We start from the raw sequence: 106,679 nt of genomic DNA, 5'->3' as shown, positions 1-106,679 counted from the left end.
GTACTGATATGTATGTAAAAATCTTAAAATGATTTGCTGTATATTCATGTAAATTGAGAGAAAAGGCACTTACCTTGGAGGAGGTCAAGTATATAAGCAGTCAGAACATTTCATGAAGAAACTGTTCTCCTTTTTAGTATTGAGTTCATTTAAATACCTTGAGTGAATACATCTTGTGAACCTATTTACAGTGGGTAAACATCCTTCTTTCAGGAAACAGAATTTATATATAACAGGAATGAAACTCTGGTATCAGTGTAGCTTTGTTTTATTTGCTACGCTAGGATAACTTACTAAGACATTATTGGCATACCAGGACAATTCAAGTTATAAGGACTTTTCGACATTTAATGATATTCATTTCTTTCCTTGTTAGTTCAATTATTTTGTAGAGGATGTTGTATGAAAATATTTCATATAGGTTATCATTTAATTCAGTAATTTAACAAAATGTTTTCTTTCTATAAAATGCTAAATTTGCTGACCCTTCCAAAAGGATTATCTGTTTCTTAAAGGGGAGTGGTGATTTTTTTATTTATAAAATCATGAACATAAAAATGCAGAATAGGAATGCAACAGAATATTTTATTTTTGCAGATGTCTCCACAGCAAAATAGAACTTTATTTTTTTAAAATGTACTAACATTTATTTACACAAAATTCTGAAAATCTGCCTTAAATAGTGGCCAAATAGCATAAAGCTTTTATAAAATATCAGAAGTACTATAAAGTTCTATAAAGTACCATAAAGTGATGATAATATAGATATTATACAAAGTTATAAAAAGTGTATTGTTTGTGTTGAAGTTGTAGAGGAGACAATTAGATTTTAAATCTCTGTAGAGCTTCTGTACTAACTTAATTCAAATAATTGCAAGGCGACAGAGTATCAATGTAGATTTTTAATTCTGTTTTGGTTCTAGGTTCTTTCCTCATCTTTCAATGAAGTATCTTAACCTAGCTGGAAAATAAGGGATTTTTTTTTTTTTTTTATCCTATATGATTTAGGAATATTATAACAAAATATTTAATAGAACTATGAAAACTTTTTTCATTGCTTAATTAATTTCATTTTTATTTTGTCTTTATTATTCAGAGATGCAGTAATAAGAAACATAGTTTTGTGAAGTCTTGTTAATTCAGAATTGTAGAATTGTTTTTCCTGATACTGAGGTATTCTATAATGCCAAGTCAGTCAGACTTCTCACATATTTTCCCTGTAATGCCAAGCCATGGATGATTAGAAATCCTTCAAACTTTCTTCATCCTTCATTTCAGGATATAGGATTATTTATTCCAGCTCCTTGATCATTCCAAAAAAGAATGTACTTCTAATAAGGTTATTATACTATTCCAGCTCACTTAGGACCTTACTCAGATCTTGCAAAACTTGAATATTTTTGTAAATTTTTTCCACAAATCCATTTTCCCATACACCATATTTGCAACAGTCAGAGTCGAACTCGACTCAGATACAGGTAAATCAGTGTGACTCCAGGGCATACCTTGCTGAATGCATTACATCACACGTGCATCTAAAGCGGTTCTCAAGGGAAACCTACAAAAAATACTCTTTTCTGCTGAATGAAAACGTAAGCCCCCTGGAGGCTGGAGAATGGGGCCAAATAGTCATTTGGCCTTAGAGGTACTTAGTGTTTATTTCTACATGTAAATTTTCCAGCTTAGCATTTTAAGAGAGGTATTTCACATCAGTGTTAGAAGAAATGTGAGCTGTGTCTGAGGGAGGCAACAGCAAAAAAAGCAGCGGGCAGAGCTCGAAGAGAAAAGTAGCTCGTTGTGGTTGAAGGCAAAGAAGGGACAATCCAGAGCTAAATGTCTTCTCATCTTTTACCTTTAGAATGTATTCCAATAATTTAGAAATAATACAGTCACGATGCCAAGCTTAGTTGTTTGTTTTGTTTTGGTTTGTTGTTTTTTTTCATGAATATTAAAACTCAATTACAATTTAGTGAGTTTTTAGTAAACGACAACTAGGCAAACTGCTTTCCACGTTTTTGTGTGCCCCGTAATATAGTCTAGTGCTGTCTCAAGTTTATGGGTGTGTGTCTTAGAGTGGTTAGTGATTGCTTTTCCTGCTTCTTCAAGCACTGGTGGTCAATTTTTGTTCTGTTAACCCTCTTTCTAAGCCTGTCCTCATTCTCTCTGTATTCTGTAGGGCTTGTTAAGTTCCAGTCTGAGGAAGTTTTATTTGTGTAATGCTATATACAAGTAAATTTTTTGTGTGTTGTACAGTTGAGCAGCCTCAAGCTTAATATACTTAAAATTTATGGATCTGCCAAGCGTCATTAACATTTATAACATATCTTTTTTCTATATCCAGATAGAACTTTTGGATCCCACTCGTACACACCTGAAGTTACCCAAATTAGTTTTTTGTTTTAAAAAGATGCCTTTCCTTTCAGAAATTCTTTAGCTTATAGAATTTAATTGGAGGTCTGACTTTCTATGGAGCAAGACCTGTTCATAAGTGGTTTTTCAGTGCCTTAAGAACTCTTGGCAAAATCTTTTCCTTTACTTGATAAATAACATCTGTATGTGAAATTAATATGTATCATATTGTTGTGATGCCTTTTGTCTCAGGGCCTTCTAATTTTTTGGCATGCTTAGTTTTGCAATGTAGATTTTTTTTAATGCACATGCTTAACTTTTATACTCCAAAAATGAAAATACAGTAAAGTTGACTCCATGTGGTGTCTCCAGACTGTAGCAGAAAGTGAATGTTCACCTACTAAAGTTCCTGACTCTAATGTAAAGAGAATAGGGAGAGAATAAAAGGATCATGTCAACAATCTGTCAGCTAACCCAGTAAACAGAGATGGAAATGTCAGCGGCTTATCTGCCAGGAGGGATGAATCACTTTTCTCCCTGTCTGGAGAGAAGCAGGACAGAGCAAACTGGCTTGCCAGACTGTCTGCCCGGAGGCGCTGCCCGAGAAGGGGAACCGGCTGCTTGTTGAAGGGCTCCAGGATGCTCACCTGTGATCTTGCCTTGGATGGTACATGGAAGCCAATTAATTACCTGAGAGAATGAGGGAATGGTAGAAAGAAGGAATCCAAACACAGGCCACACTAAGGCAGAATTCTTCATTAACAAGATGTATGTGATTTAAAGAAATATCTTTTCAGATATACAGCTGTACTGTTGGTGAAAAGGCTACTGGAATCAGACAATTTGAATTCCAATATATGTGATCTCAGGTGCCTGCTAGTACAGTGAATCTGAGGGAAAGTTTGTATGATTTTTTTTTTTTAGCTTCTATTTCTTCTTATTTCCAATTTCTTGAAGGGGTTTACTTCTTGTATTTTATCTAGTATCCTAGTAATAATTCTATAACACTTCATGAGAATAAAATAAGTTCTATAAATCATACTTTAAAAAAAGGAGTGATATTACAGATCTGTAGCTCAAACTTTTTGTATGCAAGTATTCTACAAGAATTCTAAGATCCTGTATTAGGCTTTGCATCTATTACTAGATTATTACATTGAAGAGAATAGTGTGCAAACCATATTATGTTGTAACACTTTACATTTTAAACATGTAAAAAGAATCTCTTCTGCATATAGGAATATGCAGGTGCTAATCACATTGCCTCAGTATTCAGCTGGATAAAGTAATCAGTACATGAAGTACAGTTTTTACTCATCATTAAGATCTACAATTGTTCCTTCACTATTTCTCTATAACCTTCAGTTTGTCAACTTTTTTTCTTTTCTTTTCTTTTTCTTTTCTTCTGTCAGAATGTGATGCAAGACCGTGTTCCAGCCTGTGATAAAGGTGCCTATGTTACTGTTGGCCAAAACCAGCCACGTGGGTTCTGCATGGGAATGCTCCCTTATATTAGCAGCATCTCATGTACATTTACCTTTGGGTACCTGTATTTTGCATAGATATAGGCCATTTCAGACCTTGTACAGGTTTTTTGTTTGTTTTTTTTTTTTTTTTTGTCTCAGACTGTCAGATAAGCCTATTAAAAGGCTTCTGCAAGGCATTTGATGTCAACATAGTTACTTTGATCAAATAAACCTATATGCAGAAAAAAATGATGTTTGGCAAGACTTAGTTCTCCTAAAGCTGTTCTGATGCTCGTCAGTTATTCTAGCATATCCAATTCTAAACTGATTGTAGTCTTTCTGCTCTATGTCTTTACCCAGGATCAGTGTTGAAGTAACCAGCAAATATTTACATGGCTGTTCTCTTTCATCCTTTGAAAATGCTTTATATTAGTAAGAGAAAGGTCAACAAAGGTTTTAATAAGCTTCAACAAGCTAAGGCAGTCTGTTCTCCAACAGTAAAAATAAAGATATCAGGGAAATTCAAAGAGGGAATTTAAGAAAAAATATGGGCATCAGAGAGTACATAAATGTACAGTGAAGAAATAATAATATTGACATTTCTGTAGTAACAGCAACCTTGGCCTCTATTACTATATGTTCTTTCGTAGTACATGAGGTCAAATATTTATATAAACAGATAATTTATTTGTATATCGAATAATTATTGAGCTTTTAAAGGTAAGTTCACGAAGAATGGCAATGTATACTTAATTTTAGAGGAGGTTTGATTTTCTGTGACTACACTATTTCCCCTCTTTCTTCTTTAATTTATCAGTTATTTCTTTTATGAATGCCATAGACTGTGGAAGCAGAAATCTTAAGCATTTATAGTATTGTGCACTTGTCTGTAGGATGCCAGATTTTGTTGCCTAAATATTTTGAATGTCTTACATAAAAAAGGAGTTTCGCGGGAGAAGTCTAGAACACTCTTTAATGTAGATGTTAAAGTGAATTTTGTTAAGTGCTGACTTTTGAACTCTTAAAGCAGAATGAGGTAAAGAAAATATGTAATAGTCTTGGCCAAAGGCCAAAGGCCTGAAGTTCTGTAGAGCATCTGGTAACAGAATCTAGTCCTGCTGACCTCAGCATTTGTGCTTTAGCTAAAGAGCCATCCTTTGGAGCAGTGCCAGGCATGAAGCTGAATTTACTCAGAATAGTTTGTTAGTATAACATATAGTGAGTTCCAGCACCTTTGTCTTCCAGACTATTTTTCAGGACACTGAGAGGTATAAATGAATTGGATTCTTTAGCTTCCTTGAAAAATGGGTGCTGTAATGCCCCTTGGTTCTTTGACAGCTTTTCCTGTGTTTTCTTGTGTTTCCCTCATTTACAAGCTCTTTGGAACAGAAATTGTTTTAGTTTTTGTATCACTTTTCAGCTTGTAATAAGTAACACATTTAATAAATGACAGTAAATCCATCCTGAAATGCATAGTTAAATAATAACAGATGCAACAAAAAAAATTACAGGTAGAAGAAGACAGGAATAAGTTTGCCTGTGTAAATACTTACTGATGTTTAAAAATCACGTTTCATGTGAAATGTTTGTCTGTTGTAAGTTGAGTGCCTGGATTTTTAATTAATTCTATACAAAAATACAGAGGTCACTTTGTTCATCAGCTCAGAGAATATTTCTTACTTGAAAAATGTTCTGTGGAATTACGCTTACTTTACGTGGTTTATGATTTGAAAGGAATTACCGAACCAAGTCTCCTGAAATGTTTACCTCTACTGTTCTTGTATATTTCTGCATACATTTTAGTATCCATCTGTTATTTGTTTTATTCTCAAATAATAGGACTGTTAATTATCCTCTGTTATTTTGAATTCTGATGTGACTTTGTATTGAATATTAGATAATGCAAAACTCTTTTATTCACTGAAATTCAAGGAAAAGAGTGTTCTTTCACACTTGTTTAAATTTTAATTGCCTTTTCAAGTAGCAAACAAGCTTCAAGCTAAGACTTGCAGATGTTGAAAACTAGGTCATCTTGTTTATGCACAAACTCAGCTTGCTGTACTGCAGAGCAGTGGTCTATAAAAACAAAGTAGGATTTTCCTAGTATTAGGCAAGTCAATAAGAATGTTAGAGTATCTTTATTGTATCCTGCCATGAACTAACTACTTTTTTTTGTTGGTTATTCACCTCTTATAGTTTTTCTTTTTTTACTTACTTGGATTTACTTTAACTATCAGACTCCAGATGAGTAATTTTTAAGGAGATTCTTTACTTTGATTCCACAGGTTGTATTTTCAGTAGGACTGGTATTTAACCAGGTTTCATAGAATCACAGCATGTCCTAAGTTGGAAAGGACCCACAAGGATCATCCAGTCTTGTTCAGAACAAAAATGCAGTTTCATGAGAACTAAGAGAAAATTGTCAATGTTTTATTAGTCTTAATTTTTCCTTATTATTTATCCCAGACTCTGTAAATGGTGATCATGCTAAAATTCTAATTAATGCCAACCTGATACTGAGCCTTTGTCTCTGTGACATACATTCCTTTGGCATTTGTCACCTTCTTATTACTCAGAAATAGTATAGGAATAGATACACTAGAATCTTACCACACTGCTTGCTACATTGAGTATGTTGCCCACATGAAAGGCTTAGGATCTCTTTGTTTCTCTGCCTCCTCCCGTTCTGCCTGCTGTCTTCCTGTCTGCTTCTATTTTAGAAACACATAAATAGATGTGAATAGATGATCTTGTATAATTTGTGGTTTATTAGTGACTCCATCTCTTTATGCTAGTGTGTGAGGTCTACTCAAAACATTCACACTTTAAACCCAGTGGGATGACAGAACAGAAATGGAGGAAGTAGGCTTTGTTATTTAGAACATTGCTTCATTTGGAAAAATTCTTTTATTATTTAAGAATAAATTTGCAAAAATGACTAGGCTAGGTTGCTAGTGTTCTGTTTTTTCACTGGATGACTAGGTTTTTAACAAAACCTTTTCTTTATGGCAAATGGCTAGCTCTTTTAAATAACTAAAAACTGAAAAGCGTCCTGTTTTCTTCCGAAATTTTCAGTGTTTCAGTGTAATATTGTAGTAAGGAATTATCATTTTCAATACCACTGTTTTCACTTTTCTTTGTACACTGGGTTCTTTGACTTCACTACATAGTCTGCTATCCATATTGAATCTTCTTCTCCCTTCTTTCCCCCACTTCATTTCATAAGGGAAGAAATAACATTTCCTAGTTATTTTATTCATCACTCCTTTACAGATCAAGACATATTACAAAGGAAAGCTTAAGGCTTGAGGCAAAAAGCACATTCAATAGCAGCCATGTGACTTAGCTGTCCAAGGATTAAAACAGAATTTAACCCTTGCTAGCTTTTTATCGTAGTTTTAACCTGTAATGCTGAGTAAATATGCAATGCAGACTGTACAAAGCCCATAAAGAAATTGGATAGGGTATGTAAAGTGGGGCAATCATCTCTTCATCTCATTGTCTCATTCTGAATTATTAAAGAAACTACACAGAAGTTGTTGATAATATTGGCTGCATATGTCTTACCTACCAGAGGCTTGACTGGAATTGTAGGTACAGGTGATATGTTTTATCAGAACAATTAGTGAAGTTGTCAAAGTGGCATTTGGTCATAGAAGCCTCTTTTTTGATCTGAAACAGAAACAACAAACTTCAAAATTAAATACTGTTGAGAAGGAGTTAGCTGGTTCCTATGGAGTGAAGCGGGGAGGGAGGATATAAGCAGGGAAGAGAGGTGCCAAGGTGATCATTTACTTGGGCAGAGTGATAGGTAAATTGTAGCCTGTGGGACAATAATATGTTTCAATCAGAGTCAGTAGAGAAGCCAGAAATAACTTAGCTTGACCTTCAAATTCTCTTTCTGGAATTTGAATTTGGAAGGGAAACAAACAGAACACAACTTAGTGTATGATTTACTTAAGTTGACTCTATTTACCATCTGAGCAAATGTAATACATGAGAGCAGCACTGAAGCAACAATACTATTTTACTGCAATTTTAAAGGCATTTTCTTCAGAGGAAGTTTGCAGTTTATAAGTTTTTCTGAAACATCTTTTCATGTCTCATGTGTTAATGTTTTGCAAATAAAATGAGACTGTTGAATAGGCTGGGATTATTTTTTTTCCCTTTTTCCTCTTCTAGCAGAGATATTCTTAATGGCATTTGTCCTGTTATAATACAGTTGACTTGCTTTAGAGACTACGTATGTTTAGTATGTGTATCACAAAGAGACACCCTGAATTCCTTTGCAATCAAAGTAGTTAATAATTAATGAGTGTATTATCCATTATACTGTAATTCTTACTGTTGATTCTATTTGCAGAATGTCTGGTTTTTGGGCTAAAACTAGCTAACTGTATGAACCAACTTGATTTTTCCTTTCCAGCTATAGTGGTGTTATTTATTCCTTTTCTCAGATGTATTGTAAAAGGCATTAAATTACAAAGTAATTTACAGTGTTCTGGTTTGATACAGCTGTTTAGATTTTACTAGTGTTGTTACAGTGGTTTGTTCATGGATAATTTGATTCCCAAATTTTTTGAGGCATCAGTTTCATATGTTTTCTCCTTAAAAAAAAAAAAAAAATATATATATATATATAAAATATATTTATATTTATATATATTTTTTCCTACATAGTTTGCCAGTTCTGCGCGCCACATGATGTCAAGCACATTATCTCTAGAATATGTTCACAATATTTAAGAAAACTGTTTAGGAGAGGTGTCTGGTATTTTTGTAACTCATCAGTATTAGAACCTACTGAAACTACAGTATCTCTTGATCAAAAGGCATCTATGAGGTATATGGTGTGACTCAGTGATTTGTATAGTACTGGTTCAATACTATTTGCAGAATTTAAAAAAATGACATGGTGTACAGAAGATGGTGCCTAGCTACTTTGGAGGTTATTTCTCTTCTTTTGATTCATACAAAACTGCATTCACTACCTGTTTGCCATGGCAACTATCTCTTGATAAACCTGTTGCCTTATCTGTATGAGTCACTCTTGACAGGTGTGATCTGGCTTGTCCGAAATGGCGTAGAAACATCCTTACATTCTCGGAAGGGTAGGCATGAGGCATGCTCACATGCAGGTGGTAAGGAGAACAGAATCCCTATATTCAGGATACAGATTCAGATTTAATGTCTTTTTTGACTGTGGGAAGACATTCGTATAATCTCTAGCACTCATAATTGAGACATTGTTGGCACCTACATCTGTGTAACGCTGCTGAATCCTTGTATATGAAATTCTCTGAACTGCATGTTGTATTTGTCCATGTATATATAATACATGCACATAATAAGGAAAGACAAAGTTATAGATGACTGAAGAAATTTATTTCATTTGCTATTCAGTGTAATTGTGGGAAGCATTTTTGCAATATATTTTTATTCAGATATCACACCTAAATCAGTGAAGGATGCCATGACTGGTACAGAGATGTGGTAAGAATTTTTATTCAAAATCACATTCCATAACTAGAATTTGGGTATGCAAGCAACAGGTAATTTTTAAAGTGAACTGAACCAGTTTTGGCAGTAATTCCCCCGAAAGTTTAGTAGCTCAAAATCCATGTCTTAGTTTTGTGGCAGACTTCCATTTCTGTTTACATTTAATTGAAATTAAGCAATAGCCTGTGATGTAACTGATACAACACTCATAAAGTGCAACAGAAACAATCCATGTGGATTGTACAACTAAATTACAAAATTATAAATTATAAATCTGTGTCATATCTGAATTTGTATATCTTTTATAGTATTTTCTTTTTAAAAGTGGAAAAATATATTCTCTTCTTTGACCTGATGACTATAGTTGTTTTTTGCATGAGTAGGGCAGAATTTTAACTCAACAGGCTACCAAGCTAGTCTGCCATGGGAATATTTAATGTCGTCATTAAATCGAGTATATTATTATATTGGCCTATCCTGCCTCCAGCTCCAAATCAGCTACAGTTTTTAAAAAGGTTTTTTTTTTTGTTTGTTTGTTTTAATTTTTTTTTTTTTAATTTGAATAGCATTTTTTGTTTGGAGTGACATAACAAACTATCAAGCCATACATTCTATTGCTGTTTCTTCAGCCTTTTTCTCACTTTCTTGAGTGAAGCTCACCAGCCCAGAAAGATTACAAGATTCTAACCCAAGAATGAAGCCCATTCCTCAGTCCTGCTTAAGAAAAAATTGAACCTTGTCTACAACACTTATACAAGACATACATCATGGCTCTAACAATTATGGTTTATAACGCTATTTGTCTGTACTTTGAATCCATTTTGTTGGTTTTATTAAAGCACCCTAACTACTTTTTGCTAAGATATAACCATAGTTTTTACTTCAAATTGTTCAAAAAGTTCTATGTATTAGACATGTGACACCTCCATCCTGGAGTATTACTCCTGTCTAGTAGAAATAGACAGAAGACTTTTAGCTCTGCAAATAGTCATTAGTCTTAATGAAGAATTATATTGAAATAAATTATCTGTATGTAAAGTAGAACCGATGTTTTACTGATAATTTTATAAAGAGTTTCCACAAATCAGGACCAGAGAGAGATTTTCATTAGAATGACAACAATAATGCACATGAAGTGTGATAGCAGTTTGAGAGTTCCTGCCAGGGACCAAGATTTCATTACACTATTGAAATTAGTCACTGATTAACTAACGTAATTTCATTATGTTTTTTTGTACTAATGTAACAATATTCCACACAGGAAGAAAATAAGGTCTGTTTGCATTTTAAAGTAGTATTTAAGCACATTTGAAAATTTTTTTTCTTTGATAGTCATAATTTCCTGACAGTTATGTATATGGGCAAACTCTTTTGATATTTGCACCATTGTAGTGCCATTTGGACTTCCACTTTGCATGGATGCATGCTCTGTGTTACATCCAATTGAACTGGTAGCCAAAGCAGTAACAAAGTTGTTACTCAGCAACTCATGAAAGTGCACTTTACAGCTTGTGTTAAGATTGAATGCAGAAGTAGTTCCAGGTGGATTTTTTTTTTTTCTTTTCTTGAATTATGCTAATTTATGATGTTGTTAAATTATCATTTATAACTGTATTGTTAATTTTTCAGAGTCTCCAAGAGTCTAGCCTAGAGTGTCTGCTCAACTAGAATTAGTACTGTATCTTGAGCACTGTTGCTCTGTGGTTACTTTAGGATGTACAACACTCATTGTGTATGTGTTATCTACCAGATGGTAGATTGTGTTTATATCTCCCATTTTTCATTCTGAAATCTTTTACTCTCTACTCTTAGGCATTTAATATAAATATAAGATACTAATTTGTCTGTAATGTATACTAGATATTAAAAAACAGTGTATTGTGGTATATACCCACAAGATGGCAGATTAACTTTAGCATATGTGACCTTCAGCATTTGCTGAGCTTTGTTTTTAGGCGTGAATTTTATTGATGCCAGAAAGCCTCTGCCTGCCTTTTAGATGGGTATATGTTGAAAAGAGAGTGATTATAGGCAGAGTGCATAAGCACCTCCCCTTTGTGCGGTCATAAGGATTAGTCAAAATTGAACCAGTAACACATCTGAGAGCACTGAACCACTCTTTCTATTCTTCCTAACTTCCTCAGAACTCTGTCTGATCTGCTAAGCATTTCAAAGATAAAATGTTTGCTGTTTACAAATCATGGAGTAAACGATGAAAGAACATCTAGCCTGATCTGCTTCTATGACAAGCTGACCTGCTTAGTGGTTGAGGGAAAGGCTGTGAAGATTGTCTACCTAGAATTTAGTAAAGCCTTTGGCACTGGTTCCTGCAGCATTTTCCTGTACAAACTGGCTCCTCATGGCTTGGATGGGCAATACACTTTGCTGAGTAAAAAAAAAACTGGCTGGATTACCAGGCCCAAAGAGTTGTGGTGTGGCGAAAATAGGCTGAGAGGAGACCTTATTGCTCTCTACAGCTACCTGAAAGGAGGTCGTAGCATGGATGGTGTTGGTCTCTTCTCCCAAGTAGCAAGTGATAGGACAAGAGGAAGTGGCCTCAAGATGTGCCAGGGGAGGTTTAGATTGGAAATTAGGAAGATTTCTTCACGGAAAGGGTTGTCAGGCATTGGAACCAGCTGCTCAAGGAGATGATGGAGTCACCATTCCTGGAGGTACTTAAAGACATGTATAGATGTGATGCTTAGGAATGTGGTTTAGTGGTGGACTTGGCAGTATTTGCGTAATGGTTGGACATGATAATCTTAAAGGTCCTAAATGATTCTCTGATATTCCACACTGAAAGAAGTTGTTTGCAGCATTCAGAAAGCCAGTGCATGTGACTTGATCCATAGGAACTCTAGGTGCTAAGTAGCTCCTGCCCACTTAGGGAAACAGAGATCCAACCCAACTTAGCAGCACAACCTCTGGAAAATCTATGTATGGTCTCTGATGATAAATCTAAACTGCAAGATGAAGAATTCTGCACTTTGCCTTTTAGTCCTTGCCTTCCAGTTACCCATTTCAGGGAACTTGTTGAACATGAAAATCCCTGCCAGCCTGCATTTCTTTCCTGGGGAAACCCAGTGTGCTGGGAAGAGAGAGGAGATGCTCACTGTGTCTTGCCCTGTATAAAGTCAGGCTGAGATAGGGCCATGCACCCACATCTGAGAGCCATGAGGTGCTGCCTAGTTCCACAATGTACACATAACCTGAGAGACAGACTAGATACATGGGATAAGAAGGGTTACTCGGTTCCCTTTCTGTTTAGGTTGTCTCCTGTCTGTGCTGGGATGCATTTAGCGTGTTTATTTCATTATTTATACTGTTTAGTTCTTCCCTTCACTTAGCAGTACCATTACAGTAGCTTAGCCAGTTTCTCTGTGATTTTTGGTCAGCTGATGTTTAGAGTCGCATGAACTGGCAAAATGCTGCAAGCTGGACACTGTTAACTGCAGGCAAACAGTATCTAATGGTCTGTGCTCATTTCCCCTGGAATAAAAGCAATGTGCAGCAACAATTGCAGCCCATTGTACAATCTGTTTCTGTACTGCCTGCATTTTAGACTTTTGGATGTAAAGCATCCCTTTTATGATTTTATGTTCAAAATTGCATTTTGAAGAATTTGAAACATGTCCATTCACGTAAATTTTCGAGCCACTGTTTGTGTGAATGACTCATTTTCATAAGCCATTATTAATAAATCTGGAACTTTCTTCAGATTTGATATTTTGAAAACTGTTTTGTTTTGTTTTTTATTTGGCTTCTGTTAGGATGGGGTTATTTGGAAATGTGCTGTTTGCATTCAGCAGCAGCAAAACAAAGCTCTGTATTCTGGCTCATCGCCTCCATTGCAGGGGCAGACAGGTGGCGATGTCCTGTCACCATGACTACATACAGCCCTTAGGGAGGGCTCTTGTAAGATGATAGTAATTCCTGAATGGGGGGAAGGGCATCAAGATATACTCCTTCTAGCTGTGGGTTCTTTTGTATGGGTTGCACTTGATTACATGCCTACTCTGTCGCATGTGTATGTGCTCCCTGAAATGCAAGCAGTGGAGAGAATACATCACTGCAGACAGTGTGACAGGGGCTGCTCACATTTGCCATTTAAAGCTTTTACATGGATTAGAAAGGCAAAAGCACAATTACAGTCAGACTGCCTGAGCTTCTGCATTGTATTGGCCATGGGTTTAGGCACTTCGGAAGGAAAAGTACACTTGTGCTGAGGTGAAAGCAGCTTAATATGGCAACGGTTTAGGGCATTGGTCTGAATGGGAAGGGAGTGCTCCCTGACCACAATATTGACAGAAAGTAGACATGCCATGGTAGTAACTGGTAGTGAGAGTAAATGGAAAAAAGTCATTCAGCTCTGTCTTCCCTCAGTTTGTCCCAGCAAGGTAGGGATGTAGAACTGAGAAACTGGACTGAACCTAGCACACAAAGTCCACCAGTTCTGGCTTGTGAAAGGGGTCTGATAGCATTTTCGGTGATTAAACATGGTTTGACTTTGTTCATAGCATAGCTGAAAAAGGGAATTGCATCATCTTTGGCTTCAGATTCAAGTGGCTCAAAAAGTGCCAGTATTTTCTCTCTACATACTTTACTCTGGCCTGACCTAGCATGGCCTGTTTAAACTTGAGATCTGCCAAGACCGCAGCTGGAGTTGATGTTGCTGCAGCATATTTGTCCTTTCAGTTCCACTCCTCCTTTGCAGCAGCACAGGTAGATGTCTCTGCTACTGGGGGAAGTAATGTGTTTGAGTAAGGAGAGAGAAACTTGAGAGGAATGTAAGAGAGTTAAATAACATAAACTGAAAAATGGTGAAGGACCGTCAGACTTGAAGGGAGGGAACAAACTAAATGAAAGCTGTCCTTGTGGTTCAGAAGGGATTTTTTTGTTGTAATTACATGACTGAAATTTTACTCTAAGAACTGTACAGCTCCCACTCTGTATGTTTGCATGTAATACCTGGTGAAGCTGGGTTGTGGAAAAGAGTTTGTAACCTACAATGTTAATAATATTATTCAGTGTTGGAATTTTCAGCCTCAAGTTCAGCCGGGAATGCTGTACACAGACAACAGCAAAGTCTCCCTCATTCAAATTTAATGCGGGCTGACAGAAGGAAGGAGAGTATAGTACACAAGGAGAGTAAGACGGGAAGAAGCCCTGCCTTTTTAATGTGGAATTAATTAGAAATAATGGGCTAAATGGAAGAAAATACTCTAGCTAGTACTTGCTTGAAGTGTGTGAGTTCCCATGGTGAGTGAATGTGAGTTATGACCTGGATCCCAGTTTCCCAGGGAAGAGACTCTGTGTATGTGTTCAGTGCTGTGAAGGAGCAGTGGTGAGCTGCAGAAAATGACTGGTCTCCTTTGTGCTCCATCTTCAGATGCAGCAGTTCCTTCAGTCTGCTGTTTGCTTCTATTGATTCAGGAACAGAAAGAAGCAGTGACCTAGAAAATATAGAAATATCATTTTACTGTAAAATATTTACAATCTCTAGCTTCAGCTAAACAAATTCTGCAGAATGATGAATTGGGAGCAGCCATGCTAGTAACTACATTGTCTTCCAAAATTGTCAGTTGCATATTTTAATCTGAAGTACAAGGAGCATTCTTGTATATACATACGATCTGTAAAATAGAATGGTTAGAACAAGAAATACAGGCTTGAAAAATCACTCTAAAAATTTACTAACCCAGCCCTTAAATTGCCCTGCCAGCTTCATTGACAATTAAATAGTACAAATCATCTAGCTAAAAGCATTATTTTTTCAGGGCAAGTATTCTGAGACTAATAAAACAATGGGAGGCTTTGTATTTAGTTACCTACTAAGTTTTAGGACTTGTTTTGCATGTCAATCAATCATAAAGACATACAAGATGTCAACATCAGAGTTCTGATGAACTCAGATCACGGTATGCAAAAAGGCTATTGTCATGCTGAGTCTGGGAGCTGAGAATTCTCCTGTAAGGCTGCCCACTGGAGGCCAAGTGCCCCTTACAGCTCTTTGCACTCAGTGTGTATTTCCATGTACATGGCCAGCAAGTGGGATGTTGCTTCATGCCCCCATTAGGAACTCTTGAAATTCTCCTGCTGTGTATTAGAAACCTGGAGGGCACGGGCAAAGGATGCAGGTAATTTAAATACCACTTCTGCCTTTCCGCTTTTCCTATTGTACAACTCGGATGAACCAGATAATTTGTTCTCATTCTTGGAAAAAAATAAAATTTAAAAAAGTGTGCTAAATGGAGCAGTTAAAGGTTTTTATATCTAAAATATATAATTGAAAGTACAGATGTAAATTAAGCATTTAAAAATATAGAATCTGGGTTAAAATGCTGCATTATAAAATGAAGAAAACAGTAAAATAAAAATCATTGCTTGTCTTCGTTTCTGCACCAGCTCTGCAACACATGAATTAAGGATGTGCCTGGTGCAGATGGGAGATGTTAGTAACATCCTTTCTACCCAGCGCCCATTTGTGGAAGTAACATATGCTCTGCCAGTTTTGTCCCTCCTCATTTTCTGAGTCTGAAAAGAATGTGCTGTTCCCTGGTGCCCAGAGATGCAGCAGCAAAATCCCATCCAAACAATAAATGATACCTATGATATGTGTCCTACATGTTAGGATCTGACTATGCCAATTAAAGCTACCATCCCTTATTTCTTCTGTATCACATTTATGTATTTCATTTAATGTTTCCTAGTTGAGAGAGAGAATTTATACAGCTTTCCTGTTGCATACTTTCACATGCTTCTCAGATCTTTCTCTGCTTATTTGCATGAAGAGGTAGGATAAGGCCTTTGGTATTCAGCAGAGACAAAAAGCTGTTATTTTTTCTGGGTCAATCAATTTCCTTCCTCAGATCAGAGCTGGGATCTCTGAAGTGTATATCAGAACTGAGCTTCCTGCAGAGTCGTAAAATTAGACCCACCACTGTCATCCCCCTGTAACAGCAACAAGAGAAAAAATGTGAAGAAGTGTAAATTTTTGTGGCTGTTGAACTCGGTCAATCCATTCCAGTTCTCTGGAAAAGAAACACATAATACAACGATTTAGAGTGTTTGTATGGCATAATTAAAAAAACTGTGCACGTTATCTTTGAGTATAGCTGTTATTATATGGCATGTTGTTAAATTGCTTCTTTTGGTTTGCTGGATTTGATATCACTGCATTAGATGAAGGGAGAAAACGGCGTGACCCACTTTGATTTATGATGGCCGATTTCACTCATTAAGACTGTACTTTGCTTGTACTTTGCTGTAAGCACAGACCTGGGGCTATGCCTTCTGAAAGCAAACCCAGCATTTCTACATTAGGAGGCTGGTGTGGTGGGGCAGTGTGATCAATGTACAGGCTATAAGCATTTTAGAATAAATAGTAAAAAAAACATCTGATACTGAAATTCTCCTGAGACGCTTATGGTTTTATAAAGACACCCAGGAATGCTATGTAAAGTCTAGTAAATGTTTTTTGTATTTTTATATGTGTTTCCTATAAGAACAAAGAATATCTTTTAGGGCTGATACCATTTTCCCCCTTACCCCTTAATGTAGGTTATGAAAAAAAAAAATTAAATGGCTTTTATTATACAGGAAATGTACTTGAAGTGTAGAATGCTTGGGAACTGATGCCTGCTTTACTGCTATAAATTGTTCATGATATGTCTTTTCTTATACACATCAAACACAGCACTTGCTGCAGAGATGCATGTGATTTGTCTTCTCCCATGAGAGATGGTAATTGGCTTCAGTTTACTTAAGCTACTGCAGTACAATTTATTTTCTGAACTTAGCTGATGCTCATGTTGCAACATGTTTTCTTCTATGAGGGTGAAGCATTTAATTTGTAAAGTGGTGGAGAGTATCTGCTGCATTAAAAAGAAAAAGCACATCCCTGCTCTGTGGTGTTTAGTGGAAACAGATCACAGCACTCCACCATCCCCCTTTACTGTATCCTGTCTTGTTATTAAATTGTACATGAACTAATCATGATCTTTTAGTAAACATCCATTGTAACTCGCTCAGTAATTTGAACAAATGACTAATGAACTGTGGTTACTATTTGCTTTGTCTATTTATAATTAATTATTTCTGCGGTTTTTGGCCTCAGTCAGATAGTATTATTTCTCTTTTCTGTGTCTTATCTCTGTATAACAAAGCATTCTTCAAACAGGCAACCAATAGAAAATATTGAAAACTCACTTTAAGTATGAGGTCTTGTTTATTCAATGATCTTTTTTCCTGCTCAGATTTCTTTATGGTTTTTCATATTTATCTGTCATTTAGGTGAGGAAATAAAGAGATGAAAATAAAAATCGCAAGAAATGGCACTTAATGAGGGTTAAGCTTTTCAACATAAAAATATTCATACAATTGTAACAATTCAAGTAGCAGTAATAATGATGTCACATGTAAGCCATATACTGGAGATGAGCCCTTTGAGTGAGGGCTTTCTTGGTTTCATTAATTCCCATCATAATTTCACCTTAAAAATTATTGACTTTGGGTTGGTTTGTTTTGGTTTTTTGTTTTCAGTAAAGAACAGTATGCAATTTATAATGGACTAAGAAGTGCTGAGTACTCACAATTTCCTTTAATAGATTAATGAATTTCTCTGTAAATACATTTGACTACTGAGGATCTTAACTTGCCATAATGACAGCCCTGGTTATCATTATTGTGGCCAGTCTGCTCCTTCTTGGAGAAAATGGATTTTTTTTTTTTTTTTGCCACCACACACTGAGCTTTTCTCCTTTGGTAATATTACTTCAGTGCTGAATTAGCTTCAGTCAATTCTGCAAGCTCATTACTCTTTAATGACTGTGCATATGTTAGTAGTGCTGCATTAGCTCATGTGAGGCACTAGGACTTCTGGGAAAACTTGCTTGGGAACAGCATTAAGCTCTGCTGCCCTATGAATTAATTTGCAGTGTACTGAATATATCTCCTTTCTGGGCATCCATGTGGAAATTTTTTAATCTAAAACCTCATTAAATAAAAGCAACGAGTAATGAACTTAGAAGAGTGACCTAGCTATAGTGTCAGCATTACTAATACTCTGATTTTGGTGATAAGTGACAGATAAGAGGTTTAATACATAGTGGAAGGCACTTTTCCTGTGGTTGGACGCGTTGAAAATCTACCTGTCTATGGACATGGATCAGTATAGTCAATACAACGAGGATTTTAGTAGCTTCTAAGAAATCGTTTGCTGACTGGAAACTGAAGGACTGAAGGACTACAAACACAACGTGTTAGGAATATAAACCTGTGCTTGACTGGGGTAACCATCACTACTGGCTGACCTAATAACATGGAGGGAGTTCTTCCAAGTGGCATTTCTGTTCAAATGTTCTGGAAGCACTGGAGAGGGGTGTGTAATGTCATATTCAAATTATACAAACTCTATGGATTTCTCTGAAAAAAAAGGAATAGGTAGAAGGAAAGAGGAAGGTCACAGAAGCAGCAAAGGGCAATTAGGAGGACATACGTGCCCTCAGAGCAGTGAGCCTTTTTCCAGTCCAGGTTAAATCATTCCTGCTGGTCCGGGCCAAAAGCATTGCCAATGTTTTCCGAAATACAGTGCTTGGTAATGAAGCTGGGTATAGTAATGTTACTTTTACAGAGCACTGTAAGAGACTCCAGGTTCCTGAAAATGAATGATGGACTGTCATTCCTCATCAGAACCCTTGCCAATCTGTTTGCAGAGCAGAAGTTCTGCAGATTTCAGGTGCTGTTTTGAACAGGCAGTATGAACAGATATGAGTAAAATACAATTGTTAGAAGTTAAGTGAGGGATCAAAGAATCAGAATAGCTCCAGAAGTTTCTGGAAGTAAATTGAATCATTTATGAGGTTAGATAAGGTAGTCAGAGGAATGGTAGAATAAATAATGTACATAACTTTGACTTCAAAGGTTTACATATTGACACTAACACAATGTGATTAGAGGATTCTCTAGTTCAGGTCTGGAGGCCAGGTACTCATAAGGCTGCCCAGACAAGTGTGGAAGGCCATGTCTCAAGCTTTAACCCCATATTCTAAGAGTGTCCGGGACCAGCTCCAGGAAGGAATTGTATGAGCAAGGTAGACAATTCTGTGTGCTCTTGTTAAGGCATTTTTTCTGGTGTAGGTAAAGCCATTCCTGTAAGTAAATATGGCTTCCCTATATTGCATGCTGTACCAGCTCAGAGATTCTGCTGCCATGACTGCTGATGCTCATCACATTAGAGATTTTAATAGATTGTAGTGTTAGAATATTCCATCAGTTATGTCATGGCTATCCAAGCAATTTAATACTTGGCCAAAATATGGCTAATATGGCATAATATCCACAGATGAGGAAAACACTGAAAACATGCCAGTGAGGAAACTCCAGGAATATTCTATTTACTACTAATTTTGAAATGAAATATTTTAAATTCAACAAGCCAACATTGTGTTTCAATGTACTATACCTTTCTGCCCTTAAACATCATGAAGACATTCATTATACGTCAAGCGTTACTGTGTAATGTATGGATGTTATGACTATGAACATTACTTAACAGAGCTGAATTTCAATGCAATCTCTTTCTTGTGAGATCCAGTGAAATCCTATTTATTACTTTTGAGAATTACTGGAATAAAAGAATCACTGTACAATTATAAACAACTTCTATCTATTGGCGATGAGCCCTTTGGCTGAATGTTAGACAGGACCAAACAGAGGAACTTTGTTTGAGAGTTTGCATATTTAAGACTTGTAAAGCATGGGGAGCTTTGGTAGCAGCAATGTGGCAAACTAAAGGAATACCTTAGATACTGAGCTGTGCCTTTATCGTTTGGAAGGGCTTCAGGGTTGACAGAAAGACTGTAGGGGCAGAATGTGCAGGTGTCCTGTGTTTTCCACAGACAGTATGCTGGTGACAAAGAAGTAGGAAGCAGTGGAGTGTGGTCAAAGTTCTCAGATTTTTTTTTTAATTGCTTTACATTAAAAAAACCTAAAGTGTGAAGAATAAGGTATTTCACTCTAGTGATAAAGAAAGCATTCTTTATTTGTACCAAGGCCAGTTTTTTTCTTGCTTTAACCAACAGAAGGACAGAGACAAAGAAAAAGAAATACAATAAAAAATGAAATCTTTATTTTTTGGCTCATTTATAATACTGTTTACATTGTTTATGATAATAACAATTTCTTGCATGCATTTCACCAACACATTACAAGTCAAAAGCATTTGTAAAAGAAAGATTCTACAGTTAATGTTAGCTTGTGTATGAAACACACAGTGTCCTGATGTCTTTGATAATACAAATGTGCCATTTTGTTCTTGGGAAATGTTGTGGATCCTATTTGTACAAGTCTGGTGCAGTGTGAATCAAAAAGAATAAGAATAGGCTATGTAAACATACACTGCAAGATAGCAAGGACTTAATGAACAATGAGACTATCTTGGAACTTCTGATGCAAACGGTGCTAGAAATTCGCACATTCTCCTAATACTTTCCTTGCTATGTCCTGTTACCAGTTATAACTATTTGGAAACAAGCTGGGCTCCAGATTTACACATTTTACTTCACATTGAAATATATGCAAATATAATATTAAAACAAGATAGTCTACAAGCACTCACTTTTTTTTTTCTCTCATAGTGTGATGATGCCAGTTTGAAATTACTGTGGTTAGAAAGTAAGCCAAGTGAATGAGGAAAGAAATATAAGAAACAGTGATCTAAAGTTTAAAGACACTTTTCTTATATACAAAACTGTTGCCAAATGGTATTTCTTTACATCTCTTTACATATATGCTAACCACATTTTCAACAGGTTAAACAGCTTGCAACATGGCCTGTACAGTCTGGTTCTATACCATATAGTAGCCACTTCAAATTTAAAATGCAAAACTAAAGAAGCTCATAAATAGCTGCAAACTATTGCTTAATGATTTGAAAGAATGAGGTCTGGTTGGACAATTTGATTCATTTCACCACTGACACGTGGCTTCCTGTAGTGGAGACTGTGGGCAGTGGAAGCAGCAAGATACAGCAGCAAAAGCAGTGACATGCACCAGTGATACTCTCCAAACTATCTATAATGACACAGAATACAACATGTCCTGTTGAGCTCTTGTGAATTACCCATACTGTGGTACATATCTGATGCAATTCAATGTGGCAAAGCCATTTATTTCTATGCTTAAATATGCACAACAGTATACCATCAATATTTACATGGAGAAGGGTATTTTATTGATTCATTTAATGTTGACCATAATGAGACAAGATGGTAACTAAAGAACCATCTAGGAAAAAGACTGAGCTGCTTAAAAAACCCCACAACAACAACAAAACAAAACGAAACAAAATCAAAAGAACTCTCAAGTATGTTTTAGTGAAGCTATTTTTTCCATTGCAGAAACCACATGATAATTTTTAAGCTGTGAACATTTTTTTAGAAACAAGTTGCTCATTTTTAGTGATTTGCATAAAAATAAGTCATTGCAGATTCCTGTAAATTAATGTAGACTTTCCAGGCACATTAATCTGGATGCACGTAGTCTGGATGCAGCCGTACAAGTAGTTAGAATGCCTCAAATTTAAGAGCAACACTGAAACATGGATGTTCTTAAAATCTTTAGCTTTGTGCAATGTCATATTTTTATTTATGCTTGGTTGACAAGTGGAGCATGCCTATGCAAATCACTTCTATCTGTACATTATAGAGAATCTGAGAGTAGAACACCTGGTCCTCATACCTCTTTCCCCAACATAAAACCTATTACAAAAATAGTCACATATAATAGTAAACAACGTGTGAATTAAAAAATGATAAATACACTAATACTGATTTTGTAAAAATATGACAGATGTAGCAGTTGCATTACAAACAGTGAAGAGAAGCACTGTTCTACATGTTTGGCAGTATGTGAAACACAAAACAGTATCGCTTTGCACGCCTGTCATGCTCCATGTTCTCTGTGGAACCACTTTTTCCCTCTTTCTTAGCAGTGTCAGCTGTAGTGAAAACAGTAACCTCCTGTCAAGTTTGGTACCCTGATTCACAGAGTCACAGTTTGATGATGAAGGTTCACTGTTTCCTTATAGGCACTGACCTTAAGTATATACATAACGTATATATACGCACGCACGCGCACACACACACACACTTTATATATGTGTAAAAACTGTCAGTTTGGCATAAACCTCCTGCAGGAGTCCAGTTGATGCTTCATTCTCAAAGACTGTAAACAAGTCCCACAAGCAGAATTCTTAGATCTTTATTTTTTATTTTCCCTGACATCTTTACGTTTGTAGTTCTTTTCTGCTTTATCTTTTTCATATTTTTCTTTGTCTGGCTTTGTTACACTGTCATAAGAAGGTGGGGAAGTTGTAGAGGAACTCTCATCTGTTTTTTCTGGAGTGGAGTTCCCATTTAGTTTATCAATAATTATCTCTTCTATAACAGGTCCATCTCCTTTGTTTTTATTTCTGTTATACATATTAGACACCTTTTTGACTTTTTGTCTTAAAAGGTGACGTCTGAAAGCACGCTGAATAATGAGAGCAGATACTTCCTCCTGTTTTCGTTTTAATGTGGTTGTAATTGGTTCATAGGAAGCTTTTGAAGGATTGGATGCCATAAACCGATCTTCCATCTGTATTCTGAGGGCATCCATCTCCCCGCTTTCCCCCAAAACACGCTTTGTGAAAGCGAACAAGATGTCAAGGCAGTGAATTCTGTCACCGCTCACCATGGGCAAATCCATTGCAATAAGCTGGACTTTGTTGGGTTTTGCTATTAGAAGAGGAGGATCTAATGAAGCTGCAAAATCTGATAGCTTACTATATTCTATGAATTGTGTTGCATCAGGATCAAACTTCTCCCAGACTTCGTAGAACATCTCAAAGTCATCCTCGCTCAAGGGTTCAGCGCTTTCTTCAGTAGCAACACTGAAGTTCTCCAGAATCACAGCAATGTACATGTTCACCACTACCAGAAATGAGATGATAATGTAGCTGACAAAGAAGAAAATCCCAACGGACGGGTTGCCGCAGTCGCCTTTCACAGAGCTTCCCGGATGGTCTTTATGGGGGTCACAGTCTGGCTCCCCACTGTTAAGAATTGGGGCAAGCAAACCATCCCAGCCAGCAGATGTGGTGATTTGAAACAGGCAGATCATGCTGTTGCCAAACGTTTCAAAGTTGAACATGTCATCAATCCCAACTTCCCTCTTGACATAGGCAAAGTTGGACATGCCAAATATCGCATAGATAAACATGACCAGGAACAGCAACAGACCAATGTTGAACAGAGCAGGAAGAGACATCATCAAAGCAAAAAGCAGAGTGCGGATTCCCTTAGCGCCTTTAATGAGACGCAGGATTCGACCAATTCTGGCAAGTCGGATGACTCTGAACAGTGTGGGGGACACAAAATATTTCTCAATCATCTCAGCTAAGAACATACCTAGAGAAAAAAAAAAAAAGATAATACGTAAAAGATAATTTTAAATTTATTCTCTGATTACCTATAGAAAGATTTATTTATTGCTGTCTCCAAAACAATCAGTATAGGGAGTCAATGTTATAGCAAAACCTCATACAAGTTATTACTTTTTATTGAAAGCTGTTATAATAGCACCTTCCTTATGTTGAAATGCTATCTAGGAGAATGGAAATAAGTAAAAGAAAAATGACTGCTTGTGACAAGTTAGCTAGTGTCTGTCTAAGCATTCAGTTATTCCTAAAGCAACCTGGAAAGAGAAGTTTCTGTCTTAGATACAATTATTTCATAGAATCACAGAATACCAGGTTGGAAGGAACTTCAAGTTCTGGTCCAGCCTTTCTTGGCAAAAGCATGGTCTAGACAACATGGCCCAGCACCATGTCTAGCTGAATCTTGAGAGTGCCCAATGTTGAGGAATCCACCATTTCCTTGGGGAGATTGTTCCAATGGCTGATCATTCTCATCATGAAAAAATTCCATCTTGTGTCCAACTGGAATCCTTCCACGAGTAGCTTGTATCCATTCCCCTCGTCTTTTCCTTGTGACTCACTGTAAAAAGGGAGTCTCCATCTTCTTTGTAGCCACCCTTTAGATGCTGGAACATGGTGACTAGGTCTGCCCTGAGCCTTCTCTTCTCAAGGCTGAACAAACCCAGTTCTCTCAGTTCTTCAAGGTGAGTCTGTTACCACTCACTGTCTTTTATGAAGAACTCTATTGGCTTAATTTCTGCAAATTAGTGATTTTTTTTTTTTTTTTTTTTTTTTTACCTGGGGATCTGCACTGTATCAGCACGGCCTCTCTCAGGTGCATCACTCTTTAAGTCTTAAAGTTTTGTCACACAACTAGTTTGCACCTTGGAGAGTCATTAGCTTTTAGCTGATAGAAATCTAAATATTCACCAATAATTTATTTAGCAAAAGCAATTAAAAATCACATCCCCTTCACATACTTTTCAGTTTTAGTACTGAAAGCAAATTTGTAGTTACTTTGCATATACTACTAAACGTTCCTCTATATTTGTGCATGTTAATCTAATATGCCAAATATTTCCTTTACGTCTTTTGATGTGGAAGATGATAGTGACTCTAATGGAAGGGATATGCAACGTTGCATATATTGTATGCTGTCACATATGAAGATCTGAATCAACATGTAAATCATACAGTAAACCAGAAAATTTCATATTCAGTATCATAACATTCTCAAAACAAATGTTCACTTTTCTTCCCACTAGTTCTTTCCTGAAAGGGAATTGCTCTTACCTACTATGGAGAGAATCACAACAACAAAATCAAAAATGTTCCAGCCTATAGTGAAGTAGTAATGGCGAAGTGAAATCAACTTAAGGACAAACTCTCCAGTGAAAAGGATAATGAACACAAGGTTAATCCGGGATAAAATTGTTTCCATTTCTTTACTCTGGTCATCTGTTTCTACCATCATTGTGACCATGTTAAGGCAGATGAGGATCATGATGCTGATGTCAAATACTTGTTTGGTTACAAAATCAAAGACCATGCCTTGGAATTTGTTCTGCAAAAACAAAGATGGAATATAGTTTATGCTTCTGAAAATATTTGTCTTTAAAAATGCCAAATAGGAAAGCAAGTCCTTGAAAGATTTAGGAGTGCAGAGCAAAACCTATTCACAATAAATCTGTTAGTATTAACCAAACCTATGTTGGTTTCTTTCTCACCCTGTTAGAGGGGATCAGGAGCTGTACTACTATTGGCTGAAGGGGAACAATGCAATAATAATAGTAATGACATTAAAAAATTATATAATTGGTGTAAAAAAGGTGGTATAACTTGATACCTAGCAAGAGTACCAGCCAAACAGAAACTAATTTTCTTATCTTTATTCTAAGCTATTTTTAGAATACTAACCCCCAGAGATGTGTCTTTTTCCTTAAACTAATTGTGCTTGGTGAGATTGTTGGACTGCTAAAGTTGCATGTCTCGAACGCACCATGACTGCAATATCTTAGTTTTCCCTTAGTACTTAGCTAAATGTTTATTGCCATATGTCTCTCCTAAGACAGACTATTTTTAACCACTTGGTGCATAAGGTGCAACAAGTATTTTATTTTTTCCAAACACTGTAGAAGTTCAGTAAATAACAGAGTAATTTCTTATCTTAGAGAAAAATTTATCCTAGTTTATGCTTTAATCCCTAGGGCATTCTTTTATTCTGTAAGATTATCTGTGTCTGTCTTTCTCTTTCACATCAGGTGACCACTGCCCCCTTCTGTCTTCAGCAGCAAGGGCCAGTGCATCCCCGTTTCCTACAAGTTCTCTGGGAGGAGAGAAACCAGAAAATGAAGTTTATCCATGAGCAACAAGAATCAATAAATTATCAACCAATCAACTGTACTTTTCTAGAACTTAGGCAGGGAATGATGACATTTATCACATTAACCTTACTAAATCCTACAGTTCTTACTTCACAGTGTATGTTTTTAAATGAAACATGAATGATCTAGTCTGCTGAATTTACAAAAGGGGAACAATTTCTACCTTTATAAGAAAACAAATGGAAAAATATTTTCTTTCCAGACATATAAACTTATCTTGTTGACTAAACTCTTATTCCCAAATGAGTGTTTAATATTAGAGGTGTTAAAATCAAATAACTCTTACCACTGGCCTTGGTATAGGTTTCTGTGGCTTTTTGGATCCCAGTTTTTTCATTGCATTGTAATATTTCTTCTGTTCTTCTGTCATAAATATATCCTGACCTCCGAAGTAAAGAAATAATATCAAAACTAATTACTATCATGTCCACACATACAATATTTAACTGAAGTATGGCTCTCTGTAATGTAATATTACATTTATATTTGATTTATGTAACAAAAATAATTTTTTCAGATATTTATAGTGTGGATGCTCATATGGATTCCTAACACACAGAAAAACCCCTACCAGTGCCTCGCCAGGCTGACAGTTGAGTTTTTCCAGTGTCTTCATACTCACTTTGGCTGATCTGGCTGAAATGGTTCTTTCCGTACTGATGCTGTGAAGAATCTTGCTTATTAGCATGTGTTTGGTGCAGAGGAGCCTGACTGGTGCCTTACACGTCCTAAAGTCTAAATAGACTTTTAGGATTATGGCTGGCCAGGTCTTAAAGTGAAGTAACTTTGAGGCATAAGTTGTGTCAACAGAGAGCATTTGCGTCTAATCTGAGGTTTTTGATGACAGCAGAAAAAAAGTACCTTTGATATAAACTTAAGAAAAGTAATCCAAATAATGCCGTAGCAAATTATTAATTAAAACACCACTGGAACTGTGACTAACTCAGATTAGCCTTTGTTTGCAGATGCAAATGCGTCCAGTCAGATGTGTAACAGACTGACTGAATTTCAGTATAAAGTAAATTGTGCTTATTGATGAGTCTGAACTAAGTCAAATGGAAACACAATGTCAAAGTCACTGTCTGTTAAATTGGATTTCAAAGCTCAAAGCATGGCATAATTGATAGAAACTGAGGATGTGTGTATGGCTCTCTTAAGAAGCTAAAGAATATTTTCACAGGGAAAAAAATTCTGTAGTTCACACTTCTACTATAGATTCTGTTTGGCACCGCTGGGCTTTTTTTTGGTGATGGGATAAAACCAAATCATATGATACTGCTTTTTCACAGCATGCAAAGATTTAGAATTATCCTGAGGTTCTAGTTCATTTTGGCAGTTGAAGGCTAAAAATTGTACGGCTTCAAAATATTTTAGATGTGATTATTTGTATTTTTAGATTTTTAAAGTTATTTTAAATAAAACTATATGTATTATCAATGTAATTATTTTAAGCATACTTGGATGTCAAATGCATACAGAAAAAATATCCTTCCTTTCATACCTTTGCTTTATTGTTTCTAATAGATTATAGACTGTGCCTAAGGAGTTCACCTAATTTCTCACCAAAAGTATTAGAAAAATAGTGGTCTTTTGTACACATTTTTACTTGTATCTATATGCCTGTTCATATGAGGTCTATTTGACCTACTCTTAAGCCACTGTTTAATCAGTTTGCAGAACTATTACCTACTATATGAACACTGTGTCATATTGTATCTTCATTAAGTGTCAAAATTAACTTATCTTAGTTCTTGAAAGTTAATTTTAAAAAGAAACTCTTCCATGGCAGATAATATTACATCTAACAAAAAGAATAATGCACATTTGCTTTTTGCATCCTCTTTTTAGCTCTTACACAATTTGAAAATTATTATGAACCTACACATAATTTGTTCCTCTTCTCTGGACAAAATGCTGAAATGCAAAGGCTAAAATCACATCTACAGATTTAACACTGATTATGTTTAAAAAAAGGTATATTTATTCAAGGACTTGAAATAACTTTTGATTGTCATTAGCTTTACACAAATAAGTTAATAATTCATTATAGCTAATAATTTGTAGCACTCTGAAAACATTTAAAATACTTATCTTCTTTTTTTGTTGGTTGAAGTTGTCTATAATGACACCAATGAAAAGGTTCAAGGTGAAGAATGATCCAAATATGATAAAGATGACAAAATAAAGATACATATACAAGTTATCCTCATACTTAGGTTGATCTTCTACCTACAAAATATTATAAATATTATTACTCATGAGAGTATTAGAAATAAAAACCACTGTATATAATTTATGAATAGGCGTGTGAAATGCTAGAAGAGTTATAGAAAAGTTAGAAAAGTGCAGCTAGAAAAGTTATAGAAAACTCAGCTAGAAAAGTGATAAAGTGCATGCAATTATTGAAAAGACCCATCATATGCATTCCAATCAATAACTGGAGAAACAGAAGCTGACAGAATGGTCACTCATATGAAGTTTTAAAGCAAACGTACACACTGATGTGTGTATATGTACATATACACGAAGTTCCTTGTATAGAAGGAAGAAGCAATGTGGGACTGGAGGCAGTCATTAGTAATTAAAATTTTAACAGCACAAATCTAAATATTTTATATTTTGTTTGGTATATTTTCATGCAGAAGAATCAATCGATTTAACTATCACCTAAATCTCCCTGGAACTCTTGTGGTCTCACATGAGTGTTCTTTCATTCAGCTAAGAACAGATGCTTTCAATTAATTTCTAGTGAGTATATGTTTTATGAAATCCATTAAGTTGAGGCAAATATCTAAGGAGGACTTTGTTATTCTCTTGCTTCTTCCGGATTCCACATCTCAACACGTGCACCTCTGCCGCACAATGTGCTCAAGTATAGAAATGCTGAGGTTAATGAAACAGGATATATTACTCTGAGAGATGAATTTCACTGTGTGATGATGAATATCAATAATGTGGCTATAACTAAGGATGCTCTGTAGCCAAGATAAAATTCTAATCCCTGGAAAACTTAACATAGGATCTTCAACCTTAAAATCTTATCACACTTAAATAGCTAGATAACATAAATGCTCAATCTAATGAAACAATGAAATGCACAGTTAAAAAAACCAAACAAGTTGAATATATTCAAGATTTAGAATTACATTATATAATCTTAAATTAATTCAGACTCATGATTGCTGAAGGAAGTAGTTAAAAACTCTTTTTTCTTTTTTCATTAGCATTGGCTTTAAAAAAAAAAACAAAAACAAAAACAAAAAGTCCAGTTACATTATTTTAACTTATTTGACTAAACAGAAGGAGGTGGGGTTAATTCTTCCCACTACAAATTCTAAGATTAATGAAATTACCTATAAGTTCATTTCTAGACTAAATATATCTCATAAAAATATCTATTGGTGCTGATTATAATTCTTAATGTTATTGTATGTGTAGCTGTTTAAATTCTATACTCTGTATCAGAATATAACCAACAAATGGTCTTTTAAAGTCTTACACTTACATCTCTTGAATCGACAGCAGCGTACATAATGTCCATCCATCCTTTGAAAGTAGCCTAGAAATAAAATACAGTTGTTCATCTCCCCTATATAAATTCATAATGTGGAAAATAACTAGGTCACAGGATTTGGACCTTAAGTTTTAATGAAATCATATCTGAGTTTATAAACCACACAGGCATAATAAAATATTTCTCATAGTGACACTATATTTTGAAAAATTGTTCTGTAGGTATTCTGAAAATATTAAAAATCAGGCTCTAAAGGCATTAGCAAGGGTGCAGTGTGTTTGGAGCTGCAGATGCTTACTTTGCGTATGAATGGTAGATTCAGATAAACATTAATGCTGGAGTTGTTGAGGTAAAATCTTCTATAATCACTCATGGTCACAGCCATTTTATCAAGTTTAGAGCATGAATTGATGGAGTCAGCAGTACAACTTCTGGAGAGATACCAACATGCATCTGAATGCTTTTGCTATGACTAAACTGACATGGTATTTTTAAGAATGTTTTAATCTCAAATACCTAAAGGGAATAGGCTCTGTTCATAACCAAATATATGTGGGTTCTTGAGGGATAAGATTTATAGAAGACCAAAAATGGAACTGTGAGAGAGCTGTGATTAACTTTTATAAGATTTTAGGTCAAGTTCCTATAGAGCCTTTGTCTGAGTAGAATGAGGAGTAAAAAAGATCTGCCATCATTGCTCTAAGAAGGTGATTTTCATGGACATAGATGTCCACTTTGTGAGGAACATCAAGGGGTTGGTGCGACATGCTAGCTGAAGGTGTGAGTGCCTGCTCATTAGCTAAGGTTACCAAGCTTATTCACGATAAAATTTAAAAAATGAGCTAAAAAGCTTGTGAAATTAACAGATACAGAGCATCTGTCCTAAGTAGATTGATAAGAGGAACCAGCCCAAGGAATATATTTGCATCTATCTTTGCCAGAAGTAGCTCTGGTACTTTGGTACAGCTGCTAGTTTTCACAGCAGAAAACTTGCACTCTATGAGTGTTCATGTCCTCTTGAATCTTGCAGTGCAACACAAATTTACTAAGAAGGTGAGCTAGGAGCCAGGCTTCAGGGATGTTTCTGTCGCAGCTAACAATTGACAGCTATTTGGTGCACTTTGCATAGAATCATTAGAAGAGGAGCAGAGTTTCAGCAGAGTGGAGGGACAACGTTAGTGGAGACAATCAGCTGAAGAGGTGACATGACACATGCTCAATGATCCCATAATCTCTGCAAGGGAATATTTGAAAAGGAAAATAATGAAAAATCAGAACAAAAAGAAATAAAGGAAGAGAAGAAGAATGAAAGGTCCACAGGAGTGATATAGTAATTAAAGACTCTATCTGGATGGATGACAGATGACACTCAGACACAGCTTCACGAGACTAGAAGTTTTCCGTATACATCTTCGGAGGCAAGTATTGGTATTAAGATGGATCACTTTAATCTCAAGTACAAGGATAACAATGCGATCTGAAGTCAGAGAATCAGAATAATTTAGTACTACTACTCAGCACACGAGAGGCAAAACATTTTAAGCCAGGTAGTTAATTTGGGAATCAAGGTCAGCTAGGGATACGGACCTGCTCTGGGATAGAAGGGACAAGCATATCATACTTAGGTAACTTGGTGATATCAGAGCAGTAACAATCCCATGACATTTCTGATGTCTTTTCATACAGTGAAGCTGTTTGTCACGTTACAGACAAGTCATTCTGCAGAACTCAATCATCTAAGCGTAGATGCTTGCTTTCATGCTTGTGTTTTGGTTCAGATACCAGTTATCAGAAGCTCCATTCTAACCCAAGGAGCCTGTGAAAAGGGAAGGTCTTTATTCCTCTGGCATAAATAAAAGGTATGCTCAGTACTGTCGCTGTTTAACCAGCACAAGTACCTAGAACAAAGACGTTTCTGTATCACAGTATACAGGAAAAGGAATTGAACAGGAAATACAATTTACAGACTTTGTATAAGTAGCAGTAATTAATAGAAAGAATATGCCATGTAATACAACAAAATCTAATACTTCGCAAGTACAATAAGTAGCATAATATTTATTTAGTATATTATAATGACTCTTTAGCAACCATTAAAGGAATATGATAGATATAAATCATGAGTATTTTCTTGTCATAAAAGTATTTTGAATTTTCCTATTTTACCCACAGCTTAATGTCTCTGTAGTTTCATGTACTTCTTAGTGTAGCAACTGCTGTTTTTATGCAGATGTCAACAGAAGATGTTATGATTAGTCAGACCTAATACTCAATTAGGATCTGTCTGTCAGTAACTATCCGTATTCTTCCCATGGATATCTACTTAAAAAGTGGTTCTTTAAATGAGTATAAATATAAAGAAAAATCCACTCTACCTTGTGCATGCTGTTGACAAAAGAAAAATTACTTCACAGTGCCGAAAGTGCCTAGATAATGGATTTTGACTGTGAAAGATGTTGCTATGGATGTGTAACGATACCTAGGAACAGATTATGTGGGAGGTATTGGCAGTGGTTGCTCACTTCAGATCAGACAGCTGGTTAGGATGTCTGCCCTTTTTTAAGCTGCTGTCTACCCTCTTGTCTTACAAGATAATTGAGCTCCCAAAGGAAAGGAGAGACCTTTTTAATTATTAGAGGGAACTCGGAGCTTTGTCCACCATGGCAAGACTCATGAAGCACATTCCTCAAGTTTATATTGTGCAGCACTGAAAATATTCTTGTATCTTTTTCATTTATTTCCACATTATTATTATTGTGATGAGACTGTATTCCCTAGCCTTAGAATGGAAAGTTACTATCACTAAGACAAAAATTACAGATAAAAATATAATATAGTTGTGTAAGCTGTACATCATTGCTATGAAGACATTATTCCACTACTTAACAGTCTTAACTTGCACCTTTTTTTCCTAGACTTCTTTAAAAATAACAGAAAGAAAATATATAAATCTACTTACTACTTGAAGCAGAGCAAGATATCCAGCTCCTACATTATCAAAGTTCACTTTCACATTCTTCCATCGGGCACTTTGATTGTTTTTTATGAGTTCCTCACACTGAGTATAGTTGTTGACATCACTGACATCAAACATCTCACCAGTTGTTGTGTTGACACAGTGATAGAATTTGCCAGCAAACAGATTTACTCCCATGATGCTGAAGATGAGCCAGAATATAAGACAAACCAGCAATACATTCATGATGGATGGAATTGCTCCTACAAGGGCATTTACAACCACCTAGTATACAAATTAGACAAAATAGCCATTTAGTTTATGAAAAAAAAAATACATGTACTTTTTATATGTTAAAACAGTATTAATATGGAATGGAGTGTTAAAATATTACATTTAAACTTAACGGGGAAACAAGTAAGGTTCGATAAAAACACTAATGAGATTGCAAAAAGCAAGAAATAAAATTATATGGAAACCAAGACAATGCAAAAGTCTGAAAAAACTTCAAAAGCAAAAGAAAACCTGTTAGTAGCAAGATGGATTCTTAGAATTTGCGTGCTCTAAAGAAAAAGAGAGAAATAAATGTTAAATTCTGATAGTACAAATAAAAAACTACAAATAGAAAATAAACCAGAAAAATCAAAGAATGATGATGTGGAAGACTGAATAAAAATGTCTGCATGTAAAACTATTATTACTAATGATTTTATTCTCAGAAACTTTATGTATATAATAACACTAATGTATTTTAGCATCTGCAAACAACATAAAATAATTAAGCACATCTTGTTTAGTTTTTATTAACAGCATCTGCTATAGGTCTTGATTTTAAAATGCCATAGTTGCTCTTACACTTATCTGTTAGGGTTTTTTTTCATTCACTACATTAAAACAATTCAGCTACTCTATATGGGCAAGTGACAGTAAAAGATCAAATGAAATCCCTTTACCAAAATTTTCTTTTACTTACTTATTGTGATTGAACTACAAGAAAGCTGCAGATATCCAGACAATACTTTTCTGCCTGATCAGCAGAGACTGCAGTAGTTTTTTTGTGTATGGTTTTTCCAATTCACTGATTTGACTGAAAGTAGTCTGAGTTAAATAGAGGTTTTGCCCATTTGTCAGATGTGTTTGCAATGCAAATCATGGGAAATGTGGCAGTGATGGTGACATGCCACCATGCTCCCCTGTGCTGGCGAGTGGGGCCACCTCTGGAACATCAGCAGCCTCAACCCAGACAGGAACCACACTGTTTATTGGGAAGCCTGTGACCAAGACTATAAAGTGTGTTGCAGCATCTGGGTGTTTTGAGGTGAAAGATTAAAAGGAGATATCTTAATAACATTAACTTGTTAACTTTGTATCCTCAGTTTTTCCAGGAAATAGCATAGTCTGCATTTTCAGTAGACAGCTTGTAACAGTTTGCAGCAGAAGCGGGGAGGGGGGGGGGGTCGGTCAGTTTGGCAGAATATGAAAATAATTATTTCCTTACCAGGAAGGGTTTAGCTGTGTAGGAGGTGAGGTAAGATGGCAGCAGATGCATTCTTATGAAGAACACTAGCCCAGAAAATTATTTCCCACCTCTACCCTTCTATACTTCTAACCCCATCCTTATTTCAGGTATCTGTTCAGAGAACCTTCCCCTAATACTACAGCATTTATTGTGAGATTTTTTTCCTCAGGCAGGTAGACAGGGACCACAGAGAGGCTTTAGTTTCTGGTGTGTCACTGTTGACAGCTTCTTCTTGTTTTGGTTTGGTTTGTTTTCTGGCATACCTGTTCCACCCTGAACCACTGATAATCCAAGAACAGAAGTTAGCTGCAGAAATTTATAAAATAAAGTCCCCAGCTAAACTGGAGAAAAAAACCCTCCAACCCTCAGTTCTAAAATTTCTAATTTCCTTTGACTTTTGTATATAGGTCCACAAATCAATGGGAATGTTAACAGTCAGGGGGCTGGGATAACACAACTATGTAACAGTGAGCAGGGAAATGGCATGAGCTCAAGGTCTCATTTAGAAATGTAAGCTGTACACTTCTTGTGTATAAGGGTTCCCATTCTGGAGTTCTTTGCAGCACGCATTACTGTCACACTTCTACACTAACATTTGTCTGCAGACATTCTTTCAGACTCATTCATTTTATCTCACCCTCATTCCTTCAAATCGTGACAAGGCTCTTAAAGGTCTTAAAGCTCTTAATGTCCGAAGCGATTTAATGGCACCGAGTTCAGAATAGCCCAAAGCATTGGCTATTAAACTAACCAATGAGACCTATAAAATACAGGAAAAAAAAATTATCAAAATGGTTCTACACTTTTTATTTAAAAAAGAATACAGATTCAATCAGCAGAAAGATCAACAGTGACAAATGGAAGAACACTGTTCTTGCTTATGGAGACACTGGAGGCCCTTTCCCACAATTTTCATACTTGCTGGAAAGGCAAGAGATCACATGAAGACATGTTTGAAAAAGGAATATATGCTATTAAATGTTTGTTATAGCTGGACAGGATTTAAGAGTCAGGTGGAAGCACACACTTGGTGAAGGATAAAAGTTTCAAAAATACTTGAAGTCAAATAGCCATGCTTTCAGTAACTTCATTCAGGTTCAACCTTCCAAGCAATTTAAATTTCTAAATACATTAAAATAGTTTATTAGCTACTGACAGTATTATTAATATCTATAATCGCTCATAATATGCCACAATGTAGTGGTTAATTAGCTTTTATTATAGATATTAATTCTAAGTTGAACAGTTCATAGCAACAATAGCCAGGGTATCTATGAAATATATATTGACAGAGGTGGTACTTTCTCACTTGCGTGACAACTCTTTCAAGATTTATTTATTTCTTTTTAAGTATAGGAAATATTATGGTATAAATATTAACAGATGCTAGCATTATAACAGGAAGTGCTTTATTATCTACAAGACTAGTGAGATCCTGATTTTATTATACACCAGTCCACTTCAGGAAGGAATAAATAATTTGCTTCTCAAATGGATCTGAGTTTTAAAGAGTGTCAATGTTAAAAAATTTAATTTACTTTCTTTGAACAGTTTTTGAGATGGTAATGCGGAAATATGATACCTTATTCATATTTTATTCCATTCTGCCACCAAAAGTATGGGAGACACATAAATGAACATAGGCATATTTGAGTCCTTGAAAAAACCCTCAAATGTTCATTTCTGTATGTCAGTCTAGAGGGTTCTTCAAGTAATTGGCTGTACAGAAATAGGCATTCACTGATAAGAGTGGCAAGATTTCGCCCATTATATGAAAAGGTGTTTTCCTATGTTACTTGTATCCGTAAAGAACAATTAGACAATTCACAAACACCAGAGTTACAAGTTCATATCTCAAAAGGACATTCTGAGAGCAGATAGAAATCAATTATTCATTACTATGTTGCTATGTAAATTAATCTAACAAGGTAGTATTTTAGTGAATCCATATCACTGTACCTTTCAAGTAGATTATACGTCAGGTTGTAGTTCTTTTTATCAAAGTAAAGGCTTATTTTATTGCTGTGATGGATAAGTTTGTAAAGTAACTTGCTGTGATTTATAAGCATATTAAGAAGAAAATCTTAGTGATTTTCTGTAGTCTGTAACTGAAGTCTGTTCACTTACAAAAGATAATATTATTGTTTCTGCCTTATATTAATTATAGTCATTAATTGTTATTAATCATTGTCATTAAGGGAAGTCTTTTTATCCTTAGCCACTCTTAATATATTACAGAGATAGCAAGATGTGGAATTCTCTGCATTTTTAATAGAATATTCATTGATTCACTCACATCACCAAGCTAGCCAGACATAACAATAAACTTTAGTGTAAAGACAGCACATTTTACTAATTTAAAATTAACTATGAAATATATATTTTAAAAATATGTCTCTCATTTGGAGAGCAAGACATCTCTTTTAAAATCAAAGTCATATTAATGGCTCCTTCATTTTATACTTTTCTCTGCAAACGAGTACTGTGTCTCAGCTATCTTTTGCAAACAAGTCTCCCTACAAACTGGTTACATCACTGTAGCTCCTGTAACTTCAGTGGCACTGTGTCTATTGGCAGTTTTTAGGTTCTGATTGTAAGTCATTTTCCAGCCTAGTTTGTGTTTTCCATTTCAATCTATTTGAGGTTTTCTTGCCACGGTGCTAGCTCTCTTACATCATAAACTTGAAGTTGTTTCGCAGAGGAATAATTCATGTATTCTAAGCAACATATTTTTCTCTGAAGGACAGTTCAAATGGGAGGCAAAGATTTGCTTAGAATTCTTTGATATTAATTCTGTTTTATATACAGGATAAATATAGTACTGCTCTGGTTTTCTTAGTCTTAGATTGGTATTCTGTCATCTGTTCCACCTGTTTTGTTGATAGCAGGTGAGAAAATAAATGTCTCTGTACACTGAAAAATAGATAATTTCTCTTGAGATAAGAATGTACGCAGAAGCAGTAATATTAAGAAATGGAAATAAATTCAAAATGGTAGAAAGAATCTTTACATTCATCTCCTGCAGCTGGAGGGTTGTATGTCCACATTTTTGTGTATAAATCTTCTCATGTAGACTATCTGTTGCAAAAACTGGTTCGAAACTTGGTAGTCACAATTAGCCCTGCTGAGGATCCTCACTCAGGGTTGTCATCTGAGCCAGATCGCTGGTCATACAGCTCCAAATTGACTTTATTTCTACTTAGGCCTAAAATTTTGATCCATATGAATTCTGTGTTACTTGCTGAGGTGGATAATTCATGTGATTTGATTCCAGGACCTCAGTGGCATTTGGCCCTCCTCACTTCCAACACAGCTTAGTCTATCTTTCATGCAGTTTAAGTGTTCAGATATTACACTTAGCTAAGAATAAAAATAAACTACAATGTTTCAGGGGGAAAAAATCCAAATATTTTTTTTTCTATTGAGGAGTAAATGATTTTTTTTTTTTTTTTTTTTTTTTTGAAAGAGAGATATTATAATTTTCTCAGGCAGGTATTTTGTACTCTCTTGGAGACAGGACATTGGACCCAATGTAGCCTTTCTTATGTCTTATCTCGCCTTTCTTATGTTATGTTCCTATGCTACAATAATATAACTTTTTCTTTTTGTACTTGGTGAATAATTCTTAATTTATGGTATTTTACTGGCAAGTCCTAAAATTCGTTTTGTTTAGGGGCATAACTGCAAGCTATGATTCTGTTCCCTAACTCACTGAACAAGAGCCTTTGGTTTCATGCATATGTCATCTGAATATCCCTTTGAATTTATTAATTAAATTCATTAATTTCTGGAGTATCCAATGTTATCATATTGTACCATGTTAGGATACACATAAAGATATATGAGACTGTCTAGGAAGACAAAGTGATGTGTCTTTCTGTGTCTAGTTTCCCAGCACATCAATATGCTCATCTTCTTATTTCTTCTTATCTTTATTATGAAGTTGTCATGGCAGCAGTGTCCTCCTATTCAGTGCATACAGCATTTAGTATATTAGTATAATGTGACCATGATCTTTTTCAGAATGTTGCTCTTGAGTTAATTGTTCTGAAAAGCTAATATACAGATTGAGAGTAGTTTAATTAAATTACTTTAACTGTTTAAACAAATAAGCATGAAACATCTTAACCTATATGAAGAAATATTATATAAGCCATCAATATGACCGGCTTTCAATGTACCATACGACAAGCCCAACTGAAAGGTTGTTTTGCTACATTTAATTGTTCAAAAACTGTACCCATTGGCATTTTATCAGGCAAGAGCAATAAAGGTCATAAAGGTCAAAGATTTAATTCCACTTACAGATGCATTACTGTCCTACAGTATTTGGCAAATACATGATTTGTTTTAAATGTTACATAGATCCAAGGTAGAGGATGACATGCTTCATAGCGTCTAGTTCTACTGGGTTAAGACACTGCTGTCTCAAGACTTTACCGGATGCTTCTGCCAGAATTAGTCTCCACCCAAAAAGCTGCCTGCATCCAAAATTCAGTCTCTTACTGTAAACCACTGATAAATATGTCTGAATGAAATTACCAGACTTGGATTTTGGGTAGATAAGGCACACCACCCAAATATCTACTCCTTGCTACAGATATTCACCTTCCTGTGTAACCTCATCTAAGTGTTCCTGCTCCGGCAGGGGGATTGGACTAGATGATCTTTTGAGGTCCCTTCCAATCCCTAACATTCTGTGATTCTGTGATCTGGCAGAAGAGTGGGGCAGAGAGATGGCATGATAAGGTCTCAAACTGAGGTAGCCAGGTGTGCCAAGAGTCATCTGTCATAGCTGTAAACCGACAGAGCTGAAAATTGCCATTTCTTTGTGTAATTGTTAAAATCTAATTTGGTCACAATCACTGAGAGCAACTATGGCTTTCTCACAGTGAGAGACTCAGGTATGTAAGATACTGAAGGTCAAAGCCGCAAAGGACTATCAGTGTTTACTCTTGAATAATTTTAGAGAATGGAATTAAACAATTTGATTAACTTTAGTCACTTCCAATGAAGTGCTCACCAGTGTTCTCACTGGGAGCATGCCACTGAATCACACCTGTTTAAACTGCCTGTTAAAGCAATGTAGATTCTCTGCTTTTCTATAGGAAGATAACGTGAGTTCATATAATTCTTTCAAGTGCTGTCTGGTGGTGCTAAAGGAATTGCTGAATTAGCCTTAGGCCCAGAAAGACTTTTTTACCACTTTCTGCAACATCGCATACAGTTCAAAAGTAGAAGGTTCCAAACTTACTTAGTCATGCTTTTGTTTATAAAATTAAAAATTATGGAAAGAAGGTTGGCAAAATAAACCGCTTTACTTATGATGATGTTCTTTAGAATTCTGAGAGCCTGTTCAGCTAACAGCATCTCTGACGCTAAACTATTATTAATAAACTATGGAGTATGGCTTTGAATAATCTGTTACAAAAAGAATAATTAAAACATGAGTTGTATTTTATGTATAAAAAAAGTCCATTCTTAACTTAATTCTGGAAAGGAGCATCTGTCTTCTATTTCAACATTGTCTTAAGAAAACCATTCACACTGCTCCACCCTAGCAGATTTTCAGGACAGAGGTAGAGATTAACAGTGAGACAAAATTAACTTGAGCAGGTTAAAAAAAGAGAAGGTCTGCCTTTTTGAGTTGTAGGCCAGTCTAGCCAGGGTTTTTTTTTTTTCCTCTGGGAGTCACAAATCCAATACATTTCTGTTTTATATTCATAAAGAATAAGTATGGGACCAGGATTTATGCAAACTTCTCAAGAAATACTGTAGCTCAGGCAAAAAATTACTATAAATGCACGTTTGCCCTGAGATGCCATCTCTGTTCCATGCTGAGGACATGTATAGCCGATGAACTGGGTCAGATAATGTGTGAAGGCAAGAGACCAAAATATTCTGGGAGTAAAACCAGCTTTGATCCCTTCTGACAACATAAGCAAGGCCTTTGCACAGAAGTATATCACAGCTGGGAAGGCAGCCAAGAAATCTTGTATTCTCTTCTGTCATAAACCCTGCCAAGTCAGAGCTGATTTAACTATTCCAGATTGTCAGCCCATTAGAACTAATTATTTTTTAGACCAAATAGCCACTGTCTTTCTATTTAACTAAAAATGATGACAGGATAGTTTTGGGTGACAAAGTTCTGAGAACTCAGGTGAAATCTGGACCAAATGTATTGTTTCGCTTTCAAAGCTGCAATGTTTGCAGAAGAAAGTTGCACAATGTGGATTTGCAAAGGAATAAGGTAGTATGATCAGAGTTCATTAAAAATAGCATGTGTCAAAATTAGGGGTTTTTCCTCATAAAATCTCAAGTTTAATACATCCTGGCAATGAAATTATTAACCATGAAGAATGAACAAAATGATGGCCAGCCATTCTTTTCCTTCTGACATATAAATGTACTTTAAATAATGTATCCAGATCACTGCAGGCTATTATTAATGCAGTATAACTATACAATGTGAATCATTTTTGCATGGTTATGAAAAGATTACTTAGTAGTAATGAGTTTTACAATGTAAAGGACTTTAGTGAATTTTACAGTATGGAAAACTGTGTACTTACATCAACAATCAGGAAGTCCAGCCAGCACCAGGCATTAGTAAAATATATTTGAAAACCATATGCTACCCATTTTAAAAGCATTTCCAAAATGAAAATGTATGTAAAGACTTTGTCAGCATATTCCAGCATGGTCTTGATAGTTTTGCGCTGTTCAATATATATATCTTCAAAAGCCTGTGAAAAAAATATATTCAGGTATTACTAACATTTCACAGAATACATATGTTAAAGATGAGGAATACATGATAAAAATTAAGTAGGTTAGAGCTAATCTTTCCACTTGTTCTTCTGCATTCTCTTATTTTACATATTTCCCATCTTTAAACATACTACAAACTGGAGCAACTTTATGTGTGCTCCCCTGTTTGGGAGTATCTTACTAATGAATAAAGAAATAAACCATGAATTTTCATCTACTGTAGTATCAAGAAACTTTTGCATACACAGACAAAAATGACCCTTGCTTGTAAAAAATCTGTTCCAGATATGTCTAGTCCATTCTAGAATGGCAGTTTACATTTCTATGCACCATCAGTCAAACTTATGTCCAAAAGTAAAATTAAAGAGCAATTTATTTGCTAGAATGTGCACTATGCACATTGATGCTGTAGCAGATGTTCAACTTGAGTAAGGTGGAAAGGTGGGTAATGTAAATCTTGTTGGAAAGTGGTTGTTAGCTTTAATTTGCTACCACACTCTTCCCTATCTCCTGCCTCCAAAAAAGGAACAGAATGAAGTAATTATCCCATTTTTTGGTATGGTCTTCTATAGGAGAATCCAAGAAGTAGCTGAGCCTGGAAGGAGTTAAGGGCTTCAAATAATACATTTAGCTATATATTCACAGATAACAGCGGTCCTTTGTATTCAAATCTCTTGATGAACATGCTGCAAATCAGCATGCAATTTTAATCTTGAGTAGCTACAGTGGCCTAAATAAAATTGTGCCAGCTTTACAGTGGCAAACTGGAAGTATCACTAAAACAGTGCATGTGAAATGTAACAAACTTTTTCAGGTTTGGGCCAAGTTTCATTCCATTCTGAAGTGATGGAATGCAGGTAGTTTTATACAGCTCCAAGCAAAGCAAATTTGAACTTTTCTGTTGCTTCTGAGGAGATATCTAAATGTTTGAGCATCTGCATTTTTTTTCTACTTACTAGTGCTCCACTGCTGAGGAGAATCATGAAGACAATGAAAGTCTCAAACCAGTTGTGTTCAACTATGCTGTAGCAGGTTTTTCGAAGATTCCACCAAATTTTTCCTTTTCCATCCTCTATACTTACTTGACAACATGGAAATTTCTGCACACAACCTGCATTAGATTAAGAGATATTAGTATCCAAATGCAAATTATTTCAAAGTCAATATTTACTGTGGCATCAACATTGTTAGAAGGTTTAACAAATTTTACCATCATTTTTTAAATTAAACACTGAGATCCTCTTTTATAGGATGCTGAATATCTGAATTCAGATAAGTAATTTGCAGAGAAATCAGACAACAGTAGGCATAATTAACCAATCCAAAATATTGATAACATTGGTATTTTTGACAGTTGGTATGTAACTTCCATTTGCTGTTGGAGTCTCACAAAAATTAACTTGTTCCAAATTTCAAGGGTCCTTTCAAATAAATGAAAAGCATTTTAAGAATAGAAAAGTCAATGAAGTTTCTTATTTACAAGATGTATGCAATGACCAGGCAGAGAAAGTTACTCAAAGCCTAGGGAAACCTTGTTTTGACATCCAATTTCCAGCAATCTAGGGTAAGAGTACTGAGTTCATCAAGGTTCAACAGGTTTGAATGTCCCAAGAACTTAAATATGCCCAGTAATCATGCCGTTTTACTAATACATCTCTTAAGACAACAGTTATTCTCCAACCTTCTGTAAAACAGGCTTCTGGTTCAAGAGCTTCTTCACTTTCAATTTCTGCTTGCTCGCCCTCTCCAGGAGGAGCAATATCAACTGTGCTGCCTTCTGATGAACTGGATGCATTTAGTTTCTGCAAGTAAAATTCCACAGAACATTTTTTTTCTCATTAGATACATATTCTGTAAGAAATGATACTGAATCAAATCATACCAGTCTCTGACTTGTGAAGAACACTAAATTTATATTAACAAATATCCATCACCAGGAGTAAAAACATAGTAATGACCAGTACAGTGAATAGTTCTGTTTCCCAGTTTGTCTTCTCATAGGGAACAATTAAATATAATTTAGCTACTAACCTGATCCATGTATAAGACTTCTGAAGTATTCTCGGTAGTATTAAAACTGGAGAGCTTGCATGTACCACGCTCTCGAGTTATTTCGTTTTCTTTACTATAGAGGATAACACTGAAAATGTGTCTTAGTTTTCCCAGAAGAATGAACTAACAGAAAGCTCCACATGTCTCTTCATGTCCACTAGAGATGGTGTTTTCACAAACATACACCATATCTGGATTAAAAAGTTGTAAATTTAATGGCATTTAATGGCGTATTTCTGCGCAATTTAATTTTTGCAGAATGCACAAATTACCAAATCCAAGTATCTTTGCATTCCAGTCTCCCATGCATATTGAGAGACCACCTGAGGTTCTTTCCATCCAGTTTTTTTCTATCATTCTACCATTTTTGTGTACAGTGAAAAATATAGCACCTCTAGAGCTGAAAACTGCAAGAACTGGAGAGTGATATGAAGCAACTGAAATTAAGTCACTTTTTACCAAGTACATTGAAATTTGGATCAGGTGAAGCTTTTCATCATTCATGCAAGACTGCCCATAATTTTGTCCTTTAAAGAATGCATATTTTGAAAGGACAAACCTGCTAAACATGTGCACAACTAATGCAATAACTAGACACAGAATTTGCAACTTGTTTTCAGTTGTCAATACCATTTGTGTCTTTAATTGCTTTCATCCAAAATGCATTCTCTTTTACTGTGAAACAAGGCATGTAATCAGAAAGCAACATTAAAAAAAGCATGGCAGTAAAATACTTCTGGTATATACCAGGTAGCAGTAATAGGTACGAATTTCAAGGAGGAATTTAGAATGCACCTCTAATTTAAATACTTTAGACTATACACTCACTGATGTAACAAAAGGGCATTGGGTCACAGGCTGAATTTGTGGTTTCAGCTAAGCAGATCTGATCATGCCCTTTGACCAATATGAAGACCTTTCTACACAAATTCTTTGAGAGAATGCCTAAGACCAATTGCTTTTCTTATTTAGTTTTCAAGATAGTTACATTTTTAGAATATAAAGAAAAACACTGTTCAGATTATTTGAATGATTTTGCATCATATAATGAACAATAACTTTTTAAAGTGTTGTTTCCATGTATTCTCTTCTTCAGAGGCACTTCTGCAAATTTAAACTGGTTATGTACAACTTCATTTAAAACCCAGTCCCTTCAGAAAAATGCATTGGGAGCCAAGGGATTTTTTTCTGCCAGACATGAAATAAATGGCACATATATCTTTACATTGGTAAGCAATTCTTTCTTCATATTCAACTCTTTCATGAGATGAATGAAATTTTGAAAACATTTATTTTGGGTGATGGGTAATTTCAGGGTTAAGTTTCAAGAAGCTGCCCTTCACACACATGTGCAGATGTAGTTGATGTGGGGTCACTCAGACATCAGGTTGCATGGCTGATACTGCATTGTGCCCAAAAATAAAGGACTTGTCGCATAATAGAAAAGATTTCTGACAAGCACACATGGATGAGTTTGAAGAACATTCTTTCCCTTTTTAAATATCATGGTCTGTCATACATGGAAAATCACATTGACAAATGTGAAAAGATTTGGATAAATTCATTGAGATTTGGATTTTTCCAGTGGTTAATTTTTGATTAGTAAACATATTAAAATATCATGTTTCCCTTTTCATACTGCAATCTCTGGGATTTCCAAAATTCATATTTGTAAAATTGTTACAGCCGTATTACCTCTAAATGGAATAATTTTATTACTGGTCATGTAGATGAGTAAGTCTGAAACAAAATGTTACGTACTTCACATAGGGAGAATATTTTAAACCTTGCTTTTTGTAATACCTTTACAGACCAAAATGCATATTAATGGACTCAGCATTATTACCACACCACTTTATTATCCACACGTATGGCTCTCTTTCAAAAATGAAATAAGATTTCTGAATCAACTCTCTTATTATACATCATAGTAATACAAAGAAATAAGTCTGAAACCTGTCACTGAAACTGTAGGCAATTTCTTCATTAAATAAAAGCCAAATATTGTGAAAATAATAATCTGCGACATTCAAGTTAGGAAAATTTAAAGTAATTCATGGCCTGATCCATCATCACTAAATCAATTACTGACTTAATAGTAACAAGATAAAGGTTCAGAGTAAGCATCAATTATTCACCTATATGAGTGCCAATTAAAAGGCAATCAATTTTTTAGCTGCATCTTCCCATGTAAACTCTGTTGCATAGTCCTGTCAGCATAGTTGCTAAAACCAAGTGTCTGAGGTGCAATTTATAATCAGTACAAACAAAACCTACTGTAATTCTCTTCATTGTTTTTCACATAAAGCATTTTCTTCATTCTTTTTCAAATAATCTAAAACAATTGCACTATTAAATAAAAAAGTCATTAAGTTAATAGAACTCCTCTTCTTCACTTCAAGACTCTAAATTAGGAAAGAACCATTGCATTTTAAATAAGATTACTTTAATGATCTTCATTTTCTAGCAATAAAACTGATAAAACTAGTAGGAAGCTCGAGATACATGATGGATTAACACAATCTTTTTTTCACCTCAAAAATGTGATTATCAGCCACCAGAACACGCCATGCCCTGTAAATACTTATTTTCATCCTCAGTGATATCACGTTTTCCTTTACAAGGAAACATTTTAAAGCGATTGCTTATGATGCAGCATTCTCAAGGCCTGAATCAGCAAAACAACATGCTTGACTAAAGCAGAAGCCTGGGCAATACTGTGGAAACCACATACAAAAATAAAATAAAAACCAAGACTACCTCATTAGGATTATATTTTTCTGAAAACAGTATTATAAATATTATTGTATAGGATATAACATTAAAAAATGCTTCATCACCAAACCAAATACTTGGTTAGTATATGTAGAATCAGCCTCCATACTGTCCTTTTAGAGCAGTGCATCTCTTTTCAACAGCTTAGATCACTAAAACAAGCTTTGATCAACAGCATGTTAATGTGCCCATTTACAATTAAATGCATTCACTTAGGACCTGGTCTTGCTCTCATTTGATTTTATTCTAGATTTCAATAAGAGCAAGAGCAGGCTACTAAAATTTTAAGCTTTACAAACGGCTTCATGATTCAGGTGACAATAAAATAAAGGGATTCAGCCATTACAAATTGTCTTTGGTAATTCAGCCATGTGTTTTTTATCCTTCGAATCTCGAAAGCTGCACTGTAATTGGGTGACAAAACATAAAATAATGGGGATCAATAATTACAAAGTGATTCTAACTGACTTTACATCTCACATCATAGGATATTTGACGTTTATATAATCTTAAGAAATCTACTTTAAAAAATCTCTTTCCTTAAAGTTTTGTTTGATGTTTGAAGCATATCTTGGTTTAAAATTTAATCAGTAGAATCTGAGAATTTTCAGAATATTTCACAAATATCGATTTATTTTGGTATATCTGGACAATTTATACTATGATATAATATAGGTAGATCGTACCACACTATAATCAGTGGCACAAAAAAACCCTATTAGATTATCCTTTTGTAGCCCGTGACACTGTGCCTGAAGGAAGCAGCTTTGAATCCTGCTGTAGGACTGAAATCTCAATTCCAACAACATTCTGATGGCTAGTTTTACTAGGATAATTTGACCTCCTATGTGTCATGTAAATTTGGCTCCTGTGCCATGTTGGCTCTGCCAGTTACGCATCAGCAGAGATTATACTTGCTTATAATGAAAAAACACTAGGGTAAATATGCATGGAATTTTATAGAAATGATGCTGACTAGTCCATAGTCTTTCTAATTTACACCAAGTGAAACCTCCAGCTGAGTCACAGGCTGCTGTCGTGAAACACATTCCAAAATATCACTATTTATGAAGGAGTTTAAAGTTTAAGAAAAGAGTATTTGTAAAGTGCTTTACTCTGAGAGTTTTATAAGGGGGCTTATTTGCTAAGCAAAATAGTAGCAATTATGAAACTGTTTGATCTGCTTACATCTTAGAAAACTCAAGATATGCACTGCCCAAATGAATACAGAAGGTAGTTCGTAGCACCTGGAAGATTTGCATTACAGTGCATTGTAGATTTAAAACTATAAGCATAATTTTTATGCAATAGTAGCTAGTGCTAACTGTTAGTCATTAAGGAGCTAAAGTTGTGGCAGTAATCATTACATATATCACTTCACACATTTCATTAAATATTTACATTTATAAGGGCTGAATCAAAAAGGGTTGTTTTTATTTTTTAAAAACTATGCATGCTCCCTTTTTCTTTGGCCTCTTTACCGTATAACATTCCAGTACTTTTATGAGCCATACTTCAAAACCTCTAGAGCATGCAGTTATTGCTAAAGACTGTATTAAAATATTCAGAAAAATCATTAGCAGAGTTAAAAAATGTATGTTGGGGTTGCCAGTCCCGCCTGACCATGCTGTGATGTGAGTCCCAAGACTCAGCAGAGAGCAGCTGTGCATGTTTCTACTGTCTTGCAATGGATAGGGAAGGTACATAGCTGAATAGCATGCAGGCCAGTCAAAGTCCATTTAAAAGTGATTATATATATGTACACATATATATGTATAACTTGCTTAGGTAACCTGTGTGAAAGTGGTGACACGTTGCTCTACCTGGTTAAAAAGCACCAGAGCTGCATTCTTGATTGCTCCAGCTTGGTTTTACCCCTGTGAGAAGTAAGAATGGTAGGTTGTGAAGTTCAAGACACAGGATCTTTAGTTTTCCTCTTTTTGGAATCTCTAATTCAAACATGGCTTTAACACAATTAAAACATAATTATTAAATATTTTATCATCAGTTGGCAAAAAGGGAAATACATACCACCTGAAATGTTCAGCAAACTTTTCTACAGAACTTTTTAGTTTATTTTAGAGAAATAAGAAATGCAGAAGCTCGACCTAAGAATTTGCACTCTGAAACTGTAATTCATAAATAAAAATACAATGAATTAAATTAGTAAAGACATGGTTAGCAGATTTTGAAAGTATTCCAGTATTTATATAGTGCTTAATGCATATTAATTAAAATGTTAAGGGTTTTTTGGTTTATTGTTCTAGTTTTCATTTAGCTGACTATGTGATTATCTCTTTTATTTGCAAAAAGAGTACATAAAGGAAGCAAAATACTTTGAAGATAGATGTATGTCTTCCCATTCCTCCTTCCTCCTCTAATAATGGTGTTAGAACTTACAGATCTCAATGAAAACAAACCTCCTTATTTTCTGTTCAAATTAAATGTGATGAAATATTATATAGTGTAAGTTTTCTAATTTAGATTCAGTATGCTATATACGTCTGATGCCAGAACCTCTCTCTAATTGTTTCAAAAGCGTATTGGATTGGTGTGTGGACAGTGGCCCATTGGAGTATCCAGAGATACAGCATCATTCATTACTTATCTGCAGCTAGTCCAGAACTTAAAGAATCTGTGAATTTTGAAGATACTGTCCCAGAACCGGTCTGTTTTAGAAAACAGAATTTAGATTGTTGGATATTTTAAAAGAAATGCGATAAAAACATCATCCAAAAAATGGATCAAATAACTACTTTGATATGTTTTGGCTAAGAAATGTGTTGAAGTCCAATGGCAATGCGTAACTTTTGGGAATGCAAGAACTCTGTTCCTGTCTTTTTAGTCACAAAAAGTCACAAAAGCACTAGTGAAGCCAGTCAGAAAACTGAACTCATTCCTTGTTTTGAAAATTCAGGTAATTAGATGATCAGGAGTATTTTTAATTTTATTAAAACGCTCTGTTGTGGGTTCAGAAGTTAATTGAGCAACTTTACTTCTCCAAGCTGGATTTGTACTTAGTGTACATATACTGTAGATAGAAAGGTTTTTGGAATTCTGAATGATAAAGGCCTGTAGGTATTTCTTTAGTTGTGAAATAAGCTTTCCATAACTGATTAAAATCTCTGAAATTACTTTTCTGTGTTGAAATCCAGAACTTTATTAATAAAGTTGTGACTCAGGTATAATGAACAGTTGTGAAGTGGTACCAAAATACGATAGTTTGAAGGCTTATGTTTGGTAAGATAGATATAGTCCATTTATTTCACTGATTAGCAGGCATGTTTTTTAATAGAAACAGCATCCTCAGTATTAACTTTAAAAAGCACCAAATTATTCCTGTTAGTTACTTCTAATTTTCTTATTATTTTCAAAGTTAATTATCTCAAGTATCTTATTTTCAGAGCAGAAATCTGTTATTTCTGATGTCTATTTCATTGGATATTTTCATTAGTTATTCATTGTCTGTTTTCTGATAATAGATATTAAAGCAATCCTCTTTCAAAGTATCAATGAAGTGTTCACTTCTTTCAGGTTCTTTCAGCCAACTATTACTCTAAAGTAGCGGGTAACTTTTAAATCTTATAAATGTTACTGTTATGCTGCATCCAAACAGAGAGTTGCCCGAATTTCTAGTGGTGTGTGTTAGAAAGATCTTCTTTAGGTCTGGAACTTGCAACCAGGTTCCAGGATAGATTCTGGTAGATTGGGAAGTTGTTAGCTAGTGTCACAAGGATGGAGCCAGGCTCTTCTCGGTGACAACCAATGACAGGACAAGGGGTAATGGGTTCAAACTGGAACACAAAAGGTTCCACTTAAATTTGAGAAGAAACTTCTTCTCAGTGAGGGTGACAGAGCACTGGAACAGGCTGCCCAGGGGGGTTGTGGAGTCTCCGACTCCGGAGACATTCAAAACCTGCCTGGATGCCTTCCTGTGTAACCTCATCTAGGTGTTCCTGCTCCGACAGGGGCATTGGACTCGACGATCTTTTGAGGTCCCTTCCAATCCCTAACATTCTGTGATTCTGTGATTCTGTAATTAGAAAGTGTTTTTATTAAATGGGAGGGAAAGGGAAAAAAAAAAAAAAAAAAAAAAAGAGCCAGACTTCCAAAAAGAAATTTGGTGGTCAGAGTTATTTTGCACCATAGTATATTCAATTATAAAAATAGCAAAAACTACAATTTGTTCTTCACTCACCCACAGTTACAGTTGCTATAGTAATTACCTGCTCTTGGCACACTCCTCAGGGGCACTGGCCCTGCCCCACTTCCAGCATGACCTGTTATTGCTGATAGACTTTAAATAATCATTCTGCTCTAACATCAGTGACAGTCAGTAAGACACCAGAAAAAAAATGTCTAATTTTACAGTTCCTGTGTAGATCTACCTTCCCACAGCTCTGTTGTTAAACAAAAAAGTTATCAAAGGGCATACCTCCTGAGGGCATTTTAAGTGCTATGTACTGCCACAGTTCAGGCAGGAAAGTTCTGGCTTCTTATCCCTTGTTTTGCAGACCATGCCTTCTCCTGGCAGGAATGCTGTCTCAGTGGTTACCCTCGAGAGGCAAAATAAAGCAAACAATGGTGTACTGTTCTAGAGAAGTAACTTAAACACTGCGCCAATATACTCTTTATCTTCCTCAAAAGACAATCAGAAGGCAGCAAAAGATTGAACAGTACTGTTGACTTGATAGGAGAAGATTGGTCATCGTCACAAATTCCTGTCACACATCAGAACATCTCTTCATGTATTACCAAAGCAGGTGGATTTTTATGCACACAATAAGAAAAAGCACTTTATCCTTTCCCTAAAATTCATCCCAAAGCAATGGATTAAGGAATCCAGGGCAGAAACTGCAGCTAATACAGAATTCACAATTTTCAGGGCACTGGTAAGAAATTCCTGTCTTATTAGATACCATCCACAGTATGCACACTTGCACTGTATGAATACATGTCGGACAGTTAAGCGCTGAACAGTTGTGAGTGAGCAGAGCTTGATGGATGCCCTATTGCTCCAGCTTCGTAATGGTAGTGATTATTATATTCTATGGAAATTTTGAGGCTTCACAGAAGTACTAAACTTATCCTATCTCTGTTGAAAATTTATCTACAAGTTCTTGATGTAGACACCATCCATCATTCACTGGTGGATTTCCCACAGTCATCTGAAATACTTGCTTTCAAATTGTTCATACAGACTTTTGGATTTAGTTTCTCTTCCTGAAGACATATGGATAGATCTGAAGTCCATTAAAAAAAAAAATAAATCTCTTTCAATTTATTATGGTCCTGAAATTTGAGAATAGCCTTAGAAGAAAAAAGCATGATGCCTGAACCAAGCAAAGATGGGAGTGAAAAGAGCAACTGACTTGTGAAAGTCACCTTGCAATTGGTATCATTCAGAACTTCTCAGCACAACAAGGGCTTTTACTCTTTTTTTCTTGGGGCATATTTACATCATATATTCACTTGAAAGCAGAGGAGTTTCTGCCTTTGCATTGCATTTTGGTTTGTCCTCAGCCGTTCTGATAGAATGTATGGCAGTACAGTGTAAACAGAACCATTTGATCTGTCTTAAAGAAGAAATAAACAAATAATAACTATGGAACAATGTTGTTTAACTGACATCACTCCGGTGATGTGCCTTATAATACAGACCCACAAGCCCTGTAGCAGAGAAAGTGGTAAAGACTGTCAGGAGACCGGGAGCCAGGTGTGGACGGGAACTTCCCAAGCCAGCTCTGCTCCTGGGGCTGACGTGTCACAGAACCACACATTCAGCATCTGCAGAGCTTCTAAGCTTCCCAGCTTCCTAATGCACAGTACACACTTTTAAGAAAGTAATATGTTTGGGAAATTTTTAGGCATGTAACTTCATAAGATGGAGTTACCAGGAAGGCACTCATCACTGTACTTATCAAAACTAACCGCAAGGAAAGCACAAAATTTATAGTAAAATGTCATTTTAAAAAACATCAAAATATAAGAAAATACTTTGAAGACTTTGCTGAAGGTTCATTGATCAGCTTACATGAAAAATACTTAACTCTCAGACCCAGAGTCACTCTGAAAGCTTTGTTTTTATACTGGTTAATCTCATAACTGTGTCTCTTATACTCTTAAATTGTCAGGGGTAAGCATTACTGCTATGCTATCTTATATGTCTGCATTGAAAATGTTTTTCTCATAACTGAGCAACTCAGTCAGATGATATAATATCTTGCTCTTAATCTTACAATTGTTATGCAGACTAACCTTATTTGTAGTTGCAAATAAACACACGCTCTTTGTGTTCCTTTATGTTCTTTAGCAAAAAAGACCATACTGTGATTAACTGGATCATGGCTATCCATTACTGTTATGTAGTGTAGTTTGGTATTGCTGAGGAATACAGTATTATTTGCAAATCTGGCAGCTTTACAGTTATGATACAGTCATAAATGTAGGGCTTCTTTATAGAAGAGCTTTATGGTAAACAAACCCTTGTGTATTAATGAGTTATCACACAACATCATAGTTTCTAATCTAATTGAAAACATATTTATCCATCATTCCTGATCCCTTGAAGCTCACAGTTCCCTCATTTCTAATGTTATTGAATATAATTATATTCTGCTAAAGCATTTGTTAGCTAGTCATTGATTATTACTCCAACATAGGAAGTTTTCCTTGAATACCATTATCACCTGTTCATGATCACTTCTGGTATCTGAGCCACTCATACTTTGAGGCACAGGACTTCTGGTTTTCAGACCAACTTCTGTCTCTGAACAATAACAGTAGCATTAAGGCTTTCAAGTAAACTGTTTCCACATGTATCTATATTATAGGATTATTCTGTTCTCCAGAATAACCTGAGGTAGTGCTTTGCCATGACATTGATTGGTATCTGGATTACTTCAATTCAGCCAGCCATAGTCTCTGAACCCAAAATTGGTATGAATATTAATCACAAAACATTTAAAACAGACAGAATACATCACTGCTTTATGATTTGTCAGGATTCATGTTTAGAACTACCCTAAACAGAGGTGTTATTTCATAACACCTAATCGCATTGTATACTACAGAAAGAATGCCTTATGAGATGTGTGCTAGTCCTAAAACCTCATAAAATTGTGAAAGAAATAATCCTATTTAAAATCGTGCATCTTCCAAATCCTAATAAACAGTATTCAAAATGTTTTTAAGGACCCTCTAGCATATCATCACATAGGGTAGTTTTTTTCTTGAATTATAATTACATAAAATAATAAAATATGAAATATATTTTCCTGCGATGATAGTTTTTAAACAATTCTAAATATGTAATTATGAAATATGTTAATGTATTAATTCAATTTATTTGTTAAGATACAAAAAATCTTACCTGTTTGCTTTCTTCCAAATCAGATTCACTGCTAAATTCTTCTGTATTTAAATTTTCAAAATCTGATTCTCCAACTGCAATTGGCACTGTCACAGTGAGGCCTGGATTGTTTATGAATGACATGTAATCATTTTCATCGATCACATATTTTTCCACACTGCTGCCTGTGCCTACACCACTGGTGGTTCCATTCCCATCTTTAAGATAATTCGGATCTTTGCTTATTTCCACGGCAGTATGATTGGAAATGCAGCTGTCTTTCTTGTTGTTTAACTCTTCAAGTGCTTTAATTTCCTCTAAAGCTTTCTGCTTTCTAACAAAGGCTTTTTGGATGAACTCCCGTATCTTCTTTTTAACATAATCTATTCCCTTCTGAATCCTCGCCACAGCAACCTGGAGATTGTTCATTTCATTATCATCATCAGTAGCAGCAAGGTTGTCTGAACTGAATGAGCTCAGCAGCAAGGCCAGAAACAGGTTCAATACCTAAAAGATGAGAGAATGCAGCTGAATAGTAAATACATACATACAAGAATTGAGTGTTTTTACAGGATGTTGTCAAATAGCACACATTGTTTTGAAAAGCAACATTCACTAATATAGCACCTTAAATTACAGAAGATCCCCTTACTTATTTTGATCAGTATTCACTCAGAAGATAAAAAATACAAGCTAATACCTAAATATTTCAAATTTTTGATCTTTCTTTGAACGAGCATAGTTGCTTAGACTCTAAAATTAAAAAAAAAAAAAAAGGTACAAAAATTCTAGCTCTACGTATTCCTCAGAAGTTTGAAAAGCTGCTGTCGAGATCTCTTAAAATCACTTGGAATTTAAGTAGAATTAAATAAACATCATTTGTAACATCAGATGCATTTTTGTGATGCAGATATTTTAGAAACTCTTGTCAGTTAATGTCAGTTAATGCTCTAATAACCTACTTATAATTTCTAACTCTTATTTGGAAGATTATACCATGAGACTATGATTTTCTCTTAATTCTGAGCTTGTCTTTTAAATTCTATAAAGCTTGTCATAAAAGGATAAAAGGAATATCTAAAAAAATAGTTTCACACTTTAATCTCTATTATTTATAATACTATATTATTTGTAATTGGATTTTTTCCGTTTTCACTAGACAAAAAATGAACATTTTGTTTGCTCTTATGTAAGAATATAAAATAAATGGACTTCTTTCATCAACAGGTAAAAATCTTAGCCCCACTATTGCCTGAGAACTGTGGTTTACTGCCTCAGAATTCAAACATTATTATAGCTGTTTTAATATAATCTCCTATAAACTGTATGTATTTCACTAAATCTTATAAGCAATTAATCATTTCATACTTTCAGTCTGATATACCATCAGGCATCGAAAGTTGCCATGATATGGCAAAATGGTATAAATAAGGTTTCCCATTGCTAAATGGGTTAGGCCTCTCATTTGGACTTTCTCTGAGACTCAATTCTGCAGACTTTCACAGTTCCAGAAAAGACCCCTGAAGGTAAAACGGCACTTGGAAGAAAGAATAAAATGTGAATCCGAAACAGTATGTCTATGCTGAAGCTAATGCTAAAAAAAAAAAATCAAAAAAATAGTAGAGCAGGTTACTGATCATAACTTCTTCCTGGACCTCTGCACATTTCTGCTGATATCATGTCAAGATTGCACGGCCATGTAAAAACATTTTGAATTCTAATTTATAAAAGGCTCAATCATGTTAAAATATAACACTAAAAGAAGATAATTTTGACAGGTAGTGAAATATAGTTTGTAGGCATATCAGAATGAACTGCAAAGATTAACAGCAAAAGAAACTTAAAGTAAAACTGTAAATGGTACATTCCTCATATAATCCTCATTTCTAAGAAGTTCTCACCAATTCAATGTTTAACAATTGAACCTTTGGCATATTAACTTGTCAGCTTGAATTAAAATTTTTATATAATTGCTTTTTTCTATAATATTGAGTTAGAAGCTTTCAAACGCGTTTTTAGGATAGACATCCAGTGACTCTGTATTTCATTTCTATTTTTTACACCTAAACAGGCCAAAAAGTTCATTCCTTACATTCAAGATATTCTATATAACAACAGCTACATTATGCTTTATTAAGTCAGAAGTGAGTGCTGGAATGAGCTGTAATGGGTGTAAGGAAGCGCATTAGATTTTCTTTTTCTCTGAAGAAGCAGCTGCCCAGGAGCTGGTGCAGCATCAGCTTTATTGTTTCAAGAGTAGTTAGAAAGACATTTGGATTTAAACAGCACCTCTAAATTAGCTGCAGCACTTCCATGATAGGGTGTTTGACTTGACATTTTGGTGTATTCCATCGTGAGAGCACTTCAGTGTACAGAAATGAGTGAAAAGAGGGCGAAGGGGATCATAATCTGGTTTTATGCAAATTCTAGCACATTCAGATTTCTTTTTTAGTTATAAACAGAAATACAACAAACATTCTCATTGCCCAGCTGTAAATTACATGCATTTTGCATCAGAGTTAATGTTCAGAAGTGTTCATCACATACCACTAGGTTTCCGATTACCATGACCAGCATGAAAACAATAAGGCACATGGTTTGGCCTGCAACCTCCATGCAGTCCCACATGGTTTCTATCCATTCCCCGCACAGCACTCGGAATACAATCAGGAAAGAGTGGAAAAAGTCATGCATGTGCCAACGTGGAAGTTCACAGTCACTGGAGATCTTGCAGACACATTCCTTGTAGCTTTTCCCAAACAGCTGCATCCCCACCACAGCGAAAATGAACACAATGATGGCCAGCACCAGGGTCAGATTCCCCAGAGCCCCCACTGAGTTGCCAATAATCTTAATCAGCATATTTAGAGTTGGCCAAGATTTTGCCAGTTTGAAAACTCGAAGCTGAAAAACAAAAACACAGAGGAAACATTGGTGTTAGTTACGAAACAGAAGCTAGGTTGCAGTTGTTTAGCAGAGCATATCAGTTTCTGTAGATTACATTGTTCTTCAGTAGGAACATATTATTTTAGTGGAAAGCGGGGTGCGTGGTGTATTTGCCTAAACTGGACTGTTCAGCATTTCATCGCAGAGATGCATATAGGAAAAAAAACCACAAAACAAAACACACAATTTGTCTTTGTACCACTTTTGATTTTAATATTTTTGAACACCCACTTACAGATGGTTACTGAACAATTCTTAAACACTTTTTTGAAGTTTGTGCTCTTTTCATCACCTTCACTACACCCTCTCTGCTGGCTTGGTTCCACATTTTCCTTAGCACCACGTTAGGTCTTCCAGACTTAGTAAGATGACAATTTTTGAAGCAACAATTTGATGCTGATACTGTCACGGCCATTCAAATCATAAACACTAACTGAAAAATAATTTTCAGTAACTAAATCATGGTATGTGAAGTTGGGTACCATTGTGACTGGTGCTAATAAGCTAAGTCACTACTTCCTGCTCTATATACTAGGAAATATTCTAAGATTTCAGGTGATGTGGGAACTGTTAGTAAGACAAACTTTTAAGTAATCAACTTTGTGCCTTCAGTAAACATACCTATAAAGTAGTTCATGTACAGTAGTAATTTCTATTAAAAAAGACATTTCTAGTAGAAGCTTAATAATATTTCAGTTTAAGTGCCATCCTAGGGTCATATTGTGATGACTCTTTGTTACATGTGAGTTACTGAATGTTTATTCTTGGTGCCCATTAAAATAAATGTTGTGAGAAGAGAATCTACATAAGGGCTTTATGACTAGCACAAAGTACTGTTCACAATATAAAGATTAAATTTGTTGTGATTCTTTATCCTGGTGGCAAGATGTATGTTTTTACAGCTATTCAGCTTTGATGAATCTTAACAAAATCAGTATAAACAAGATTTCCAAAATTCTCAAAAGGTAGTAGTTACTCTTGTGCTGGCAAAGGATATCAGTAGGATGGGTTATCAATAGGATAATTTGGTACCATGAGATATCAAAGGATATCTATTGACAAACATCTTAAACTTGTACTTATCAAATATGGCTTACAAATTAGGCATGTGGGAAAAACAGTGTGAGCCATTTAAGTATATATCTTCACAGTACTGGTAATTATTACAGACATTGGCACTTTTTTTTTGAGTGAAACAATTGCATGCAGATGTTTTAATTATCAAGGTATTTACCAATCTGAATGACCGAAGAACAGATAATCCTTCAACATTTGCAAGACCAAGCTCCATTAAACTAAGGCTTACAATAATACCATCAAAAATATTCCAGCCTTCTTGGAAATAATAATAAGGGTCCATGGCAATTATCTTTAGTACCATTTCTGCTGTGAATATTCCAGTGAATACCTAAAACAAAATGTAATTAATTAGTTGAGATGTTATGAGTAATTTAATTTATTGTTACTTTTTAACAGTCCTAAAATTACATTTGGCCCTGTGAAGGCAACCACAAGGCTGATGTGGCCCTGGGTGAAAATGAGTTTGACACCCCTTGTCTAGAGGGTAGTCCCAGTAAAGCAAAAGAAGACTTGGCAGCATGTTTTTTTCTTGCTCACAGTCTAAAGGGAAGTGCTAGAAGAAACCTCTAAGGTCAGACTCTCTAAGAACAGTCTCTCTAAGGTCTCTGTTTTAGGTCAGAGCTGAAGAGTATGGCTGAAACAGGGGAAGCTGGAGTTTCTTGCACTGGACTTCATGTAAGGATATAGAGGTTTCATGCACAGCCTCTATTCTGTGTGATGGCTATTGCCTTTTGGGAAGAAGAATTTCATGGTGATAATGTTCTTTGAAATATCTAGAAGCGCCAAGTGTGAAATTACTGATGCTCTTGGAGTATAATGCAAAACCACTAAAAACATATGAATATTTTGCACGACACTCAAAGGATATCCTGGATGATCCAAAAGTCTACTAAAGTGAACCAATATACTGTGCCATAGCCTTGTCATAGTACTTTACTCAGCTTATTCTCAGTCCTCTTACAGCAAGTTTTATGGAAACAAAGCTGACTTTTTATGACACTCTATAACTATACTCATGATTAACTTTTAATTTAAGAAGATTAGGAGGTGGATATAATGCTGTGGAGACATTCACCATTGGCAAAGTGTAAATATTACCAATTTTTTAAGTGTATACTTTTGAGAAACTAGAAATGTAGCAAGAAGCACTATACCATTAAATTGAGAGATGATAGATGTTACCATATAATCAGAAGAAGGTAACAGGTATTGCTATGTGTGGTCAAGAGAATACAGCAAGATTATTCTTGACAAAACTGTCATATTTGTCAAAATAATGGGAAAAACTAATTTCATTTTAAAATATTTCCTTCAAAAATAACCTGACCCATCCACAAACTACTTCTTCTTGAGCATAACTGCATCTCCAAATACACAAAAATACATTTCAATGGAAGAAAACTCAAGTTTTCTTATAATTACTCTTGACTATTGAATACTGAATGAATTTTAGTATTATGAAAATGAATAATTGCATTTTAGAACTATTTCTTCCTTCTCATTAAAATGCTACAGAAAAGGCAGAGTCATGTTTGTCATATTTAATTTATCCTCAAACAGACCGTGATGTCACAAGCAAAGAGCAAATTAACATATTTTGAATGGAAATTACAAAATTAAGGTTAATAGGTTAACACAGTGAGGAACAAAAAATTTAACTGAAATCAGCAGGAATAGTATTCACTGCATATATTTAGTCCCGATTAAGGATACTAGATTGTTGTAAAGGTAGTTAAAATATGACTGCTGCTGGCTTAGAGTAAAAAATTAATAACACAAGATGGGAAAAGGCAGAAGAGCTTGTAAATATAAATGGTTGGGGAGAAATAATTCTAATACGACAGACCAAAATTTTAAAATATGACAGTCTGTAATCTCTGATTAATATAAGAATATGCCAGTAATAAAATCATTGTCCAGGAGAAAGGAAACTGTAATGCACCCAAGAACAAACATGTAAGTAGTAAGTTCACTATCATTTCTATTCTTTAGAAAAGTCATAGGAGGATGTATTACCAGTATACATAAGGAGAATGTTTGGGCTTTAAAACCTACTGTGACAGAGAAATCTATTACTGCTCCATTGAAACATTAGCAGACTTTTCAAAATCAATCTTTTTGAGTGATTAATTCAGACCACTTGGCTGGTTTTGGCTTTCAGGACTGCATGCTGTGTGAGGCAATCCAGAGCTCTCCTGTGTAAACTATTGGTAGTTATGTGAGCTGGCAAAAAAATTAAAAATGGATGAATCTTCTGAAATAAACACTTGCAAGGTTCAGTCCTCAGCTTCCTGAGCATCAGAAGCAAATGGAGAGAAGCAGACAAGAACATCGAAGTGTTATGCCACGTATATGTGTGTGCGCAGAAAAGGAATTACATGTCTGGATCAGGCTAAAATTGGGAAAGGCATCACTAATAATCTTACAGATACAATGTGCTTTTTGTTAGAGAATAAGTAATAATCTAGTTTTTAAAGTATTTTTAGCTACCTAAAGTGGCAAGGACTTACTACTAACTTGCTGCCAAGAAATATGCCTTTCTTGAACATGTACTTTCACTGTAGCATAATTGAAAAAAATTCAAAGAGAAATTCTGACATCTGAATACTTCACCAATCTCTTACAGAAGAAAAATACTTTCTATAGTGGAATATAAGTACTGTGGTAAAAATTGGATAATCTATCTTAACATTATAAAGAAAAAAGCCAAAGTAGACCTCAAGAAATCCGACAATTCAGTGAAGACTGCACTTCCACACATATACAGTTATTTCATTATAGTAGCGACAAAATAGATTCATGAAAGTTAAAGGTTCCAGCCAAAATTGCTTTATCTGTGAAAATCATATATACAATTTCTAAACTGATTATAAAAAACAACCTGGAATAAATTTAAAACCAATGCAATGCATTAGTGCATTTCTTCTTTTAGATAGGGTATTTTTACACCAAGTAGTGTGAGACAAACTACTTACCAGGTTCCCCACAGAAAGGACACTGCTAAACTGTTCTGTCATTGGGTAATGTTCCATGGCCATAAATAAGGTGTTTAAAACAATACAAATAGTTATAGCAAGATCAACAAATGGATCCATCACAACTAAATTGACGACGTGTTTTACTTTTAACCATGGACTCCAGCAATCCCAGATCAAGAAAGTATTTGCAAATCTGTACCAGCATGGTGGGCATTTCTGTCTGGATTCTTCAAGCTCTGAAAAAAAAAAAATAAACAAAACAAAACCACAAACCTTCCAATTACACCCTCTGGAAGTTCTTTAAAATATATAAAAAGATTAAATCATTCAAATAAACAGCTCACACTGACATGGGATTTCCCTTACCTATGTTTAACCATCTTAAAGTTAAGCATCTAATTTATTTAAGCTCCCCTACAGCCAGTGGACAGTGAAGTTATCACTAACGAGTTGATCATCTCAGACATCTATCTAAAGAGAGAAATCTGTTTGTCTCTTTCCTATGACAGTAGGGAGAGTCTAGACATTTAGTTAGGTTGCTTACAGCAGATGTCTTAATTTTAGGTATTCAAAGTTAACATGACTCCATCATCAGTGCGATGATGTATATGATTTGTATAAGCTTCATAAAACACAAGGTTTTTGTGTTAGGTATGTAACATGTACATATTTTGATCTGAGCTACTAAAAATATAATATTTCCCATTACACTGAACCACTACCACTATCATAACAGATAAATGACTCAGTGTGCATTTCTATAACTTCTTATTTGAATCAATATTTCTAACATACAGAGTGCCTGTTTTCTTATTTTTAAAATTATCATTTGGCTTTGAAAATGTACAGTTGCAGTGTCTATGATTTGAAAAACAGAACAGTGTTGGTATTAGCAGAACAACTCTGCTTTCAATAAGGATCTTTACAAACTATTTTTTCTTCCATTTCATTGCCGACATTGCCAAAGTTATAGATGAATAGTAACTTACTACTTAGTTAATAGAAAGATTAATGTCTAATGTGATGAGATGTCTGAGGACAGCCCAGAAGGAAGACTGATATTTGTTTAAGTGAGAAATACTACAAAATATGTAAGAAATGGCCACAATAATTTCAATAAAAATTTCTACCTAGTGGCATCAACCCAAATCTGAAATTTGCCAGTTTTCTGCAAGCCTTAGAGCACAGGGAGGTCTCTGTCATCATGACACTTAGGGGTGATTTTGCTGTTTTACAGCATTTGCTAATAAAGATTTAGTGCTGAATTCCACACTTTGAGGAGCAGTGGATTGATTTTAGCCTCTAATATTGTCCTATATGGTCAAAATTAGGGGATGTTAAAAGATCAGTTGCTACAGCACTCAAACTCAAAACTACCAAGCTCTCCCATTACAGTAGCCTGTAACCTCCAGGAAGAAAAGGGTATCATAAGTAGTGAATGTTTTCTGTAATCTTTATAAACCATAACAAAGACAGTCAAGACAGTCAGTGTTTTTGAAGGCATATATGGATTGGGTGGAATAATCACATTTCTGAACATGTAACACAGAATGCTGAGAGGTAGGACCTATTGTTTTATGTGAGAGCAAAGGGCTTCAGAACTCACTTTAAAAAGTATATTTCAATTCTGATTTAAAGTAATCTGAAGAACATTGTAAATTTTCCTGGTAATTTCTTGTCCTTTTAGAACATGTGTTGTAGGACCTGCACAGGTTTGCCTGACTATAACAACTGTCACACTGTGCCAGTAGCCAGTAGGTAGATCCTTTAAGCTTATTAAAGTATTTTATTGGCATGTGCATGAATGCGAGTGTACTCAATTTCCACTAAATAAGCAAAAAATTCCAACGACGTATATTTTTTTCATATAGTCAAAATAATATATTTTAATCTTTGATGTACTTACCTAAGAAAGTTCAAGAAACGCTCAAGGAAGGCAGTTCATGTGTATTGGCATGGCTGATTACACTTGGTCATTTTCTTTACAAGTATCTTTTTCATTCAGTTTTCCTATTGTCTATCCTTGGATTTTAAGTCTGAAGGAAATGACTTTTTGCACATCACTACCTTATCATAGCATTTCTGTGTATCCTAATTGATTTTTCCTCTTGATGTCTTCCAGGAAGAAAATCCCTGTATTGTCTGTTGGGGCTCTGGCATTCCCCTAGCTATAATTATTTTGTCTCTGTTAGTCCACTCAATAGAGAAATATTTTGGAAGGTGTCATGAAAATTAAATGACTAAGCGTTTAGACTGTGTAAATTATCTTAGAAATGCTCAAAAGCCTTTTGCATCTGATGCTCAGACATTTCACATGTCCTGTTTTACACTTACAAAGGCAATGATGTAAATAATTTCTTTGTACATGTAGTTAGCAGAAAATCACTGAACTGCCTCTCAGATAAAATGCGTCAAATACCTTCCATTGTATTTGTCAGTATGCTGGCTATACTCATGGCTCTTTGTCTTGCAGCAGAATCTTCCAGCATTTCCATGGAAATTTGATAAGAACTCAGTCTTCTTTTTCTTATTTCTGTTTCTGTAGTGGTGCCCTGTAAATAAAATACAGAGGAATTAAAACATCTTTTTCAAAAGCCAGTTAACACTATTTACTCTCTATATATTTTAGGGATAATAAAAATCTGCTTTGTGCAGCATACTAAACTTTCCTGACACACTGAAGATTTCTGTCCCTGTAGGAATTTCTTTGTTCTTTATTGAGAAACTTTGTAGGAATTTTGTGCAGTGCTACAAATAATCAGCTGAGGGACACAATACCAAGGCAATGTGGGACCAAAGGGGGTTCTCAATTAAATGACTGTGAACAAAATATTTGCTAGGTATCTTTTTGCTAGTGGTTATTATTATTCTTTTAAGAAAAAATATTCGAAGTTGAAACCTGTCGCCTTAAATTTCCAGGAGCTAGTCATGTTAAATAATTAAAGAATGAGCTCAGAAAGAGGTGAGCTATTATTTAAGAAAGTAACTTTGATACCAGCAAAGTGAGCTTAATTCTAGGAATTCATTATCTCTCTGATGCTATGAACTGCATTCCTAATCTAATATGTGTTACTGGAAAATTTCATGAGAGAAAAAAGTAACATTTTATTTAATATTTCTTCTACCTAATTCTCACCCACCGCAATGCTCATACAGGATTTGTGACCTGTTCTTGTAATGAATATGCAAGTCTTCTCTCTTCTGTATGGCTTCTGATTATCTTTTCAAAGCAATATTATTCAGCTCTGATTTAAATGTGCCTAATGTGCCACTACTCTGTACCATATAGGTGTCCTTACAGTTGCTTTGTCTTCTGGAGTGTAGCCTAGAGATCTAAATACAGGGTTGGGATTAAAAAGTTCCTAAATCTTGGTTCCAGCTCTACCACTGATTCTGTGATTCATGCAAACCACTCACTCTTGTTCTCATTATTCTATCCTCATCCAGATAAAAAAAAAAGAAAAAAAGCCTGCAGAACTCATAAGGGATTTCAGGGTTATCTTAGTGTCACGATGAAAAGCCATTTTTGAGCATTCACTAGTACTATTTCTTTAGAGAAGACTCTTGAGTTTAAAGGCTAAATCTTTTTTTTTCAAATGAATGTATTTCTGGAATAGAACTATACACACATAACCTCTAAGGTAATCTGATTGAACTTCTGGTATGAAGGTCTATATCAAGGTAGCAGAGAATGAGAAAGAAAAATGAAAATAGATGTGTAATGGGATTAATGAAGTATCAATACTTATTTGTAATGAAAATATTTTTCAGGTTAAATACAGTGCTATTATACCCACCAAAATAACTATCCAGAATGCATATTAAAATACTAGGTATGAAAAAGCTTGCTTTTCCTTAAGTTTGAAAGAACATCTGAGCTTACAGAAGGCTGAAACTGAAACTGAAATGTACCATAATTGCAACAAATTTTATGTATTGTTCTCACAAAAGTTATGAGAAAAATTTCTTTAAGATAAATTAAGTAAGTGGTATTTCTATTCACTATCATGGGAGTAGTAACCGCATTCTGCTTAACTTCGTAGGTGTTTTTCTATACACATTTCCATGTTGTATCCTTAGTTACAAATCAAATGTCCACCTTTGTTGACGAGGTGCAACTATACACAAATTCTCAAATTCAGTTTGTGTTTTTTCTTTCTGTGTGCAGATATCTTGCTGAAGGCAAGGAGAATACTTTACTGAGGCTCACACATAGCAGGTTGAGGACTCTTTTTCCTCTGTGTTCTGTTGTTTAGAAACTGTTGCAAGTTATTTCTCACAGATTTAAGAAATGATAAGGAATGCAGAGGTGAGCAGTAAAAAAAAAAAATTCCATGCCTGAACCAAACTGTAATAATTACTTGTTTACTGATAAGTACCTCTGGTAGAAGCTGACCAGTAGGTGAAGTTAGAGTTGAAGGTCCTCCAACCAAGGAAACTACTCCATTGCAATCCACAGTGCTGTGCATCTTCCCATTTACTGGAAGGGCTGGTACCATTCTAGATGACACACTCGTCTGACTAATGTTACTGTTGCGTCGTTCTCCATGTCGATTTGGAACAAAGAGAGAATCTCTTCTGCTCTCATTGTCTTCAAGAGTGCTGTGCTCATCATCAGCAAAGTCATTTTCAGATCCTATATCCTTTGCACGACCTCTGAAACTGAAAATGCTTGTTTTGCTGTTGCGTCTTGGTGAGAACAGGGAACCACGAATGCTTAGCAAAGACTGTAAAAGATATAAAACAAACAAAACCAAAACAGCATTAGAACTGAAGTTGTAAGTTCTTGGCTTTTTGAAGAAAAGTTACAGTGCTGGAGGAAGGATAGTCACATTTTTCTTCAATAGTATCAGTGTGTCAGTTCAGGCAATGTACTCATTGCGGGACCCATCGTAGAGGGGGAAAACTCTTTTTAAGGTAACGTAACAGGACTGAGGAAGAGTTGCGCAGAAAACTTAAGTAAGTTTGGACAGTTTTGAGCAAAGGTGACAGATTGAATTGGTATAGACCCATGACTGTGCTGGAGACAGTTTTCAACATCACTATTAAGGTTTTGTAGCTATTTGTCTTTTATTCCTTCTTCTGTTTGAGGACAGAGCTCAAGTCTTTGACTTCTCTTCTTCATCACCTGTATCCCTAGGAATAACAATAATGCTCACTGATCATTGTTTTCTGTTCTATCTGCTAGAGGCAGAAGTGGTCTTAAGTTTGGTATTCAATTCAGTCTAAGCTGATGTAAAGAACTTTTCTGCCCTCTTCACAATAGGCTCAATAGTGTGGGAACGACATATGCAGTGCTCTCAAACTAGAGGACAGAGGCAGCTGCTTGGGGCAGCTCTGGGGTGCAGTGTGATGGTGACCAGCAGCGCTCTTCGGCAGAGCACTGCGGGGCTGTAGTGGGTTGCACACCCACCGGGAGGGACCACCGGGCCATCAGGCAGCTCACAGCACGCATTCGCCAGGGACACCGCTACACGAAGATATCCTCTTACCAGTGAGACAAATAAATCAGTGGTTGTTGGTAACTCATCTTTTAATTAGAGTAGAAGCTGGTTAATGGAATGTTCTTCTCCCTTGCTACATATTTTATTAACAGCATTCATGAATAAATAACATGAGTACTAATTGTGGAAAAAAGAAACCTTGCATTAAGGTTTCTTCAATTCTGCAGTTGTACAAACATTCACATCTTGGTATATAAAAAACCTGGTTTGAGATTATTATCTATTTTTCTCTAGTTTTGCAGGTGTAAAGTGCTCGTATGTCACAGCAGTGTTTGTTGTTTTAGGGGCTTGGAGGGTTTTTTTGGGGGTTTTGGTTTGGTTTTGGTTTTAGTTTTTCTCCAGGATAAAGTGAAAACTGTGCAATAATATATAAGCCTATATTAATACTGTGAAAACCAAACACTGTATGTATACGTATATAAATCCATATGTATCTGTGTATATGCATACTCAGATTTATACATACACACACATCATGTGCGTGCTGAACTGGTAGTACTGCTGATTATAAAGGCTGGCAAGTGTTTACCTTTTGTGAGATGTATTTTTTCTGTTCCTACAGATATACCAAATTTTAATAATTTGGGCTGAAATTTTCTATGCTGGCTGTCAGCCTCAGGCTGAGTTGAGGAATATCAGCCAAATGGTTTTGCTAACCCATTTATGTAAACTTGCCTGGAGAAAAAATGCTATTTTGCTTATGCTGAAAGATAATTTTATCTAAAAAGCTCTAGCTGCTATAAAGCATCACACTGAATTCTGACAAAGTGGTAAACTAATTACTGCACCCTTTCTACCTTCCTTTGGAAATGTATTTGGCCAAACTACAGTCCTTGAAAAAAATCACACGCTCCCTAGGTTTTGTCTGACTACCACTGCTACCCGCTTTTTTTAGACCATGTTTCCATGGCTGCTATGATGTGCATGTAGTCCAGAACTTCCAGTATGTGTGACCATGCTCTGAGCACAGCTAAATAGATCAGGCCCCTCTGGGATCTGGGAGGAGTAATGCTGACTCTGCAAGTCCCTGCTGGATTCAGACAAAAAATGACTGCAATTCTAACACATGTAGAGGCAGAAATCTGTGCCTACCTGCTCCTGGGAAATAAGGTCTAAAAGGAAAGTTTGGCTTTTCTTGCAGGCTGCATCACTCTTTGCACATGGAGTATTGTCTCAAAGGACAAAACCTCTACAGCAGGGGTGTCAAACTCATTTTCACCGGGGCCACATCAGCTTCGCGGTTGCCTTCAAAGGGCCAAATGTAATTTTAGGATTTTATGTAGGAGTAGTTACATTTGTACAGTCCTGCTCTACAGAATCCGACTGGGCAGGTTATCTCCCCTTACCATTCTACCGTGTTGTTTTATGCCCTGCGCCCGTTTCACCAGGACCTAACGAACCGCATGGCTAACTAGTCAAACCAGCTCTTCCTCCACTGGTTCTACGGCCCATCATCCTTCCACTCTTGTGTCAGCTAAGTTTTATTTCAGTTATATGCAGGCAACGTTTGCTCCAAAGCATTTTTACACTGTAAAAACAATTACCAAGACAGTCTTTAATTAATAAATTATCTTCAATGAGATTATTTGATTGATATAAGTCTCTTGGTCTTCTAAAATCTTATTTAAAAAAAAAAAAAAAATCAGTTGATCACTTATTTCCTTCCTGCTGTGTAGTTCATGACATCTTAAGATGAGCTGTTTCCTGTCTATTGCACCATTTCATTATTTTCTGTCAAATCTAAGACATATACAATATTTATTTTCCCTTGATTTTAATGAACTGTAATTATTTATTCTGCAACATGAATTCACATTTAATTTTAATGTTATCAAAAGTCCCTTGAAATGCCTTGCTTTCCTAAGCTGTTTAAGTTTCTGTGGCAGTGTCACAGTTCTTTCTGATAACTGACAGGATGAAAGCTTTCTGAGAGTTTCAGAGTATGATCTAATACATACAACGATGTTTTACTCCATGTTAGTAGAGCTGCAAAAGGTATATTATCTATGGAATCTCTTCATCTCAAATTCTCCTCACCTTAGTATATATGCTTCTGTATTAAGTATTTTTTCCATGCACTAAAAAATGTATTTAGTCTAATCTAAACATAATGTATTCCTTAATCAGTCTCATCATTTATAAAAGAGCATCAGGGAATTTAGACTAGACAATGGAAAGGCCCATGATCAAGTAAAGCACAGGACTAGCAGCCAGAAATTCCTTTCGGCTCAGACTTTGTCAGTGACTCTTTAGTGTAATCCAGCCGTTCACCATCCTCATCTATGAGGTGCAGGCACTTATGTGTATATATATCGAAGTGAGACAAGACTGTACAGTGTAAGATGAGACATTTGGCTGTAGCTCCATTGTATCAGCCTGACTCAAAGCCCGCTCCAATTAATAAAATATTTTTTGGAGCAGCTTTGGCCCAATACTAATGCTACATTTTATTAGACTGGAAATATGCTTTTACAGTATTACTCAAAGGAGTTGAGATTGATTTAATAATTTGTTTTTCTTACATTTTAATTATTTCTTATCCAGAGAACAACCTGGTCATTCTTCTCAATCATAATAAGCATTACTTCAATTCCTTAGACATGCATATGTATTTTTTCAGACAAGGTATCATCCCTTATACTTGACTAATTACTGAGGCTTTGTCTCAAATTAAGCTTTCCTCCCCTCAGTGCATATATTGGAGTGTAAAGTATTTCTGCCACTGAATCTCATATTTTATATGAGTCTGTAAAATAACACACTTGATATTAACATTAAATAGGATAAACATTGGTAGTTAAACATGGATAGTATTGGTAGGTAAATGTCAGCTATTGGCTGAAACCAGACATGATCATTTTGAAGAGATGCATTTTGAGCAATTTTTCTACAAATACCATAACTGTGTGTACATTTTAAATAAACAAAGTTATCCTTAAGTGACAGATGAGATCCTTTGATTTAAGACAGTAGAGTTTTGAAGTTTGGACTCTATTTCCAGAGGTCCTTCCTAAACTATTTTTTCCTATGATTATAATGATTCTCCATTTTGTATAATGGATTTCTAATGAAAAACAACATTATGACTAAAGTCTTACAAATATAAACTGAGACAATCCCTATGTAGTTTGCCTTTATTGTGGAGTACTAGAGCTACTTTTCTCATTATCTACCATTTAAAGAAGCTAATTAAGGAAAACAATAGAAACTAATGCTAGTGTGGAATTTCCTATGCAGGGTATTTGGATAATGTAGTCTGCCTAAAAAACCCCACATATTTCTGTGGTTTTGAAAGGGATGCACAACAGAGAACCTATGCTTGATTAATGCAAATATGAGTACTAATCACAGAGTCTTTGATTCTTTCTCTAATCTACCAAACAAACCTTCAGAAATACATTTTCAGAAGTGTTTCAATTAATTATAATTATCCTTGGTATGTTCTTTTTATCCCTTTGCTAATAGAATGGTTCAAACCATATCAAACTCTAACACTGTTAACGGTACTACCACTGGTTTTTCCCTTCACTCACCTTTCATGTAACTTCCAATATGCAAAGCTGCTGCAATGTCAGTCAAAACCAAATTAGAGTAGACGTGTATGATTTAATAAAAAAAGAGTGCTGTACCTGGTGAGGAGATGTGAATCTTTTTTCATATGTCAGTTGACTTCCTTCTGTGGAGAAGCGGAAACTTTTCCTTCTGATGCTGTCTTCTGACTCGGACTTGGGGAACTTATCAGTGTCTCCTTTATCCTCTGCTTCAGACATTTCTTTCTGTCTTCTTTTCTTCCTTCTGTTTCTTCTTTCTTTAGCACTCTTTGAACTCAACTTTGATGCTTCTGAAGAACTTTCCAAGAGTTCTCCTAATCCCCCTACACCACTGAAATCTCTTGATGCAACTGATGCTGCTGCTACTGCTGCTGTTGCCTGTCAGGTTACAAAGCAATGGATTCTTAGTAGGCAAAAAGGAACAACTTTATAGGCTTTTATAAACTGTTTTTATTATTACTGTTGTAATACTGCTGGTTGAGCATCCTTGAGTATGCAAATATACACAAACAAACTGAACTGAGGATAAACTATTAAGCTGTATGGCTAATAACAGTTTAGTAGCATGAGCTACTTGAAGTATGAACTTCAGCAGAAAAATAGCATCACTGTTCCTTAAAGATTTGCTGCACAAGACACTGGTCTAAAATTAAGGTAGTCAAAAAAAGTATAAACACCGTGCTTTTTCATGTATTTTGGACCTGCTTCCTCATTGTTTCTTGAGAAAAGCCCCACATCATGCGCTAATTCAGCTGAGTCATTACAGAAAAAATTAAGGCCTAACATCCACCATTTGAGTTAATGCATCACAACCCAACTAGCAGACTGCAAGTAGCTGAATCCAGCTTTTCCTCACTGCCTTCCCAGCAAGGACACTCCTTCACTTTCCTTCTACCTTCACTGGCAACAGGCACATCCCCTAGATGAGTCTTCAAGCCCCCATCCCTCCCTCTTCATGTTTCCCCTCCTGTATTTCCCACTGTAACAGCACTCCAGGTCTCTATTATAGACACACAAGGCTACATTTATTGCCTGTTGCTGCTGTGGCCAGAGAGAAGAAAAAGTTTAGGTTTCTTCTCTGATAGAAACGGATGAGATGACTTACTGGCATGAAGAGCCATCCCAAAACTCGGGACCAGTGTCTTCAACTACAGTAGTCTAGCCTACCTGATTTGGTTCATTAGGGAAACCAGTTCATTTAGTCATCAAATAAATGAAGAATTGAGGGTGTGTCCAGTAGTCTTCCTAGAAAGAACTGTCTGGGAGATTGCTATGAAATTCTGTGGTGGAAAATATATTCGGGAAGATGATAGGCTGCTTTGAGCTTACAAAAAAGGGTGGTGTGATAAATGGAAAGAGCCTAGGGTTATATAACAAAGATGAGTAGTAATTATCTGGCAAAACATACTATATTCAATGCCAAGTATTTCAGAAAAGATGAGATATCTCTCTACAGCAGAAAAGGATGGTTTGAAAGCTCATAGTGTGAATGAACAGCTTTCTGCACTGCAATATACAACCCATACTATACAGACTTCTTCTCCTAAATGGAGTATTAAATGGATTCTGAAGTGTTTACCAATTAAAAAGGTGATGATCATACTGGTTTCAGAATAGTGTCCTTCAAATGCTCTAACAGAAACAAAAGCAGCAGATGCTGGGTCGTCACCTATCTAATTCATAAAACTAACACCAAAGGCCAAATGAGTGGAGCAACCCAAAGGCCACTGTCAAGCCTTAGGTTAGTGAATGAACAGGTTCAGTGTCAAGGGAGTGCGGAGGTGGGTCCCACGCTCATTTCTGTCTCAGCAACCAATTCAGCAGCTCAGAGATCCACCTTGTAATGCGAACTTTCTGCTAATATTTTCACGTACAAAAGGGATCTTGACTTCAATACTGCTTTTCTTATAATGACTTGAGTTGTTATTCATTTGAAAAAGTAACGACTTTCGAGGGCCTTTATCCAACCTTCCTTGTAGTCTCTGATTCATGTGATTCTATTATTCTTCCTAATTCTGGATTAGCTTTATCTCTGTCCCCACTTGCAAACACACTAACATCTAGAGGACCCTCCTGATACCTTTTGTTATAACGCGATTTAGTGCCTTTCACGGACTAAAATCTCAGGATTTTAAAACAAACGAAAGTACTCCGTGCTGATATTTAACTTTTTAAAAAATTAATTTGAATTTTGCAAGATTCTGCTTTTTCTTTCACAATTTGGAAGTGATAAGGTTTAATGACTAAAATAGAGATATGCTATTTAGATTTCACAGACCACATACAAAGCTTAATTTTCAAGAAAAAGATGGAAAGTTTTGCTTTCTATTAGCACTTTAGAGAGCCATTCTGAACTAGTGAAAATAGTTGTAAAATACTATCAAAACTATAATTTCATAGAAGATTCTCATTTGCTAGCATTATATAAACACTGTACTGTTGAAAATGTTTATATGCCAGATGAAAAGCAATAGAAAGTCCAGAAATTACAGAGATGTCTGACTCATGGAACTGAATTCCTGCATATATATCTTACTTTTAGATAAGAAAACCTCACACAAAAGTATCTATTAAAATGTCTTTTTCTCATAAAACTTTGAATAATTTTCTTCTCTTTTCAAAGAAAGGAAAGATTATTTCAAAAGAATTCTGTAGTAATACCTTTGTTACAAATTTTGCTAGACTATTCTAAGGTTATATAAATTTCTGATTGACTTAGTGTGCTTGAATTAGGGGAATGCTTAAATCCTCGCTGAATAGAAACATAAAAGGACACTGATCACAATCCTTCTCTCTATTTTCTGAACATTGGGGAAGAATTATTAAGTACAGCAAGCCTGTCAGTTCTCACCCAGATCGTAAACCAGAAGCAATGTCACTAGGCTTTTTTCACGCGGCTCTTAAGATCTGTAACATAAAAGCATCATGAACTTTGACTACTTAAAGTCAGGTTTCTAGGACAATTTTATCACAGATATTTTGCTTTTACAGTCTTTTGGTGAACTTAGTAGCATTCTTTTCTGTACCATTAGTTTGGGATTTTTGCTATTTGGTTAGTTTCTGATTTTCATTTCCACTTTTTGAAGTTGTGTGGTAAACAAACCTTTTCTTTCTGTAATTCATTGCAGAATTTATAGATGTTCTAATTCCTAAAAGATTATTATCCTTGCCTTAAGAATAAGACTGTTCAGAAAATACAATTTCCATCATTACCTGGGCTTCTTCTTGTTGCTTCTTCAGTTGTTCCAGCATCTGTTGAAATTCTGCCTCTTTCTGTTCTGCTTCTTCCATGGTTGCTTGATTCTGTTCTTCATAGGCCATGGCAACCACAGCCAGAATCAAGTTGATCAGGTAGAAAGAGCCCAGAAAAATCACCAGAACAAAAAATATCATGTATGTCTTCCCAGCAGCACGGAGTGTCTAGGGATTTGAAAGCATGTCTGTATATTATTCCACCACTTATCTTGGTTACTGCAAGAGCAATATGCTTTCAGCTCATATACAAATAAGCCTATTTCTATAATTTTGTATATCACCTACAGTTTACTTTTTATGTCATAAAAATTTCTTACCAGCTGATACAGGTTTTCCCAGAAGTCCTGAGTCATTAGCCGAAAGAGTGACAAAAAAGCCCAACTGAAGGTGTCAAAACTTGTGTAACCATAGTTGGGGTTTCTACCAGCTTTCACACATATATATCCCTCTGGACACTGCCTATGTGGAAACCAAACAGGAGGAACTTAGTCGTAACTTTTATTTCCTTCTACAACATATTTATTATCGTTTGGAACAACAGGAATTATTGTTCTGTGGGAGATCCAAGAGTTATTATACAATTTAATTCATCCAGAAAAGAAAGTCCTAAAAAAAGGAACTAATAAGAAAGTAAATGAAAGATACGCTTTCCATCCGTTCACTGGATGAAATGACCAAGTATTTAAATCCACCTCAGTCACATTTTGCAAATAGAATTTTTATTCCAAATGAATCATTTCCTGGCAGAAATAATTACTAAAATGTTAAGGTTGCAGACACATGAAACAATATTACTAGCTAAATCCAAGTGTACTGTTAGGGATCTCCCACATAATGCTGAGTTATGTTTTTTTCATAAGCTTCTTCACTGTTGCCAATTAGGTATTGGAGTTCAGCTGACAATTCTAGGCTCATAAGTGGGCAGAATTTGCCAGTAATGAAGAAGAGCTAGGCTTGAAAAAAAGATTCAGTCCTGAACAATGAAGTTACTAGTGTGCTTTCTTAATATTTTACATATTCTCTTCCGCAGTTCTAACCTTTGCTTTCATCTGACTTTCTTCAGTTGGTACATCTCCAAAACAGACTTTACAAGAGTTTGTATTTCATCATTAACACCAACATCATTTTCCAATCAAGCAGGAAGAAAGACTGTTAATGAGTATTTTGTTTAGCCAGAGGGTAAAATATTTTTACTTAAGTAAGAATTGATTGTTTAGCAGCAAATTCTGTAAGGTCTGTAACACTGCTAAATATGGAGTTGCAACTGCTACAGGTGGGTTTCATGTTATTGCTTTTTCTACAGAAACAGAAGATTTTTGAAGGGGTCTTACCCTGCATCAGAGCTGTTACCACAAAGTAGGGCATCTCTTTGTCCTTCCAAAATGTAAAAATGAGCTGTGTAGAAAGCATTAGAAATATATGTGAATAAAACAAATGAACCTGAAAGTACTACAAAGTAAAAAAAAAAAAAAAAAAATTAATAAAATCCAAGTGGCTGGCTGCTGATCACTTTGTAGTGTGTTTAGGAACCTTTCTGGTAACTGTCCTTGTTTATTGTATGTATTTGATCTCTGTCAGTCAGTCACTGTCAGCACTTCTAAGTAAGGCAGAAATATAAGCTGTTCAATGTTCTTTGATCACAGATAGTTACATACTATAGCCACAATTTGATTAAAAATAGTTATATCAGACATTCTTACTTTCATCCTCAATGTAATCCTTCCAGTTGAATGTGCTCACTGTCATATTAACAAATGTACCATTTTCATTCATTGTGCTGTTAAAGTAGGAAATAACACTTATTTCAAAAGTAGAATTGTCTGGAGGCCACTGCAGGCATTTATTCCTCAAGTTGCCCATGAAGAGCTGCAGCCCTATTAGTGCAAATACACTCAGGCAAAACACGGTCAGGATCATAACATCCGAGAGCTTCTTCACAGACTGAATTAGGGCTCCCACAATAGTCTTTAGGCCTGCAAAGAGGAAAGATTCACAGATTTATCAAAGAGTATCTTTGCCCTTCCCATATAATTAAGATTTCATGCAGACACTTAAAAAGAAATTATTTTTTATTTTTCAAAAATAAAGCTTCATGAGCAGCCTCAGAGCTTGTGAAAATGAATGAAATAAAACGATTCTTTTTTATGAATAGGCAATGTATATATATTCCAATAAATTGAATACATAATGTTCTCTCAAGCAGGAAATTTTATCAATCAGGCTTTCCTGTTATAGATTTGATTTTATTTCTTAATTTTTCTCTGCATTTAATATTCTGCCAATAATTAAATTTCCGGTTAATATTAAATATGACCACTCAACAGTATGAAAATAGAATTAGATAGAATGGCAGGTAATTTTGAGAAAAAAATAATACTAAATATGACTTTACAACAGTATGAAGATCGTATGCGATAGAATTGCAAGTATTTTTGAGGCAGAAAAATAATTTGTGTTTGATAAATTTTCCTGTGCAAAGTTTATCTTCTTTTTGGTAGCTTTTTTCGTTGTTGCTCAGTTGTTTATAAGACTAATGTCAATTTTGAGCAGTAAAATAAAGGAAAAAATTCAAAATCAAGAAAGCCATAGCGCTAAAGCTTTTTTAATGTAAAAGAGACAACTTGTCATAATAAAATGCAGAAAAACAAAGCAAAATAACCCATAGGCCTCATATCTTATGTTTCATGCAAGAATCAGTTAAACTCAAAGGCTGATTTTGCAACATAAAAGAAGCTAATGCTGAAAAGACAGAGAATCATAATCCAGGTTTATGATTCATGCCTTTTTTTAAAATTTTTTTTTTTTTGGCAACATGAGCAGCGAACAGCGAGACTTATGCTCAAAAGAAGTGAATTCAACTTCAATGGAACGAAAGTCAGCCTCGGTGTTTAACCTAGCTCTCACCTGGAATGACTGATATTGTTTTCAAAGCTCGGAGAACTCTGAATGTTCTCAACGCTGAGACATTGCCCAGGTCCACAAACTCTGTCACATATCTGTAATAGGGGAGTTCACACACAAACACAATGACAGCACACAAATAACAGTTGGAGATACGAGGGGCCTAACACCTTACACCAACTCCTTCTTACCTGGAATTACAGAAATAGTTTTCAAAGCTCTCAATACTCTGAAAGTTCGAAGAGCTGAAACATTGCCTAGGTTTACAAATTCTGTTACATACCTGTAGGATTAAATCACAGTTATTCAGAATTGAGGCAGAGCTTATACTAATTATGTGGGTCTTCAAAACCTCTGTGGCAATATTAGCATTCATACTTCAAAATTTACCTGTCTCTTCAGTACACCTCACTTTTATAACTATTTATTTTCATCAGTTTCATTGATGTGAAACTCACTGAATTGTATTTGAACTGCTAATTAAACTAATTAGTTTGTAATAGGATGGTGGCATGAAATCAAAGGGATGGCTTCCATTCTGGTGAGTGGAAAAAGGTAGGACATGAAATTAGTGTCCCTCAGCAGTAATTACACTAGCAGCTGACACTCCATGCTGGCTCCTGCCATATTTTACTCTGATTTATGAGTACTAAAATGTGTGATACAGTACCTAAACTTTACAGGTTGCATAAATGAAATACTTTTAAATCAATATATTTATTATTATAATATTTGCCACTAATTTCATGCCCTAAAAGCTTAAAAAGTTCTTGAACCACTTACGCCATTAAAATGACACTGAAGTCAAGCCAGTTCCATGGGTCTCGCAGAAAAGTAAAACCTTCTAGGCAGAAGCCCCTTGCAAGAATTTTGATAAGTGATTCAAAGGTATAAATTCCAGTGAAAGTGTACCTGAAAAGCATCAGAGCAGGAGTAATACATTTTTGCATACTTACGCTTATAGACAGCACCATTCGTTATCAAAGATGACTTAGAAGAAAAGAAAATAAAAAGTATTTAGAAGTGAAAGGAGGAAATCATTAACTTGCCCCAAGCACTTCAGAATGGAATTGTTGTTCAGTAGATGAAATTTGAACCCGACACATATATACTATTAACTTTCTAAAAGGTTGATTTAATCTCAGTTTTTATGCCTGCAAATAATTTCAGGCTCTAGTATTTATAGATATTTGACACTTGGATATTTATATGTACATTCTCTGGCACTCACAGGGCTGTCTCTTTCCTCAAATTCACAAATCAAGTAGATATCTAAGTGTTACAAAAAATGAAGATCTTTTTTTCTCTGTCAAAATCAGAGTTTTCTGAAAATCAGTTCTGGATAACTATACTCATGCCTATAATATAGTTTTATTTCATAAATAATCATTAAATGTAAGAAAGCATGCCCAGACTGTTTTTCTTGACGATGTGGAGCATGATTACCAATTTACCTAGTGTGAGAAAAACCATTCAATTTAAAAACATAGAATAGTCAGTTATAACCAGCTTAATGCAGGGACTTCCTGAGCCCCTGGTGGGTCTGTGTGGACCTCTAAAATCAAGGAAATCTGCCTCCAGACCCCACTATTCTCTGTTCACTCTCAGTAATCCTAACAAGCCACTGTCACAGGTGAGCATACTGGGAATGAGCAGATACCAGTGCAGTTTCTAAATATAGCATTCAGGAAAAGGTTCCTTAACGCGGTGAAATTAAGAAACAGAAATCAATAACGGCTATTGGAGAGCAGGAGGAAATGAAAAAAAAAACCACAAAACCATAATATTTCAAAGGAAAACATGTATCTGTATTTTGTTAGAGAACAAACATGCACATATAACCATGAACAAGAAAGATAAAGAGAGATACTGTGTCGTTTCCTTACTTCTGCCAGCTCTATGTTATTCCTCCATAGGTAAAGCCCTTTGCTCAGCAGTTTGAGTTTGGTGTGGCTTGGGTATTGTGTGCGCTTGCTGGGGCCGGCACTCCAGTTCACATCAGTGAGCCACGATGAATGTCCCACTGTGCTAAGGTCATGGATACTCAGGCAATATGTAGCTGGCCTCACCGATGGCATGCAATGATTTTACAGGCACATTTGAAGCTCTGGAGCTCCTTTTCCAATTTACAGCTCAGAACTCCCAAGGGCAAGAGCTTGTATTCAGTAGAAGCTCAGATATTCCTCACACAGAATTTTAAAGAACAAACCATTTAAATTATTCAAGAGGAAGCCAGAAAGATACTTATGATCTCATGGAATCTGATTCTTCATGACTCTGGAAAAGCCCATTCCAGCATGCAACTTTTCATATATGCCACTTGTTTGGAGTCACACAAAAAACCACAAACACGTAAAAATAAGGAAGTAAAAATGTTTAACTTACTCTACATTCTTTGTCCAGTCTGGAGGGTTGCTCATGGTCATAAATACACAATTGGTCAAAATAGTGCACATGATAAGCATGCTGAATAATGTAGATTATAGTCAAGGCATGTAAGTCAAAAAAGTATGACAATTTTATAACACTGAAACAATTAAAAATATTAAGTGTATAAAAATATGTACAAATAACATGGCATTCTAAATAAAAGCTGAAAATAAAGCTTTGCACGTAATTTTACCTATTTTAAATGGTATGCCATCTGGCATGTAATGGTGCACTTAGTGTAAAACAGTGCATTACTTTTATAATTGTGGCAGGTTTGGGATTTAAATGAAATTTAAACACATCCTTAAGTCTGTAAAAATATGAAATGAGTGCCCAAACGTGATTACTCAGTGAAGCCAGGGTGATCATTCTAAAAGATCTTTAGGCAGAGGTTGGTTGTTTATGCCCAAATTGTTCTTTGGACATGATTGAAATATATTTGAAAATATTCTCCTTTATTCTGACCTGGATCTTTTATAGGACACCTACCCCAGTGCTGAAAACATGATGCTGAAAAAATGTGCCTGAAAAAGCAGCTCTTTGTGAGTGCTTTTTTGTCCTTGCTAAGTGAGTCTGGTTCATGAATAGTACTACTGGTCTTGGTGAAAGTGTGACCTTAGATATGTTCAAGTGCAATGGTTTGTTACTAATGTGGCCTTAGCTGCAGGGCTTAGGATGAGATTAGGTCTCCTTTTGTATATAAAGCCTGATATTTAAACCTGACAGCTTTAGGTGTTTCAGTAGAGAATTCTCCCAGTAGGACTGAAGATCATACTGAAATTCATATGTGATATTGCTGCTCTTTAAGAGTGATCCGCATATGTACATTTAGCATAGTACACCTACATGTACACGATTTCTGTATACGTATGAAAAATATTATTTCAGTAATTAAATAGTTTTAAATGGCAACACTTAAACCAACATTAAGAAAAAAGGATATGAATGTACCAAAATCTTGATAGCAATTTTTCTGATGGGATTAAAAGGAGTTAAAATGTACAAGGCAGATGTGGCACTGAATCGGAAAATTGCCTTTCCCTTATTCAATACTATGAAAGTCTGCAAAACAGAAATGCAAAATTAAAATGCATAGTTGACTACATAAATGTCTTTACCTCCTTCTAAAGGATTCCATTCTTCTGGGAGGTTCAAGTTCCATTCTACTGTCTGCCTGTGGCAGGAAAAAAACTGATTTCTGTGAATACAGTGGGCTACGCCTTCCACAGACAGTTCTCCAATTCGCTGCATTTCCCAGCATATGGACTGAATTCTGATATTACTAAAATTGGTGGGAATTATCAACACCAATATCAGTTTAGAAATAATAGCAAAATGAAGTATTTCATCAATAAAATATTTTAAGTTTTATTTCCAAAAAAATCTTTGATTAAAGACAGAGTTTCAAATTAATCAAATACATTCTACCTTATGAGCAGACACAAGCAAAACCAAAACAGCAAAAGTGCAATTCTAAACACCAGTTTGTGTTTGGAGCAAATATTTGACAGAATTATATACACATATATATGGTGACAAGGACAAACACCTGTCACTAAACAATTAACAGTAATTTTAAAATAATTTTGCTTTCATTTTAGAATTTTAAGTACTACCAATATCAATTATATGTATCTTCTAAAGATATATCTGTGAAAAAATAAAGGGCATTAATAAATTGCCAGCTGACATCATTCTGAGCAGTCTGAGACAAATGTAGGCCAGAATTTGGCATCCTATAGCAACAAATATTTTCTTTAAAAAATGCTGTTTTCGTTTTTAATAATATGGTCTTATTTTCCCTATATGTGGACAGCAAATTTAGTTAGTTATTATCTTTCAAAATTTGAATCGATAAACCTACAGTTCATGTTTATTTTGTTCTGTTCCCATTGGTGGACATCACCTAAGTGTTTGCATTTTTATTCCAAGTGTATTTGTGTGGGGGGTTTACTTGCATCTTTGGTGATGTTTGAAATTTCTTCAGGACATGAGTGTTCTTCATTCCCTTTTCTCTTTGTCGATGGTAATGGCTCTGCTTTGTGTTACCTCAAAAGAGTCTTTGTTATGCTCTCAGCAGAGTTATATAGTATCATTATTCTCCATGTGGATTTCCATTCTCTGTAAAAACTTGGCTGTGACCAGAAAACTGCTCCTGTCTCTGTGGCCTTTACTGCCTATCTGGTCTGCCACCTCTGGGAGAAAAAGCAAACCTCTCTACAGCAGGAAAGAAAACAGGTAAAGGAGTGTTGCCAGGGCCTCTTCACCGAGTAACATCGAGTGTATCATTGAGGATGACAGAGTATGAACTTGCACTCATCGATTGGCATTTCTCTCTGCCCTGCAGCCCTTCACCCAGCGAGAAATGCGAGAAAGATGTTGCCTGTCCCAAGGTCAGTGCTGCAGCAGAGCCTGAAGACAGGCTACAATTCACACATGATTTTCTCTGCATTGACAACTCAGTGATTAAGAGTAGTTTCTGCTATAAACTGGAGGAGTGATGACTAATACTAGTTCATCAAGATGGCCATTTGTTTTCTGTTGAGCACAGCAGGCTGGTATGTAGCATAAATATAGATGTCACCTGTGACAAGATTCTGCAGGTTACTGATTGCTCTCATAGACTAACAAGTCCATCAGTAGTGTGACTTTTTCAGATCTGGAGGTAAGAAGGTATACATACCTCTGTACTTCTCAGAATTTCTGATATTTCATTTGTAGAAGAATTGTTTAGAAAACTGTATTCTGAATTTATATATGCAACATTATTCCTGATTTCTTTTGCAGCTAGTCAGGAAAAGCGATTAGTGCACACTAAGTAAGAATCTGCATGGAACTGTTGATATAACCAAACCCATATAACTGAAAATAACCCTTGGCAACACTCCTTGTCTGAGCTTTGATTTCTTTAAATTTCCTTAATAATGTTAATATTTGTATTACTTACAGCACTGTTTATTTAACTTTGGCAACTGTTACAGGTTATGCAACTACATATGGATTCTGCTTTATTTTCCATTCCTATTACTGAAGCCATAACTTTAAAAACAGTTTTGCAAACCAAAAGCAACCACAAATTTAGCCACCAAATAGAGAATACTATTTGCATGATTTTTTCCTAACAAACAAAGCAAGCTTCTTTATAGTTTAAAATATTTGATGTCTTCATTTTTTTATAGTTGCTTAAAACCAAGTTTCTTATCTCAGTGGCAGCTCAGAATGCTTCAAGCTGTCATCGGAGCAACTGTGTCTGTTTCCTTCTCTGTTTCAGAGAGACGGGAAAAGAAAATTCCAAGCACTTGTCCATAAAACACCTTCTGCATTTGTGAATCTGGGGTTACTATCCACAGCTTCATCTTCCTTCCCTTTCCTTACCCAAAACACTTTGCAGGTCTATCAGGAACTGAGAGAACATCTTGACGCTGCTAATGTAGAAGGCAGAAATAAGCAGATAGAGAGTACAGAGGAGAACCTGCTCTTACTGTCAGCTATACCTTTTATTAATACTAATCTGTGCAGGCCAGAAGCTATTTTTAACTATTCCCTGGCAGGACTGTTTCAGGTTCTGAGGGAGTTTAACACAATCTGCACCTGATCCCAGCTATGGCAATAAACTTGCTTGTTCCTAGTCTTTCTCTTAAGTCACACAATGGCATTCTGTTTCCAGGCCATATGCATCATTGCAAAAACCATATACTCTTACTGGACATCCTAACTTTTAAAAAGGTCAAAGGGCAAACTCTTTACTCCAATGGATCTGTTTGGACTAGCCTTTCTGTCTCCAAGTCCCTGGTCACGTGAACGAGGACTTTGTATGACTGTGCAAATGGGAAGGGAGGTACAGCTCTTGCAGGAGTTTACATTCGTCATGGCACACATCTGTGCTGTTGATGATGTGGTTGTGTTGCAGCCTCACACATGTAACTCAGGCACGCCCCTTTTCTCTCACAACCTGTAACGCTTCACTCTGCTCTTTCTGTATGAAAAGTCTAAATTAGTCTTCAGAATAACATAACTGTCTTTTTTTGATTGGTTCCTCAAAACCCCGCTTTTCTGTGGTGTCTGCCACAGACTTCTAATTGACAACTGAGCAGCAGAGATCTACCCAAGCACCTCACAAACAGCTTTCATTGTGGTAGTTTTATATGACCCAATATTTACACGGAGTCTCTATATGCTACGTAAATAGAGATGAATATATTTTACACATACATATAAAGATATATGTTTACATATGTTATATAGCTATAACAGAAACGAATAAGAGAGTTACAGTCCTTTATTTCACTAGCTTGAATGGATGCTACCTGGTTATCTACAACCACTTCTACTGCAAAATCATGCCTGGAACACCTGATTTGTCACATACAGTCTTAGTACTACATTGAAATCAGGAACATTCAGTCATGTTCTCAAGTTCAGGTAAGCTCAATCTTCCTTACAAGAAAGTAAAGAACAAAATAGCTCAACAGAAGCTATATTGTGACTCCTTCAACAGAAGTTGAAGGAGTCACAATATAGAAGAGCATAAATCAGTCCTGTTAAATGAAAGGATATTTCTGTATATTTTGTGACTTGGTGGCTCTAACCATCATATTTTGTGATTAAACTTTGCTAGTATAGAAAACTATATTTTATTTTCTGCAAAAGATTATTCACTCACTTTTTTATTGATATAATATGGGTCCAGGTCTTCCAAAGGTTCAGATACCATTCCTGGAGGTATGTCACCGTAAATAAATGGCAGTGTCTTTCCTGCCTCCAGGTCACTGTTTGGTTTTGGACCATTTTCGTCATCATCGTCTGTATGTTCTTGCTTGGGCTTTTTAGCTTTTTCTTCTGCAGAACGCTTTTCAATAGCTGCGAGAGAATCTCTAGTAAAATAGCGGAAGCTTTCAGGTCCTGGTGGTACCAGCAGTGCCTGTGCCATGTTTTCATCCTGCAAATTTAATTACTTTTAGCCTCTCACATAAGAATGACCTATAAAAGAAAATTAGATAATTTAGGAAAACTGTACCAACAGAAAAAAAAAAATAATGCTCAGAAACCCTTTCCAGGCCTGAAATGGAAGCAGCATATTTCAAGGCTGAATTAAAGTCAAAAGCAACTTCTCAGAATTTATTTAGATATTTTTAAATTATTTTTTCAGCTTTTTCCTGCTGGTCTAGAAACAAAAACATTACTTCTGCCCACAAACACTGCTTTGCCTATGTCCTTAGACTCTCACAGTTAGAGCAAAATATTGATACAAATATTTTAACAGCATATGTTTTTTTAACAGCACGTCTAAATGCATATTCCATGAAGTACTCTTGAAAATTGTAAACCTGTGTTTTACTAGTTGATACTTTTTATCTTCGCGTACTTTTTCAAGTATCAGTAATCCAACTTCAACAAACATAAATACTTCCATTAAATGAATAAGTTTTTGTATGATTAATGATGTTTAAATGACTGCAACTGAATTACGGGAGGAACAAGCATAATTCTTTCTTACTGACAGTTTACTGTGCTGAAGGTTAACGTTAGACACCAAAGCAGGTCAGGTTGCATATATTGACTGTGAGCTGTGAATCAAACCCACAGGCCTTTTAAGTAAGAGGAAACAGGATGTAACATCAAGACTATGTGGGAAAAGAATGCTGTTCCTGATTTTTTGCAAGGCAAGCATCATAATATTGTTTCAGACTGAAACTAATTAGAAATCTAAGACTCTGGTTCCCTTCGAATGTCTTTGGTGCCAGTGCTGGATGATGTAGTCCCTGCTGCTCTTTCCACCTGACATGGTGGTAAATCTGCTCCTGTGGCACCTCAGGTCTCTGGAGTTCACAGCACAGCATCAATGTGTACAATTAGCACTGAGATCACTGAAATAATTTAGTTGGTAGATTATAGCGCCAAGCATCTCAGTAACACAAGACCAGAACTGAGGTACCTGACTGTACTGTAATGTAGACATGGAGAAAGCTCTTCTCAAGGAAGAGCCTGGACAAACATGAGTTAATGTAATGTGTGGAATCACAGAGATCTGGGGAGGCTGGAGGTATCGATGTAGTGTAAATTGAAAAATAAATTGTTAAGCCAGCCAGAGTGTCCATCAGGCACCTCTATCACATGTTGTTATACTGAAACCTCTGCTGCCAATTTTCAGTTTGTACAAGATGGAAGCCTTTGCTGATACTTGTATTTTATTAATTTAACTCCCAATTATGAAGATCCTAAACTCAAAATTGTCCTTTATTTGAGAACCAAAAGCACATGCATTCTGTGGATATAGTCCATACTCCCTTGATTATTGCTTTTGCCCATGCAGGCTTAATAAACTAAGATGTTTGAGGTTTCCCTTTGATTTTTCTGAATAATTGATTCCTTTATTCCACATTTTACGGGTCTGTGATTCAAGTTGTTGACCTAGGTGCCTTTCTATTAAATTAGTTTTAAAAGCTGCACCCTCCTAGTGGCACTCCTAGTGGCATCAATGGGTCTGTCTTCTCTTTAGAGTTCAGTAAATTTAGTTAGGCTGCTTTTCATAAGTTAACAGTTATGGTTATGAATGCTATAACAAAAAACTTGTCCTCACCAGAAATATATGTATTTGTATTGCTAGAACTCCACAAAGGGGCCAATAAATGACTGGGATAAGTAATATTAGCAGACTTCAGGTTTAACTCTATTTCTCAGATGGTCATAAAACATGCTTTAAAAAAGTTTTCTTGACAAGTTGGAAGCATTACTTGAGTGCTGTCTCCACTGCTGTCCAGTGCTGTTATTAGACCTTTCCTGGCTGCTGCTACACAAGGTTTACCTTATACTGAATATGCCCCACATGTTTTCACTCAGATTACAGAGTTTAATAGAATAACACACAAATATATATTTGATTACTATTGCTATACATGCAGCACTTTAATAGAACAATGAACAAAAGTAATTCTGTTCCCTGCACTGGGCCCTGAAGAAGCTCTAAGCAATCCTTGAGCCATGAACCACTTGTTTGTCAGTGACAGCTTCCCTCGTCTTCCTGCACTGGTTTTAAAATCACTTGTTATCCGGTAACCAAACTGTCAGGACATGAATGATGCTGGGCAGAATTCAGGCAAAGAATTCTATATATCTAATCATTTCAGAACAGCTTTCATTAAAAACAGTATTTAAAGGAACAGTCGCAAAAATGCATGTGGTCCAGGCCCCTCAGTACCTGATACTGCTCAGCAAAAAGAATGTCAAGTATTTGAAATACAATTTGGGCCTAGATACTGTATGTATAATGGTCTACAATTCAATAGATTTCATCAAAAAAAATAAGCTCCAATTTATTAGAGACATGCTTTTGCCAAATAAATCCATTTAGTTGTATTTGAGCATTTCTTTCCATAAATCTTTCTCCAGTTTTCCTTTGGTCCCTTCCTTTAAACAACAAGATTGAGCAATAAACAGTATCCATATGTTCTTAATTTTATGCATATTTCAGTTAATTATATTATGTCCATGGATAACTTGTTAAATTTTATTTTTGAATATAATTATCTTCTCACCATTTACACAGATGACTCAGAAAGTAAGTGAAATATCTGTGCTAAGGATGCCAAATTAATTTCTGTGTCTCTCTGAAAAAGCCAGAAGAAGTGGCCTGAAGGTATCTATTTTTATGAGATCTTAAATCAGGCAAATGGTAAAAGTATCATTGTAAGAACCAGGTGGATACTATGATAATTTATTAAAATAATTTTATCTAACAGTTATTTGCATTAAAACAAATCGAAGTAGAGAAACAGCAAACATTGCAGTGTTTCTTGTGGGATGTTTTTTTCTTTTAGAGCACTGGCATTAGAAAAGCTGACTACTGAGATTTTCATTCGATTAAAACCGAAAATCTGGCACACAAACCTGCATTTGATTAGGGTTGGAATGAGTGCAAAGATAGTAAATGGAATCTGTAAAATGACCCACTCTTCTAATTTTCTCATACTAATCCTCTATTTGAGAGGCAATAATTTGAGAATAATATCTTCCTCTGTGCCAAGTTATTGGGAACTTATTTTGCAAAATTCAGATATTACTTTCCTGAAAGCAAAAATAAGTTATGTTGAAGTTACTATGCTCTGATCAAATTCCAGTTTGGGTAATGCTGCATTCAATTTATCCTAAAACCAAAAGGATAGGTAAATATTAGTTTATTGTGAAGATGACCTAAAATAAAATATTTTAAAAAAAATTTCTCATGACATTTGTGCACAGAGGCTAATTTCACAAAGAAAAACGTATCCGCTTATCTGCCAAAGTACTTTGAAGAATTTTTTTCTTACAGTTATAGATTATTATCTTTTCATAACTGATATTTACCTCATCTTTCCTGGCATATTTACACTATTTTTTTACTGCTTTATAAATATTTCAATAAGAAACAGAACTCCCAAAAAGATAAAAAGAGCTGCAAAATGTCACTGCTGTAATTCAACGTGGTAAATGCAAGGCAGTGCAACGTTAATTGAGATATCTAGAAAGACGGCTGGTGAAAACTATCCATGGCTCCTAAGCCAAGGAATCCATGAATGTTGGTTGCACTAAAGTAGGTATTTTGAAGGAATGGAGTGACTTTCTCAAAGCTGAAAACAGCCTCCAGCGTTTAGCACCTGCTCAAAACCTGCCACTTCTTTAAACTGTAATCTACTGATTTAAACTATCATAATTTGTGTTTACAGGTCCTGACTAATATGTAGAATTTGTTTTCCTTTTTCCAATTCCTTCCAACATTTATAATTCATCTATTGTGTCATTTTCCTTGGACTATAATTTATCTGTAGCTATGACTATAATTTTTGCCTGGATTTGTACAGTCAGCCTCAGTAGCCTATAGGCATTAGTGTTACATAACTATTCAAAATAAAAATAATGAAATCACCACCAGGTATCTATTAATAAAATTAGTAAATCACAGAAGACAAAAATACTTGTTACAAGAATCTGAAATCAAGTAATAAGCATATGTAACAGAAATAGTATTTCCTTAATAAAGCCTTACTTTAATAGGATTTAGAATAGAGTAGTGATAAGTGGCTCAATATGAATTCACATTGAATATAAGTTCACATTGGCTGAGACCTGACCAAAGACCAGTAAATACAGCAAATACCAAGGAATTATACTAATGTGGTGCTTCAGGGATGTTACATGCAGTTTTATTTAATATCTTCAGTAATGACTTGCAATAAGGTGTAAAAGCACTAAATCTTAAGAATGCCAACCTCAACGAAACAAAGGACCATAAGAGTTGCGAAATCTGGGTAGAATATAATACATAAGGTTCAGTCTGACTGGTGAAAGACTAGGCAGGTGGGAAAACACTCAAAACAGATTAGATTAGAGACCAGAAAGCAATCTCAGACCTGTCTCAAACATCCAGAAGCTGCTTTGTGGGAGGATATCAGTGGACACTGTTCTCTCACACCAAGACGTTGCTATGGCCAGTCTTTCCCCCTGCTTATTTGCCTGTTTGTGTCCACTGCTGTTCCACACTCACCTCTTTTCTTCCCTCTCTACCTCACTGCAACATTCGCTTTTGAATTCATTTGTTCCTATTTCTTCTCTCCTCCTGCCTAGGAATGGAAATAGTGGATTAAGATTCTTGCATCAAGACCAACATATGCTGTACCTAGTAAACTCAAGTAACCCAAAATAGATAGTTTATGTAAAGAAATGAGCCTGGATTCCTCAGATATGTACCTACAAGTTGTAGAACCCCCAAAATATAGTTGTTTGACCCATTTACTTATAAAAATTGACCAAAACCTCTAGAAATTCTTAAAATGCAGGCCTGCCTTATATTTAACACCATTAATTGCCTCTGAGAAGGTGTGAAAAGACATCAGGTGTGAATACTTGAAATGTTGGAGAAACCTGAAGAAGGCCAAATGAAAGCCATATGCAATTTAAGAGGAAGAGTCTCTTTCTTAGCCCATCAACCTGGTTGGAATACAGTGCTTGATTGGTATTTTTCAAATTCCTTCCAATGTTAAAGATCCTAACATTCTAATGGAAAACAGCAGCAATACAGCTAGCACAAATTTCTACAGCTAGATCTCATTTAAGAGGTTTGTTTTGTTTTCCCACTGATATTTTAGTGAAGACATGTAGTGCTATAACAAATGGCCATCTGATGAAGTGAAACATTATTTCTGACTGAGAATAAAAGAAACTCTTACCTTATTTCTCTAACAAGTGCCAAATCTCCAAGTTTAGCCACTGGATCTTTTGCTGTCATTAAAACAAAAAGGCTGCATTTCTAGCAAAAATTGAGTTGTTAAGAAAAGTTTCTCCTTGGGAGCTGAAGCTTCTTGAAGACTGAAGTTTCTTCAAGATTTTCTCATTCTTTGTTCCTCAGTCCAAAGCTTCTCAAAATTAATTGTGGTAGACAAAGATAAGTCTAAATGTTCACATAGAAACATTTTTTCAACCTAAGATCAAAGAGATGTAAGAAAACCAGGATGGAACATGGGTTAGTCCACAAAACCCAATACAGACTGAAAGTGTTTTAAAAAATATTTTTTAAGTGATATGAGTTTCAAAAATTCCCAAAATTCTTTTACCTGTATGCTTTAACTAAAAGGGAAAAATGGGTCTTGTTGAGATTCCTGCATGACTAGTGTGGTCTTGATAGATACGGGATAACTCTGCCCAGGCTAATAGGAGTGCTCTCATCTGTCACTTTGGGAACTGTGTATCATTACTCCTTGCTGGATTGACCATCTTTAACCAGGAATAGAAGTTAATTCAGTCCATATTTGCATGAACATATGGATACTTCATAATATTTATCTTAGAGAATGTTAGTATAAATGTTTTTCATTGTGTGACAAAAATTTCCTTCCATCTCCAGTAATGGAATAGCAGAAAAAGACAATTTCTTCTCTAGGTTCTTCAATTTAAAGATTGCATCATTACCAAAGGTTGTCTATGGCTTCCTTAGTCTTTAAAGCTTTAATAATCTGAGTACATAGTTCATTAAATTTAAATAGTCTACTTACAGCTTGCAAACTTTAGTCGTCAGCCATTGAGATGATATGCCTTTGAGACATTCTTGTTTCAGCTAGATATGTTTCTGGCTCTTTTTGTACTTTTTAAGTTTTGTTGTTATTTTGTCTTTATTCCTAGAGAAAAATAAACCTCCCTTTTAGGTCTCTGCTGCTGCCAAAGCAGCCCTTAGTAATACTTTTGTCCAAATAAAGTGAGAATGAGCAGTCACTGTAGAAATGCTGTAGATAAAATAAAGAAAAATCTGTGTAGACACAATCGAGTCAAAGAGAACACAGAATATGGGAAAACAGAATATGGGAAAACAGAAAGTGAAAACTTTCAACTAGACCACCGCTTCTCCTGTTTTAAAAGATCAAAGATCTCCAGGTACTCCTACGAAACATCCATTTCAAAAACTAACCTAGATTTTACCTAGTTCTAGTTACTTTAATCTGGAATTGAATTTTCCCAAAGATACAATAAGTGGTGCCAAAATTAGAGCTTCTGTTTGTTTAACAATGTGACATAAAGTCATTCCAATGATTGCTAACAGCAAACTCTTTCAATGTCCTGGTCTTTTTGACTAAGGCACTGATTCAGTACATCCTACTGTGCTGAGTCACTAGTAGAGAGGCTCCACTGAAGACATCTAAAAGCTGTGTCTCCAGTACTAACCTCAGGGAATCATGACTCTCATACTGCCACCAATGATACTTATCCACCAATGCGTATTTTCCACTGAATGCAGCTTTCCCTCGAGGTACATAGTGGGGTTCCCCATTCCTCTGCCTATTGAGTGCATCTGGATTCTGTCTCTGAAGTGGCATTGTGGCTGAAATCTGATCTCATGGTCAGATATAGAGTAAAAAAGTGAAATGTGTAAGTGCTGTTGCTTGCAATTTTTAAAATAATATGAAAGGGATATTATATCTTCCTAATAAAAGAGTAATCATTAATACACGACGTTTATTTTTTAAAAAGGAGATGTAACTTCCATCCAGTTGTTAAAATATTAACCAGTAAGCAAAATGTTGAGGAATTAATCTCTATTGTGAAAATTGCTAATAACACTAGCAGTGCAGGTAATCTCAATAAATCTGTATTCTGAATTAGAGCAGAAGGAAGAGGACCTTTTTCACATGTAACCCTATCACCTAGTATCCATCTCCCTATTTATTAAACTGTACATATGTTTGTACTGGCTGTATCTCCAATGGGTAAGAGATACAGCTTTGTATCTACTATTCAAAATTAGATACTCTTATAAAGACCATCATAGGACAATATGTCAGTGATGGCTTCAACAACTGAAATCTCGTGCTAGAGACAAATGCCAGACAATAAACAGAAATAATGGGCAACCATATGGACATTCAAAGTGTTAAATGATTATAAAAATGATAACCCCATTTTAGATTAACAAGAAACGCAGTTATCCACAAAATTAATTGTCCAGATTCAGTATTATTTCTTGTGTGTTCTCTATGATCTAGATTCAACTAATTCCTAATATTTTTTATACTCAAAATTTGAATGTGCTGACATGGAACATGAACCACTATCCTCTGTGGAGACGTATCAGTTAGCAATATCTAAATAAATCATAGTATCCATTTTGCTTTGTAAAAAAAATAGAAAGCTCTGTTTGTAAAGTAATAGCCTCTTCTAAATTTTTCTAGGGAAACTTAAGAAAATATATTTGAAACAGAAAATATTGCTTATGAACCTAACAAGAAAAAGCAAAGTAAACTCAGAAAATTAACTGAATTATTAAGAACCATGCAGCTGGAACTCTTACTTTCCTAGTCTCACCAAACCCCAGAAACTAATCAAGACAAAATATGGAAGAATAAACTTTGTATAGCACAAGATTAATGGATTGTATTTAGACTTTGAGAGTTGTCTAGGAAACCGAAAGGGGAAAAAAATGAATTTCTGGCTGAGAGGCTTACAGACAATTCTGGGCTGAATTTGGTTGTTACTACACAAGGAGGAAAATGCACAGAAAGTCAACATGAAAATAGAGTGCTTTATACCTGTGGTTTAACACAGCATATGAAAAACGTACATGGTTTTCTTCAAGGTGTTCATTCAAGTATCATGGAAGTACCAAATAAAACTTACCCAAGCCCTAAGTTTGGAATGTTTTCCAAATGGATTATGGAAATATGACTTCGATCTAGTCACTACCTGTATGTGATAAATCCAAAGGAGCAAAGCCTGTGAGTTACAGGTTCTGCCACCTCTGTAAAAGGTGTCTCGTGTCATGTTGAAATTTAGGTATATCAATGAAATTTAGGACTAATTAGGGGGCTGTAGCTTTAAGTAATGCACACTACAGAATGATGGCCAGTGTTATAGCAAACAGCTACTAGAATCCTAGTATTCTTCCTATTATAACACAAAATAAATATGTAGGACACAAATAACACAAATTGATATGTAGGAAGTGCATGACAAGTAACTTAAACTGATGTTAGTAAAAAACTTTCAGGAAGACCCCTTTAATATTCATATCTTCACTCAGTAGGAAGAAATTCTTTTCTAATACAGGTTGAATTTTTTTTTATATTGCTTTTGGTCAGAACTTCTGTCTCGGGTCAGACTTTTTCATATGATCATTTTGGCCTTAAATATTAGTGACAGGCTTTTCTTCAGACATTTCATCTGAATGGAAGTAAACATTAGGATTCCCGTCTTTCATTTCAGTCTGACCTTGGACTCTTGGGCAATTTTGAGATTAACCACTTGTTTCTATCATCAAATTTATTCCACTCAGACCTAAAATAACTGTATAGATTGCCTTTCTTACTGTAAACCCTAGGACTTTTGCTTTCTTCTGTTATACACAAGTTTTACAGATGATTGGATTTTAAGTTAAAATACAGTTAAACAGAATTTTTTAAAAATATTCAAAGCTCTTTCTGATGAGTGGAATTTGCTTTGCTCCTTGACAGGGTGCAAGATTGCAAGTTAGGCCTATGCCTTCTCTCATCATTTAAAAGTGCGCGTTCTCTCTCTGTCTAACATAAAAGTTATCACAGAAAACCTGAATTTTTGGACACAGTTTAGGTTTAGGGAATTCTTTCCCTCAAGAGTGCTTTTCAATGGAAAACACACTCAAATATCTGTTCAAATAAGAACAATTCGTCTGTGGTCAAAAATGTTTCACTTTGACGGTCCCTGTGGAATTAGGTCATCTTTTCTAAAATGTGTAGAGCTTCTTCATTTCTATGACTTAATACTCTAATTTTGTAGTCTCCCAGCTTGATCCTTAGTACTTAACCACTGCACAATCACATATACATTCAAAAGTAAACAATAGTAAGCAATAGTAACTGGAGAGAAATTTCAGTGCTCAAGGAAATCAAGTTGCCAAGTTAACTGCATCTGAGAAAAAAAAAATCCTGTGTTTTTCAGTGGGACAGAGGTGAATTTACCCTCAGCTTTCCAAGATCACCATACATATATTTCAATATTAATAAAAAGGGATTAAAAACATTGTCGTATCAAAGTCTTGGTACAGTTACACAGTTGTACTCTGTGACTGGCTTTTGAGAAGGCAGTGAGGGTTGTTTGATAAGAAAGTGCATTCAGTTTAACATCTGAAAACTTCTAATCTGGACATAATTAATATTAGACCAAGAACTTTGGTTTTCTGAGAGTATACTTCTGACCAACACAAATTCAAAATCCCTCAGTGTGTCCAAATACTAAAAGATACTGCAATAGCACATGAGAAAGGGCAGAGTTTTCAGGATACTCAAACCAACGTAGGCAAGAATTTCAGACACATGGGCACAAATTCAGGCTACATGGATTCAGGAAATGTCTACTCCTATCCCAGGACAACCAGACAGTGAAAGGCCATGATTTATGAGAAATTATGGCAGTCTTTTTCTCAGTTAATACAGTAGCCAGGCCACATAGTGCTATGTTGCTCTATATAAAGGAACTACTGTTCCTGTGAACAATTAATTCACTTTTATTACTTGCTCATTTTAATTATTCATCTGTATTTCTGTAGTTATTTTGAACAGAAACTTGTAACTTCTTAGAAACTTGTATATAATCATATATAATAATACTTAATGGTTGAGCAGAGCATGCAACAATTAGTGCTAGCCCCAAATTTCACACACGCATAAAGGAAGTTTCTCACTTCATATTGTTCTTAAAATAAATAATGTTAAAAGACAAAAAACACTGCTCCCCTCTCATATCAAAAAAAAGAGAGCCTAATATTAAATAAGCAATGTCTAATTTAAGCATAGATAATCTATAAATGTATCCCTGTTCCAAGATCTTCCTGTTAAGTTGTTATACTGGGGTATAGTAAAGGGGACCACAGAGCAAACAGAACTGATACTCTTCCCAGCCATTTTCTGGCATCTGCAATATCCCTTCAGGTTTCCTGGTGTCCTTCATACTTTCATTCAGGAAATCCTGCAAAAAAATACATGGATGTGCCTGATGCAGTGCAGGTGCAGAGAGTCAGCTGTATGTGCTGTTCAGCTGATCTATGTGTATGTAGTAACTTAAACACATGTGAAACATCAGCTTTGCTGAGCAGGTTGCTCAACAGTACACATTTGCAATCGATATATCTGGGATGGGCCAGACTCACTGCATATGGACTACACAGTCAATATACACGTATTCAAAATGTGGTCGTTTGATAAGGATATATGGCATCCAGCAAGTTGACAGATCAAGCCAGGAATCAAGTAGCAGGAAAAACAACTCCAGGTTGAATGAGGCACTTCTGCACGTGGTAGCTCTATGATTACACTTGCATAAGTAAAACTACTCAGTAAGAAGAGATCAATAACAATAAAGAATTAATAACTAGACAAATAATTAATGTGAGTTTAAATAACCTTTTCCTTAAGGTTTTTACATGAGAAATAGCCCCATAAAAGCTTAAGCTCTTTTATCAAATTTAAACTTTTTTAGTTGCATTTTTTACAGTAAAACACATTCGATTATCTGTCTTAATTGGTAGAGTAAGTGATCAGTAATTTTTTATAGGAATGCTTACCAAGACTGTTGACCAATTTAAATTTTAGCAACAATTTGAAGTGACAGTTTTGGAGTGGGCTGGCTAGTGTGTTTCCTTTGGTTTTTTTCCTTGGTTGTTTTTTTGGGAGGTTTTGTTTGGTTGGTTTTTGTGGTTTTTTGGTTTGGTTTGAGTTGTGTTTTTTTGTAGTGGAAATAGATAATTTTGGGATGTATAATGAACAAATGAGAGACTAGATACTTTTGTGACCTAGAATTTAACTTGCTTACTCCTCTTTAGGATTACAGTGGTAGTACACACACATTATGGTTACTCTAGAGCATATGGTGCTCCTACTCTATGTTTTGAAGCAATATAGTCCTTGCCTGAGCTGCTCTTATTTCAAGTTCCTGTGCTTTACCTCATCATAAGACAAGGAAAATCAAGCAATAACACTATCACAGTCATCTCCTAGGGATAACAGTTTTTCATAAAGAAAATATTGATGAAAGCAGATTAACTGTTTGCAGGATGCCAGCTCCAATATCAAGGCCCTATGGGAGGGCAGTCAATACCAAACCTAGAGAGAGAGACCATTGGCAATGTGCTTCAGAGCTTTTAATCAGGACTAGTAGCTGTAATGAGTAACAGCAGCTTTCCAATGAAGAGGATGCAATTTCCTATAGATGGATTTTATGGTGGTTGACACTTGATTTGATGGACTCACTGAAGCCACAGCTCAGTGTGTACATTTGTTCTATAAGCAGGCTAAACTAAGGACCATCAATTATATGATGATATTTTAAACCTTCTATTTTTTCAAGTGAGGATGAAAACATAATAGTCCCTGCAAATGACAATAGTATATATTAGAGATTAACAGCTATAGCGTAAAAAATTATAAAGAGTTACACTGAGTGGCAAATAAGCTAATTAGACTTTTGAAAGTTAAGTTCCTAACTTACTAGAATTTTGTGATAAAGAACAGAGTAAATGTAACCTCCTGAAACTTACTTTCAGTAGTCATTTTCAGAGTTCAACAAAGAGACCATCTTAACATATAAAGTACCAAATATCAGAAACTTGCGTTTATTTTGCCTTAGGTTGAACTCAAGCAGAGTTCAAGCAATTTTTTCATTTGTCACCTTATGGTAAGAATAGCACATGGGTAAAAAGCGCCAGGATTTGCACTTTAGAGAACAAGGTCGCAATTTTCTTCCCTCATACAAAAATCTCTCTTAATATCTGCTGTTCTCTGATCGACCCGAAGTTGTGGGAATGCAGCAATGTATTTAGTACATAGCATATACATAACAAATTTTGCAGGGCTGAGAATATGCTCAGCAGAAGGAAACAGATACCATCAGTCAGAACATTCCATCTTCCATCCCACCATCCTTTTTGCTTCTAAAATCCTTAGTCTTCTGAGGGCACATAAATTTATCTCCATGCATAATCTTTACAAGGTACAAGTTAACTCATCTAATGCTATCTGATGAAGAAAAAGAGGTGAAAACACGAAATGTGTCATCAGCATATTGATTAAAACCCCCATATTTTCTATACTTTCACCTTTCACTTGATCATTCCCCACTCCAGGTTACCTGATAATACAGGGAAATGACCAAACTACCACTCTGACAGAATCTGAGAGGGCACTGGGGAATTGTTGCATGTTCTCCAATGAAAATGTGAAAGTCTCTACCTCTGCTAGCATCTAGTGTTATCTAAACAGAACTTTACAATACTGAGATCAATTGGCACAGCTAAGAAAATCAGTACGGGCATTTCTGTTCCTTAGAGGGAAAAATCATAAGCTCGCAACACAAGCATCATTTCTATAAATATCAAGGCCTAATAAACAACATATCTCTTTAACAGGCGCTCTAAAGCTTCAAATGACTATACTAGCTCACATTCTATTATTTAAAAATCTTTCTTCCCAAAATGGAGATGTGCAACAGAGCAAAAATTAAATATTAATCTGTTAGAGTTAAGTCTTCTGTTGAAACTGTTTTACTGACGAATCAATCATGAAAGCACAAACATTATATGTTTTTTAAAAAATATAATAGTTATTACTCATTTATTTATTTTGAAGTGACACAAGGACACCACAGGCATATTGATTTGGCACCGTAAAAATACAAATTAAAAACTTCATTCTTTCATATCACTCCCTCAGGTACAGGCCTCACTTGCTACTCTGAGTATCACCTGAGACCCAATCCTGCTATCTTATGTGGATTGAGATGGTGATTTGTAAACAGTGGGCTCCTTATTCTGTTGTACAGTTTTGGGGTTGTTGTTGTTGTTTTTTAATTTCTACTGTTTGCTCTTGGTGATAATTTTCAAATCAATACTACGATAACGTACATCATTTTAATGTGAATGTGTGTCTAGAGACCACTACTTGCAAATCCACATATCAAAGTGATCTTGAATAGATATTTTCCTTTTACCTTTAGTAACTCATGACTTAAATTATTACTGATAACAATGAATGAAACAATAGATAAATGGACAATCACATGAAGAAATATAAAAATTATTATGCTGATTTCTTCAAACAGTCCTATTAAGGAGCACATATTAAGCTAGCCAGCAATGTTACAGACAAAATCTGAACTGTGGATGGCTGATTAATTAACAGTTGGTGAGCCCATTCTCTTATACACACAGACACATAACCATGCAAAAAAATGGCACAGAAAGAAAATATTTTCTTATATATCTTTTATAAAATCTATCTAGTAAGACAATTTCTTCAAATACCACATATATATTGAAAATATCAGTAACAAACCACCTAGATTTTATTCCTGGATCATCAGAATCTGAGATGCTCAGAATCTTATGAGACCTGCAGTTCCTGAGCCTGAATATCACCAGATATTTCTTCTTAGGAAACAAGGTCACTTTTATGAAATGCTATGAATTAATTTAGTATACCTTGATTATAAAATGGTCTGATTTTGCAAGTAAGACTATTGCATCACAACATTACATTAAGAGTAAGAGGCCAGATATCATATTTAACAAGGTTAAAATGAAAAAAATCACACCATCATCACAATCAGTCAGTACAAAATGGCTTTGAATTCCCCATTCCATCTTTGGCTCTACCTTAACAGCAAATCAGAGGGTAAAATCCGATTCTGAAATGTGGAAAAAATCATATTGCTAAGATTTATTTTGGGTACAATTAAATGTTTTGCCATCTTACCTGAATGAAGGAGAATGACAAATCACTGCAAATCCCAGCATCCAAAAATAATGTGATAATATATGTCTCCTCCTGAAATAGTCCAGATTTCCATCCACAAAGCCTTACTAATTAATTATAATTTCAGTATTCTCAGTGGAAAAGAAAACACAGAGACCTTTCCAGAATCCTCTCTAATTCTGCCTCCGCTTCCTGTTCTCAGTCTCACTCTATGGCACCCAACATATATCAGAAAACAGCTTATTAGGAGAAGGGGGGGTGGGGGGTGGGGGAATGGAGGGGGAGAAGTGAAAAAAATGCAGCACCTAACGTGGCAGCTCCACCTACTGGTAAAGATAATGAACACGTACAAAGCATCAGTTTATGAGGCTGCTTTATCCCAGTTTATTCTGACCTACACTTCAAACAGCTCCTGCGCAGTAAGTTCCTCCAGGCAAGAAGCAGAACAGACCAACAAAACCACACCGATTATTGAATGACCATTTTAAAGACTTTTGCTTAAAATAATTAAATTTTAAAACAGTTGGCTAAATACATTCAGTAGAGCATTTAGTTTTAAATGTGCTGTTTCCTTTAAAAATCCATGGGAAGAGAGGACTGTGTAAATAGAGAGCACAGACACTGACTGCATCCCCAACTGGTGTGTGCTGAACTTGCTGATTCTCTTGATACTGTCTTATTCATTAAATACTAATATGCATTTTTGGCATCATGTTGATTTCTTTTATGTGCATGAAACACACTATGCTTAAGTCAAAAGCATAGCTCAAACTTTTCCTCTTTGACAGAATTCCTGGGCATGTGCAGATTTACATCTGCTTACCTAGGATTTCTGTGGCCATCCTGGGAAGAATTATCAGAGCAGTGACTCCAGCACCACCTCGTCCACGGGCAACAGTGTTGAGTGAATAATGCGCTTCAGGCAACATATTATTTTGTCCTGCGTGTCAGTTTGAACAGTATTGTGTCTGTGGAAAGCAAGATGTAGAAACGCTGAGCAATGTCAGCAAGTGTGTGCAATGTATCGACTCATAGCCTTGGGTCAGAGACCACTACAGTTCCAAACTAATTTAAAATCAAGCTACCAGCTTCATTCAGTCATTTGGAATTTAATGAACAAATGTTATTCAACAAAACAAGAAAAAAATAACATAAGACACAATGAATATTTTGCTCTCTGGTAGCTGCTGTATTTTCTTTAAGTACCGCTTCAGTAGTGGCTAGAGGTACCCCATTCTCTGTCCCGCTGGTCACATACTTGGTTTTGGAAGCGAGGACTCCAGGACAGCCAGCACATTTCCAGCCTGACGGCCACTACCAAATCACAACTACACAAAGCAGCAGTCGTGGTGACAACTGCCTACAGCTGATGTCCCTCATCTGTAATATCATACAGATATCCTTGTTTAAATTAGCATACTTAAACCACAATCCGTAAGCATTTGTGACACACTCTGAGTAGTCCTTTTCATTTCAGTTATGCTTGCTGTGTACTCGACAGATATAAATACCAAATTCCTGAATTTGACTAATAACAGTAAACAGAAGTAAATTTTCAGGGGATGTATGTATTCTGTATGTACAGAATAATCTCTGTATATTAAGTGAAATAGATATGCCCCCAGCTTCCAAATGCAGCTGTATTACTTGTTTGTTTTTGTAAAACTGGGGTACATGGGGACATCCCTGATCACACTGTTTAAGCAAATCCCCCCTTTTATTTCAAAGGAACTTTGAGGGTGTGAACATATACCACAATTTTATAAGAAAAAAATTTTTTCTCCCTTTGGTTTTACTATTTACATTTTTGATATTCCAGAAGTTAGGAAGTAATATATTCTTAATTTAAAAATGTTAATTGTCTCTAAAGCATTGGCTTTGCTTTCATAGGATTATGTTAATTTAGCAAACGCAAGTCCTCAAGTCCTGCATTTTTTGTGGCAGTGTCCTTATATTGATTGCAATCTTTTCTGATATACCAGTTGACACAATGACTATACATAATGTATTCGTCTGCACCAAGACAGCTTTCTCATAAGTGTAGGTCTGATACTAGAGAAATGTTGTGTCACTGATTTAAACAGTTCAATCACCAACCTTCACACTAAAAGAAAAAAAAATCCATAAAGTTTTATTTGTAGAAATGATCGTGCCACACAAAGTCAGGGTTAATATTTGTTTATGAATATGGCTCATATATGGCCATTATTCTTATTAATCAATGTACAGGGTTGCCTGTATACTGGTTCAAATTCATTGGAACCAATTAGAGTCTTTGATTTACTGAAACAGAGTTTGAATCATGTTCTTAATGACTCCTTAGGAGTTTTTTAAACTATCAGTAGAAGAACACGGCAGAAACAAATAACTATGCATAAATATACATTTCTACTATAAAATCACCAAGCCATCCATATGGAACAACCCCCACACATGCCTGAATTTTTAAACATGAAAATTTTGTTTTTAAAAATGATCTTTCACCACGGATCTATATAAAATGTATAACATATAGGCAATACATACTGTGTACATCAAATGTATACATACTGCATATACAAAATCCCTCTCCCTCCTTGCCTCTGCCCCACTAAATTTCACTGAACAGCTGACTGCCAGATCTGAAAATGACAGATCTGGAAATCAGAAGTGGTCATTCAAAAGACAACAGCAAATAGACTGCTTTGACAAAAGTCATTTATAACAATACCAGCCTGGCAGTTCTTTCCATTTAAATTATTAGTACAACTTATCATGAATCATCACTGAAAGTTTATTTCAGAAATTACATTTAAAAATATAACTTGAAAAGCCCTGACATTTCTAAATAGTCTTTTTGTCCGAGAATCCTGCCCCAGGTGCATTTGTGCTCTCAGTAATGAGCAAATAAATGCAAAGCTATTCAGTCACTTTTAACTAAACAGCTGAAACAGAAATGTTGAAGTATCTTAGTTGAAAAGAGAAAAATAATTTTGGAGTGTTAAACATGAATGAATACATTTCCTGTATGAGGTTTCATAGAAGGGCAAGCCCTGTACATAGTTTGCATGTAACTTCTCAGCAATGCAGACATCAGCTTGTTTTAACATCAATTATTTTGCTTCATTAATACCATTATTTTTAGCCAATAACTCTCTTTGTAAAGGCACCAAAATGTAAGACATGCTGTCATATCTATTCCTTCAACTACTTACCTACATTAGCCTTTGAAAGTGACCTGAAGTGCAGTATTTGGCTAAGTGTGATGAATTTGACTTTAATTCATGTTCAAGACTGGCTGATGTAAGTGTATAAACTTTATTTCTCCACCTTTGGTTTCTTTCTTTTTTTCTCCTTTTTGTCTCTAGAGTGCAGAATCAAAAAAAAAAAAGCCACAAAACACACACACACACACACAAAAAACCCAACACACCACCAAATTAACACAAAAAATGAATTAAAAACAAGTCTCAAGGATAAACCACCCCAACCACCTTCCATATGTGCCTAAGTGCTTCCAAAATATTGACCTCTAGCTACAACTTTCCCATCATTCAGGTAAACTACAATCACAGTTATAAAATTATTGTTAGCTCAAAAAAAAATGTACACAACAATCACAGATTAAAGACGTCTTAAAATATTCATATTATATAAATAGTGTACATATATATATAGAAAGAGAGAGATCTTGTTTTTCTACATTTTGAATAAGTAAGTTTATCATGTGAGACAGCTATCTGTTTAGTCTAGTGGTGTATCAGTGATTTCAGTTTCAAAGTTCAAGATAACTAGCAGCAAGGAATAATAAAATAGCGGGTCAATAAAACATTTTTTTCTTCTGCCAGCGATCCTCAAGCTAGAGGTGAGTCCATGGGGCACACTACCTGGTTGCAGGAGCTTCACAGCTGCCTTCACTGCACATTGTTCATTACTTAGTGAAAGAGCTGCTGAAAAGTGCCATAGGTTGACTGGAACAATGGTAATTTCCCACTAGACATGTGCTAGATGTTTCTGCCTTCCAGCATGTGGCAGGCACTGCATCTGCTGCCACTACAGAAGTAATTTAGGAATTTCGGAGTGCTAGAAGAAATATTCCTTCTAATCTTGTTAATCTTCCTTGGTATGTCCGTTTCAGCACAACACAGAGGAGTCATACAGGGCAACTAATTCATAAGGTAATACTCTTTTTTGCATTACATATAATACACCTTAAGAACTTACAGATATACAGGCCAACAGCTTAAGAGAATTCTGAAAAACACTATATATTTATGTGAGTAATAATAGTTAAAACAGGGAGTGAGCACTGACTCAGATAATAAAGATTCAGTGTCTGAGGCTTGCAAGCTGCTTCTGTAACTTGCAGAACAGAATGTACGTTTGTATCTCAGTTCCTCACCTATGGAATCAAGATAATAATTTCTGACTTCAGAAGGGGATATAGGATAAATTAATTTTATTAGCCAACCATGCTGTAGAGAACAAGACTGAAGAAGAATTTCAAAATTCCTTGTAATGTCCAAAGAGGCCAGCCAGGCCTAGGAAGCACTATATGTTCACAGGACACAGACCATGTTCCAAAGGGTCTACTATATATATATATGACAAGATCAATAAACAAAGGTGAAATGCAAGCAAGCAGTTTCAGAGTGACCAAATGCAATTTCAGATAGACAGATTTTAAGAGATGGACAAATGAATTAAATGATACCTCAGCAACAAGTGCACTAGTGCTCTCTGAGCTGGTAACAAAATCTAATAATGTTCTCCCAGGACACCTATAAACAGAGAGATTGCATTCATATGTTTTCATTCCATTTATTGCTACTGAGTCATGTGGTTTAATTGGTCAGATGAAAGGTAATCATCACTTGGAGAGAGGGGAAGTTCTGTTAAGCAAACCTCAAGTTATGATTTATTTATTTCCTAGTCTTCAAAAGCTGGAATGCCTAGAAGAATTGCTCAGTTTAATATAATAATATATGCTTGCCAAGTTGATTTTGCATTAGAAAGTTTTTCTCCATCTCACAGTATGCCTAGCAGTTATCCACACTAAAAATAGTACCTTTATAATTAAACCATGAAAATATACTACAATGAGAGAGATGATACAACATTTTAAACATTTAATTCTAATATGTTAAAGAAAAATAACTTTTTTTGGCCAAAAATGATAAGGATACAGAACATGTAAACTGCTTGGTGCACAGAATTGTGAAGTAAGCACAAGTTAATGCCTTAATGGTTCTGACTATAGGCATCCTAATGTCCCAGAGAGCAAAGACTGAAGTGAAAGGTACTTTCAAGAACTGTTGTACACATTCCTCTTCAAATCTGTCTTCACTGTTGGTCATTAAAAGTTACTTCAGTGTTAGCCCCAAGCAGCCAAAAAATGACTGGCTTTACATTTTGAAAACATTATGAATGTGATTTAAAATATTCCCTTCTTCAAAAGTAATTATCAAGACCAAATACTTTTCATTCCATGGAAAAATTCTCAGAAATCTTTTAAATTCTAAAGCTGTCTCTCTTCTTAGGCGGAGGTAAAAAACTGGCAGCCTACACTACTACATCTCAGATGCCAAGATTTCAAATATAAAAGTAATGTAACAAAATTAAAAGATTGCTGATGTTTAGTAGTCACCGGAATAATTTCTGTTAAAGTAACTCTGAAACAGGGAAAAAATATGCTTCGTATTTAGAATCACCTTAAAGTTCAGTTTCACTGCATTGAGTAATTTGTAAAGGTGACTCACAGACTTTACAGGCAAGAATGATAGGCTTTATGATTTCATCAGAACTAAATAACAAAGGCTGATAACTTTCAATTGAGATTAATTTATGTCTTTTAATAAGATGACACATCAAGGAACCATGAAACTATTCGTTCTGCAGACCTGTCTTTTGCCTTAGCAACTTACAGATTCAGGTCTAGAGTTTGAAAGTTAAGAGATTTACGGATCAAAAAGACAAAAAGGAAAAGTAAGGGTTCTAAATATGTGAAATAGCTATTTCTTTAAGGCATTTAAAGGACAGGCGTAGATAAGTGTCTGTTGGCCAGAATGGCTACTGGCATTGCTCCTTAGGCTTAGCATCCCATGCGCTGTGGAAGCTGAAGTTTGACCTTTTGCTCCATCTCTTCTGGGGAAATGTTTTTGCATGATTTAATAGAATGGTTATTTTTTATGCAGATGACTGTTAGCCATGCTCTGAGAGGCAAAGAGAAATTTCTGGTAGAAATGAGCGCTATCAGTATGGTTGAATAAGCAAAAAGATTCTTCTAGCTATCCTAGTTTTAAGACACTTAAATTAAAAAAAAAAAAAAAAAGAAAAATCAGAAAATGAGATTTGTTGAATGGATATTTGTTTTCATTCCTATATAATTCCTATGAATATGATGAATAAAACCATGAATAAACCATGTTTGTAGGTGTTGTTAGAGAGTTTTACTAGAGTTAGAATCGGCTCTGAAAGATTTACTAGAATTTGTTGATTCTCAGAGTGCTCTTTTGAATTTTTCATAGAAACCTCTTTTTTTTTTTTCTCATGTACTTGTAACTGGGCAAGTTTGTGTCACGGAGAATTGCAGGTTTTATAAGAAAATGTAAATTTAGAAAAGTCCTGTGAATTTCAGCAGTTACTTTATTGTGTTTGACTTCTTGTGGCATTTTACTGTGGTGTGTGTGAGATACTATCATATCTCATTGTCATTGTACTTCTCACAGACATCACAGAAAAGCAAAGCTAGCTTTGCCAATGAGCTTTGCCATTAAGATGTAATTGTCATATGCATGCAGATTATAGAATTGAGAGAGTGTTAGACTGCAGAAGGATTAGGATTACAGAATATTAAAAAGAATAAAAGTTCCTCTGAGTTTGGGAGAGAGAGAGTAGTGTTTCTAATGGAACTGAAATGCATGTTTCGTCCTAGTACACCTTTAAGTAACTCATTACTGTACACTTAAGAAATACATACTTGTGTTACTATAAGCAATAAAGATTCAATCTCCAAATATCTTGTAACACTAACCCCACTTTTAATATTTCATATTTTATTAATTCAAATTATCTTTGGGGTTTTTTTAGATAGCATAGAAGTTTTTATTTGGTTTAGAAAGTAGGTTGAATTAATACTCAAAATGTGAATGTTGCGTATTCTAATGAAATTAGTGTTTTGTGAAAAGTACATTCAATAAGTGACTTAATTAAAGTAGACTTTAGAATACCAACTTCACCGGTTTAGGCCTATAGGAGGCCTATATTCGTTCCTGGTGCATTTGCACATCGATCCCAAGCTGTGGGAGGGTACTCAGAAGTAACGCCCCGTGCCCTGGGGGCTCTGGCGCTCCCGAGGGGCGCGCTCCGCGGAACGCCGAGGCCTCTGCAGCACCACGGACAGCGCCATCCACCCCCCCCCCCCCCCCACCCCACCCCCCCCACCCCACCCCACCCCCCCCACCCCACCCCCCCCACTGCTGGACGCGTCAGTCAAAATTGCCTGTACTTTTTTTTTTTTTTATATATAGAATGGTCTTTTAGGGCAAATTTTCCTTAAAACACGGTCAAATTAGAGTGTACTGTTTGGTGACGACAGGATGTCTAAGACGCTCATCCCGTGCTCACACAATAGGTATTTTGACCTATTATTGTCATATTTTGTATATTTTAGTACTTTGGAGTTCTTTCATGGGCCCAGATCCCATTGTAGGGATTGAACAAGCATAGAAATCTGTATTTTTCCTGAAGAACTGACAGTGCAAGGGTTTGTGATAACTGTGATGAATGGTTTAAGCTGCTCTACAGCAGCTTCCCTGTGTTGACATTAGTGATTTTTGTGATGAGTTAGATCATGGACCCTAATTAAAAGATCCATGAGTTTAATGTAGATCCATTCCTAGTTAACTCTTCCACTTTTTCCTCCCCTATCACTCCTGTTTCAGTGCAATGACATTTTCCTCCACAGCTGAGAGCTGTTGAACCAGCCCTGCATGCAGGTGGCTGTCAGCTGTTTGATGGGACAGAGCAGGGCTGAGTGAAAGAAAACTTTTAAAGAAATAGAGAGACAAAAGTAGACACACTCAGCTATACAGCATTCCAGTATAGGGCATCCTTTAGTAAAAGTAAATCCGACATTGCTATCATGGGAATCACGGCTAGGGAGCACTGGGGTGAGGCAGTCAGCTTCTATATTAGTGTTTTATAACTAACAGTATTCAGAGTACCAAAAAGCAGTTTCAAAATGCTATAAAAAACAGATGAGAACCTTGTATGAAAATAAGTAAAGCAGATCACCATAAAAACTCTTTCCTGAGCAATAGTGTAAATCCACGCATCTGTTCCTTTTCTCTTATGTAACTTTTTTTTTTTTCCTCTGGCTTTCAATAAAGATATAAATGTGATTTATATTTTGCAGAATCAATCAAAGAGGGAAAATGCAGGCACTCTTATTTTCTACTATTTTGTAGTGGTGGGTTCTGGATGAAGAATGGCTTCTTTATTTTTAAATATAATGTGCATTAGTACATGGTAAAATAAAGGTGTCTGGCAGAACCTTGAGTTTTCTTCAATTATTTATATGGAGATGTATGCAAATACTTCATTTAAAAAAAAAAAAAAAAAGTTGTGCAGACTAAATCTCAAACCAATTTGTAAAAATATGTAAGCATTCATTAGTCCTAACCTACTTACTTTATGTTAAAGCTGTATAAGCAAGGGCTAATACGGGATTTATAACTGAAGCACAGTTGTTTTGCCAGGGAGTTGAGAATCCCCCGCGCTCCTCTCCTGGCCAGGAGGTGGAGCTCGCACGGACCAGCCGGCTCCTCGTTCCCTCCCCCGCATCTCCAACCACCGCCCCCCCCCCTTCGCCCCCCCGCTCTTTTTTCCCCACAACCAATTTTCTGATCGATGCTGGGATTCAAAGAGTGAATCTCAGAACAGGAAGCAGGCGAAGAGACTACAGAATACTGCAGAGGTTCCTTTGTTGCTTTGATGGGGAGGTTCTTTCCTCATATCTTTCCTTTTTCATTTCAGTGAAATTAAGAGTTTACAAGCTGCTTTGCTCAGGAACCTGAACCTGCAGTAGAAGCAGCCTCATCGTCTACAAGTGTATGGATATTTCTTATGCCATGATTTATAATTCTCTTTTAATCAGGTAAGGCAATATGATATTTAATCAAAATGCTTAAGTAACAAATTCTAGTTATTTTGTACCAGGATTCTTCTCTTGTGGTGCCACACCTAATTTTCAATTAATATTAATAGAGCAAGAGGAAAGGAAATAATAGCCATCTTTGCCACTGCATGGATTTTTCACAGTGTTTAATTAGGTCTTAGCGCAATAATAAAGAATGTTGTTCTTTTGAGTTCTCTTGTCCTATGGGTTTTTAAGATTGTATGTTTATAATTAGAATTACTCTTGACTTTCTGTTTTTCATCCTAATTGTGGTGATTTGTTGCTGTTGTTTTGAAGTGGTCATCCACAAGTGTTTTCTTTCTCTACTAGAGGTTATATCGGTGCTGTATCCAGAATACAAATTGGAGTGTATTTTAAAGCATATGAATGTATCTTTGGGATTGCCTAGTTTTAATGTGGAAATGTGCTGTTGCTTCTTGTTGCTTCTTTGTACCACCTTCAGTCAGAGGCTTTCTTTGCTTCCTAAATTAATCTTCTGGGTTTTTTTTTTTAAATGAGGTATAGGAGATTTACAGCATTCTCCC

The 106,679-nt window shown here is 35.6% G+C and overlaps 1 protein-coding gene across 10 annotated transcripts; it reads right to left on the bottom strand.

Moving 5' to 3' along the window:
- Positions 1-22,517: 22,517 nt before the first annotated feature.
- On the bottom strand, positions 22,518-82,911 carry LOC308041655 (sodium channel protein type 3 subunit alpha). 10 transcript variants are annotated; one of them, XM_080346509.1, is made up of 26 exons: positions 82,403-82,911; positions 78,665-78,801; positions 77,695-77,775; positions 76,093-76,221; positions 75,501-75,592; positions 74,109-74,381; positions 73,740-73,803; positions 72,726-72,867; positions 72,367-72,573; positions 69,232-69,531; positions 64,460-64,825; positions 62,518-62,650; positions 60,096-60,334; positions 57,275-57,448; positions 55,642-55,998; positions 53,116-53,601; positions 42,598-42,718; positions 41,873-42,027; positions 40,718-40,891; positions 34,783-34,905; positions 32,630-32,911; positions 29,662-29,715; positions 28,244-28,385; positions 26,443-26,567; positions 25,066-25,336; positions 22,518-23,764 (listed from the first exon to the last, which is right to left on the bottom strand). In XM_080346509.1, exons 1-26 carry the CDS (start codon positions 82,667-82,669, stop codon positions 22,575-22,577), a joined length of 6,084 nt encoding a protein of 2,027 aa, XP_080202635.1. In that variant the 5' UTR covers positions 82,670-82,911; the 3' UTR covers positions 22,518-22,574. The 10 variants fall into 10 exon arrangements, with proteins under 10 accessions (XP_080202635.1, XP_080202640.1, XP_080202639.1 ...); XM_080346514.1 differs by having other exon boundaries at positions 28,244-28,381; positions 29,658-29,715; positions 64,478-64,825; XM_080346513.1 differs by having other exon boundaries at positions 64,478-64,825.
- Between the last annotated feature and the right edge of the window lie 23,768 nt (positions 82,912-106,679).

This window comes from Nesoenas mayeri (assembly GCF_963082525.1).
Source record: "Nesoenas mayeri genome assembly, chromosome: 6".
Taxonomy (NCBI): domain Eukaryota; kingdom Metazoa; phylum Chordata; class Aves; order Columbiformes; family Columbidae; genus Nesoenas; species Nesoenas mayeri.
Note: the sequence above shows the minus strand (reverse complement) of the source record. Positions and strands in the feature narration are given on the sequence as shown.

What these genes read in the sequence shown, in the direction of transcription:
- LOC308041655 (XM_080346509.1), bottom strand. Translation starts at nt 82,669, where the DNA reads ATGGCACAGGCACTGCTGGTACCACCAGGACCTGAAAGCTTCCGCTAT. An exon ending in GGGAAAACCTGTATCAGCTG is followed by an intron (nt 72,574 to 72,725) that starts GTAAGAAATTTT and finishes TCAAATCCCTAG; the next exon opens with ACACTCCGTGCTGCTGGGAA. An exon ending in TCCTCAGCAGTGGAGCACTA is followed by an intron (nt 40,892 to 41,872) that starts GTAAGTAGAAAA and finishes TTTTTTTCACAG; the next exon opens with GCTTTTGAAGATATATATAT.